The 144,179-nt window shown below is 32.6% G+C and overlaps 6 protein-coding genes and 4 long non-coding RNA genes across 29 annotated transcripts in view; 4 read left to right on the top strand and 6 right to left on the bottom strand.

Annotated features, from left to right (window-relative positions):
- Positions 1–8,386: 8,386 nt before the first annotated feature.
- LOC148597010 (uncharacterized) lies at positions 8,387–26,031 on the top strand. Its single transcript, XM_088564361.1, has 6 exons — positions 8,387–8,554; positions 14,305–14,717; positions 15,578–15,746; positions 19,956–20,149; positions 20,532–20,622; positions 22,013–26,031. The coding sequence occupies exons 1-6, from the start codon at positions 8,464–8,466 to the stop codon at positions 25,786–25,788; spliced, it is 4,734 nt and encodes a 1,577-aa protein (XP_088420487.1). The 5' UTR covers positions 8,387–8,463; the 3' UTR covers positions 25,789–26,031.
- Positions 26,032–36,262: 10,231 nt separating this feature from the next.
- LOC148597009 (uncharacterized) lies at positions 36,263–56,397 on the top strand. The gene is made up of 3 exons (XM_088564360.1): positions 36,263–36,480; positions 55,822–55,890; positions 56,190–56,397. Exons 1-3 carry the CDS (start codon positions 36,263–36,265, stop codon positions 56,395–56,397), a joined length of 495 nt encoding a protein of 164 aa, XP_088420486.1.
- Positions 56,398–66,518: 10,121 nt separating this feature from the next.
- Positions 66,519–73,189, top strand: LOC148597008 (uncharacterized). The gene is made up of 3 exons (XR_015919035.1): positions 66,519–66,614; positions 68,020–68,159; positions 72,037–73,189. It is a non-coding gene; the product is annotated as an uncharacterized LOC148597008 (long non-coding RNA).
- A 2,003-nt stretch (positions 73,190–75,192) lies between these two features.
- LOC148597006 (uncharacterized) lies at positions 75,193–97,969 on the top strand. 11 transcript variants are annotated; one of them, XR_015919028.1, is made up of 5 exons: positions 75,193–75,336; positions 81,243–81,309; positions 94,181–94,340; positions 96,335–96,432; positions 96,890–97,969. XR_015919028.1 is itself a non-coding variant. In XM_088563366.1 (4 exons), the coding sequence occupies exons 2-4, from the start codon at positions 90,945–90,947 to the stop codon at positions 95,931–95,933; spliced, it is 471 nt and encodes a 156-aa protein (XP_088419492.1). In that variant the 5' UTR covers positions 87,478–87,530; positions 90,824–90,944; the 3' UTR covers positions 95,934–96,761. The 11 variants fall into 11 exon arrangements, 1 of the variants encoding a protein (XP_088419492.1); XR_015919025.1 differs by having other exon boundaries at positions 81,243–81,314; XR_015919029.1 differs by lacking the exon at positions 75,193–75,336 and adding an exon at positions 80,755–80,871.
- Positions 85,841–91,365, bottom strand: LOC148597007 (uncharacterized). The gene is made up of 2 exons (XM_088563370.1): positions 91,228–91,365; positions 85,841–86,443 (listed from the first exon to the last, which is right to left on the bottom strand). The coding sequence occupies exon 2, from the start codon at positions 86,424–86,426 to the stop codon at positions 86,088–86,090; it is 339 nt and encodes a 112-aa protein (XP_088419496.1). The 5' UTR covers positions 86,427–86,443; positions 91,228–91,365; the 3' UTR covers positions 85,841–86,087.
- Positions 97,970–105,271: 7,302 nt separating the features above from the next.
- LOC148597005 (uncharacterized) lies at positions 105,272–108,280 on the bottom strand. The gene is made up of 3 exons (XR_015919033.1): positions 108,170–108,280; positions 105,794–105,846; positions 105,272–105,386 (listed from the first exon to the last, which is right to left on the bottom strand). It is a non-coding gene; the product is annotated as an uncharacterized LOC148597005 (long non-coding RNA).
- Positions 108,281–112,500: 4,220 nt separating this feature from the next.
- On the bottom strand, positions 112,501–118,569 carry LOC148597004 (uncharacterized). The gene is made up of 4 exons (XM_088564359.1): positions 118,442–118,569; positions 117,353–117,399; positions 116,573–116,665; positions 112,501–112,602 (listed from the first exon to the last, which is right to left on the bottom strand). The coding sequence occupies exons 1-4, from the start codon at positions 118,503–118,505 to the stop codon at positions 112,501–112,503; spliced, it is 306 nt and encodes a 101-aa protein (XP_088420485.1). The 5' UTR covers positions 118,506–118,569.
- Positions 118,570–124,928: 6,359 nt separating this feature from the next.
- LOC148597003 (uncharacterized) lies at positions 124,929–128,027 on the bottom strand. The gene is made up of 3 exons (XR_015919034.1): positions 127,936–128,027; positions 127,070–127,098; positions 124,929–125,289 (listed from the first exon to the last, which is right to left on the bottom strand). It is a non-coding gene; the product is annotated as an uncharacterized LOC148597003 (long non-coding RNA).
- Positions 128,028–132,207: 4,180 nt separating this feature from the next.
- LOC148597002 (uncharacterized) lies at positions 132,208–134,223 on the bottom strand. Its single transcript, XR_015919032.1, has 3 exons — positions 134,129–134,223; positions 133,292–133,311; positions 132,208–132,481 (listed from the first exon to the last, which is right to left on the bottom strand). It is a non-coding gene; the product is annotated as an uncharacterized LOC148597002 (long non-coding RNA).
- A 5,329-nt stretch (positions 134,224–139,552) lies between these two features.
- LOC148597001 (CD5 antigen-like) overlaps positions 139,553–144,179 on the bottom strand; it is a 22,847-nt gene continuing 18,220 nt past the window's right edge. Inside the window, exons 11-15 of one of the 10 annotated variants that reach the window (XM_088563349.1) lie at positions 142,609–142,779; positions 141,431–141,601; positions 140,937–141,095; positions 140,523–140,589; positions 139,553–139,869 (exon numbers count right to left, since the gene is read on the bottom strand). In XM_088563349.1, coding sequence (XP_088419475.1) covers positions 139,659–139,869; positions 140,523–140,589; positions 140,937–141,095; positions 141,431–141,601; positions 142,609–142,779 — 779 coding nt within the window. In that variant the 3' untranslated portion in view covers positions 139,553–139,658. Of the gene's footprint in view, positions 140,590–140,936; positions 141,096–141,430; positions 141,602–142,608; positions 142,780–144,179 lie in introns of those variants that run through there. The other 9 variants (XM_088563351.1, XM_088563352.1, XM_088563350.1 and 6 more) reach the window with 9 other exon arrangements.

Genomic DNA, 144,179 nt, shown 5'->3' with positions numbered 1-144,179 from the left:
TCAGGGAAGATAACGTAAACTTATAGAAGGGTCTGAAAAATTCCCAACGATGTTAGAACTGTCAAATTTGCGAAGCAAATTTTTGGTCGTTCCCTCCGCGGGACTCGAACTCGTACCGCTGTGACATCTATGGCAACACCGCCTGCACTATACATATATATGACCTGTTATCTTTAAACAATCCTAATTTCGGGGATTTGCTACACAGTCTAGATTGATTAAAATCAATACGAGCACGTATGCAACAGATACTCATAAGCATATTCAGAAACCACCAAAACTCCGATAAAAAAGCCACTCGGAACATGTTTCAGACAATGCAGAATTTAATCAAAGTTCATCATTTATGAAAATTATTTCGATCTCTTTTTCTGGCGAATTAAAGACGAAATCTAATTTTTCATGTAGATTATCAATTACATTTCATTTATTAGTAAAGCCAATTTACCCCAATCGGACCTCTTAAATGACGAAATTACAGATAAATTTTAATAAATTCTACATATTCAAAACAAGTTGCTTTAAAAAAAAGATTGCCTGAACTGGCTTGACAAACTGCTCAACTTGCAAGTTGAAACATGATGATTCTAGACCATCAACAAGATATGATTTTGAAGGTCATTTCAGTACCACTTAATACCATGGATGCCGATGCAATAAAAAAAACAATGAAAGCATTTACAGATTTATCCATGAGTCTAGAGAGACCAGCTTTAAGTTATTTTAAAACCATGGATTTAGCCCTGAAATTGTAGATTGATGTCAATGTTTTATCCCTTTAAATGTTTACGTTGTATAACTATGTTATCTCTTTTCGGCGAACAATTATAAAGGCTTCCTGTTAAAAACTGAATTTACACTAGAGCAGTGTTTAAATCTTTAAATATAGTCATTCATTGAAAAAATCGAAAATTTTGACTTTCACGCTGTTCAATTCGCTCTGCAAACTTTATACTTGGTTGATATCCGTAGGCATAGCATTTTGTTAATTGCCATATTATCGAGGATAATTGAAGCATGAGGAAGGAGTTAATCTGTAGGGCTTATTACCCAGGACTTTTTACCCTTATACATCAAGGTGGCAAAAATTCGTCCTTCTTCAATATGTTGAAATAAATGTTGACTTTTTTTTAAATACTTAATTTTTAATACAAACTCATTAAAGCACGAATGTAGAAATGGTTAATAGAAAAGATCGTACTGAAATCAAAGTACTCATGTACTGAATCAATTAATGTCGCTTTTGAAAATTTACTTTAGAATAAAAAAGGGATAGAATATACATAAGAAACCTGGATCAACACATCAAAACAGAATTTTTTTTGTATTTATTTATTAACATTAAACCTAGTAATTAAATTTCGCCACGATGCTCAGCATAAATGACACTACTTCAATCTTTAAAATAGTACGCAAAAGTTCACGTGGCATCGAGGCAGTGCACAAGTTAGTGTTTTATTCAATTTACATGGTACACATAAAATCAATGAACAGAAAACTCTCCGACTTTTTTTTGCAATTCGAAATTCAGTGTCGCAAACAAAACGTCGAGACTGCAGGTACATACACATAGGGGAGCGCCGATTTAATTGTAACTATCAAAGTCCCCCAGACCTCCGGCGGATTAGGTTTGCAAAACAAAAATAATCTTTCATTTTGAACAAATGTATACAAATTTTCAATGTAATTCATTCTAAACACAAAACAGTGACAGATATTATCATATGTCTATTCAATTAAAAAAAAATGCAAATTTTCAATAATTAGTATACCAATGCTCGTAGTATCTGCTAATTTTATAATAGATTTTATGTTTTTTTTTTAATTTTGTTAACTACAATCAGCTTGTCATTGGTATATTCTTACTGTAAAAAAATTATATGATAAACTGGGGAGAAATGTGAGCCCTTATTCTGAAGGAGTGCACAGCATCAGCACTCTGCGAAATGACCAGGAAATACATAATTATAGTATGTTCTAATAACTTAAGAAAAACAATCGTCTGACAATATGGTTGGGTTAACGTTGGGCTTATGTTGGGCCAACATTGGGGATTTGTTGGGTCAGTTTTGGCATTACGTTGGGCCAACGTTGGCCCAACTATTGTTTGCCTCTGTTGGGCCAACGTTGGCCCTCTTTTCACTCACAACAATGGGCCAACAATGGGTACCCTACGTTGGCCCAACGTAAATGACTCCGTTGAACCAACGTTGGTCCAACGTAGGTATGCTGTCTGGGATAGAGGTAGGTTAAAATATCGGGGCAAGGACTTAACATATAACGACGGGGAATTTATCATAGAGTTGGTTCATCGCAGAAGGAGGATAACGTATTATGACAATGGGTACATTTATAACTGTAAGGTGCTATAATTCATTGCAGCTGGCGGGAGTGGGTGGGAAAATTGTACAGTGGAAAAGTTGATTTATCAAAGGCGGGTTGAAATATCACTGAACATGATTGGACAGTAACATACTGCTGCGATGTATTAACTTCCTTGCTGTTGTATTTTTTTAACCTGCCATACTACTTCTTCCTCCATTATGATAAATTACGGCCTGCTGAGTTAATTACACCCCAGTCTGAAAAAAAATTTAGCATGTTCTATTCAACTTGTCAAAATATCGCGGAGTTAAAATGTCGACCAAAGAGGGTAAGAGCTAAACATCATAAAAAGGGGGGACATTTGGTATACTATTGCAACCATTAGATCAATACTTTGTTAGGGGTCAAACTGTTGTTTGACAATCCATGATACTGTGTAGTCTCTCAACGGCTAATGCAGTGGTAAGGGCTCAAATTCATCCCAGTCCCAAGATGGACTAATAGACCTTGGTCCAAGCCAAGGTTCATTAGTCTATCTACGAGCTTGGTACATACATGTAAGTGGTAAGGGGTCCCATTTTCTAAATTTACTCAACGACAGAGGAAGATATTGAAATTCTCAGTATTTTGGGAATTGATAGTCCTCAAATAGGCCTAAATTCTCATCTCAGTCCCAAAATGGACTTGTAGACCTTTGTTGAACTTCGAAGTTGGTACATTTATAAGTGGTAATGTGGGGGGATACTTTTTAGAATTTTATTGACGACTTATAGACACCTGACCTTCCGGCTACACACAGTAATACACTTATTTCTGTCAATGTTGTGTCTCAAGTTACTTAGTGATATTAATACACAAACATACTACATGTGTCAAGATGGTGTATTGCATGTGTTGAAAAATTGAACAAATACCCTTCAGGAACGGTGATAGGGAAGGGCAGCGGCCACGGGCCATATTCTCATTGAGGCTGAAAATTTATTGCTAAGACAAACTTTCCTATTATCACCAATCGATCTTCAATTAGTGTCTTAGTTCTCTTATATTCTCTTAATTTAAATTGATGTGGTATAATAAAATATATGAATGGGGGTGTTTTCCAGCTCCAGCTACACACGCGTACCCAATTTTAACAAAAGTTACCGCCCTCTCCACTCCCGTGCGCTGAACAAATTAACAACCTTAATTACACAATTACATGTACTTCTTTTGAATACATTTTTTTAAATACTTAGAGCATTAAATATCAACCTCTTCACTTTGCACCTAATTCACCAAATGCACTTCCGTAAGCTACATGTATATCCTATATATCACAGACCCTTAGGACCAGGATTTTTTTTATCGCAAATATATCATAAATTAATTTTGTTTCCATAATTGAGTTAAATTATTATGCGTGCTCTCAGACATGACTGCTTGCTATTTAATGTGTTAATACTATGCCCAATTTTCCATCTGCGCTATATGTACAGTCTCGTGCCAAAAGTATTCGCGGAAAAATGGCGGACGTCATGACGAAGTTGTCTCGCTTTGTACAATAAAAATACAATGCTGATACATAAAACGATAAAATAAAAAAGAAACTTACCTTCAATACTTTGTCAGGTGCCCCTTGGATCTTATGCAGGCTAAAATTCTCCTCGGAATGGAATTATACAGGTTTTGCACATATTCTACTGAATGTATGTTAATGGTATATTTATTATTTATGGTTTCAGGAGAGGGATTGATATAAGAATTTAAATCTTGTTTCTGAATCCTTTAATTGATTTGCTACCATAGTTCATTGCATTCTATTGTTTTGACTTGAAGTAAAAATATGCAAATTACTTATTAAATATATTTTTAACTTTTTCATTTTCCGGAAATTCTCCTATCCGAGTTTGATATTTTTATTTACTGTATGACTTCCTTTCGGGAATGCTGGGTTTCGATGTGCATTTGATTGCAAATTCAGTTGACATAATTAGAAGAATATACCGTCATGTAAGACACGACCACACTTGTAATGTGTTCATGAACTTCTTCTTGATGTTTTATATTTGAATACGTTCTATTTGATTACGCAGAGCCGTCATTAACTAGAAATTCTAATGTTATTGAATTTTACTTTCGTTTTCAATGGGTACTATATAGTAAACTAAGAAACGAAGCGCATGAACCGAAAACAATCACGAAATCTGTTAAACATATTTATAAAAATGAAATCAATTTATAAAGTGAGAACTTTGACCAATACAAAAACAAAAACGAAACCAGTGAAAACAAACTTTCACTTCAACAATGCTGTCAACAGCCACAGAGACTATATTATATATATATGCATGCATTGTTCTGCCACTTGTGTTTGCATATACATGTATAGTGAGCGCAACATGAATTTTAATTTCTCACCCAAACGCGGTTGAGACTGAGTAGCGTTGAGAATTGGGCCTCCGAGGCAATCACTGTTTCGCAGTTAAATCGCGGCTGAGCGCCAGTTGATAATCGGTGGTGTGATAGCATTGAGAAATAATTATCGTTTGACAAAAAAAAATTCATTCCATTATTTATCATACACCCCTATAGGATGATTCAATAATTGATCCTGCTCTCTGTAGTGTTTGCATATATGGCTAAATGTTATAAATTAATAAAGACTCTAAACGGATTCCAAACATTCTCCTATGCGGAATTCGACATGGGATTTTATAATTTACCACAACTATAAGCAATGTGACTTTCCCCAACCCTGAATTGACTCTTCCGAAAACAAAACATGAAACGATCGTTTGAACTTGTAGGATTTGTTAAGTGAACTCTAGGTCATTAAAATTATGATTCCAAAGATGCGTAGTGTTCAATAAAACTGATGATAATACATAGGTATCCTACACTAATTCATTACAATATTACCAAATTGTTGATCTTAAACTTGATGTTTAAGAACGTAAAAACTACGTACTAAAGCGGGAATCTTACAGCTTTACCAGTAAATTAATTAGTTAGGTCAGTCAGATGAGAGTTGTATTTGGCTACGGAAAGACAGTACGAGAAATGTCTTTTTAAGTAGCGCGTAACAATTAGCACATGTAACTGCAGTGACGATAGGTAAGGTAGGCTTCTACATTCAATCTATAGAAACAAATGGTAGATTCAATTCTAATTGGGCCAATATCAAGGTACATACAGACGTGCAGATGGAATGATCAGCATGACTTCTACATTCATTGCATGTTTGTGCATATCACACATATATAGCATTATATACAAATTAAATTTGAATTGTCCTTAATTTTTCCCAAAAAAATCGTTGACAGTGGAGGTGGAACAGCACAGCGATTCAGCTCTATCACATAAAAATTTACCCCCCCCCCCCCCAAAAAAAAAAACAAAAAAAAAACACTTCGACGTCGAAGACACTTAAATTCTAAGTTGAGCTCCGTTATTTTAACCAGCTCTATATGATTAGGAACAGGATGTTTATTTTGTTTGAGTGATTAACAGGTAGTGCCCTGGAGCATCAATCAGCACATGGTGTGTGCTCGTGGTGTGTGTATTTGAACATTACACAGCTCACCTGTCGGTTCTGTCCATATACATATACATAGTAAAGAATGCTGTTTGAGTTGTATGTAACAATGGCTTGCCATATCACATAAATGTACAGGATGTCTTACCCGGCTTGACAAAGAAGCTTACTGAGACACTTACATCGCTGTACACAGCACACATGGTCGCACTGAAGGGGAGTTAACTGGTGCAAACTATTTTTATATTTTTGGACACTGTAAACTGCTACTACATTGGAAAGGATTACGGGCTTCTGTTAAATAAATCCAATTTACTATTATTTTATTATTAATTTTTTTTTTGCATATATGCTATATTATATGACGATGCTTCATGTGTCCATAATTCTGCCGCCTTCTATAAATATCCTTTGCTTTAATAAACGGATGAAGAAATTTTATATCAATATGATATTCATACAACTTAAAATAACAAATTTTTAAACTCTGTACAATGTTTGATTCTGAGCTTGTGTGGAAGGCAATGCATACGTAACCTTACTTCTGATCAACATATTGCCGTAAACATGACCTCAACCCCCCTGTATTTTCAGTATTTAAGTAGAATTTAGTTAGCAAATCGCCCGAGGAATTGTCATGGTTGCAATATATTACAAAGTTCTTATTATATTATGTTTCTTGAAGAATAAATTATTATATATAACTAATTGATGAAGATATTTATGAAGCAGCGCAAGAAGTGTAAATGAAATAAATTCAGAGGCAGATTTGGTAATTTCAAATAAAATTTTGACAAAATAAACGTATTATAGGCATTTCAAATTAAGTGAAACAACATTAAATTTGTATTTTCGAAAGCAATAAATCACCTAAGTCACAATAATTGACTAGATAGAATGTCCTTGGTACACCTGATCTGCAACAAATATGAATTATTGTTAACAATAACTCAATCTTTTAGAGTATTTTGAATATTACTATGTTTAGTTCCAACCAAGACCTCCACGTAAATTACAGGTCTATTGTGCCAATGATGTGGCTCTTATGATATATATTTTATTCCGTTGGCGCAAAAGATCCGGTTACAAGGAATGAATCATGACATCTCCGGCTCCAAACTACGCGCGTGTGATTTATCTATATTTTATAAAAAAATTAGAATTCACACCCATATTTTAACAAATTTCAATATTCTTGTACTCTGCAGGGTTTTTTTTTATCATGAACTTCATAATAAACTTTGTGTTTTCAAACTATAGCGGAACTGGGACATATTTACAAAATTAGAACAAAATTGTCATGTTTTAATACCTTTAAAAACTTGTATTTTCACATAGCAACCCGCAAAATATTTAAATACATGGCGTAACTTGGTTACAGCCGCATAAAAACTCTTCAACAATGTTTACTATGTATAATATTGTAGTAAAACATCACATTCCATTTTTTCTTTTAAAGACGGTGTAGTTGATAATTTCGAAATCAAACTTCTAAAATCGTGACCTTACAGTGGAACAATTTCAATCCCAGAACAGCTTCAAAACTCTCTTATGTTTTTAAATGCAGAACATTCTTAAACAAATAATGTATATATACAACCAAAATCTGTTTTTAATTACATTTAAAGTTTGTTGCCCCGCCAAAGATGCGCAATTCAAAATAACCTAGTAGCTAGAGGACTAAAGAAATAAACAGTGCTGCGGCGAACTTACTTTCCATGTAGTATATTAATTTGAGCTACTGCTTCTCATTGATTTATAAAAAAAAATAAATAAAGTATCAACCGTTAATTCCATGTTGCGCCCACTGTACATATATACAAAAGCATTATTTAATATTGATATTTGTTTGTTCCCCAGGATCAGAGATGAGGTTTTTATATGTAGGTTTCAACTTGTCTGTCTGTCTGAACTATTTTCCAATCAGCCTGCACCATTGTTAGGAAATTTGTGGGATGTAGTATTTATATATAACCATATGGAGATGTAGATACTGTCAGGAATTAATGATTTGGCAAAAAGTTGCCTGATGGACTAAGGGATGTTTCAGCAAATGTTGGTCTCACGTTGTCCACAACTCCTCTTCAACACCTTGCAGGATTGTTATGAAACTAAATGTATAATTCAATTACCATACTAGAGTATGCATATGTTAGGGAATTTATGTTTAAAGTAGATTTGTAGTTTGTTATTGTGTTGTCAACAGCAACGAAAAAATATTACTAATTTCTGTTGGGATGTTGGGTTTACAGAAATGGCAGCAAAATTGAATGTCATAAGTGCTTTGCCTATCCCCATAAAAATTGTATCCAGTATAAAGTGTCTATCAGAATTTTGTCTCTAATGGTTTCAACAGGACCAGGGGGTATTTATCATGTTAGGGGCAATGTCTAGTTTTTCATGTATTTATTTGACAAGATGTTTAAGTCTGTGATACGTGTGAAATGTATTAAGAGTAATTAGATGTACATGAATATACACATGTCAAGTGACAAGGATAAAATAAACAATAGATTATTTTTTATTTTTTTAGACATAGCTGTAAAGTAAAGTCGCCGATGTTTCTTGTACGTGGAGTTTATGGGTAAAAATTGAAGTTTGATAGCACCAAACATATCAGTAGTATGGCAGGCACATCTGGTATAAAGAGACCATTAACAGATGAAATAGATAGACAGCTTGATGAAGTTCAAGCTAAAGTTGCCAAGATAACAGGTAATTATAGAAGCTTTTTTCTTTTGGAATGTAGTTTAATTTGGTGTGAATGTGTTTAAGGCTGAAAATTAAATTTGTTATACCATAGTGAAAACCGTTGCGCTTGGCTTTGTTGTGGTGGTTGTATCATGCCGTTGCCCTTGTTGTGGTGGTTGCCTTCCTTTCCTCTGGTAATTTTATGTGTGTACAATAACTTGAGTATATTATATATCTTTATAAAATTATAAATCAATGCTCCATACTTCAAAAGTGAATCTAATATTGATAATTGGGTTCATGACTTGCATTGTTTTGGAATTAGGGTTTTCATGATGTCCTGACAATAATTGATAAAATGTCCAACCACAAAATAAAGGGAAGTCCTGGACTGAATGGGGTTGCGACTTAAACCATTAAGAAACTAAGGACCAGAAACAAGCATCTTTCTTACATGTATGTCCTGACAATAACTTGAAGAATATAAGTAACTGAATTCCTTTGAATTTTTTATCTTAGGATGCAATACCAAATACCACCAAATGGAAGGTAGAATTGATTTAGGGGGTGAAAGTTTGGGATTTGTCTGGTTCTCGGTCAGGCGCATACACACGTCCTGGATGCAAGAAAAACTTGCTGGACGCGCCAAATTCAAACATCTTGCGTCCACAGGACGCATCTCCACAATATCAGTAATTTATTAAAAAGTCATTAAAACTATCCTAAAAATCATTGAAAACTCTGTTTTTTGACAACCGGATATTTACAAAGTTATTTACATATGATGTTCATCGTATGATTTTTTTTACAAAACAAAATTAAGTTACGAAGTATATGGTAAAAAAAAAGTGACAAATATTTTTGAATGCCATTTCTTTAATTAGAAGAGTCATAAACCAGACAAAAGGTGTTAATTGCTGTCTTAACAGGTAAGGGTTCATTTTATGACAGGCAAATAATCTCCAAGGAGCAATCAGCTGACTAGGGTTTGACTATTAGAAAATGAATCCTGATTGGATATACCACTATTTTGTGAACATCCAACCATTTTCTGTAGATTAATTTCTACTCCACAATTAATTTGACAATACTGTCATTTTAACAGGTCTCAAATTTGTAGAACCACGTGTGAAAACCAAGTTTTAAATTATCATTGGTTATACAAAATGAGTTACCTCCCCTGCAGTCTACACATTTCCTGTGAATTCAACAGTGCATTATTTTCCCCGATTTTGGAAATTCAGTATCAATATTCTTGAATATTTGTTACATTTCCTCATATGCTGCACCTCATAATATGCATTAAATGAAAAGTAACAGATGCCCATGTAATTTTTTATCTATTATCAAACTAACTACTTTCTTAATACTGCATCCTACTGTCCCATATTCCAAATTAGGCCTAGTGCGGCAATTTAACATACAGTAATGTAATTCTTCATCTTCATAGCTTGAAGTCTATCTCCCTATCAACTGATACCAATGGGAAGAAAAAAATATTTGCAAAATGTATTTTCAAATGGTAGAAATTAATTTCTAGGGCATTTTCTAGGATTTCAGAAGCTTTAGTCACTTTGACATGAGAAAATGAGGACCATTTTAATGGTACATTCTTTTAAAGTACCGGTAGTATTTGCATCTGACATAAGATATTTCAGTATAATCTGTTTACAGCACTGTGTAAAGACATTAAGTAAAACTAAAATGTACATTGCATATGAATAAAGCACATTTTTACTGTTATGTGAACATGTTTTCCAGACAATCCAAAATAGCAAATATACCTGAGATTTGAATTAATAAAAGAAAACGGCCTTTAAGAATCATCAATTTTTTAACACTCTTAAACTTAATCAGGGTCTACATAATATTATTCTATACATCCCTGTCATAATTTTAATTTTTTTTAATATAGAAAAAAATGCTGTTTTCTGCATGGCCATCTTTTGTAGAAAGATAAAAATACATCTATCACAGTGTAGGTATAGATACGATCTGCCTTAACATGCACCAGTTATACATTCATACATTGGACGGATATAAATATTCTCAAATAGATATTTCCCCTATGTTGCCTCATGAAATACTATTTTTAGCATAATTTCAATTGTGATTTTAGGATCCAAGTTAATTACAAAATTAAGTCATTATTTCACTGTTATATTTTTATGGTTTTGGTATCTGTGGAGTTCATTCATAGCATAAATTATATTTTCAAGATTGTTAATAGTCGGACATGCATCTACAAAATAGAGTGCCACTTGTGTTCTGACCAAATAGCCCACATTAATAAATAACTTTTTATGTCATTTTGATATAAAGTTAACAGGAAATACAGTTATTTCCCCAGCAGAAATTTTGTACCAGCATATTAACTTTATTGGCTTTTACCGTGTGCATTAAAGTCAAGCTTGAATGGTCAAGAGGTCGACATTTACTCCACGTCTGTGATTAGTGTAATTGGCGAATTAGATGATTGTTTACACAATTTTTTGACACCTGTTCCGAGTTGTAATTAGCTTGGGGTAATAAAATTGACACTTTCTCCACCTGATACAGTTCTTAGTATATTTTGTACTTTCAAAGATTTCATGTGACGAAATGAAACCAGATTATTTTCGTCATGTTGGAAAGTCTTTCATCATTGACAAAAATGACGAGCGCTAGAAAAATTACTGAATTTGAGTGTAAATAAAAATTTCTTCATTTATTTTTTTTTTGGAATTTTATAAAAGACAGAAATTTAATTAGGTTGGGAGGGATCCAACACAAAATAGGGGGCTTACAAACTTCAATATATTATAGTTCATGCACATGTTGTTCAACTGAAAAAGGCCTTTTAATGCTACAGTGATTGTCTCAGTCATACATTACTACAGCAAGCCCATGCAATTTGCAAAGTTTGCCCCGAAAATGTGAGTTCACACTGTGTCCTGCATAGAAATCCCCATGGGGATTTTCAAAAGTTGTCAGGTATGTAGTTACATGGAACTAAATTCACATTATGTATTAAGTTATGTCATGAAGCCAGCAAACAGAATAAGTTTGTTTTTAATAAAAAAAAAAGATGCTGAGTTTGCTCTACACAATTTGATATGGATGACAGGCATAATTGCAATGGGAAATGGTTTTGTGTGATTGTATTACATACATGTATGTAGTAATATGTACGCACTAAAATAATGAATATAGCGTTCCAACTGCTTTTTTAACCTGGACAAGGGTGGGACCCACTTAGTTCATCTGGGACTCACCTTTCCAAAAAGTGACAAGTCCTATTGAGAACCCTACAAACAATATTTTATGGAACTTCGTTGAATTGTTATATCCCCTGCAAGCGAAATTTGGGGGTACATGTACGTACATGTATATAGGTTTCACACTGTATGTCTGACTCTCTGTCTTAACTATTCACTATGCAGCTTTTAGCATTATTGTGAAACTTTGTTGGTGTAATATAACCACATGGAGGTATGAATACTGTCAAGAATTTATTTTTGGGCAAAAATTGTATAAATGATGGCTGATGGACTTGGGCACTTTTAAGCATAACTTGGTCTTATAAGTTGTCTACAACTTCTTCTCAACAACTCGCTGGATTTTCATGAAACGTGATGGAGTGTTAAATTACCATATTGAGATGTGCGTATTGTCGGGAATTTATGTTGGGGCAAAAATTGCAAAAATGTAGCTGTTTGACTTATTAGGCAATTTTTAGCAAATCTTTATCTGATGACTTGTTTGCAACTCCTCCTGAATGAAATGAAACTCAATGAATTACCTAGCTTTGATGCTTAAAGCTTGTTTTTGTTTGTGAGGACAATTCCAGCTTATCTGCTTGAAGGGATTTTGAGTTTTCAGGCCTCAGCTCTGAAATTTTGTGGTACATTGTATATAATATTCATTTATGAATAAGAAGTCTTAATCTTACTGAAGGTCATACTTTGTTCACAGAGTATTCTTTTCTCTTCTGACAAAATCATACAGACATTATATTTTCAGTTCACAAGTAGTGATTGAAATAACATAAAAGTAATATGTATTTTAAAAAAGAATTTTTATTGTCATCACTTTGTGCCTGTCCCTGTCGTTGCCGTTTGTAAACTTTTTCAACATCTTCTTTGATCTGAAACCACTTGACAGATTGTAACACAATTTTGCATGAATGTTCCATAAGGTATTTTTAACAACCCTTGTGTCAGGATTTTGATCTTGCTAAAACATCCTGGCTGTTAATAAAACAGACTATAGAGGTAAAATTTTGAGTCATTTTGCAGATAACTCAAAAACAGTTGGGTTTAGCTAAAATCTGGGGAGGGGTAAAATTGTTCAGCATTATGAGATTAACCTATGACCATTTTCAGACAGACCCATCGAAGGATGTATGGGTTCTTCGTTCTGAAATGGATTTTTTCACCAAATTTTAAATTTTCAACGTGGAAAATCTTCCCTGAAACTACTGAATAGATTGAATTTGAACTTTACATAACTGTTTCGTAGATTACATGGCACCTTGCATGGGGATTTTTGATCTTGTAAAAAAAAAATAGCTTGTGTTATTAAAAATAGACCATAGAGGTCAAATTGCGGAATTTCACATATAACATTGTATAACTCAAAAACAGCTGAGTTTAGCTAAATTTGGTAGGTATTGAAATTTTCAGAAAGAGTATGAATGGGTTCCGGAATCTCTTTAATAAATTCATTCTTAAGTTACATGCATCTTCATCGGGTTTTTCTCCACACCGTAGAACACTTTGTGGACTCAATTCCTGAAACCTGTCGACAAATTTCCTACAAACTTTGTTGAACTGTTATTCTTCTTTATTGGTGAAATTACAGGCCTTCCATTTCATTTTTCATGTAAGCTATATATCACTTTATTACTATACACAATTATGATTATCTTAAGTAAGCTTGTATCATGTGTATTATATATAGTACTGCCTAGTACATGTAGTAGGAATATTATTCCAGAAATCATTGGCTCTGACACTACTTGACCAATTAGAACAAAACTTGCTATGAATGTTCCCACTCTTAATAGAGCTGCTATGGGTAATTTTGATTTGCTATGGTCATGGCTGACTTTACCAAGAGGAGACCAAAATAATAAAAGGAAATCTCTCTAAAATTCACTCTTTAACCTCAAGTATCTCAAAATTAAGTTCATTGACCTATGTTTTTTATATTGAAATTTTAGACCCCTTATACCAAACAAGGTGTATGTATTATAGCTAGCTATCTTTCATTCCATCCGTAAATTTTTCCTCTGGATCTACAGATCTGACAGCCATTTGATATTTGGTATGCAGCCTCAGTTTGTCGTCCTATTTTATCAATTTTGTTTCTATCAGACAACTACTTCATGTTTACAGACTTTAAGTTTATTTTCAAAATTATACAAAAACAAATGTTAATTTGTTGATAACAATTTTACTGTTCACAGCCTCTTGTTATTTGGTATGCAGTCTCATGAATGGGTTCTGATATCCTGCTTACCGATTTTGGTCCTGTCCGACAACTATTTTCTGTTTACCGACTTTAGAAAGAATACACTTTAGGGGAAAACTGGGTAATATTCAGTGGCTCACAGATCCCCTGAGAAGTATGTTTATTTAAGGTTGTCTTTGAGAAAATGAGGACATTCTACATACTAAAAATATTACATATATTGTTCATTATGAATTGAACTCAGGATAACCTTCCATTAAGAAAATTTTGCTGCAATCAGTAGAGTACCGAAAATAATATTTGATATGTTGTTATTACAGGAAGTCTTTGTGATTTAGATAAAAATAAGAAAAGGTGGATACTTATAGGAATAAGCTTACACACAATTATTTCCCCTGTTTTGAGGAAGTATGTTGCACCAAGACTTGACCAGCTCTGGCAAACTCTGAAGAATGCAAATAAAATAGAAAACCAGGTTTACAGAAGTCAGTTAACAAGGCATAATGGTACCTGGCTAAATTATGAAGCCATCAATAGTAATAATGTACATGGACGGAAACATCTAAATCAGTATAACTATAATGTAACAAGTCCAGTCGACCTGTCCAAACTTTTCCTGCAAACACACATGGCACAGTATAATGCATTCGATGACACATGCGATTCATCTGCACTGCTTGGGATAATTATCAACACAGGAATATGTCCAAAAGGAGAAGACTGTGCTAAAAAGGTATGTTAAGACTTGGGACGGGATTTGAGATATTTTAAAGAGGTTGATAGAAATGTTTCATTGCAGATATAATAGTATTCTTATTAGCAAGAAGTTTTAACAAAATATAGACTCTCCTTCAGTTATAATTGGATCAAAATATTTCTACACTCAAGATAGTTAAAAAGTTTGATTTGACAATCAAGAGTGTATAAATCTTTAAATCTACAAGACACTGAAGTAGTATCTGTTTCTCACATTTTAAAACAATTTCGTTATTTTTTTTTCATGATTTTCCCTGTCAAGAACCCCATTAACAACACCTTGCATTAGATTTTCCTACACAAATTTCAACAGCCAATGAGACAATCATCCACAAACACTAAGTGACGAGAAATCAATGTTCAACGGGTCACCATACGGTTTTCAATGATGTGCAAAACTCATACTATAAAGCAAGCTGGAATAAAATTACTGCACAGGGCTTTTTTAATCCCCTAATCAAATGATCGAGGCTAGAAATACTGAACTTCTGGACTCACTGTGGTTAAGGTACATGTAACACTTCATACATTGAAGGTCAGATCTTAGGTAAGGAACTTCTGGAGGCACTGTGATTTACATCTATGTACATGTAACATTATATACCTTTGAGGTCAAGTCAGGGGTACAGAGCTCCTTTTAATGCCCATTACATTATGGGTATGTGTAACATTGTGTGTAATGTAGGTCAGATCAGTGGTAAGGAAATTCTGTACCCACTTTGAGTTTTTTGTAGGTACATGTGTAACTTTTTTATGAATTGTAGGTCAGGTCAGAGGTACAAAACTTCTATCAGGGCCCACTATGAAAGGGATGCATATCACATTTTATGTTTGTAGGTCAGGTCAGATGTACGGAACTTCTGGGCCCACTGTGATTTTTCAAAGTGGGATGACATAAATTACCAAGTCTGTGTTAAACTAATGGATAGATTCATCAGGAGTCTGGGTCTGACAAGCCAAGAGGAAAACCAAGTCATTACTGAACTGTACAAATGGAACCAAAATGGTAAGACTTTTAACATTATGGATTACCTTCATTTGGTTTAAGGGTTAAGGTTTAAAATTAAAGGAAATTCATAAGGTCAAGTCCAGTAAAAACAAGGTCAAATGGTTTACAAACGTCAGAAACAAAATAAATGGAGACAGAATATTGATTAGAAATTTGAAAAAAAAAAACTAAACAAAACAAAACTCATTTCAGAGTTCATAGCTCAAGGTCACACAATTGTTTGGGTTGCTTTTAAAACAAACACAAACACACATTGTTATTACCCCTTACACAGAGTTTATTGGATACATATACACTACAGCTAACAATTATTTTGACGATGCCACTCGCCCATTGTGGACAAATCAAGTTATCCACGCTTTGCCCACCCTTAATGCCCACGGTGGACAGACGCCCACTTGCCCACCGTGTCAGATGGACAGTATAGTGTCTAAGCCCACGGTTTCTGGTGGATGCGTGATAACCTGTTGATTGGATTTAAATCATGATCGGCAATTCTATTACAGAGTTCAAACGGTTGACAAATAAAATAACAATGTGTCAATCATTACCTTGACTGTTAGAATCAATTTTCTTTCATGTATAATTGGCCTCAAGCCAAAATTGTGACACCACTAGGTGTTTACTTAGGAATTAATTTAATTAGGTTTTATATGAATTAAATGCTTTAAACTCTTGTTTTTTTTTTTATTTTGTTTGTTTTTTTTTTCTATTTCTTATGGCCCACATCGTACTTAAGTCTACCATTATTTAGTATCATCAAAATGTAAACCTGGATTAATTGGAAACCGAAGTTGATATAATTTTTAAAGAAATTCATAAGGCCTTAATTTTATCATTTCTAGTTGCTACATGTAACATGTAATAATATTGTACACCTGACCTGTCACCAGATTGTTAAATTACGATGTTCAAGAAAATAGAGTATTTGCAAACTCCATATTTTACTGACAACCTATTTTACGTAGTTGTATTTTCTTAGTGAAAGAGCGGATTTGAAGAAAATATGTGCAACTTTAACATACGGTCTGTAAATAACTAATTTCGATATCGTGTCATTTCAGCAAAATTAGAAGGGGTGAAGCATCGTTGGAAGACAATATATGATCCGGAATTATTGAACAGCGTAGTTCACGAGTTTTCGAATGGCAACGGATTTAACCGTGTATTATCCGAGCACACGTTAGCCAAATATAGTGATGGGTAAAAATTTCCCCTCTTAAGCTGAATATGCAGTTACCCGGTAGTTCTTTTAGATTTAGCTCACCACAGACAATTGAACGACTTATTTCTTCTGTTTTTTTCTTCACTTAGTTCAACAATTTTGACTACGATTAGTTCTGTTATTATATAATAACAGTAGCATACAAATTGTAAATTAAAATGTTCAAGAAAATTGAGTACTTGCGAACTACTCATTTCACTGATGGTTTTCTTACACAATAATTCTAAAAAAAAACCCAAAGTATTTTAAACCAATAACTATAAAAATGCTTGGAGTGAATCAATTTCTTATGCAAATTTGATAAACGCCTTTGTAATATCGTCGACCAATCAATGTGTTTCACGTTTTATCAAAAGGTGTGTCCCTGTGTTTTGAGCATCGTATGAGATAAATTGACATTTCGTTGACACTTCAACAATTAGCGATTGACGAACAACGTGCCTTACTTGCATAGATAATAATAAGAGTAATAATACTTGAAAGTATTTAAATTCGACACTGTCATTCAAAACACATGTAACTTTAAGAGGCATATAGAAATATAAAATTATGCTTTCTTAATTTTTTTTATAACTGTTGATTTAAATCGTAACTTTTCATTTTACGGCTCAGACTTTTTAATTAAAATCAATTTACATGTAATTCCCTAAAATCTGTGCATGTCAAGTTATTAATCAAAATGCATTTCGAAAATGGATTTCTTTTAAAGTGTTTTATTTTGAAATCTCGTAATTTTTTTAGAATCTTCTGAAACTTTATTCCAAAAACATTATTACTTTCATTTTCGAAATATCCATTGTTAGTTAATGAATATATAAATAGGTGAATGATATATTTAAATGTTCATTGTTCTTGTTAAATCATGCTCAATACAAGTATTTTTTTCTTTTTACTAAACGTAATAATCTTGTAAAGTATTTGTGATTTTCATATCATAACCACCTAGAAATCAAATTAATCAATGTGTTTACAATGTAAACTTAATTAGTTAAATCAGTATTACCCGTGTAATGTCACTTCTTAATACCTGAGCATGTCACACTCAGCCAATATGCTAATTAACGAGAATGAATTGTTTGGTAACATTAGCTTAAAGAATAAAAAGAAACATAATTTAATGTTTTATGATTACAGGGGCATATTAGGGACATCTAAAGTTATATTTTTAAATCAAAATTTCACCATAAAAAATCCATTATAAAATACAAAATAGTGTTTGAATCCCCCAGATATAATCTGATAAAAAAAAATAAATTCTTCTAGTATGAATTTTATGACTAACTATATATATATATCTTTATTTACACTGGTGTGCCGACTTCTTAGGCCTTTTTTTTTCTGAAAATCTCCAATAAATTTCAATACTAAAATGGGACAAAAATGAGTTTGAAAATTTCGTATTTTTGCATTATTTTGCCTTTCACCTGTAGTTATTGAAATGGATACATATTAGATTATTCATAGTAGAGAGTACTATTCAAATTTTAACATATTTAAAATTTGTAACACCAGCCCACAGTTCGATTTTATTTTCGAATTTCATGAAGGTTGCACTCATCGTATATCTCGTTTATTTTCTCTACGGTAGTTGGAAAAAAAAATTATTACCCCTCAATGTTGGTACATGTGTTCACGAAAGTCTAATCAATATTAAATCACCTATATCAATACGTCTTCTAAGGAACAAGTAAGTGTTGTTAACTGTTCAGTTTCAGTTCACAATTCTTTAAACCACACCCTCAATATTCCTATAATTTATTACATGTCAGTCAACGTTACTGCATCTTTACTTAAAATCACACCCTTGACATTTTATTTAATTGATTACCTGTCAATCAAAGGTCCGAGATAGAACACCTTCATCTTTAGCCACCAGGAGAAATTCATAGCAAAATAATGCAGTGCTGTAAAAGGGGATGCTGTTGTAAATAGTGTCATCTTTCAAAGGGGCTGCACATCCAATCTTAGCTGATAAGCAAAAGGAGGTTGCACTTTTTCCATCACATGGCCGTTAAAGTATTTTTCTCAGAATTCATCTTACTTGTTGTTTCCAAATTCATATAAGTTATGTTTAACTATTCAATATTTCTGAATATATTCAAATCCAACAAGTAACACTTGATTAACGTTAAATCAAAATTTCTTCTATAACACAATTTATTTTTTAACAAGTGATAGTGCTGCACTGTATTAGTTCAAATATATTTTATTTTCATATAATCATAATTGTGATAACATACATACAAATATGATAGATATAGGATCCAGAAACAGGCATAGTTATGCTTTTGTAAATCTTTCTCCATTAGAACCAGCATGATATAATTGACATTTTTTTGCGTGCTCAAATGACAAATACATCGAATAAAATATAGCACAGTATAAGAGTTATGCACTGTATTAAAACCTGCCGCTACCGTTAATTGATTAACTGTCAATTAAAGAGATCAAATTGGACCTATCAAAGGTTACCACAATTTCCTGTATTTATTCCATTTGTTGGCAAATGCTCACGTTTTAATCCCACCCACAGGTAATTGATGACTATCAATTATAAAGAAGCTCTATTGACACCTGTGAAATATTGTTACCGATAGTTCGCTTCTTATAATACAACAGGATCGTAATGATTGTTACGTAACAATGAGTTTTAACTCCTATTCCTGTTATAACGAAACAAGATTTGAAAGTGGCCACCAGAGTGCGTGGGCAACGTGGACAGAGACCAACCATGTGTTCACCGTGGGCCGGTTGGAACATGTCCAAGGATGGACACAAATTGTCCACCATTGCCCACACTCACCACTGGAAAAGTTAATCGTCAAAATAGTCGTTAGCCGTAGTGTAGAATGATAGTTACTTTCTATTTAGAGTAAATACACATGTAAAGTTTCTTGCATCATGGTATTATTATAATACGTTGCAAAATTTATCAGATGGCATGATACAAATTCACCATGTTCTTTTTTTTTATTTTCTAGGTAAAAAGTTTATAGAGGGAACGAGTCCTGAATCTGTTTGTTTAACAGAAATACAGAAACAAGTGCAATATCTTATCAGTCATGTTAAACTTCTGGCAGACATTCCTGTAGATATCCAAAAGATAAAAAAGGAACTATCTGTGGTAAACGAGATGATAACAGATCATTCAGAGAGAATGCATCAGTTGGAGAATGTAAGAATACATTAAAAATTAATCCAAGATGTAATTTTTTTTTTTTGATGAAAGAGCACCATGGATAATTTCTGGGTTTAGATTTAAAAAATGGTTTTAATGAGTAAACGAGGCTGCAGGGGAGGGTTTTGTTTATTGCAAGCTCAAACCCGATGTCAGGGCTGTTTCATATAAAGCTGTGGGAAGCATTTGTAACAAAAGTAAGACACAATAATTCACTTGATAACATGTTGAGAGAAATTAACAGAAAATATGATTATATAAAGACTTGATGTTAGGTAGAAGCTGGAGTTATGAACATATTTACATGAAAGTTTGACTGCAGTAAAACGACAGAACAATGTGAGTGAATTTACATAATTACTTGATTCCTGATTTTTAGGTCAGTCAAAAAGTAAATAAAGAAATGGAAGAAGTAAAAGAAGACATAAAAGAAGCAAAAGAATCTATTGAGATATTAAATAAAAGACGAGGTAAGATAATAAGCTATAAAACATGTATTATAGGACCAACTTATTTATCTAAAAAAAACAAAGGTATTTAGAAAAAATAGCAACGTCCGCAGTACAAATAATGTGAACACCTTGTATGACAGACAACAACCAACACTGACAAAGTAATAATGACAGACCACAATTTACACTGACAAAGTCATAATGACAGACCACAATTTACACTGACAACAGCTATCACTACCAAATGTAATTATGACAAGTAATAACTTACACCAACAACTGTAGATATGACAGACAACAACTAACACCATCAAAATTATAATGACAGACAACAACTGACCCCAACAACTTTAGTTATGACAGACAACATCTTACAACAATGACAGTAATTATGGCAGACAACAACTTACACCAATAACAGTAATTATGACGGACACCAACTTACACCAAAAACAGTAATTATGGCAAATAACAACTAACACTGACAAAGTCATAATGACAGACAACAATTTACACTGACAACAGCTATCACTACCAACTGTAATTATAACAAGTATAAACTTACACCAACAACTTTAGTTATGACAGACAACAACCAAAAACCATCAAAAATCATTATGACAGGCAACAAATCACACTATCAACAGTAATTGTGGCAGACAACAACTGTAATAATGATAGACAACAATTTACACTAGCAACAATAGTTACGACAATCAATAACTATCACCGACAACAGTAATTATGACAGGCAACGACTGACACCAACAACAGTAAATATGACAGACAACAACTGACACCAACAACAGTAATTATGACAGACAACAACTTAAACCAACAACAGTTCATATGACTGACACTTCAAATATTAAAAGAAGATTTAGAAGATTAGGACGCAATCAAAACCTACATGGGACTAAATAATTGCATTTTAAATTTGTTAGGAAATACTATTTATGTCAGTAAGATTGTGGTTGGAATTGGTAAGGTATTTTTAGTTTTATGTATTCCAACAGACACAATAAAATATAATTTTGAATCATTATATATATCATTATCATTATTCTGTTTAAAATCCCTTAACGCCATTCAAGTGAGAAAGAAAATTATCGTATAGCTGCATAACATACGCGACGTCACATAGAAGTCCACCAAAAATGGTCACGATAGGAAACTTTAAAGCGCTTATAAAACTCACATGTTAAAGAGTGGAAAACTGAAAATGAAAGAAAGCTAATATCTTACACTTCAGCAAAACAGCGATAAATTGGTATTGTTTGAACTCTCAGGAGTTTCTAGTGCTCATCTTGTAAACAAATATTGAATAATCTAGTAATGTTGTGGAATTAACATGTATATTATCTAAATGATCACATAAAAATTATTGAAATGTTTAATCTGATTTCAGAAAAACACAAAATGAATATAGAAGGATGGGAAAAAGAGGAAGCAATGTTTACGGTTACCAGGGCAACAGAATATGTGGCCAAATTGATCGAAAAAGAAGATGTTGTTGTAGTTACTGGAAGTTCTGGGTCTGGGAAGTCATCCATAATACACCATGTGGCACTAGAATTAAATAAAAAGAAAGGATATGATATCATTACATTTATATCCTGTCCTGCAGATATCATACAAAACCGAGATATGAAGAAGAATCAGGTTTTTGTAGTAGATGATATCTGTGGGAAGAACTTTATTAACAAACAAGACTTGCAGACATGGTATGACAAGGCAGATGAGATTAAACAACTTCTTCAACCAGTCAGGACAGATAAACAAGAAGCTAAAGAAAGAAAACATGGACACATAAAAATTCTTGTCTCATGCCGCCTACACATATTCAAGGATACAAAATTCAAGTCATTGAAGATATTCACTGAACACTCATGTGATTTAGAATCAAAAGAGCATCAACTGAATCATGATGAAAGAGTTAAAATGATAGAAAGATACACAAATCTATCTGCGTATGATATATGGACATTAGATGAATTGGACAAGTATCCTTATTTTCCTTTACTTTGTAAGATGTCAAAAGGAAAATCAGTCGAGGAAGTTACTGAAATTTTCAAATCTCCAATTGAAAATATTATGAATGATATAAAGATAAGGATAGAAACCGACAAAACTGAGTTCTGTGCTTTAATTCTATGTGTACTATTTAATGATGGATTTGATGAAACATATATAAATCCTAGAAGAATACCAGAAAATATGAGACAGAAAGTTACTAACATAGTAAATAATTTCAAAATAAATCTTGGTGTTGAGATGGAGAGAAAGCAGTTAAGTGATACATATAAACGTCTTGATGGATCATATGTTAAGAAAATAGGATCAGTATACACAATAGCCCATGATAAACTGTATGATATGGTTGCTGTTGCTTGTGGTCGTCAACTTTCAGAACTTTTCATTACATATTCACCTTCATCATTCATAGCTGAAAAATTCAGATTTAAAAGTGTTTTTCCAGAACAAGATGATTCCTATTTGTATTTATCAAAAGAAGATGAACACCTTTACTTTGACAGAATATTCAAAGATCTCAAAGAACAAGATGGAAAATCCTTATTTTACAACCAACAATTAAAAGAACAAAGTTATCAAGACAAAGTGATGAGATACATAGAACAGAACAAAGAATCATGTAAAACATTATTTCTTGAATTAGATGATAAATGTATGAAAAGTGTAATCAAACATCATGTATTCATGCACTCCTTTCATTATATTACTACACCACTGATTGAAGCATCAAAGATCGGTTTTTGTCAATTAGTTAAATATCTCATTTCTATAGAATGTAATTTAACCAAAAAAGATAGTCGTAGAAGAACATCATTGTTCTATAGTTGTATAAATGGTCATCTTAATATTGTAAAACTGTTAATAACTGAAGGTGCTGACATTCAGAAAGCTTTGTATTATACATGTCTTTATGGTCATCTTAATATTGTAAAACTGTTAATAACTAAAGGTGGAAATATTCAGGAAGTAATGAATGAACATAAAGATTTATTGTATAGAGTGTGTTGGAGAGGTCATACTGATATTGTAAAACTGTTAATAACTAAAGGTGGAAATATTCAGGAAGTAATGAATGAACATAAAGATTTATTGTATGATGTGTGTAGGAGAGGTCATACTGATATTATAGAACTGTTAATAACTAAAGGTGCTGACATTCAGAAAGCTTTGTATTATACATGTCTTTATGGTCATTATAATATTGTAAAACTGTTAATAACTAAAGGTGGAAATATTCAGGAAGTAATGAATGAACATAAAGATTTATTGTATAGAGTGTGTGAGGAAGGTCATACTGATATTATATGTCAGTTAATAACTAAAGGTGCTGACATTCAGAAAGCTTTCTATTATTCATGTCATTATGGTCGTCTTAATATTGTAAAACTGTTAATAACTAAAGGTGGATATATGCAGGAAGTAATGAATGAACATAAATATTTTTTGTGTGATGTGTGTGAGGAAAGTTATTCTGATATTATAGAACTGTTAATAACTAATTGTGCTGACATTCAGAAAGCTTTGTATTATACATGTCATTATGGTTATCTTAATTTTGTAGACCTATTAATAACTAAAGGTGGAAATATTCAGGAAGTAATGAATGAACATAAATATTTATTGTATGATATGTGTGAGGGAGGTCATACTGATATTGTAGAACTGTTAATAACTAATTGTGCTGACATTCAGGAAGCTTTGTATTATACATGTCGTTATGGTTATCTTAATTTTGTAGACCTATTAATAACTAAAGGTGGAAATATTCAGGAATTAATGAATGAACATAAATATTTATTGTATGAAGTGTGTAGGAGAGGTCATATTGATATTGTAGAACTGTTAATAACTAATTGTGCTGACATTCAGAAAGCTTTGTATTGTACATGTCTTTATGGTTATCTTAATTTTGTAAACCTATTAATAACTAAAGGGGGAAATATTCAGAAAGTAATGAATGAATATACAGATTTATTGTGTGATGTGTGTAAGGAAGGTCATACTGATATTATAGAACTGTTAATAACTAATTGTGCTGACATTCAGAAATCTTTGTATTATACATGTCGTTATGGTTATCTTAATTTTGTAAACCTATTAATAACTAAAGGGGGAAATATTCAGGAAGTAATGAATGAACATAAAGATTTATTGTATGAAGTGTGTGAGGAAGGTCATACTGATATTATATGTCAGTTAATAACTAAAGGTGCTGACATTCAGAAAGCTTTGTATTATACATGTCTTTATGGTCATCTTAATATTGTAAAACTGTTAATAATTAAAGGTGGAAATATTCAGGAAGTAATGAATGAACATAAAGATTTATTGTATCATGTGTGTTGGAGTGGTCATACTGATATTATAGAACTGTTAATAACTAAAGGTGCTGACATTCAGAAAGCTTTGTATTATGCATGTCTTTATGGTCATCTTAATATTGTAAAACTGTTAATAATTAAAGGTGGAAATATTCAGGAAGTAATGAATGAACATAAAGATTTATTGTGTCATGTGTGTTGGAGTGGTCATACTGATATTATAGAACTGTTCATAACTAATTGTGCTGACATTCAGAAAGCTTTGTATTATGCATGTCTTTATGGTCATCTTAATATTGTAAAACTGTTAATAATTAAAGGTGGAAATATTCAGGAGGTAATGAATGAAAATAAAGATTTATTGTATCATGTGTGTAGGAGAGGTTATACTGATATTATAGAACTGTTAATAACTAATTGTGCTGACATTCAGAAAGCTTTGTATTATACATGTCGTTATGGTTATCTTAATTTTGTAAACCTATTAAAAACTAAAGGGGGAAATATTCAGGAAGTAATGAATGAACATAAAGATTTATTGTATGAAGTGTGTGAGGAAGGTCATACTGATATTATATGTCAGTTAATAACTAAAGGTGCTGACATTCAGAAAGCTTTGTATTATACATGTCTTTATGGTCATCTTAATATTGTAAAACTGTTAATAAATAAAGGTGGAAATATTCAGGAAGTAATGAATGAACATAAAGATTTATTGCATTATGTGCATAATGAAGGTCATACCGATATTGTACAATTGTTGTTAGATAGAAATGCTGATCCTACACAGGTGTTGGGGTCGAACACCTTTAGAAGTAACATACAATGAAACTCTCAGAAACCTTTTAAAGAGTCACATAAAATATTGATGACTATTAGTCAGATCTCTATAAATTATACATATTGTTTTTCACTAGAAACTGAATGTCTTTTTAATTCCAAGTTTTTGACATCACTTGGGGGATCTTGTTTTATTCAATTCAGTGTTTCGAATGAGGAAAATAGATTTTTTTCATGTTGGTGTAATATTTTTATATCTGATATTTGACATCACTTGTGGGGTCTTGTTTTACTCAGTGCATTGACTGAAACAGAAAATGTAAATATTTTTAAGATTTGATGAAAAAATTTGTATTTTTTAATTTTTCTGTAAATAGCTCTTTGTAATGTAATGTGTAGGTGATTTATAATTCTGTTTTAATTTATATTTATTTCATTATCAAACTTTTTTATTGTAAATAACTCTCTGTAATGTTCACTGTATGTGATTTATTGTTCTGTTTTAGTTGTTTTAGTTTTAAATACATGTACTTGTAATTTCTGTGATAATTCTATATAAAATGTCACCGAGTTCTTTTTTCAGTGCATTCACTTTAAAGTATTGCTCTATTTAAAAAACCATGTAGAGGTCTGTGTTAACTGCCTAGTAATTAAAGTGTTACTTGGATGTACAAATTTTATATGAAATATTTGTATACTTTATTTACTGGTTTTCAAACCTAAATTTTATATGAAATATTTGTATACTTTATTTACTGGTTTTCAAACCTAAATAGCTGTGTTCAAAATATTTACATAAATTATTTTTGAAATTGCATGATTTTTAGATTGAACTATACTTAACTGCCTCTTTCAAGGCACTTCAATCAGTACACCATACACAAAGGACCAGAGCTCTAGGGGTTGATATGCACTGTCTAATTCACCTGTTAAAAACACCTGTCTGTCTGTTAAATGTATATAAAAGTGAATCCAGGTATGCAAAGGTGTTTCGTTATTTGTCTATTCCATCCGTACAACATCTACACACAAGGGACTAGCGCTCTAGGGGTTGATATGCAGTGTCTAATTGACCTTTTATATACACCTGTCTGTCTGTTAAATACATCTAAACGTGAACACAGATATGTAAAGGTGTTTTGTTGTTTGTCAGCACCATCTGTACATCATACAGACACTACGGACATATTGGTCAGAGCATGTTTTAGGATGATCTCATATGTTTTATGCATCAAAGTCACAACAGATCAAATGGTCCCTTCATATTGGTATCTTATGCACCATTGTAATAAAATGTCAGAGCTAGGATCACTTCATTTTTCAAAGTCACAACAGAGCATTGAGTCACCTAAATTTCTATTTAATGCGCCAGTGTGGATTACATAATTCATCGAGTCAAAGTCAAAAGAGATCGACAGGTCACCACATTTGACTAATACACCAAAGTCACATCTGTTCAAGTGGTTACACCATATGTCTAACTAACGCACCAGTATTGCAACATTTCATTCAACTAATGACATATCTAGCACGTCAATAAAAATACCTGACTGTTTTTTTCACATGAATCACAACATCAGTCTGCAAAATACATAGAATACCATAACCGTCTGACCAACATCCTGGTCTTTGCCCCTGGATTCTTTTGATTACTACTTTAACATTTGTTCCCTTGATTATTCATTAAAACGTCAACTTGAACTTTGAGAGAATACCCACGTGACAGTTATAATAATTAGGAACAAGTAAAATACACTCCACAGCTTAACAGAACTTTAAAAGCGAGCAACATTCAATGATGTTGAAAGAATAATCAAGGGAACCAAGGTTATAGCGGTAATCAAAAGAATGTAATCCAGGGAGAAGGAAAATAGACATACACAACAAAGAACATAAGAGTAACTAAAATCATACATACAAAGTAACCAAAGTAAATGAGCAACTCGGACTCCACTAAAAACTGGGAGCATGGACCTGGTGCACCGGTAGGGTAAGCGCCCTTGAAGATACGAAGTGTAAAAGATCCTTGCTGTATATTAAACTTGGTGTTACAAGTTAACTTCCTGTCAGAGTGAAATCAGGCTCTCAGTGTTTTGTGGTCAAAGGCATAATTCGCATTGACTTCATTTATGACGACTTCCTCTAAAAACAATTTATTTATACTACAAAAAAAACTTACCAGGAATGTATGCAATAAATCCAGGTGTTGAAACCATGAAAAGGTTTAGGGTATACAGATTCTACAAAGATATCTAACGGCATGTCCTCTAAAGCAACAATTACTGCTCATTTGTCTGCCCGTTATAGTCCAGTTTTTTTTTCTTTTGACTTCGATGAAAGGAGCTGATGATGCCAAGTTAATGTGATTCTTTTTTAAAACTGATCCCTTCTGTGTATGATTCTAAAGAATAAAGACAGATCATATTTGTTCCCTGTAACTATATCATCAGATCCAATAAAAGTTTAAAACTGATAAAAGTTATTCATTTTGGAGCTTTGTAAGAACACAATGTAATTAAGCTAAACAATGTCCATTTTATGATTTGCGTTAGTCCATACTTAACTCTCTTGTAATAATATTTCGGCTCTTTATTGATTTTTACGACGTGCCATTATATTCAAGCGCCATGCGAAATGTTTGGGTAAAAGATATTACCAATAGACTGCTTTTGCATAATTCGCATTTAGAAATGTACTTCAATTGACTTACTATGCTATAACGTTTCCTAGATACTACGTTAAATGGTAAAGTCTTGATGTACAAATATTATCTTTTAACAGGAAACATTTTGTATATTATAAAAGTAAAACTAAATAAGTTGAAAAACCCTGTAAAATGCTATTTTAAAGATTTGTGTGCGTCAGATTCATTTCGCTATACTCATGATATCTTATTGATTTAATAAAGGTTCTCTGAAAAAATCTCTGAGCAGCAATTACGACTAAAAATAGATCGAACTGCATCAAATATAAATCAAATAAGAAGGAAACTATTATTTGTCGTATTATGTATAATGTAAGGGCCGATCATTAGTCAACCCAAAAGCTATAAAGAACTCCGGTAGCGGCCTTGATCAAATACAAAAACGTATAAACGTATAACCCAAAACATTCAATAACATAAATCTGACTAAAATTTATAAATTGCTTTAGTTACATTAAGGCAACATCAAAAAGTGACTGAAGAATTTGTTTTTGACGCATTGAGCTAATACATTTAACGTAGGTATAAAGTGCATCTGTGATAAATAGCTTATATATATTTCCCTGTTGATAATAGACTAATTTTATTATGCAACAGTTGCAACATATAAGAAGAGTCTACCTGTTAACCCTTCCGTGGTAATTGCTTATTTATAACAGGAAATTCATATTGGAGATATTAACTAATATATGTAAATGCGCGTTATTTATATAGCACCAAAATCCAATATAAAAGAAAGCACCACTTAAAAGATTACATAAATACGGAGAATACAAATAATTAGAACATATAACAAACTTATATAGAAATATGATTAAACTGGCCAGAACTAATCAATAAAACAAAAAAAAATGTTTTTAATTGATAAATGGTTATTTAGCTTTGTTGGTTTTCCTCACGTGATCTATATTTCTGTTTTCTCAGTTATGTTTCGTGAATACATAACTTCTACAAATTTGATAAAAATATGCGAATATGACTCATGAAAAGTATAGATACATAAATGTATAGACATGAAATAGAACGTATAGTAAATGCATGTGAATGCCATACCCTTTCTGCAATGGATTTAGTTTGATGAACGTATGATTCGTCCCGTGGTTAGGGATTATAAAAATCATTTGAATCATATATTAAGAAAAAGCGATTCAACGTCAATGGCTAGTCACTACAATACAATACTTTATAATTACTTCGTTGACGGCTAGACATTCCCGATATTACACCTTTATTTATGTGATTTGAAATTATGATATCAAAAACTCGCGGCTGCGATTGGTTTGTTGTGTGATTGTGCAATATTTGTTACATTTCGAACGTTCTTCCGCCGACGTCATAGACGGGGGATTGCTAAAACTTCGGTCATGACAGATGCCGATTATTAAGAAGCCGTCTTGTTAGAATCATGAAGAATCTGAAAAATGTGATACACCCCAAAAAGTCTACATATTTTTATTTTCGTTATTTAGTTGATTAATGGGTTTAAACTATGAAATGTGTAATTAATCATTCAAATCTGCCTGCTTTTAGGAGATAATCAAAACGGAAAATCTCATAGATTATATTGTATTTGAGTGCCATTTACAGGGTTATCTCCCTTAAAACTGCATTAGCTGCCATATTTGTTCAGTTTTGATTCTACTGAATTTTGCTGATCAAATGAAATATGTTTGTAGTAATGCAATTGAAGCAATAGCTGTCTATAATACCTACAGAATATTGTGAAAACAACGTTGTTTTTAATCAAAGAAGATTCATCTATTTCTTGATTGGTTTTCAAACACATAATGACAGTTACTGACCATATTTGTGCCATATTATATCACAATACGTAAATTTCAAAAGGATCCTTGCATTATATTCGAACCTTTTTTTTTACGGGTTGAGTCCTACGGTCTTCCTTGCCATTGATTAACCACTTTTGCTTTTCAATCAGATTTGTTTTTTTTTTAAACAAAAGCGACCCTTACAGCACATATGTGTATTAAAGTCACTAGAAGTCACATGCATACGTTTTTATCTAGGTCAATGTTTTGTCTTGCAAGACAATAAATATTTAGACAACTATTTCATGTATTTAAAGCATTTTATTTGTGGATATTAAATGAAATTATACAATTTCGTAGAAATAATTCAAAGTTAAGGCATTTTTCAACAGAAATAAAAAAATTACGAAAATTACAGCTAATGCAGCTTTAATTTTGGAATCTACAGTGCATTCTATATAATTTTGTATCTCCTAATAGCACGAGTGATATGAAAAAACTGAATGTTAATTTCTGTTTACAATGGCAATTCGAATAAAATATAAAAAATATAAGATATTTAGGCTTTTTACTCATGAATCGCATTTTGCATGCTCCTTAGCTGGAGTGCTACTTAAGCAGCCAAAATGTTCCAAAGGAAATATAGTAAAAATAAAGTGACTCATGAAAGTTAAATATCGCAACATATAAATTCACTTTATTTCTTTCCAACATCAGATCGCTGAGGCTCGTTTGCTATGACTTTGGAAGAGTAATCAAGGGAACCAAGCTTATAGCGGTTATCAAAAGAATGTAATCCAGGGACAAAGACCAGACATGGAAAACAGGCATACACAACAAAGAACATAAAGTAACTAAAATCATACATAAAAGTAACAAAAGCAAATGAACTCGGACTCTACTAAAAACTGGGAGCATGGACCAGGTGCACCGGTAGGGTAAGCGTCCTATGATGTTTTAAAACACCCGCCGAGTTGCTCATAGAAAGTCAACTCCGGTTTAGACAAACTAGGAAAGGAAAACCATGACCCGTTGAATAAATTAGTTTTCATGTAGCAGATGGGTACACCATAATGATTCACGAGTTCATGATGACGACCATAAAACATCGGTAGGGATACTTTCAATCTTGTTGCAACTATTCCAGAAGCCTATTTATTAGAGTTGTAGCGCGATAGAAAAAGGAAATATGACAATTCTGAATGAAAAGTCATCACGTTTTTCATAAAGTTTGGTCAATAGTTTTCCTTTACTATCGATTTCTAAGTGTAGGTCAAGATATGAGGCTGACTTCACAGTGTCTGTAGCATCTTTTATCTCAAATTCTTTAAGGTAGATGCGAGGTATCAAGTCCCGGAAATTAGGATTGTTTAAAGATAATACATCATCTATATAGCCGAAACTGAGATTAAAGGATCTAGCCAAGCGATATTCTTTCTTTCGGATCAGATCAGCTATACAATCAGTCTCATAAGAGTGACGGAATATGTCAGCAAGTAAAGGAGCACAATTTGTTCCCATTGGAATGCCAACCGTTAGTTGAATAGCACGTCCACCACACTGCACAAATAATTTGTCGATTAAAATTTTCAACATTTTGTAAACATCTTCCTCTGTATATCTGAAATTATATGACCCGAGTTGATACTTTGCGATACTCTACTTCCACTCATCATGAAACCTACAACAATTGACATGATTTAATATAATTAGTAGTTTTGAATGCTGGCTGTAACAAACTGACTAATCTTGACAGTATAGTAAGAAATATTACAAAAACTGATAACAAGATACATACTGCAAGTAAATGTATAATTTTCTGAAGATCTTGAACATACAGCTAGCTTGAAATGTTGCAAGACAGAGTGTGGCGTACCTTAATGTATGCAACCGCTCGTAAGCACAAAATATAACAATTGTGCAATACTTTTGATAACAAGAAGCAAGTTATATTTGTTTATGGATAAAACAGGTTTGCTAAATCGAGTTTGAGTTTTTTTTTTTATTTCATCATCAAATCTAAGGACCAATCAATGAGTGGCACATCATTATTCATACTTTGGTCTGTTTTGCTTCTTATATATTTAATACAAACGAGGAGAGATTTAAATTTATTCTAAAGCATCTTTGCTGTAGGTACTTTGACTGCTTATAAACCCCCAAAAAAGGCATTTGAATTTTTCAACTAAATTTGACCTACTAATATCAAATCACACTACCAACAGTAATTTTTACAAATAACTTACAACAACAGCAGTCTTGAAGATAGATAACAAATAACCCCCACAGCAGTTATTTTGACAGACAACAAATCACACAACCATCAGTAATTGTGACAGACAACAATTTACACCAACAACAGTATTGAAGACAGACAACAACTTTTACCAACAACAGTAATGAAGACAGACAAAAATTTTCACCAACAACAATAATAATGACAGACAACAAATCACACAACCAACAGTAATTGTGATAGACAACAACTTACACCAACAACAGTATTGAAGACAGACAACAACTAACAACAGTTATTATGACAGACAACAAAGCACACAACCAACAGTAATTGTGACAGACAACAACTAACGCCAACAACAGAATTGAAGACAGACAACAAATTTCATCAACAACAGTTATTACGACAGACTACAAATATCACTACTAACAGTAATTTTGACAGACAACTAACAACAACAACAGTATTGAAGACAAATAACAAGTGACACCCTCAACAGTAAATTTGACAGACAACCTTCAACATCAGTAATAATGACAGACAACAACTGACACCAACAACAATAATTATGACAGACAGCAACTAACACCACCAAAAGGTAATCATGTCCGACAACAATTAAACCATGCACAATAGTTATGATGGAAAACAAATTACTCCCATCAACGGTAATTATGACAGACAGCAGCTTATACTACCAACTGTAATTATGACACGTAATAACTTATACCAACAACAGTAGTTGTGACAGACCAAAAACTAACACAATCAACAGTTATTTTGGCAGACAACCACTTATTTCAAAAACTGTAATAAAAAGACATACAACAACTAACCCCATAAACAGTAATTGTGACCGGCAACAGATACCGCCAACAAGTGTTTTTGTAACAGGCAACAAATAGCGCCAACAACAGTAATTATGTCAGACAACAACTAACACTATCAGCAGTAATTGTGACAGCAACTTTCAGCAGCAGTAATAATGACAGACAACAACTGACACCAACAATGGTAATTATGACAGACAGCAACTAATGCCACCATCAGTAATAATGTCAGACAACAACTAAGACTATCAACAGTAATTGTGACAGCAACTTTCAGCAGCAGTAATAATGACAGACAACAACTGACACCAACAATGGTAATTATGACAGACAGCAACTAATGCCACCAACACTCATCATGACAGACAACAACTAAACCATCCACAGTAATTATGATAGAAACCAAATTACTCCCATCAACAGTACTTCTGACAGACAGCAGCTTATACTACCAATTACGACGGACATGAAATAATGCCGATAACAGTAATTAATTACAGGCAACAAATGACACTAACAACAGTAGTTATCACAGACAAAAAACCTAACGCAGGCAACAGTAATTATGACAAATAACAGCCAACACTTATAATGACAGACAATAAATCACACTATCAACAGTAAATTGTGACAGATGACAACTTACACCTAGAACAGTAGTTATGACTGACAACAACTTAGTTCAACAACTGTGATAATAACTGACAACAATTTACACCAGCAACAATAGTTTTCAGAGATAACAACTTACACCAGCAACAATAGTTATGAGAGACAACAACTTACACCAACAACAGCAATTATGACTGACAACAACTTAGTTTAACAACTGTTATAATGACAAGACAACGACTGACATTAACAACAGTAATTATGACATACAACAATAAAACCATCCACAGTTATTATGACGGACAACAAATAATGCAGACAACATCATTTATACAGACAACAGCTAACACAATCAACAGTTATTATGACAGACAACAACTTACACTGACAAGTGTAATTATGACAGACAAAAACTAAAACCATAAAAAATTATTATGACAGGCAAAGAAAATTAAAACCCAATCAAAATCTGAATGGGACTAAATAATTGCAGTTTACATTTGTTAGGAAATACTATTTATGTCACTAAGATTATATTTTTGGAACTGGTAAGATATATTTAGTTTTATGTATTCCAACAGACACAATAAAATATAATTTTGAATCATTATATATATCATTATCATTATTTTGTTTGAAATCCCTTAACGCCAGTCAAGTGAGAATGAAAATTATCGTTAAGCAGTACAACATATGTGACGTCATGTAGCACTCCACCAAAAATGATCGCAAAAGGAAACTTTGGAGCGCTTATAAAAATTATGTATTAAAGCATATTATTTATTTTTTTTTCAACTCGCTGCTTATCTCGTTAAAATAACATTGAACATTGATTTCAGAAAAAACACAAAATGAATATAGAAGGATGGGAAAAAGAGGAAGCAACGTTTACGGTTACCAGGGCAACATAATATATGGCCAAGTTAATCGAAAAAGAAGATGTTGTAGTAGTTACTGGAAGTACTGGGTCTGGGAAGTCATCGATAATACACCAGGTGGCGCTAGAATTAAAGAAAAAGGAGGGATATGATATCATTACATTTATATCATGTCCTGCAGATATCATACAAAACCGAGATATCAAGAAGAATCAGGTTTTTGTAGTAGATGATATCTGTGGGAAGAACTTTATTAACAAACAAGACTTGCAGACATGGTATGACAAGGCTGATGAGATTAAACAACATAAGACAAGATAGATAAACAAGAAGCCAAAGAAGGAAAACATGAAGACATGAAAATTCTTGTCTCATGCCGTTTACATATATTCAAGGACACAAAATGTAAGTCTTTGAAGATATTCACTGAACACGCATGTAATTTAGAATCAAAAGAGCATCAACTAAATCATGATGAAAGACTAAAAGTGATTAAGAAATACACAAATCTATCTGAGGATGATATAAGGACATTAGGTAAAATGTTGGACGAATATCATTATTTTCCTTTACTTAGTAATATTATGAATGATATAAAGAGTAGGATAGAAGTCGACAACTTTGAGTTTTGTGCCTTGGTTTTATGTGTATTGTTCAATGATGAATTTGATGAAACATATAAATCCTAGAACAACACCAGACAACATTAAACAGAAAGTAACAGATATAGTAGTAACTAATTTATAAATAGATCTTAGTGTTGGAAGAAAGAGAACACAACTTAGTGATACATTCAAACGTCTTGATGGAACATATGTCAAGAAAACAGGATCACAATAGCCCATGATAAACTGTATGATATGGTTGCTGCTGCTTGTAGTCATAAATCTTTAGAACTTTTTCATTAAGTATGCACCTTCATCATTCATAACTGAAAAAATCAGATTTAAAAGTGTTTTCCAGGTCAAGATCCAGAACAAGATGATATGTATTTGTATTTATCAGAAGAAGACGAACATTTTTAATTCAACAGAATGTTCAAAGATCTAAATGAACAAGATGGAAAGTCCTTGTTTAACTGTCAGCAGTTAAAAGAACACAAATATAAAGACAAAGTAATGGAGTAAATAAAACAGAACCGAGAATCATGTAAAACATTATTTCTTGATTTGGATGATAAATATATGAAAACTGTAATCGATCATTAAAAGTATTCCAATTGTTGTACTACACCACTGATTGAAGCATCAAAAATCGGTTTTTATGAATTAGTTAAATATCTCATTACCATAAAATGTAATTTAAGCAAAACAGATAGTTACAGAAGATCATCATTGTACTATAGTTGTAAAAATGGTCATCTTAATGTTGTTGAATTGATAATAGCAAAATGTGTTAACATTCAGAATGCTTTGTATTATACATGTAAATATGGTCGTCTTAATAGTATTGAAATGGTAATAACTAAAGGTGAAAATATTCATAAAGTAATGAATGAAGATAAAAATAATATTGTGTGATGTGTGTGAGAGAGGTCATACTGATATTGTACAATTGTTGTTAGATAGAAATACTGATGTGTCACAGTGTTATGTGTCAGGACGGACGCCACTGTCTGTTGCATGTGATAGAGGTCTTACTGATATTGTACAATTGTTGGTAGGTAGAAATGCTGATGTGTCACACTGTGGTTGGGCAGGGCAGACTCCACTGTATGTTACAACATACTGTATGTTGCATGTTGGAAAGGTCGTACTGATATTGTACAATTGTTGTTAGATAGAAATGCTGATATGTCAGAACAGACTCCACTGATTGTTGCATGTCAGGGAGGTCGTACTGATACTGTAAAATTCTTGTTAGATAGAAATGCTGATTCAACACAGATAGACTGTGAGAGTGGAACCCATTTAGGTGCAATGAAACTATAATAAACTTTTAAAAAAATCACATAAAACACTGATAACAATTTGTCTATTAAATACACTTGATTTTTTCTCAAGACAATACATTTCTTTTTAATTCTAATTATTTTGCATTACTTGTCGGGTCTTGTTTTATTCACCTCAACATCCCTTCGGCTCCTGCGTATGGAGTATTCATAGCACAACTCATACGCTTCGCCAGAGCTTGCCGAAACTACGCAGACTTTTTGTATCGCGCTAGAAGTCTAACAAATAGGCTTCTGAAACAAGGTTATGTTGCTACAAGAGTGAAGTCATCGCTACAGAAGTTTTATGGTCGTTATCATGAACTCGTGGATCGTTATGATGTATCCATCAGGACCATGAGAACTGATTTATTAAACGGGTCACAGTTTTCCTTCCCTCGTTTGTCTAACCCGGACTTGACTTTTTATGAGCAACTTGGCGGGTGTTTCTAGAAAAGCAGAGGACGCTTACCCTACCGGTGCACCTGGTCCATGCTCCTAGTTTTTAGTGGAGTCCGAGTTGCTCAATTGTTACTTTATGTTCTTATTTGTGTATGTCTGATTTCCATGTCTGGTCTTTGTCCCTTTGTCCCTTGGTTCCGTTGATCACTCTTCAACACAGATGGACTGTGAGAGTGGAACCCTTTTAGGTGTAACATGCAATGAAACTATAATAAATCTTTTAAAAAGTCACATAAAACACTGATAACAATTTGTCTATTAAATACACTTGATTTTTTCTCCAGACAATAAATTTCTTTTTAATTCGAATTATTTTGCATTACTTGTGGGGTCTTGTTTTATTCAACTCATCAACCTGAATTAGGAAAAAGTGATACATTTTTTAATTCTGTTGAAAAAAATTGTTTTTCAATATTGTCTTCAACTAAAACAATGAACACATTTTTTATGTGTAATATTTTGTTCATGTTGTTGTAATAATTTATCATCTGATATTTGGCAAGACTTGTGGAGTGTTATTTTCTCACTGAGACAGAAAATGTAAATATCTTAAAGATTTGTTGAAAAAGGTTGTATTTTAAAAAATTGTCTGGAGTTCTGTTAGGTCCGGTTAGCGACTGATATTTTACATATATTTTGCAAGTTTTGATATATATTTTTTAATTTTTATACATTTTAAGTTTTAAACCCATACTGTGGGGATTTGTTTTATTCAGCTCAACAAATTGAATCAGAAAATTCATATTATTTTATGTTCAGTGGAAAAAAATGTTTTGTAAAAATTGTGTGGAAGTAGTCATACAACAATTGAAGGATAAGAAATGTAGAAATCTCTTATGACCTTTCACTGTTGGTGATTTATAATTCTGTTTTAGTTTATATTTAAACTCATCATCAAACGTTTTCATTGTAAATAGCTCTTTTTATTGTACTTCGTAACTTCTGTTTTAATAAAAATTGTTAATATATTTATGAGTTTGTACCATCTGTACACACAAAGGACCATAGTGCTAGGGGATGCACTGTTTAACTGACCTGTAATATACCCGTGTATGTCTGTCTGTTAAATACAAGTAATGGTAACCCAGAAATACCAACGTGTCTAGTTGTTTGTCTGTTTGTCTGTTTCATCTGTAAATTATACACATACTAGGCACCTGTGTGTAATATACAGTGTTTAATTGACCTGTTATATACACCTCTCTGGTGTATTATTATTTGTCTGTACCATCTGCACAAAATACACAAAGAACAAGAGCTCTAGGGGCTGATATATACTGTCTTATTGACCTGTGACAATCACCTCTCTGCATCTCTGTTAAATATATGTCAAAGTGAACCCAGATATGCAAAGGTTTGTCTGTACCATTTGTACACCATATACACACACAAGGGACTGGAGCTCTAGGTGTTGATAATGCCGTGTTTGATTGAACATTTTTATACATCTGTGTATCCTTTTGTTAAGAATATGTAAATGTTTACCCAGAATGAAAATGTAATTCATCATTGTTTGTACCATCTTTGCACCATACACACAAAACACACCAGAGCTCTATAATAGTTGATATGCACTACCTAACTGACCTTTTATATACACCCGTCTATTAAATATATGTTAAAGGTGTTTAGTTGTTTGCTTGTTCCATCTATAAACTATACATTCAAAATGGGCTAAATACATTTAAAAGTTAAACCAGACATTCGAAGGTGTGTAGTTATTTGTCTGTACCATCTGTACACCATGCACACGAAAAGACAAGAGCTCGTTGGGTTGATGTGCACTGTCTAATTGAACTTTCATATATACCTGTATTTCCGTCTATTAAATACTTGTTAATGTGAATACAGATATTCAAAGGTGTTTAGTTATTTGCCATCTCTACACAATAGTTACACAAAGGACTAGAACTCTATGGGTTTATTTGCTCTGTCTTATCGGCCTATCCTACACACTTGTCTGTACGTTTGTTAAATGTATGTAAAAGTGAACCCAGATATGAAAAAGTCTTTTGTTCTTTTTCTGTAACCTCTGTATTTCTAAAACTTAAATATTGTTCCAACGTTTTGGATTGTTTTCAAAGTTAACTAAGTAATGAGTAGATCAAATGGAAAAGTAATAATGTAAATACGGATGAAAGCCGTACCGAAAATATATCTTTTAGAGGGTACAAACCTCGCACTTTGGAACATTCGCAAAACAAATTAAGTCATTTAAAGTGTAAATGCCATACGTCTGTTTTAGCCTTTGAATATATTGGCCATTTTGTAGCGAATCGTTACGATTAACCAATTTATAGTCCTTTGCAAGCATTCTTATTTATTTCGCTGGCAACCATACCTAGCTTTCAACATGTTTGACATCCATTAGACATTATTATATTGATTTGTAAAATAAGATTGAAATACTTTGACATGTCAATTATTTTATACAAATGTCCAGGAATTCTATTTTATTTTTCTTTGCATATAGCTGGTAAACCATTTTTTTTTATAAATACGCTACAACTCGTATAATACTGAAAACAGCTGTTTGATTTTCTAATTTATAAGACTGTTTAATGGTTCATTTACTATGTAAACAATGTATTTTACGATTGTTTTCTGTATGATAAATATTTCATTCGTCAAAGTACGTTGTAATGTGGCAGACATTTAAAACCTGTCTCCATAACAACGCCATACAACTGAAGACATTTGTAAAGAAAGATATTAATGCTATTAACATCAGCAAGATTCTCAGGGAAAAGTTGTAATGAAAGAAATATTGCTTCATTTCAAAAATCAATCTGTCTTTTTTTTGTCTCCTACACCAACACTATTGCCCATAAAATGTTTAGATACATGAATAAACCAACAAGCGTAGAAACGTACATCGAGAAAACTCTTCTAACTGTTCCAAATTTTCCATTGTTTACAACCCCCTTCGCCATGTCATCATTATTCAAAATGAGAATTATCAAAAAGTGATATTGTACAGTTAAAAGAAGTGCAAAACTGATGCAATAGTTTTAAAAACATAATGGGCGCAGTTGACTCTCTGTGAGATTGGGTAAAGCAGTTTTGGTCTTTTTTTACGACATCGCATTCCCATCCTCAAAGACTGTATAAATTGTCGAATCAGTATTATAGACGTAGAAGCTACGATGTTTTCCTTATTGATAAAGTTTTTACGACATTGTTTTCTATCAAAAACATATTAATACAAATATTTTATAAAGAGCTGGGAATAAAAGATAATTCGCATAGTCCTACTTATAAACGCAATACATTCAACACGAATGAAACCATAGCTATGTCCTTTATAGCATCATCAAATCTTCTTTCGAAAAAAATCTGAGGAATTACCCAATTCCTTCATAAAATTCATTCAAGCAACTTTATACTGCCCGTTCGTGTTGAAACATACCATAAATGATGAACAAAAATTGGAGCGGGTGGTTTAGCCGCGTAAACTTAACATGTATTGTCTGGTCCTAAACAACCGAAGAAACTATTTACAAAAATTCATGGATTCGTTCTGAAATCATCTGGAAATCAAAGTTTTACGGAGGGTATCACATTATACATCCCCACTTTGTGTAACAGTGTATAAAATCTATATAATTACAGACAGAAACCTACCGGGACGAGAACAATAGAAATTACATTCTCGTTTAGTTGAGGAGGAAAAGTGAATCCTGTTGTTTATTGCCGTTGCTAATGAATTTAAAAGTTACTTTCAGACAAAATTTTATTGTTTTCAATTAAGATTAGGAATATCGTTATTAAACATTACATTATCAACAAAAAACTCCATCAAGTACTAGTAAGACAAAACTCCAACCTTTCATTAAACTGATATTGAGTGGGTGTATTAATCAGATATAGATAATGACTAGTGTTTGATCACAAAAAAAATCAGGAAAAATACACGTCCGTCAAATATATATCTACCAACATGCCAAATTTAGGATTTTTAAAGCTGTGATAAAAATAAAAAATAGACAAAATACATCAGCAAATGATTATAGATTGAAATTTATTTATTAAGCTGACTACTAATGTATCTATCAAAGATATTTTCTCAAATATCATAAGAGTAATATATGTTATTTTCATATTTATTAATTCTTGCTTTTAAGGTGTCCGTGGTACTGTTGAACATGGCCTTTTTTTGGAACGTTCTGTTCGCAATTTTTTTCTCCGTCAAAATTTGCAAATTTTGTAAAAATCTGTTTTACCAAGTTTTTTTCAAATCTTTTGAATTGTCTTAAACAATACTTAGTCTGAATTAAGGATAAGGTTTTGTTTTTACGTCGTTTGTTTTTGGTTTTAGTTTTTCCATGCGTTTTTTGTTTGTTTGTTTGTTTTTATTCCAGTTTTACGTTTTACTCTTGATTCCTTTCTCACCACGAAACACGAATTTCTCATATTTGTGTTACAATAACACTTTCTCTAATTATATGGTTTAGGAATTTTAAAATTATGCCTGGGTTTTTTTAATAAGAAATTAGGCAATTACACTACACACGTGCACACAGTGTACAAGATGCAGCACTTAGACAACATCCCGATGCCGACATAACTTTTGTTGATCAGAAGACTACGCCACATTCCTCCAAAACCGTCAATATAAATCTTTCTTTTCCCTATTTGTTTAAAATTTTACCAAGATCAACCCAATCTCGTGTAGACCTGAATCTTTCCGTATAGTTGACAGCATGTATCTCAAATCTCTTTATCACCAAAAGTATTGAATATATCTATGTACATGTATAATTGTTTAAAACCCACAGTTGAAATTCCGTTAGGTATTATCCTTTTTGTTGAAGCGTAATCATGGGAACCAAGGTTATAGCGGTAATCAAAAGAATGCAATCCAGGGACAAAGACCAGACATCGAAAACAGACACACACAACAAAGAACATAGAGATGAAGTTTACATAATAAAGCCCAGTAAATCAGGGATAAAAATTAGCAGTCCCCCAGTTGGCTACCAAATGTTTGGTAAAATTAAGCTAACATCCATATTTTTTTTTTTAAATTGGCCTGGGCTACAAGCTAGTATTTAAAAATTTTACCTATACAAATCTGTAGGTATAATGCAAAAGTAATCAAGGGAACCAATGTTATAGCGGTAATCAAAAGAATGTAATCCAGGGACAAAAAAAAACAAACACGAAAAATAGACAAACACAACAAAGAACATAGAGTAACTAAAATCATATATAGAAAGTAACAAAAGAAAATGAGCAACTCGGACTCCGATAAAAAACTAGGAGCATGGACCAGGTGCTCCGGTAGGATAAGGGTCGTTTGCTTTTCTAGAAACACCCGCCGAGTTGCTCATAAAAAAGTCATGTCTGGCGTAGACGATTGAGGAAAGAAAAACTATGACACGTTGAACAAATCAGTTTTAATTGCGCAGAGGGATAACAATCCAAGAGTTCATTATGACGGCCATAAAAATGTTGTAGTGATGACTTCAATCTTGTAGCAACATAACCCTGCTCAAGAGGCCTATTTATTAGAATTCTAGCACGATACAAAAAGTCTGCGTAGTCTCGGCAATCTCTGGCATAACGTATGAGTTGTGATATGAACACTCCATACGCAGGTGCTGAAAGGATGTTGCCACAGATGAAAGGAAAGTTGACAATTTTGAATGAAAAGTCATCACGTTTGTCGTAAAGTTTGGTCAATAGTTTTCTATTACCATCGATTTCTAAGTGTAGGTCAAGATATAAGGCCAACTTTACAGTGCCTGTAGTATCCTTTATCTGAAGTTCCCTGGGGTAGTTGCGTTGTATCAAATCCCCCAAATTAGGATTGTTTAAAAATAATACGTCATCTATATACGGAAACAGATTAAAGGATCTAGCTAAACGATTTTCTTTCTTTCGGATCAGATAAGCTATAAAGTCAGTCTCATACGAGTTGAAGGAATAGGTCAGCAAGTAGAGGAGCACAATTTGTTTCTATTGGACAAATATGTGGTCGATTAAAAATTCCAGCATTTTGTAAACATCTTCTTCTGGCGACCTATTAGTAACCAATTCAAATTCAACAAGGAATGTACATTTTTCCAGGTTGCAGTTTTGATGCGACCGTAGCAATTTGGGCAAGTATCTGTTTGTTTGTTTGTTTGTTTGTTTGTTGGGGTTTTGCGTCCGAGCATCAAAATTTCAGCTATATTCAGGCGATGAACATGAAATGGATGATAAAATGAACATGAAATGATTATGAAATGAAAAAAAAAGATGAGACACAAGAATAATAGGGTCGACAAATTTTGATTGTCACTAGAAAAAGGTGAGATGGGTAAGGTCGGGCAATTTAGCCTCCTGTGGCGGAGCGCAAAGGTTCCTACTCCTATCGAATACCACAGCAGAGTTCCTTAACGTGCGAGGAATGTGACATCTTTCCCAACACGGTGCACCACTATGGTTTGCGGTCAGGTTTTCAGTATTATAGCCTTACAACCCCAGCATGTGATATACCAGGAGTACCCCATTCCACCATCTGGGCATACATCCAAGTTGCTCTGTGGGCAGAGCGCCTAGCCCCCGGCTAGGTTTCTGAGCACTATTTAGTTGCCTTTTACGACAAGCTAAGCGAAGCTGCAGGCCTATTCTTTGAACACCCGGACCTGCACGAGGCATTTAGGCAAGTATCAACACAGCATTAAAACTTAATACAACTGAACTCTTTTTTTTAATTGGTTGATAGTAACTTATCAAGGATCATAGCGGAAATCATTGCGATAACAGTATGATAATATTTAATTCAGTTTATTTTTCGTTTTATACAGTTGTTGACTTTTTTTAAATATCTGATAAATGTGTTCCTTATATGCTGGTCGACTAGGTATAAACAGATGTTGATCTAATCCTCATTAGCTGTCTGTTGAACCAAACTTATCTGTACTCTCCAGTAAAATAACAAATAATAAAATGGCCAGATTTCAAGCAAAAATGCTAGTTCAAAATAAAAGTTTGGATTTGGATTAGGATTTGATGTCAAAATATTATATTTTTCTTTTATGAATGAATGAGTGAAAAAACGTCACATAATTTAGAACTCTTTTTTTTTTAATAGACCGTCTTCATTTTTCTTTTTTTTTTTTACAAATGGTGTCTGATAAAACCTTGTGACGAATTCAAAACTACCATTAAAAGTGTCATATGCTCGCAATATATAGAGTCTTGGCATAAAATTTGCATAGAACCTTTCTCAAATTTGTTACCTGCCATCTTATGAGAACAATCCATTGATTACTATTATATTCTACTATAGCTGTGCGAATGAAGCTATAAGACAGTACACGTACGTTTTACATTACGACATTCGACCCTTTTTGTTTAGATTCACATATACTTAATAATGTACGTGTGCTGTGTTTTCAAGTTTAAATGTATAACTTCTTTATGCAACATCGGAGGAAATTTTTTTCACTTTTTAGGAAACTAGAAACACTTACAAAAAAACCTAATGTACATGATCCAATTTCAACCCACGAAATATCATCAGGACACTACAGTTTACCACCAGATTAATATTTTTTCAAAACTTATCCATCCCAAGAAATCCTCGTTTACATATCTGTCAAGCAAGGGCACAATCCACACTAGCTGTTTCCTATTTACCGTACATATAGAAAGCACTTTTTACAAGTCATATGATATCAATCCGCGAATGTCGTCCATATTCGATCATCCGTATCAGAACTAACAACGAGCTATAGCAGCCACAGACGAAAATCAAAGTGGAATAGGAGATAATTTAACTTTGGTAGGTTTCTGCCTGATTACATATACATTTTTATGTATTCAAGCTATTGTCCGAACATTATAATAAATACTTGTTTTAGACCCCTTATTCCAAAGAATTAACCCCCATAAAATCAAAACTTCTTTTGAAGGTATGGGACCTTGTAATATAATTTCAAAATAATCCATTCACTGACAGTAATTAAGTTAATTATTTTATAAAGTTTTCAAATCTTAATCTCCAAACTTAATACCATTCAGACCAATGTGGCATAAAATATTGTGGAACAACATCACAGACATGCCTATGTTGTTAAAGGAGTTATGTACATGTAGTTGAATTCTATGGAATGTTTTTTGGTATAAAATTGTAAAACCGACGAAGAAAGAACCCCTCAAATCAACACAAACCTTCCTTTTATGATTTAAACCTTGTTATGGAATTTTCTAAAAATCTACCGACTAATATTCGCATGACACGACAACGACGATACCATAATACGGCCGCATTTTACTTTTATTTTTTTTTTTATTTATTTATTTTTTTAAGTACTGTCGTATAACACTTACAACAACACTAATACATTGTATTCATTAAGTTGTTAATTTTAAGATATGGCGCCTATGTGGAAATAGTGCACATAAAATCAGCTATTGCATTTTTTTTTAAATTCAAGTAACAAACCTATCAACAATATACAAATGAAAAACAGTACAATTGGCTGTTAATGTTATTGGCTCTCGATAAAAGACTATGATTACATGTTTACATTGATCGAACCTACCGCTGTGGATTGCATGTTTATGCTTATTAAACATACCACTTTGGATTACCAAAGAAATAGAAGTAGCTTATCCTGGTCAGACTTACCGCCTTGAGTTACCTATATACATTGATCGAACCTAGTGCTATAAATTATCAGGTTGCTTTTACCATCAAAATTACTGAATATCATTTAACAGGCAATTTATTATAAGTGTGTAGGAAAAGCTATTGCTAATAGATTTTAATGCTAATTAATCTCGTCATCATGGAAAAATATGCTAATAGATTTTAATTCTTCAAATGGCATGGTCAGAAACGTTATTACCAAAGGAATGGAACATTCTGAACCATAACTTCTAAATAAAATGTTACAGTCTAAACTTCATATGCCTATATAGGTTACGATATCAAAACGTTCAACGAATATGGTGCGGTTTGAGTCGTACCTACCAAAACAAGATATATGATACTGACCGCTCGTCCTTTTAACAAAAAAAAAAAGACCTCGTAACTGTAAAAAAACAGTCGTAAGCTATGACGCAATCGTACATCAAAGTATTGTGACGCCATCCATACATTACGATTAATTTTACTTCAGATCTAATAATGCTTTCTGTTGTAACAAATCTGCATACACTTTGAATTCCGTATCAAACAATTGAATTCAGGCCAAAGGGCGACAAAACTACTTGGGGAAAAAACTGTTTGTGACGTCATGTTATTTTTTCTTTAGTCCTGACCATTTCGCGATTATATATATTTCATGTTAAATGCTCCGATGTAATCAACGGCTGGTTTTTTTTCGATGACCATTAAGGTTTTTTTTTGTTGTTCAATGAATTCCATGTTCATATAGTAACGACTGATTAAAGTGAACAATATGTGTAGATCAAAGTATTTTGACGCATTCCATAACTTTCTTCTGGGTCTTGTGAAAAGGGTTACTGAATCGCGTTTGCAAAGGAAACTGGTTCAGTCCGAATCAAAGCAAATATATCGGATGATATATGTACACGAAGTCTTTCAATCTTTTTTTAAGTAACTGTCTTTGTAAGAATCATGCAAATCTGAAAAATGTGATACACCTCCAAAAAGGCTGCATATGTTTATTTTTGTAATTAAGTTGTTTTAAAGGTCAATACTATGAAATGTGTCATTATTCATTCAAATCTGCCTGCTCTTAGGAGATAATCAACATTGAAAATCCAATAGATTATATTGTCTTTGAGTGTCATTTACAGAGTTATCTCCCTTAATTTTGAAATATACAGTGCATTCTATATAACTTTTACTTCCTAAGAACACGGGTTATATGAAAAATTGAATTTTTATTTCTGTTTACTATGGTGATTCCAAGAAAATATCAAAAAGAAAAATATGTAGGCTTTTAACCCATAAATCACATTTTGCATGATTCTTAGCTAGAATGCTACTTAAGTTTTATCATTATTGATTTATTCACGCACATATATTGTCCTACAAAATCAAACATACTGTGACATTATAGAATAGAAAAAAAAGAACGGATATGGTTGAACGACACAAACGCACCATTGTATAATCCTATAAAATACAAAATTCTTACAGAGTTCACTTACTAAATCATTCGGTACTTTAAGTAAAAAGTTATAAACTTTTACATAATAATGGAAAATTGTGATTATACGAACTAGATATGTACTATTAATAAAAACGGAGCTTTAAAAAAATTAAATCTTGAAATTTAATGATAATGCCATGTGTTTTTAACTTAACTCATTAAACATTTCTTCCCCAGGTCCTGTAACATGTTACTGTTGTTACAAAGCATCACAACTAATTTCTTTTTCCCCATATCTTTGTTTTATTAGTACTGGAAGCACTATATCAAGGTTAGAATTCATCCTTTTCAAATAGAAGTGAAATTGTGATTTCGTTGTCAAATTGAAAATAATGTGGGGTGACTATGTTCCTGTTTCTTTTTGTATTTTGAGATAAATCAAAACTGAATGAGAACAAGAAACATGATATCTACAATTCGTCTATAAAAATAAAAAAAAAAAAACAAGAAAAAGGATATCTACAATTCTTCTATAAAAATAAAAAAAACAAGAAACAGGATATCTACAATTCTTCTATAAAAATAAAAAAAAACAAGAAACAGGATATCTACAATTCTTCTATAAAGATAAGAACAAGAAACAGGATATCTGCAATTCTTCTATCAAGATAAGAACAGGAAACAGGATATATACAATTCTTCTATCAAGATAAGAACAGGAAACAGGATATATACAATTCTTCTATTAAGATTAGAACAATACAATGGCGAATGATATGAAGATTAAGACAATATTCTCTTAGTAAACTTATATATTCCCCTATTCAATGCTGTTTAATAGATGTTTGATAAAAAGGTGAAAAACGGCGAATATGACATAAAACTAAATGATCTTCCTTACCTATAACAGTAAGATCATTTAAATATTTCTTATAGTATTGTATAATTTTAATGTCCAGTTTTCCTTAAGAATTCTATAATACCGATTCTTGTAGGAAAAATATTCTCTATTCATTTTCATCTTAAAAGTAACATTTCAGATTGAAGTCGAGATAAAAACAAAATTCCATAAAAATGGTTCTAGAAATGATATTCCACGAAATTACGGTCCTAGAAATGTTATTCCATGGTATTATGGTCATACAAATGAATTACATTCGACACTTTCAAAATTGTCATTCTATTCATCTAGAATGTAACGGTGGCACAATTATCTACACATTTTCGTTTAGAAATTAAAAAAAATAGATAACTGCCTGCCATTTCACTTTTACATCCGCTCAAGGATCAAATATTGTATTCCTTTAATTCTAATTTAAATAGCACACTTTTGGTGGAGTCCGAGTTGCTCATTTGCTTTTGTTACTTTGATTGTATGATTTTAGTTACTTTATGTTTTATGTTGTGTATGTCTGTTTTCCATGTCTGGTCTTTGTGCCAGGATTACATTTTTTGATTACCGCTATAACTTTGATTCCCTTGATTATTCGTTTACAATCTGTTGATGAACAGTGCTATCTTTAAACTTTAAACAATTATATGCAAATGTGAAAATTTGATCGAGACACACTTATATTATACTTCCAATTAAGGGCATTTGATCCTTATATTTTCCAATTTGATACATGCGTTAAAGGGCATACAATTAACATGTGGTTAAGAGTAACCAAGGGAAGCAAGATTCTAGCAGAAATCAAAAGAATGTAGTCCGGTGCAAGAGACTACACATAGAAAACAGAAACAAACAACAAATAACATGAAATGACTAAAATAACACATAAAAAGTTACAAAAAGTACATGAAATCAGACATACTGGGATCACGGACCAGTTATACCGGCAGGTTAAGCCTTCATATCTTTTTTTAAAAACATATGTTTAAATTCTCATTTAAAGATTCTGTGTAGTAACGCCATAATGTGTGAGTTGCGATATGAAAACTCCATACGCAGATACTGAAAGGAAACGGCCACAGAAAAAAAAAGAAAATAATACAGAATAAAAGTCACCACGCTTGTCGTATAGTTTGTTCAACAGTTTTCCTCTTCCATCGATCTCAAAGATATAGGCTGCCTTCACATTATCTGTAGTTTCTTTCATCTCAAATTCATCAAAGGAAGATGAATAAATCTCGAAGCAGGGATAGTAAGTCATCTACATAGTGGAAACTAAGATTAAATGATCTAGCTAAAAGATGTTTCTCCTTCTGGATTAGATCAATTTCCTTTGTTTTTGTTTATTTATTTTTTGTTTGTTTGTCAGTTAGTTTGTTTTTGTCTTTTTTTTTAAATTTTTGCTTGTTTTGTTTGTTTTTGTTTTGTTTATTTCATCCCTTTTAGATGGTATTTTGAGGTTTTAAGTATAATACCGCACGACAATAAACGATGGATACAAATTTTTTATTCTTATGTCACAAAAAAAAATCCGCAAATAAGCCATCTGCTTATCTAATATCTGATCTGCTCACAGTGATCAGAAAGGATTTTGTGTTTGCTTTCACAACAAAATATCATAAAAATGACAATGGTAGATGTAGCGCCGTTTAATTTCTCCATGACGTTTCTTTTCTACACATGTACTATCACTATGACAGAAAGATCACGGCGACGAACGAACTTTTTTAGATTCTGGTGAGAGTGTTTATTAAATTGAAAAGAACATTTTACCTTAACAAAAAAAAATGCTTACCTTTCGAAATCCTTCGATATAAATACTGACAAGCTCTAAACAGACGAATTCCTGTTTTTATGGTTTAAACCATCCCACACAAACTCAAGACAGGAAACAAGGCCTTTGTCAAAACATTTACTAATGCACTGCATCTTGAACGTTACAGTCATTGTTTTAAAAACAGTAAGGTAAGCCATACAAGATATTTTAGTAAGACGAATCAGCCCCGAATATCTATGTATTGACAAATCAGGCAGTATAAAATAAAGAATATTCCCCTGACACAAGTCAGGCCTTATCATGCGCAATAAATTTAATAGTAAATCAGCATTTTTGTTTTTGTTTTGTTTCTTGTTCTTTGTTTTGTTTTGTTTTTATGTTTTTGCTTAGTTTTATTGTTTTTGTTTTGTCTTTTGTTTTGTTTTTTTTTTATATAAAACGTTCAAAGTAAGTCGACATCAACACGCGCAAACATATATTCAGAGATTTCCTGGACTTAATATTGATTGATTGAAATGTTACTTAACGTGTTGGTTCTTCATAGTCCATGGTTCATTCTCTCTTCAAAATATTTTTTTAAAATGTGATTAGATACATATGTTACATTTAAAAAATTAAAATATAAGACATTGCAAAGAAAAATACTACATGCAACAACTTACCTTCAGAAAATGATTTAGTACTAAAAATGTCCTAACAATAATATATTTCGTACATCATACATTTGTACATTTGTAGTTTATTACTAAAAACCCAAAGTTAAACAAAAAAAAAAAAAAAAAAAAAACTGAACAAAACAAAGAAAGTCAATTAACAAGCTACAAAAATGTATGCTTTTAAAGGCATTACATTTACATATAGAAGATAAATTGAATAAAGTGTTACTTTTGAAAAGATTGATTTGACAGTGACTTTGATATCAGTATAAACATTGTTATGCATTACTGATAACATATATTATTTATTCATTGTGGTCTTTATCTGTGACATTTTACGGTTATATTTCACTGCATGAGGTACAAGTTTTGCAGATATAGAATAAGTAATGAAGCAGATTGCGTTTTGATAGTATAGGAAAAGAGTTATACATATTGCAAAAGAAGAAAATGTTATGAAATATACGTATGATTCAGATATAAAAAAAGTTACCAGACACACGTATTGAAAGAAACACTAATAACATTTGAATAAAAACAGGTTTTTTTCTAAGCCTACTACCCCAAAATTTGACAAAAAATATTTTTTTCACCTGGTCCATGCTCTCAGGTTTTAGTGGAGTCCGAGTTGCTCATTTACTTTTGTTACTTTGTATGCATGATTTTAGTTACTTTATGTTCTTTGTTATGTGTGTCTGTTTTCCATGCCTGGTCTTTGTCCCTGGATTACATTCTTTTGATTACCGCTATAACCTTGGTTCCCTTGATGTCTCTTTCAATTGTTCATGATGTCAATTTTCTGACAATATTGGTCATGTCTTTTGGCGTTTCCAGTTCACTGTTGTAATGTTTTGTTTGCTCCGTAGGTACTAGGACTAAACTTAAAAAAAATAACATTTTGTTGAAGGTTTACTTATAGCATATTTTTTGGGTAAAAATGAAAATGTATTCACAGACAAATGTAGAAAAGAAAGTTTCACTAACGTCTTTATAAGTGGAATTTTCAAATATATATCGATATTGAACAACTTTGCCATTTCGTATAATCTTGCTTAGAATTTTGCCAAGCTCTAATGTGTATATATTACTTCATTCCAATACACTTTATATGTTCATTACAAATACACTAAATATTGATGCATATTGTTTTTTAGAAAAAAAACACCCTTTTCCTGTTATTTGTTATTTGTTTTTTTTTATTGTTTGTATTTGAATTTATAAAACATTAAAATTGTTATCCATTATTGTTAAAACATTGAATATAAACAACTTTGAAGAGTATTTCAATTCTGAACTGAATATGTCCTGGGTGTAAATCTTGATTAATTGAATGTAGCAATAGTCTTTGTCATGTTTCTGTGATATAAACATTGATATGAAACTGTCACAAGTAAATATATGCAGTATATCTGGCAGTTGGATTTTGATGCCGTCTTAACATTTTGGAAAAAAAATAGGAGGTTCTATAAGTTATTTTGAGTTGCCATTTCTGAACAATAAATTGTGTTTTCGGCAATTTGAACATCAAATACCTCTATACCGTAGCGCTCCCATTACTCGCCACTGCTGCTATGTTGCACTTGAAAGTGTGCTTATTCATTAGCAGCTGCATTGGAAATAGTGTCGTCCAGTATATAGTAATTTATTTCGCCATAAGTCAAGGTGCTTAAAAATCGAAAAAAAGATGATGGTGTCACAAATTAAGATTGTTATCATTGTATTCCAGACATTAGAACAAGTTACGATAAAACACCAGGAAACCAAATGTCGTGACTTATAATGTATGTTTGCCTTTGTGAACTTAAACTGTGTTTTCCGATTCACAGAAGAAGTTTCTTTGTTTGATATAACAACTATTATCAATTACCCAGATCTCGTCCGTTCTCGTTACTAATACACCACACGAATTATCGGTATCATTGGTTATATCGGCGTCATTATTATCTAATCTTGTCTTTGGGCTAAATAACTGATAATCACATCCTTGTCCATTTAACCAACTGCCGTTTGTTAATCCAATCCAAAATCGGTATTTACCTACACCAAAACAATATTGTTAGGTTAAGAACATACTTTATACATAGGCCATTGAACAGAATTTCGAAATAACATCGAGTTCGAATGTTTAAGTACTTCTCCGTCTAAGAATCTGGCAATATGTATGTAAGGTGTGGCACGTGAAGGAACAAAAACAGAGATTTAATTGACCAACTAAGTGATAACCACCAGAAATAACATCAAAGTCAAATTTGTTTCTTGAAGATATTGATAGGTCAAACTCAGTTAAAGTGCACTATGGAAAAATGGCGGGAAAATTTTCCCGCACTCTTTTCCTATATCAGCAGTCGAAATATATCTACGTCACAGATGCTTCAGGATAGCTAAAACGATTTTTGGTTGTTTTCTAGGTGTACTTAATATATTTTAGACAAAATGATTAAATTGAGGAAAATGATGTGCCAACCGTAGCCTGATTTTTAAACCTGATTTTTAAACAGAATGGTACGTAAATTTCAGTGCGACTACAAAGATGAACCAAAATTAAAAAAAAATCAACTACCGAAAACCTTAAATGAAACAACATATACGAAATTCTTTCATCTGTTTCTAATTTTGGTGATGATGCATACAATGTATGACCACACGCTTATTAAAGGACACTTACCCTACCGGTGCACCTGGCCCATGCTCCCAGTTTTTAGTGGAGTCGGGGTTGCTCATTTGCTTTTGTTACTTTGTATGTATGATTTTAGTTACTCTATGTACTTTCTTGTATATGTCTGTTTTCCATGTCTGGTCTTTGTCCCTGGATTACATTCCTTTGATTACCGCTATAACCTTGGTTCCCTTAATTACTCTTTACAACACAATGTAGTCATGTTGTCAACATTTACTTAAATATAGATTCTCCTTTGTTTATATTTAGATACTGTTTTGATGATGTCTGTTTCATTATATTTCTCCAGATGATAAAGCTTGTTAATTCTTTAACATATCATAGAGAATGGAAATAAATAAATAAATCAATAAATAAATAAAGTAGAAGAGAATCGATTTCTCCCATGACAACTGCAGAAAACTAGAAATGTAAATGATGAAACTTCTCATCAACTTCTCTGTTTATATAGGGAAAGAGTGCGGGAAATTTTAACTGTCATTTTTCCATAGTGCATTTCAACTGAATTTAAGTGGATCGTCATGGTGTACCCATCTGCACCATAAAAAACGACTTATTCAACGGATCATAGTTTTCCTTCCCTCGTTTGTCTACCCCGGACTTTACTTTTTATGAGCAACTCGGCGGGTGTTTCTAGAAAAGCAGAGGACGCTTATCCTACGGGTGCAACCTGGTCCATGCTCCCAGTTTTTAGTGGCGTCCAAGTTGCTCATTTACTTATGTTACTTTGTATGTATGATTGTAGTTACTTTATGTTCTTTGTTGTGTATGTCTGTTTTCCATGTCTGGTCTTTGTCCCTGGTTTAAATTTTTTTTTATTACCGCTATAAGCTTGGTTCCCTTGATTACTCTTTAAGTATAGTTCTGTCTGAATTCTAAGCGAGATGACTCATCATGTCTTGCGATAATCAATGAAACTGTGTAAATACATTTGTTAGATCCTAAAACACAACTCTCTCTATGTTAGTGATCTTCGATCTGCTACTTATTGTGAAATATTTTTTGACTTGTTATAGTGCAAATACTCTCGCGGGAAATGTTCCCATACTATTTCAGTTGTATATGTTCCAATACAGTTTCTATGGGGCCTTCAGAAAAATTTGCAATAAAAGGAATATTTGGTATTAAGAAATGCATGAATAACCCTTTATAAGCATCTGCATGGTTTTATGGCAGAGCTGTATTAAATGTTTTAAAAACTGCATGTCTGCGTCCATTAGAAAACGATTGGAAGGGAAAAGACGAACGCGATGGCTTCTTATTCCGTATTTTAAACTTTCTTTTTTTTATATGGCAACATCACTTCAGCATCTGATTTGGTTTTTAAAACACAACTCATTTGTTATGTCGTAACAAATTATTTATAATAATTTAAGTATGTCTTTTTCTAACTCCGATTGTCAAAATAAGACGACATTTAAAAATAAACATCATTCCTCATTATTTTGATTAGAAAAATATCGAATGGTTTCAGATTTATGTATAGAGGTATAAAACGCCGAACACTTTCTGTATAAGGGAAATGATACACGCATTGGTTGTATTTTTTACAGTTTATTATGATTTAAGTCTTTCAGTGAGATACATTCACCTACTTCTTGTAATCCTTCTGTACATTTTCCAACCGACTTCAATTTTAGCGGTATGTGACGATTTCTTGCATTTTGAATGCAGCATGCATTTTCCATCCACAGGGTCCCACAGAAACTTATCACAAAAGTTGAATTCATCTTTTAAACACATAATGGCACAACTTGTCCTTGAAGTTACAACGTTATACTGTAAATTGGGAGTTCTGTGTAACATGGGTTTTTTTTTCAAGACAAAAGATGCGTCGTTGAACTTATATGAATGCATGTAATGAATTAACCAGCTCAGGAAAATCAATAAATTTCGTGCCAGCGGCAAAAACCCTGCTGTTCTTGATTTACGCAATATCGTCTCCATTTGAAAAGCTCCTGCTACAGATAGTTTTTAGATATCGTAAATTGTCTTTTTCATTCAAGTTATTTTGTGTTGTACGCTGATTAGATCCAAAACACAATGATACCTGAAGCCTTTCTTAAAACCTTACACTGAATAAAGAGATTATCGACAAAATGATTTTCGACTCAAATATATTTATGTTTGCTGGAAAGCAATAGAAGAAAACAGTTGTATATTATCAATACTATGCCATGGTAGGTACATGTAATTACTTAAAGCATGACATCATAAATTAACTCAAGAACAAGAGCATGCTTCCTTCAATTTTATCCGCCCTCTAATATATCACCAAACAGACCAACAATTATGGCAATTTTCTGTTCAGGATCCAGGGAGAAACAATAGAAGGTCTTACCAAAGGTCATAAAACAAAGAACGAATATGTTTGATTACTAGTTTGGATGTAATTCAATCAGAATGATTTTATATTTTATAACAGGAATCGCATTTAAGTAGTTCATAAGGGTTGGACCTTTCGACCCTCTTTTGGATCCACCTATTGTTAAAGTTTAAACTTGTTAGCTGTTTACAAGTACAGATAACATCAAGAGTCGGTTGTAGGACAGTACTAAAAGTGTCATAAGTCAGTTTGAGAGCCAGCTATTTTGCTACTAGAGCCAGCTGTCCTGACAGTGCCAGCAGTAAAATTGAAGTCTTTGAAGAATATGGTTATCAATCTGAGAGGTTAGAACATATTGCATTTGAGATGTGGTGATGTTTTTCTGAATGATATCAAATACTGTACAGTAAATACAATAAATGTATATTACTTAAAGATGTGAGCATTGATGCTGTGTTAGTTCGAATTAATGACAAGGATATTAATCCAGACAATTATGTCTCCAATTGTCGTGATATTGGAAAAAAAGTATAAAACACGGGAGATCGGATTTTCATAAAGCATGTCCACACTGCTCCGCCATTATTGGAGATGTGCATCTACAGGAATTACTTCTTCATAAATATGAGGATAAGTTATTTAGGATCAAGCGAAGAATGTTTGGACAATTGAATATAACTAACATCCATTCACAGCTCGGGGATTCGGGATCCAGTATCTATGCAAACGATCCGACGAGAAAAGGTTGTATAGGGATGCTGATTGGTTCACATTCAGATTTTCTAGGATGCATTGCTACTCCTATAACTGAAATTCTAGAAGCATTCAGAGTAGAATATTATAAGTATTGACCGATAGGTCAGAAACCTTGAACGGTAAATCACGATAAACAATACTTTTTAATGATTGAAATGTTTGCCATTGTGATGTGGTTCATTCTTTCATAATAAGTGAAAATTGAATATTGTAAAATATATACTGAAGATGATTAATTTCAAAATCATAACGAACTTGCCTCGGTTATGAATTCTTTTTTTCAGTATAATTTTGTTGGAATATTTGTCCGCTTGACAGCATCTGCTGTGGCGGAAAGTCTGTCTATTAATCGTCTATGAAGTCACAAGTTGTTACGGCAGGATAAAGTAAAAAGTACGGAGGGAACGAGAGAGTTGCAGACGGTTTCTCAAAAACGTTTTCCGGACTGTTCTATGGCGTTTCGTCGTGCAATGATTGTAAGATGTTACAATGCTTCCACCGATAAGAGGCGTCAGGAGGGTGGTTACCACACACTCCCATTACCATTGGTTTTCTTTTGATTCTATTCTTTTCTATTTTCTTCTCACTGTTAAGATATGTAATAAAAAAATAAATTTTAATATTTTTTTAAGTATTTTTTTGACAATCACACCGTGTGCAAATATTATAACTCAATTTACTAATTATCCCATGATTACTTGTGGGGTCTTCTTTTATTCAACTCATCGTCCGGAATCAGGAAAATGTGATATATTTTTTTTAATTCTGTTGAAAAAAGTTGTTTTTAAAAATTTCCTTCATCTTCAACAATGAACAGTCATTTTGGTGTAATATTTTTATATCTGATTTTTGACATTATCTTCGGGGTCTTATTTTACTCAGTTCATTTCATTGAACCAGAAAATGAAGGTATTTTTATGATTTGTTGAAAAAAAAGTTGTATTTTTCAAATTTCCTTGAGTTCTTTTGGTGATTGATTTACATAAATGTTTTGATTTTCTATTATTTTTTTTACGCATTTTGTTTTTAACACTTGTTGTGTGGAACTTGCCTTATTCAGCTCAACTGAATTAGAAAATTTACATTATTTTTATTTGAAAAATAATGTGTTTGTAAAAATTGTGTGGAAGTAGTCATACAACAATGGAAGGATAAGAAATGTGGAAATCTCTTATGACCTTTCACTGTTGGTGATATATAATTCTGTTATAATTTATATTTATTTAATTATCAAACTTTTTTTCATTGTAAATAGCTCTTTTTAATGAACTTTGTAACTTCTGTTTTAATAAAACAAAAATGGATGATTTCACTTTTACTCAATTGTAGATTATTATTGTGAATATTCTTCATTAATTTTATTTGTGAAGTTTCTACAAAGCTACATTGATTATTGTGTGTTCTTATTTTAATTAAAATGTTACCAATTAATTAAGTTCTTTTAGTTATCATCAGTGCATTGACGTTAAAGTATTGCTCTATTTTAAAATAATGCAGACGTTAATATTTATGATAACTAGCCTTGTAATATAGTGTTACATTGTGTACAAATTTAATAGGAAATATACGTATACTTTATTCACTTATTGACTGTTTTGCATGATTCTTGTATGAACTATACTTAACTCGCACTTTCAAGGCACTTCTATTTGTACGCCATCAACCCACAAAGGACCAGTGCTGTAGGGGTTGATATGCATTGTCTAATTGACATGTTATATACATCTGTCTGTCTGTCTGTCTTTTAAATACATGTAAAAGTGAACCCAGATATGCAGAGATGTTTAGTTATTTGTCCGCACCATCTGTTATAACATACACTAAGAAGGGACTACAGCCCTAGGGGTTCAAATGCAGTGTCTATTTGACCTGTTATATACACCTGTCTGTCCGCCTGTTAAATACGTATAAAAATGAACCCAGTATGCAAAGGTGTTTAGTTATTTGCCTGTGCCATCTGTACACCATACAATTACTAGACAACTTAACTTGTAAAGACGTAAGAGTGTGTTTTTATTTAAGGATTTTGATTAGAATAACCTTCCTTTTACATAGAGTATATTCTCATGACTTCTTTGCATGTCATTCGCATGAATCCAATACTTTCTTTTTAAAAATTAAATGTATCAGTAATAATACGCGTATATACATCTGAAATAAATTTTGGTTATTGTGATAGAAGTTTACTCTATCATTTTAAAATCATAGTGCATGCATAGTATAGCTTCACTATAAGTAAATAAACAATGAATTAGAAAAAAAAAATTATCATTCAAAATGGAGCACAATTTTTCATTATTTCTGGTTATCAAAAAAAAGCAATACCTGGTCATTTAGTTCTGCCCCGGGCTTTTACGTTAAGATGTCTGAAACATATACACTGGAATATGTTAAATCTGTATGTATGTTCCTATAGGGGACCATGGGTAACCCAGTGTTATAACTGTATGTATGTTTCTATAGGGGACCATTGGTAACCCAGTGTTATATCTGTATATATGTTCCTATAGGGGACCATTTTTAGCCAAGGTTATATCTATATGAATGTTCCTATAGGAGCCCATGGGTAACCCGATGTTATATCTGTATGTATGTTTCTATAGGGGACCATTGGTAACCCAGTGTTATATCTGTATATATGTTCCTATAGGGGACCATTTTTAGCCAAGGTTATATCTATATGAATGTTCCTATAGGAGCCCATGGGTAACCCGATGTTATATCTGTATGTATGTTCCTATAGGGGACCAATGGGTAACCCGATGTTATATCTATATGTATGTTCCTATAGAGGACCATGGGTAACCCAATGTTATATCTATATGAATGTTCCTATATGAGACCATGGGCAACCCAGTGTTATATCTGTATGTGTGTTCCTATAGGAGACCATGGGCAACCCAGTGTTATATCTGTATGTATGTTTCTATAGGGGACCATGGGTAACCCAATGTTATATCTATATGTATGTTCCTATAGGAGACCATGGGCAACCCAATGTTATATCTGTATGTATGTTTCTATAGAAGACCATGGGTAACCAGTGTTATATCTGTATGTATGTTTCTATAGGGGACCATGGGCAACCCAGTGTTATAACTGTATGTATGTTTCCATTGGGGACCATGGGTAACCCAGTGTTATATTTGTATGTATGTTCCTATAGTGGACCATGGGTAACCCAGTGTTATATCTGTATGTATGTTTCTATAGAGGACCATGGGTAACCCAGTGTTATATCTGTTTGTATGATCCTATAGGGGACCATGGGTAACCCAGTGTTATATCTGTATGTATGATTCTATAGGAGACCATGGGCAACCAGTGTTATATTTGTATGTATGTTTCTATAGGGGACCATTGGTAACCCAGTGTTATATCTGTATGTATGTTCGTATGGGGGGACCATGGGTAACCCAATGTTATATCTATATGTATGTTTCTATAGGGAACCATGGGTAACCAGTGTTATATCTGTTTGTGTGTTCCTATAGGGGACCATGGGTAACCCAGTGGTATATCTGTTTGTATGTTCCTATAGGGGACCATGCGTAACCCAGTGTTATATCTTATGTATGTTCCTATAGAGGACCATTTGTTCCCAATATTATATCTATATGTATGTTCCTATATATGGCCATGGGTAACCCAATGTTATATCTGTATGTTTGTTTCTATGGGGACCATTGGCAACCCAGTATTATATCGATATGTTTGCTCCTACAATGGGTAACCCAATGTAATATCTATTATATATGTATATATGTTCCTACAGACAGAATAAATACTGTCCTTTATAAGCTGTTTATAGCTATATTATCTACTGAGAAGCTCTTACGAATTAAACGAAGTTTCTCATTTTAAAAAAAGATTCACAAAATAATTATATCTATGAATCGGGGTTAAATCTAATATTTTACATTAATTCAGCAGTAAAGTATTGTTAATCCTTTATTTATATATGTGTGTTAGTGTGCGTGCGTGGGTGTAATTATTTAGTGATATCTTTTCGCCAAAAAAAAACTCCTTTTATTTCTATGCAACAAGACCAAGTTTTTGTAAAGTGAAAGGAGATACAAATAACCTCCAATATGTGTAAACTAGTATGCAATCATCTGGCATTATTTACGGGGGATCTCTGGTCACCGTTGAGCGACAGAAATATCCTCGTGCATTATAATCTACGCTACAGTGTTAAGGACGCATCATGGCGGTCGCTGCGGAAAAAGGGGGGTTGCTTAAAATAGCTGTACTTTGGTCAAATAAAAAAATGGAAACAACTAAAATGCTTTGGAGTAAATAGAACATAGTAAATAAGCATCAAGAATGACATAAAAGCGACTGCTCAACCACATCTTTAACAAATTACATTGAAGAGAAGACGTAGCGCGATCAGCAGGCCTTTGTTTTTGTTTGTTTGTTTGTTTTTTTTTAGCAAAACTGCAGCTGTTAACCTCAACAGAAATTAAAGAAAATTTAAACATGCATTAAACGATGTTTATATTGTTAGAAAAATGCTGAGGGTAAGCAAAATATTCCACAACAAATAAATAGATAATTTATTTCTGCCACGCATACCGGTGATTTGATCTACGTCCTTGTTTACGCGCCTTGTATTCCTAAAATTGAAGGAATTCCAACAACCCCCCAGTAATTATAAGAAACCTTATACACTTCAGGACTCACAGTTTAAATATTTTTAAGATACTTCACGATTTACAGCTTGCAGTTTTTAATTTTATCCAGCAGGGGTTGAAAATTTAACAAAATGAAACAAAAACAAAACGTCGACGTGAATCAGTTTCTAATTTTAGATTTTGATATTGACGTGCCCTGTTCATGATCCGTTCAAAAATGACGTACTGTAATATAACTTCATTTAAAAGAAAATTTGAACAGCTCATCAGATTAAAATACTTATCGATATGGAAAATATCTTTACATGTACCCAGAATATTTTTCAATTGAAATCGAAATGTTTTATGAGTTGTACGCATCTTGTATGCATATATTGAAAAGAACTTGTGGTGGGGTCAACTCTCTCATATAAATATTTATAATAAGTAATTATTATTTAACATATTACGTTTTCGATTATTTCTACAGGTTGTGGATTCTGGTAAGTACTTTTGCGTATATTTCAAAAAGTCAAAACAGTAAATATAAAACGTTGCAGCGTTCATTTTGCACAGTTTTTTTAATGATTTCTCGGAAAATCTTTTCAAGGATAAAATTGGTATGAAATTTCATAATGGGAGCTATATTTTTAAAATTAAATAGTAGCGAGTTTAAAGTATATTAAATGTTTTTTTTTTCAATTTCAAAAGATTATAAGTTTTTTAAATTATACAGACATTCTACAGTCAGTCGAGTAGATTTTAAAATAGGCCAATTGTGTAATGAGTCATACGGGAAATTATCAGAAAAAAAGCCATACCACCTAGGCATAAAAGGTGGTCGCCTTTCTGGAAAAGCAACAACTTAAACCTACGTCAGACGTGGATTCATGTGTACGCTTTTTATGAAGTCTTATGAGATAAAAAGGCAAAGATCTAAATCAATTGAAAAATCGAGAGTCAGTTTAAATTTGCTTTTGTCGAGTTTTCGTATCCTTTATTTTTATTATTTAATTCGTATATTATAAGATGAGGGTATGTGAATCTTTGGCTTAGACTGATTTAGCTTGGAATATATTCGGAATTATTCTTACAGGTGGAAACTATTTGTGATAGATATATGGTAGCGTCAGGTCTGCCACAGCAGAATGGAGATGAACACGCCAAAAAAAAAAAAAAACAATCGCTCAAATTTTCCTAGCTGTGCTCCAGGTACTCCAGCTGTATCCCCATAGTGGATTCTGATGATGATATACTGCGCAGTAACAGAACTGTATTTATCAAAGAAATATGCTATAAAAGTTTTCCTTTACCTTCTCTAGGGCCTGTATGCCCTGTATGAGTTGTTGGAAAGAAGATGCCAAAATACTGCCTTTTCGGAGATACAGTCAGCACAGCCTCGAGGATGAAATCGTATGGTCAAGGTTAATATAGTAAAACAATATTTGTTACTGTAAAGGGTAGATACAATAAACCTTAAAGATAGCCCAAAATTTTTACTTTAATTCAGATGAAATTTTCCTATACATAATTAAATTCTAGAATGCAGAAACTTTTTATGCATACATTAAATATTACGATTTTGAGAAAAAAAAATGCAACAATAAAGTTCAAAATCATTCCATAATGTGAGCTGAAATTATTGCAAATTCAATTAAATTGTATTATTCGCAGTAATAAAAACGTGCAATACATTCCATATTTAATTTTATGACTATTATTTTTAAATATTTTAAATACTTGAAGATGAACGTTTACTATTGAAAAAATATGTTCTTGCCTTATTATTCTCCCCCTCCGACACGTTTTTATGGACAGTCACTATAGTTTCCTTTTCGAGTGACATTTTGGTGTTTGGGGAAAACTAGTTAATGGTAAAGTCTGGTGGAGAGGTGGTGGTATTTTCTTGCTGTGACTCTGGCATACGTTTATTTTTGTTTTGTGTCCGTGGCCCATCGGACACTGCATGCTTTCGAGGCTGGCCTGGTAAATGAAGATATCAAGTTTTTACTCTTTATTGTCCTAAACGTACACAAGTAATGATCAAAATATATTTTTTTAATAATATAAGCGTAATACTATTTATACTTTTATTTATTTAATTAATATACTTTTTCGTTTATTTATTTTGATAAATAAGAATTTAATTATTTATATTTACTTAGTTGCTTTAAATGGAACTTCAACTAAAAACTTTACTTCTAAAATTCTAATTATAAAAGTTGGAAATAAAATATCAAATTTAAATTGTTCACGTACCTGGTAAATAAAGATATCAACTTTTTACTCTTTATTATCCAAAAACGTACACAGTGATACCAGGGCTGGGTTGAGCTCCCTTAAAAAAACCAGTATCACGTGCTATCGGACCTGTCTTTATTTAACAAAGCAATCTCTTAATTTTATTTAATGACCAAATATGAATATTCAAAAAAAAATCTTCATGAGGCTACTATCATTTTAGGAAATATTTCAAACAACCTTTTATCTTCACATGTTTACCTGAAAAATATTCTTTTCCTGGTTTTTAAAAACAATATTTTCCTTTTTGTTTTTGTTTTGTTTTGTTTTGTTTTTTGTTTTTTGTTTTTTTGTTTTGTTTTTTGTTTTTTGTTTTTTTTGCTTTAAATGAAACACATAAATAAACAATTGTATGTCTTTGTTTAAATGAAAACAAAATTTCCTTTGCGCTTTTTTTCAATGACAATTTGACTTCATTGTGAAAGTGAAAGTAAGTCAATTTTTTACCATGCTAAATTTAATAAGTGGATTACAAAGTGAAATAGCTCAAAATCTAACCGGCGATGCCCATATGAGGAAGGGGTTTTTGAAGGGAAAAGTTTGAACAGTTTCAGGGATTGAAATACAAATTTCAGATATTTTGCGGGAAATTTGATATTTTTAAACCTGATTTTATGAACTTTTTTGCAAATTTTCGCATATTTTTGCATGGTTTCTATGGTAACCCTATATGCTGTGGGTATTTTTTTTCCAGAAAATTTTTACTGCATCCTGAAGGCCTTGGCTTGAGCTATTTCTAGATATATAGATTTACAGATGCTTGACAATTTTTAAAAGTGATAAATGTTACAAAGCATCAGATTACAAGACCAAAATTAGGCAGTTCTACAATACTGTGGAGTGCTGGGTCAGGAGATATATGTGAAAAACTGACCCCTATGTTCTTGTTTTAGTAACAGCGGCAATGTTTTTGGACGAATCAAAAATCCCCACATTAGATCTATGCAGGATACCCCAAGGAACATTCATACCAAGTTTGGTTTCAATTGGTCAAGTAGTTTCAGAGGAGAAGAGTTGTGTATAATTGTTAACGACGACAACAGATGCCAAGTGATGGCAATAGCTCACATGGCCTTTGGCCAGGTGAGCTAAAAATGGCTTAAATTTTGAAAATTACTTTTCTCCAAATTATCCGACCCCACCCCCTATACCTTCAGTATTAAAAAGATTCAGTGCCTAAAATGGATATAGTGTTGGTCCTCAGTTTCCTTTGGGTTGTGAAAAAAGTTTTCAAATATTATGACTATAAATATTAAGAGTGAATTTGAGAGAAGCTAAAAAATGGTCTAAGGGAGGTAATTCAAGAAAGTTTTCACTTCACATTAAAAAAGAGTTTGGCACAAAATTAAGATGGTTTCATATACGGTGAAACCTGTCTATACCGAACATTTTTTTAAAAGATCTTTATATCAGTGTAATACAAGTCTGAACCGAGCCAGTTTTAAATTTGAAATATATAGGTTTAGATAGATTTCTCACTATGTAGTTTTAATAAAATAATGCTCATAGATAAAAAAATATTGCGACATTCCTTCGTCAGTTCATTTTGTGCCTTAAACAGCTTGCCCAAAACCTGAAACTAGTAAAAACTGACTCAGGTTTTTGAAACATGTGAGAGTTTCAGTTGTGTTCTCAAGAAAAAATTACTGAAATTGACTGTTCATTTAGTAGCTAATTGAGTTAATGGCACAGATTGTTAGTTAGTTGCACTGTTTGTTTGTGTAATATGTGAATTGTAATGTAAATTGTCATATCAAATGGCCTAAACCCTACAGATTTGGAAAGCCTTAATCACTTCTGAGTTTATTACACTGAAAAAATACATCAGACATGTAACAAGATGATCCTAACTGGTTATATTTCAAACCCCCCCCCCCAAAAAAAAAAAAAGAAAAAAGGTCAGGCTGGTTTTAAAAAAGGAGGGTTAGGCTGGCCTTTAAAAAAGAGGTTTTGGCTGGTCTTAAAAAAAGAGAATTAGGATGGTCTGAAAAAAAAGGTTAGGCTGGTCTTAAAAAAGGCGGTTAGGCCGTTCTTAAAAAAGGAAGGCCTAAATATATTTTAGAATACTCAAGAGGTCAAGCTGATCTTACATTTGTCTTTAGAAAGGGGGAGTTGAAATCCATTCTGGAAGATTGAAGAGTAGAAATTCTATGGTAGGTCCCCAGTTGCTGAATCTACGGATGATGATGAAATGCCATAATCTCAAACAGCCCTATGCACATAGTACTGGAAGATGATATATACACAGTCAAGATGAACATGGAACAATTGAGATGAAAACAGACTTTGATTCCATTTGACAAATTCTTCAATGCCACTAGAGATACAAATGTCCTGAAAAAGAAGAACAAGAATAAGAACGCTGTACTTCCATGCATAAAATCAGTAACAAGTGAACGAATGACCTTAATATCTAATACTAAACACTAATCTGTTATCAGTGAACTAATGACCTTAGTATTTAACAAAGAACACTAATAAGTTACAGTGAAATTTTTATTTTTATATCTAAAACAGAACACTTAAACCTGTCTTAACTGAACCTGAATACCTGTCTATAACAGACACTTTTTAATACAAAGAACCTTAGTGAGTGTGCTAATATACCCCACACATCCACAAATATGACTCAAATTAAAAGTATTTTAAAAAAAATTCAGGGGCCTTATAGAAAATCTCAACATAACATGAACTTGATCTGTAACTGATCATGATACACTGTGAACTCACATACCAAACATCAGCTCAATATGTTGAGACAAAAAGTCCTGAAAACTGTTGATTTAAAAGAAATTGTTAATTCGAAGGCCTGTAATTTTGGTAAAAGTCAGCGGAGCAGAACAAAAACTATAGATACTCATCATGGTAAAGTTACATACCAAATACCAGCTCGATATCTGTAAGCGTGTAGAAAAAAAAAGTCCCAAAAATTTTATTTTAGAAAATTTGCTCAGTCCAAGGCAAGTAATTTCGGTAAAAATCAGCAGAACAAAACGTAAACATGATCTGTTTCTCAAGATGGTAGTTTCAGTTTCACAAACCAAACATCAGCTTAAGGTACGAGATCACAATTATCTGCCCTTAGCTATTCCTTGTATACGAATATAGTTCCTATTTTAATACGGTATTTTTTTTTAAATTATTTAGACAACCTTACCTTTAGAATTTATTATTCTTTTTTGGTTCAACTGAAAGAAGAATAATGGAAATAATTTAATAGATGTCTTGAATTAATAAAAAATACATATAGGGTGTGATTTTGGTGAGGTTAGAAAAGGTCAACTTTATGGCCTTTGGAAGCCATTTTGGGTCAAATTTGAGGGGGTCTCTGTGTTCAGGTAGTTAAAATTGAAAAATGATGGTGAAAATTGGTAATTTTTTTATGGAAGTTTCAGGTAAGATGGTTTATTCAGCTCCCAAAATTGCATTGATTTGAAGCGGTAGTTTTTTGTTTTAATTTGACAAATGCTATAATTAACTCGGTGTGAAAATTAATTGTGTCCTCGTACCTAATAGAGGAGTGTGTTAACATATAAAATCAGCTGTTATTGCTCCAGTACTGATTATTTTTGTATTTTTTTATATTTCTGTGTAGATAATGCCTTTGGTTACTGTAATATGTAAGAAGAAGTTTATTTTTCTGAAATTCTGTGAAATTCTGGCTATTTTGGGGGAAATCGGATTAGATTTCAATTTTTTTGTTCAAATTTTTTTGTCAAAGGGGGTTTCAGATTGAAGTTTAGGGGTAAATTCCTACACACTCATGCTGAAAAAGTTCATTTTAGCAAATTGGAGGCATTTTACCAAAAGTACAGAACAAAGCTACAAGATAAATCAGCCCTTGGAGAGAACAGGGAATGTATTATATGACAAATATGGGATTATAAATTGTAGATTTCCTGGTGCCATTGGCATTGAGTGGAAATCAGTTTATGTGCACAGGCTAGCATACATGATAGAGCATCAATCTCTTTATTTACCTGCAGTTGATGTTTCTCACTTGTGCCACAACACTAGCTGTATTAATGTTACCCATTTGGTGTTAGAGCCTCACGGCTTTAACAACAGTAGGCAGACATGCATGTTAAAAGGGGAATATGTTGGTCACATTGCCCCATTACCACCATGTTTAGTAGCCCTCAGGATGACAGACAATGACATAGGTATTTTTGACAAAATTAAGGGAGGGGGAGGCCAGGCTAGGGGAAGGCAGTCTTTATTTATTTTATTTTTTATTTTTTGCATCAACTAAGAATCTTTTTGAAAGATTTAGGTGGTCCTTAAAAGGACCTTTATGTTTGATTTTCTTCTTTCATCACTGGGGCATTTTCTTTTTGCAGTAATTGCCATGCTGCAGCAATCCTGGTACAGCATCTAGTTGGCTCTTTTTGTAATCAGGTCTCTTTTTGTTGTGCTCTATGTAGGCCTTGTTTTGAGCTATCTGTTGAAGTCGTCATTTTTTTTTAACCCAGTACGTTTTTCATATTGCTGGTGGTAAACAAAGTCTTTGTCCATCTTTTCGACGAAAGTGTTACAGTCATTTGAAATCTGTATTTCCAGATTCTTTCTCTTTTTTATGGCTGATGTACCATCCTGTTGTTGTTGCGATGAAATGCAGAATGTAACCTCCCCTCCATATTTTTACTATGGGTTACATTTTTAGGTAGGCTTACACTCAGTGCATGGTGGAAACCTTCATTCTTGTTCATCGTGTGATACATTTTCATACTATTGATTGCTTCTTCACTTAGTGTCATCTTTACCAATTCAGTAATTTTTGTCTGTTTTGTCCATTTGTAGCACAGTGATGTTGTAGCAGCTGAGGTAGTAGGATCGCAACCACCAGTTACTTGTTTCTGTTCCACCACACACCACGGAATCCCTGAAGCAGGATGAGCAGTCCCCATCATAGCACTTTAGTGTAGCAGTTACAATTGCAGGTAAAATTTTACCAATTTTTTCTATGTTTCTTTCATGATCATTCATAAGTTCGTTTAAAATCATCGAACATCGACATCTCAAATCAAGGCTAAATTTCTGTTTCAATTCTTTATTTTCCATATTTGTTTTACCGTGGACCATGGTCTCACTAAACTCGGCACGTAATCCTGTACGAAACTGATGTTGGCTCAGGTGCACCGGGTCAGCAAGTCTCTGCACTTCCCACAAAGGTACCAAGGCTTGGATAGCATCTTCAACTCCCTGCGCCGACCTGGCATCTCCATCAGTAGTAGCATACCGAATTAAAATACCCTGTAGTGCTAGTTGGCTTCCTACATCCTTTCCCATCTCATATTCTGACACAAGTGCCAATCTTTTATGAGATGCAATACATCCTTCATGGTCTCCGGAACACACTACTTCAAAACCAAGTCCTCATAACCATGCTCCCTTCCAACATAATAGGTTTTGGGACACTGCAACAATTATATATTTTCTGTCTGTGTTTTGCTTTATCTCCAACATTTGTGAATGAGAAGCGTTAAGCCCTGGTTTTTTTTTCGGCTTGAGCGGCTTGAACCAGGATATCGACCATCTAGTGTCAAATCTACAAGATTTTCAGGCTTTCCCTTGCTTCTGTTATCAGCTTTTACTAGTTCTGTTTTCTCCTTCATGTCTTCTATATTCAGGTCTATCATCTCCTTTGCTACTCTGTCTGAGTTTCTCTGCATGCTACTTCTGCTAGGTGGTGGAACATTGAAACGGGCCAAAATCTCTTGTGTCTTCCTGTTTCCTATTGGACTGTCTAAGCCCACTGATGCCAATCCAACATTTGAATATGTTCGGTCCCGTCTTGTTGTTTTCAATTTCTTTGTAGAGCTTCACTACTTCATTGGACACAAACCAACATTTCTTGCATTTAAGTTTGCGCATAGCACCACAACCCCATTTCTTAATGGTATGGGATTCCATCTGAGGCTTCTTGCAGGTACGTAGAGTTAATCTGTGTTGCTCGTATGCTGAGTTAAACAGAGCAAACATCTGTTCTTCATCAATGATATGAGAATTTGAACTTATTGTTGTCTGTGTCTCGTCTCTTTTCAGGTAAAGTGGTTGCAATATCATCTTCTGAGAATTATCAACAGCAGGATCATCATCATTTCCAAACTGGGAACAGCTGTCACTGCCAATGGTATGCGGTTCTTCTGTATCAGCTTCAACATGCTTATCGTCTTGTTGGTGATCTTGCAAATTCATTCAGATGTAAGTTTTGAATTATCTTCATCTGGTGAAACTGCATTCTCAAACACAAGACCTTTCAACCATGGAGTATGACTTTTCTTGTACCATCCAGCATTCTTAGGTGTAGACCTCCTCTTTAGACCAGTTTTACCTTTGTTGTGTGGAGGATTGCCAGGAGCAAACATCTTGGAATATTTTTGCAGTCAGTCTTGGCACCAAATTTTGATGTGATTTTTGCTTTCAAATGGCCACATTATATACTTTTCAGTTCTTTTGCTAATTTAGATCGTATTTTTTTTATGCTGTTTATGTTTGTTTAGTCTTAGAAAGGCTCAGGTTGAAGTCTTTTATTTCTTTTATCAGATAAATTAACTCTAATAGGATTCTGGGATAACCCCTCTGAGTGCAGGGGGGATCAAAGAAACATCAATAGAAATCAGATATGGTGTGCAAAATCTGTGAAATGGAAAAAATATATTTGATTTAGAAATTTTCTTAGTGGTTTTATTTAAAAACATGTTCTTGATTTGCCTTCCTGAATTTTATTTTAAAAAAATAAATAATTTTGGCATGTTTTTTTTACTTTTTTCATCATTTTTCTGTCTAAATGTAACAAAATGTGATAAAACTATCTTTTTTTATTAAAAACATAAAGAAAAAGTCAATTTCTTTTCATTTTGTCAAAATAAATTGTCAAATTATGCAAATGTCCTGTAGAGCAAGCCAACAAGTTGTGAACTTCTAAATCCTGAGCCTTTGAATATTTGGTCAAATCAGCTGTTGTGAAAATATTTATTTACACAGGGGATAATCATTTTGTCCCCAATTTGTGAATTGTTTCTGGTTTTTGTATCATGTCTTTATTTTATTAATACAATTTAATACTTTTTTATATCAAAGAATTACTTTAAAAATTGCTTTTATTTGTTGTAAATGTGTTTTTTTCCATATTTTTACCATATTAAGAATTAGATAATTCATACTTATTTTCTAATAAGTGTTTTTCTTAAAGCAGCTTTTATTACTGATATTTTGTTATTATCTAAGAATAATTACCACTTTAGTTTTTGAGAAAATCTTTGTTTACAAAAAAGTTTGAGAAGTTTTTAAATAAGTGGTCATTTTCAGATTTTTGCTTTTTTCTAGTATAAGAAGGTGGTTAAGCAAGGCTCACAGTGAGTTTGTTTGAATCCAATTTGCCGGATCAAAAGTTGTTGGATTTAACCGAAACTTGTCAGAATGATGGCATATATATCAAAATTGTCAAAAAACTTCTTTATTTTGAATTTTAGAACTTGACCGCAACTAATAGAGGAGTGTGTTTACATATAAAATCAGCTGTTATTGCTCCAGTACTGATTATTTTTGTATATTTTTTATATTTCTGTGTAGATAATGTCTTTTGGTACTGCAATATGTAAGAAGAAGTTTATTTTTTCTGAAATTCTGTGAAATTTTGGCTATTTTGGGGGAAATTGGATTAGATTTTAATTTTTTTCACATTTTTTTGTCAGAGGGGGGTTTCCAATTGAAGTTTAGGGGTAAATTCCTATACAACCATGCTGAAAAAGTTCATTTTAGAAAAATGGAGGCATTTTACCAAAAAAACAGAACAAAGCTACAAGATAAATCAGCCCCTGGAGAGAACAGGGAATGTATTATATGGACAGGAACTTCAACACCCAATTGCAAATATGGGATCATAAATTGTAGATTTCCTTGTGCCATTGGGTGGAAATCAGTTTATGTGCACAGGCTAGCATACATGATAGAGCATCAATCTGTTTATTTACCTGCAGTTGATGTTTCTCACTTGTGCCACAACACTAGGTGCATTAATGTTACCCATTTGGTGTTAGAGCCTCACGGCTTTAACAACAGTAGGCAGATATGTGTGTCAAAAGGGGAATGTGTTGGTCACATTGCCCCATTGCAACCGTGTGTAGTAGCCCTCAGGATGACGGACAATGATTTAGGTATTTTTGACAATATTAAGGGAGGGGGAGGCCTGGCTAGGGGAAGACTGTCTTTGTTTATTTTATTTTTTATTTTTTTTTGCATCAACTAAGAATCTTTTTGAAAGATTTAGGTTGTCCTTAAAAGAACCTTTATGTTTGATTTTCTTCTTTCATCACTGGGGCATTTTCTTTTTGCAGTAATTGCTGTGCTGCAGCAATCCTGGTACAGCATCTAGTTGGCTCTTTTTGTAATCAGGTCTCTTTTTGTTGTGCTCTTTGTAGGCCTTGTGATCTTCCATGTTTTGAGCTATCTGTTGACGGTCGTTGATTTTTTTTTACCTCAGTACGTTTTTCATATTGCTGGTGGTAAACAAAGTCTTTGTCCATCTTTTCAACGAAAGTGTTACAGTCATTTGAAATCTGTATTCCCAAATTCTTGCTTTTTTATGGCTAATGTACCAGGCATGTTGTTGTTGTGATGTACTGCAGATTGTAACCTCCCCTCCATATTTTTACTATGGGTTACATTTTTAGGTTGGCTTACACTCAGTGCATGGTGGAAACCTTCATTCTTGTTCGTCGTGTGATACATTTCCATACTATTGGTTGCTTCTTCACTTAGTATCATCTTTACCAGTTCAGTGACTAATTTTTTGTCTGTTTTGTCCATTTTTAGCACAGTGATGTTATAGCAGCTGAGGTAGTAGGATCGCAACCACCAGTTACTTGTTTCTGTTCCACCACACACCATGGAATCCCTGAAGCAGGATGAGCAGTCCCCATAGCTGAAAACATAATTATCTCTAAGAATAATTACCACTTTAGTTTTTGAGATAATCTTTGTTTACAAAAAAGTTAGAGAAGTTTTTAAATAAGTGGTCTTTTTCAGATTTTTGCTTTTAAGAAGGTGGTTAAGCAAGGCTCACAGTGGGTGTGTTTGAATCCAATTTGCCGGATCAAAAGTTGTTGGATTTAACCGAAACTTGTCGGAATGATGGCATATATATCAAAATTGTCAAAAAACTCCTTTATTTTGAATTCCAGAACTTGACCGCAACTTATAAAAGAGGTCACATTTTTGTAAAACGTGCTATTTTTATATGTTTTGGGGGTTTATTTCTCAGAATTCTTGGAATAAACATGAAATGTGGCAAAAAAAAACACATTAAAAAGGATATACCTGTTGTATTGGAGCTAAGTGGGGCCTATGATGTGTCAGTTGTATCAAACAATTAAAAGTTATATATACATGTACATGTACATTTGTATATCTGCAAATTGAAACAGCTAATATTTGTGTTGGTTCTCAAATCCTAAAATCACAATGTTTTTGTACAGAATGATGTTTTTGGCATTGATGCACAAAAATGATTTGTAAAATGGACCATGTCTAATGTTTTATTATTCTGTCTTTGTTCAATCTATGAAGCATTAACCATTTTATTAGCAAGGGGAGAGTGATCTTTTAAAAATGTTCCAAATTCCTGAAAGGAATATTTTACTCCTCCAATGAAAAGTAGAATAATAATGATTCTATGTTTCCACAATTACTAAACAAGGCATTTTTTTCAAAATGAAATATTGATTTCAGTTGCTTCTGAATTAAAACTAAATATTTGTGCTTGTGCTACATAAATTTCTTATCTGACATCAAATCCCTGCCCCCTAAATCCTACAAGAATATTGTCACTGGAAGATGTAACTAAGTTTACTAGTATATAAACATGTTTTATTTATGATGCATGCACATAGTAATAGAGACAAGTGCAACATTTTGTCTAAATATGTAGGTACTCAGGTAAAGTCCAAATAAAATTTTAATTAACTAATGTGAATGTTATAACTTTCGCCATAACATACATAGGTGAAGAAAACTCCTCAGCAATTAAACAAATTGAAAGAAAATGTGAAACCCTACAATACAAGAATGTGTCCTAGTTAAAATAAAAAAAAGCTTTGCCAAATGCAGCATGATACAACCACAGACAATTAAACTCTGCAAGTATGCACACAATATTAGTTATTGACACAATAGAGACTTACAGTTCATTAATGACACAACTAATCATTCGGACACAATATTGCACATTTTGAAATTCAATATAAGTATAAAGGTCTGCTTTAGAGTGCATTCATGGATCACTTTGTACTTCATTATCTCAAAAATAGGGTTAATTTGGTAGACATACTTCTTAAAGCTCTTGTATTTAGGCTTGGATTTCAAATGGCATCCACTGGAAAAAAAAGTTTCAAAATTGCACCTATTTACTCTAAAAACGTATGAAATATCTGAAATCTGATTGAAACATGTAATCATGGACTTTCATAAGGAATGTTATGAAAAAAAAACTTGAAAATGCACCAAATATAAAAAAAATGAGTTGTTAGGGCATGGCTTTCTTTATACTTTGTAAACTGTAAAAGATGTTTGAAATCTAATTGAAAACTTCAAGCAAGGATTTCGATGTGACATCTACAATTTTTTTTTTCAAAACCAAACCAGAAATATACAAGTATATTTTATTTCTTGAAAAATACGTCACAACCCAAACAATCAATGCAAGTCTGTTTGTTGTGGTATATTAAATTCTATGAACTTCTTGTTTTAGGACCCATTTATGCCCCTAATTCTAACCCCCAAATCTATACCAACCTTTCTGTTGTAGTTTGCAACCTTGTTTTAAAATTTATAAAGATCAACCAAGTAATACTAAAATATTCACAAAAACCAAGTGTCTCCAGATGACCACAACAAATCCAAACCAATATACGAGTGAAAAATGTTTAGGGCTGTATAAATATTTGAGATAATTTGGACTCAGACCTGTGAATACATGTAGATATCTTTTATTAGGACCAAAGAGTATAATTTGGAATTCATGTCCTCATCTATGGTAACTTATTAGGACTTACATGTAGTCAACAGAACCACACTGGTATTCAGTTGTAAGAATGAACCATACATTCAAATGAGGTAGTACATATATGCATTAATGATAGTTTTTATAAAATGCAAAGAGATATGGCTGAATTTTTTTCAGAAAATAATATTAACCTTTAACTTAGATCGCATTTCCTCTGAAACTGCGACCCTCTTTTTATTTGAATATCCCAACTCAACATATTCATAACTAATTAAAAACAAATTAGAGCTGCAGGATCAGAGGAAATTTGAATGGTCTTTAGCTAGTTGCAAGTACTACATTTCTGTGTAGAAAGTCAGACATGTAGATAATGAAAAAAAAAATATGCTATATATAAATCCATGCAGAGATGTTCGGCAGTGAAAGAAAAAAATGTTTCACAAAACCAAAAAACAGGTATACAGACATCCAGTTCACCACAAGTTACACTGCCATTTAAAATCTCACATTAAAATAACATGTTAAACTTCAATATATTAAGAGTCTAAGCGATTGAAGATTAATATCATGCGCAAAACATATTTATAAACTGCTATTTAAAAAATATTGAGCAATTTAAAATCCAGCAGAAGATGTATATGATTGCCCTCTGCCCCCCCCCCCCCCCACTCACCCACCTCCCAATGCATTTCAAATAAATTTTAATAACCTGCTCGAAAATTGAGTTTAAACAATTTAATTAGGGTATTCTAAGGATGGGGTGCCACATGTAATATTTTACGCATCTAAATAACTCAAAGTTCAACCAAAAGTATTGCAGCAGAATCACCAAACAATTGTAAATTGGATCCAACCAGGTGTTTTCAAAATACGTTGTTCCACACGCTTGTTTAGACACACAAAGAAGGCGGTGTTTGTTGATCTCACGTGACCATCTGTGTATGACGGAATCTCATTTGCATACCACCAAATCTCGGAAAGTTGGAAATCGAAAGTAAATGACTGCTGACTCTGAGTTAAGGCTTTCAAACTTCTTTTCACCGAGAGTTGATGACAAAAATCCGATACAGCTTATATCAGCATAAAGAAAAGTGAATCCCGAATCGAACTAGGTAATCACCACCTACACGATTTCAACATGAAAGTCGTAAGAAGCGCGTGAAGGGCCATACTCCGCGGTACCGCTGAATCTCCAACTTTTTGTATGGCACATTGTTCTGACCCCAACCCGACATATCAATATCCAAATAAAAAAGAGAAGGGTTGCAGGGTCAGAGGAAATTCGGACTAGTATTTAGGAAGCACATACTAATGTCACCGAAGTACAAAGGTTACTTAGACAGGATTTTTTGAAAGAACAGAAATGGGGTTCAGTTTGGAGAGAAATGGCAAAGTTTACTAAGTGCAAATACAAATCAGAAACCTTTAACTTGTACGAAGACGTTGAAAGCAACAAGCGCGGTCGTTGTACAGCCAAAATAAATGTAGGCAGGCAAGTGAGTCTTCATTACACACCAATAGGTACATCACGTTACCATTAAGTTTGTATGGCATCAAATATTCCCCCTCCATCTGTATCAGGCATGCAGTACACATCAAATGAAGTGCCTAAAATAATAGAAACGAAAAATGAAGACATGAAAATGCAGAAAGAAAAGGTAAAAAGGGTGAAAAGACTACGCGGCTAAGACAATAAATGTCCAGGCCGATGGAACCTATATCAGCAAAATATATTAAGGTATTGGAAAAACGCCATTCCATTTAGTAATACAGTCTAACTTCTCTGTAACTGAAAATGAAACATTCAAACATTATGTTGTAGCCACAAATCAAAAATCAAGCTGTGCTCATCAAAAGGAAAAAACATACAGTAAAAAACTAAAAAGGTGAATATTAACATGCAAGACAGTATTGGAAATGAACAAGCCTGGGCAAGAACTGCGAGATGGGTTAGAGCTTAATGAAGTAACCAAAGACCCAGAGAGTAGTGCATATAATGCCGCAGAAAGCATGGTCAACAAAGGCCTTACTTCAACTGAACCAGTACATTACCTCAACAAAAGACCCATGTCAGCCAACCATAGGAAGTATGTGACAAATCTGTCAAGTGTGTGTGATATAATACCAGCTCGCTTGAAAACCCTCCAAAAAAACTCCTGAATGGGCTGTTTGCTTCTGACATAGCAGCAAGGTGACAAGCAGAATACACACAGGCATATACATGACACTACAAAATTCCTGATGCGGTTCTTTCAAAACTATTATATGTTACTGATGCTATAGTATCATAGTGAACTGTTCCTGTGGTAACCATTCAAAATGTTAACTTTATTTATTTGCATGTTCAAAAATTAAGAAATCTAAGACTTGGATTGAAAAAAATACTTACTTAAAGCGGGGAAATTTTGAAATTTAATCAAATGAGAAGTCCAAACATATTCTACAACAAATTATAAACTACCGCCTAGGTAAAGTGATGCTTGCTACATATAAGACTGCTAAAAACACTACAACTCAAGAAGTTGGGCCCCTTAATCACGCTATTAGAAGTACTGTACCAGCAAATGTAAGCTATGCGAGGAACTTTTCCAGTTGAATCCATACGCCAGTCCATAAAGTCAACAAGGGCACTGGCAACTCTTATCATCATACTGTGTGTAATCTGATCAAATCAGGGTCAAAGTCACTGAAAACCAGAGGCTCCCAGGAGCTGAATCGCTCACCCGGTTGAATTTTGCCAATTCAAGGGGAATAAATTAAACAAGAAGTTGCCCAACAATTTTGACCCAAGAAACCTTTGATAGGACTTATCATAAGTATCATTTCAGCAAATGAAAGTTTAAATCTATCATAGTTTTCAAGACATTGGCTATAAACTGAAAAAAGAAAAACCTGTCATTTTCCCCTGTCAAGGTCAATAACTCTTATAAGGAGGTATCTAACAACTCTTATGCCTGAAGACTTTTGTAGTCCTACAAATAAGGTTTGTATCATCTTTTGAAAGAATTTGGCTGAACCTAATGGTTTTGGAGATATATGCGAAAAAATACTGTCTGACCCCTTTGTTCTATTTTTATTAACGGGGACCATTTTTTATGGATCAAAAATCCCCACATCAGTTCTATGCAGGATACCCCAAAGAACACTCAGAAGTTTGGTACCAATTAGTCAAGCAGTGTCAAAGGAGAAGATTTTTGAAAGAAATAACATTAAAAATAGGAAAAAAACATTGAAAAAGAGCAATAACTCCAACATGGCTTATCAGATGAAAATGAAACTTTGACCACAGATAGATCTCATCATGCTGAACACTTTTATCCAGTTTGTAAATCAGCTAAAGCTAACAGTTTTGGAGAAACTACTGTCTGACCCCTATATTCTATTTTTAGTAACGGAGGCCATTTTTATGGATCAAAAATCCCCACTTCAGTTCTATGCAGGATACCCCAAAGAATATTCATACAAAGTTTGATACCAATTGGTCAAGTAGTGTGAGAGGAGAAGAGTTTTGAAAAATTGTTTAACGGCGACGGACAAGGACGAAGGACTCCAAGTGATGACAATAGCACATATGGCCTTTGGCCAGGCGAGCTAAAATGGCACTTTGAAGATATGGGTTCCCAGAAAACACACCTATACTAGCTGAAACTGACACACAATACAAAAAATACTTGTTCGGTCACCATAGAACTACTCAGTGTCAGCCTTCTACCCAAGCTAGAAGCTCACTAGCAGAAATGTGACAGTAAAGAAGAAACTTATAGAACTTTATGATGCAAACAAACTTATAAGACAGCAAGCAATCTAAGATCACTTGGACGAGATCCAGAGTGTCCAGGCTATCCTGGTAACTGTTCAGCTAACATGAAATGGAGTGCTACAATAGGCAATGAAGAGAGTTATTTTGAAATACTGGCTGATATGCTAAATGACCACTTATATTTGGACAATTAACAACAGATTGTGACAGTCATTCGTTCAAAGGATTTAGCCGGAAACAAGAAGAAAATTTAATTATCATACCTGAGAACCTTCGCGACACCAGATACTTAGCCAAATCGCAAATGCGAGACTGTGACAATACCAAATTTAATGAAATGATGCTACAGTTTGTAACTAAAGCAGATTGCACTACGCTCCAAAAACAATTTGCTTTTGACTTAAGCAACAGCTGCACAAAGGGTTCAACTTCGCTCTTAGTCTTAGGGAGTGTGCAGGAGATATGAACAAACTTTTAAACAGACTTAGCTATGCAACAGATAGTATCATTGCGTGTTATACAAGACATTGTTTAGAAAAGTATAAATCATACTCCTATGTATGTAAAGATACTGAGCTAGATCACTGTGGCAAAGACTTTATGCCAGATGTGGAAGCAAAATGCTTGCACATGACAGAGGATGATGAGAGACTTGGGCGTAATATAATCAACATTAGATTTGGTCGGACAAACTTGGTTAAGACTCGTTTTGGGACAGTGACGCAAATGTGTGAGGCTGTAAACCGAGGCTATGGAAAGTCAGATCCAAAAGAATCCACTCACCTGAGGAGCTATTCTGCTCCTACTAATTCAAACTACTGTCTGACTGCAAGTGCATGCAGGATTAATCATGGACCAGGGGAATATTGCCACTTCTGACAAATTCGCATCCAGTCACCAAGCTGAAAAGACAAAATGAGAAATATGAATATGATAAACAGACAAAAGACACCAAAAGTGAAAAAAAGTTAAGAGTTGTTTCTGCGATCAGGAACTTTTGACTTATGACTCAATACCGCATGAGCCTGAAACATATAAACAAGAGGCTCCCAGGAGCCAAAATCGCTCGTCTGTTTAAATTTTTGCCTTTCAAAGGCAATAACTGTAACAAAAAGTTGTTGGACAACTATGACTCCATGAAGACTTTTTTAGGACATATCATGAAGATCATTTCGTCAATCAAAAGTTTCATTCTGTCTATTATAGTTTTCAAGATATTATCTGAAAACTGCAAAAAAAAAAACCGTATTTTTTTGCCTTTCAAGGGCAATATAGAGTCGTCTTGACAACTTTGATCCCTGGAGATTTTTATAGGCCTTATATTAGTTATAATAAGAATCATTTCAGCAATTCAGCAATTGGAAGTTTCACTCTATCTAATATAGTTTTCAAGATATAGGCGAAACTGTAAAAAAAGGCATTTTTCACCTCTTAAGGGCAATAACCCTTACAGAGAGTCGCCTGACAACTTTGATCCCTCAAAGACTTTTGTAGGACTTATAATAAGGATATATCAGCAATCGGTTTGGGAGATACATGTTGTATATGCAACAATCTGCTGTCTGACCCCTATGTTTTAATTTTAGTAATGGTGGCCATGTTTTTTTTTAAATTCAAACTCATATTAAGTATTTTCATTTCATGTCATTTAAAGACATACAATTTGTGTTATTACTAAGAGCACTGAAGATGAAATGTGTAGATTTCAGATATTTAATATCACAAATCTACATGTATCTACCATATTTGACTGCACAAGGCAAAAAATAAGGGCATCATGTTAATATAGTATTAATGTATGGCTTTTTCTGTATTGGCCCTGGCACATGCCTGAGGTATTAATAATGGCCATTACAGCCATCCGAGGCTATTATTAATACAAAGGACATATTACAGGGCCAATATTGAAAAGGCTTTGCATTGATACTTTTTTTAACCAACTTTATATCTACTACTGAAACATATGATTTTACCTTAATTTAAAATAAATCTGTATCTCGATGAATTAAATATTTATGAAAATAAATCATGATGGTGTTGTTTCTAATAATCATTGAAAAAAATAAATAAAATAATAATTAATCTCTAGTACAAAATTAAACATAATAATTCAATATACTCCAGTTCCAGTTTTATATAGTTCCAGTACCATCTGTCAACAACTTTAAATCTCCTAATCTAATTACACGTAATTGAATTATTAGGTCACTCTTAATTAAAGTTGTCACTTATTAAATGTAAGAAATGTTCACCATTTTGAATGGTCAACTATTAATGCCCCATACTTAAATTAGTAATGCATGGCTGTGGTTTCCTAGTGACCGGCTGCAGGAATTTCCAAATCGTAATTACCAGTTGTAAATGATGGGCATTTCTATACATTTTATGTTGGATAATAAACTTTTAAAGTTTGGACAAACAGAGAAGACTAGTAATAGTTAGAATTGCAAAATACTTCTTATTTCTCAAATTTATATTTGAATACTTATTTGTAATTTGAATTAATTTCATTATATTGACTTTAGTTTGAAATAAAATCATTAATATATTCATATGAAACATTTGTCTTTATTTAACATAGATTAATTACAGATTGTAATTGATAATGAATGTGTATTTTACATAGACGGACTTTGACGGTTGACAGTTTTCGTCTTGATTATTGTTCACTCTTACTATTTCTATATGGTCAGTTTTTACGCTAGATTTAGCCGCACACTCTTCACTATTTCATTGGTCATATCTCTTTTGGGAGTTAATCGCTTTTGAAGTCCAGGTAGTTGCAGATTTATGTTTAAACTGAACACACGTCTCATTTCTTCTGTTGCTTTAATTTGCAGTTTGATATTTTCTTATTCATGTTGGAGGAATTCTACAGTTAATTCAGGTCGGTTTCTTATTTTATCTTTACATTTTCGGTCATTATTCTACTCGGTTGTATTATTGATTTACATCGTTTCACGCACGGTTAACTTTCCATTTCAACATGTTATCGTAGTCAGAATGTATATTGAGCGAATGGTGTGTGAATTATGTAAACTTTTAAAAGTACATGTAATTTTGTAACAGGCATAATATTTAAGGTTAGAGTTATTGATGTATGCCTGAATAAACGTGATTTTAAATAAACGTAATGAATGACGAGCGACTGAGCGGTAAATGGGTAAACTTTTTGTATTAAAGTTGTCTAAAGCAGATATGAATTTCAGTGTATACAAGTCTGTGCAAAGTAACTATACCATAACATTTGTTGTACAGGTTTTATGACAGATTTGGTAATCTACCTTATGAAGTAATGATGCATAACTTTTGTACCTCATAAAAGGTATGGTAAGTTTGTATTTGATTATTTTACATTTGCTTAGTATTTTGATTTGCTTTTAAATTTCTTAGCTTAATTTTGCTTAGTTAGATGCTTTTGCTATTTGATTGCTAATTCAGTTTTCTTTAATATGCTTGTTTTTATATAATATTGAAGTTAACGAATGAGCGTAACTATTTTCATTTTCATCTTTTGGCAAGTGTTATACTGTTTCTAAGGACACAGAAAAGTAACTTTCGATCAGATAATATTTAAGTATTCAATTTATTAATTTTATGAATCTGTGACGCAATTACAGTTCAAGTTGTAATTTTTGAATTACAAACGTTTTGTAAATCTATTAGAATGATTTATTTCATATTTAGAAAATCAGAAACTTATACATATATTTTCTTGTTACGAATTGTGATATTTTGTTACAGGGTTTATTTCTAAATGCTTCATAATAAATTATCTAGAACCTTACAACATTGTGTCGACTAATGCCTAACATAGTGCGATTACACATGAATTTTCATTGATACATGTATATTTTAATATGTAGGAATTAATATACATTTGTACATGTACGCAGATAAACTACACTGGTCATTGTGCCCTGTAATGTACAATCTCCCTTGCATAACTACTATTTATCCTGTCACGCTGTCTGCTGTCATTGGATGAATATATATAATAAGGTTAAGATTACGTTTTGGTAAAAATAAATTCATCTTTTCTGATAGTTTTCAAGCCTTTTCCTATTTTTTTACTTACATTTATTTCAAGCAGTGAATGTGATATTTTTAAAAACTTCAGGAAACACATGGATGTATGTACATGTACGTGTATCTTCGTTGTTCCACTGTTGCTGTTGTCAAGAACCTACCTCGCCTTGGAAAAAAAATATAACTCCAAATGTATTATCCAAATCAAAGCATAGCTTTTCTAAGATAGGAAAGGCAATCATTGTCTTGTTCTCAGCTGTCAGCTGTATCTGAATTTTGTTTACGTCATATGATATGTGTAAAATATTCCCCCACCCATCGAGAACTGTAATATTTCCAGTATCTGTACACATTAATCTAACCGGCCAAAACTGAAAAAGATTTTGCTAGAGATGCTCTTAAGGTTATAAATGTGAAGCCTTGTGAAGTACTATAAAGTTATAGACCATTATGACAGCAAGGGGAAAGTGGGGTATGGGATTGGGATTTTGGAAAAAAAATAGTATTTCTTTTAACTATTGCAAACAAAACTTATGCAAAAAATAATGTACTGTTGAAATTACAGGAAATGTGAAGACTGCAGGGGAGGTAACTCATTTTGTATAAAAAGTGATAATTTTAAAATTGGTATACACCCATGGTTCTACAAATTTAAAATTTAAAATGACAGTTTCTTTTCAAATTAATTGTGGAGTAGAAATTTATATTTTGAAATACATTTTTTTCCAAACAAGTTTAAAGAGTTCGGTGCTACACTGGGTTGATCATCGGCCCAAAGTAGTACTCCTTTCTGTGACAGAGGGCTGATACATCAAAAACTTGTTTTACAGGTGTCAAAGTAGCAAGGCCTTTGTGAAGACAAAACGTGCCATTTAGTGGCAAAAAGGGGCAGGTCCATAAAAGAAAGTTTTGGTAGTTCAGTCATTTATCAATCAATATAATTTTTTAAAATTTACTTGGCTGGATGACTGGTGAGCTTAGTGTCAACAAGTGTTTCTCTTCTGCTGTTACATGTAATGGTTATCATAACAATTAAATCACTGACAGTTACATATTATCTTAATGAAAAGCTTATATACCCTTTAGTGCTAGACAAGAAGTTATATGAATTCAATAAACATTGTACACACATTCATTTAAATATATGAGCCTTTGCTGATATGAACCTCACTTTCCCAATTAATTGTTTTTCTTTTAAGATTGCAATTGAGCCGTTATATGATTTATATCAGTTGCTAGAAATAAATGTTTCATTTTTAATTTTTGTCCTATTTTTTCTATTATTACTTCTTCTACAGAACCAAAGGCCACACGTCTGGTCCTCCCAAAACAAGCTGCAGGCATTGTTTTGCTCTAGGCATGCAAAATTCGTACAGGAAGCTGATAGTTGAGATCAGCCAAAACCACTTACAACTTGCCCCATCCTTATAAACCCACACCAAAGTTTGACACAACTCATCCATTTGGAGCCAGGATTATCAAGTTTCTCACACTCATTAAATCTAAGCATTCCTTGAAATTCGTTTTCATACTCAGGTCATAATTTACTCTACATAAGTCAATAAGATTAACACTGTAAATTCCATATTCATATTCTTAAAAAATTATACATACATGTATAAAGTGATAGAAAAAATAGATAATAAAAATAGAGTTTTTTAACCATTGTACATTTAGGTTTGTCAACTTAAACACCTCTATCACAATAATCAAACTTTTGGCAAAACAAAAGGTGAAGTGTTCCCCTCCCAAAAAATCAATCGGCATTGTCTTTGTCCATATATCAAATGGATCGGAAAGTTATTCACTTGTAATATAATGTGAATTTTAAAATATGTCAATAGCTTTCTTAATTTCTTAAAAATAGCAATGGGAAACAAGTGTGTGGTATTCATTCCACCCTCTTGACGCCTCTTATTGGAGTCGTCATTGTCACGTCATACAATCGTTGCACAACGAATGTCACAGAGGAACAGGTAGGAAAACATTTTTGAAAATACATCTGGCACACTCTTAGTGAAAACTCTGGCAGTCAAATGGTTGAACCCAAAAAATAAGAATTGTTTGTGGAAGGAAACAATAAATATGTTTCATACACTGCTGTCAACACAAATTTTAATTTCTCCACTCTCCACAGTGGAGTCACCATTTCAAAAATTGTCTATAACTAGCTTCTCCTGTTGGTATACCAAGGTATTTTGAATAGTTCTAGCAGTTTAATAACATCTCAGTAATTGACAGAAATAAGTATTGAAAACTTTTGAAATGGAGCACTCTTATCCCAGTTTTCACTTTGGTGGAATCACAGTGGAGGACATGAGTGACTCCACTATGAAGAGTGGAGAAATTAAAATTTTAGTTGACAGTAGTAATCCACATGAAAGGCGTGGAACCTTATTAGTGGCAAAAGACATATCCAACAAGAAACAATGGAACCAAATGAAAAATAGATGAACGGAATGGGCGTAAAGCCTAGAAATGTTCTTGATTTCACAAGGACTGTCAAACTATCTGTAATTATGGAATTTTGAATAAATTTAAAGTCTGTAAATTCTTTTAGCATTTTGGTTAACTGTATCCAATTACGTTACGAGTTTTAGCAACCAGTTCAGCAGTCTTGATTATGTTCCACGTATGGTTGATCTGTTTTGTGTTTCCAGGTGTTAAATATGGAGAATCAGTTTCCAAAACCAGGTTTTTGTCGGGAATTTTTGCAATTAAATTTTCTATGATCATCTCACTTCCTGTGTCTAATCCAATACTGATTCCAAAAACCAAAAACAACATGAGGCAGAGTGGAATTTCAGGTATCTAATTCGGCTATGGATCTAATAAAGCAATGACGATGAAAGGCCAAAAAGGTGAAATTGTGTTGCTGGATAAGTTGTAAGGTTCGGGCTGATCCATCTCCTGAATCTCTACAATGTAATACAACAGGCATATTAAACTGAGCTGCAAGTTGAAGAAGAGTAATAAAGGAATCTTCCTGATTGGCTTGTCTTATTTCTTTGCAAATATCTGGTGACTGACATATGCGACCCTGTTTTATACATTCACAATTTGAAGTATAGTCAATACCTGTCTCACCTATTGCTACACGCTGTGGGCTATGCAAATATTCATTTAGTGATCTCCATTGATAATTTGGAATGCCAAAGGTTGCCAAATGTGGATGTATGCCAAAAGTTGTTTTTATTCTATCATTCAAATTTGTCTGTTCTTTCCATAAATGCCAGTTATAATTGAAAACGTAATTTGCAATGCCAAATAAGAGGTGATGTTCATGAAATGGAGTTATCATTTTCTCAATATCGTCGAAGTCCAAATTTGTTGTGGAAGAACGGACACGGGCTATAAGTTTGTCCAGATGAAAGTGTGCATCTATAAAGTTGTAATATGTCTGGTGTTGAATTGGAGTCACCAGTCTAATTTGTGGTCCTACAGTAGTTAGTCTAATTTTTGAGTCTACAAATTGTTGGAGTCTGGTTGGAGTACGACATCTTTGTAACAGTCTAGTGATAATTTCAAAATGAAGAACACATATTACATGATTTGGAGGGTTGATGGTAAATATTTCTGTAGGAGTATTACTGTAAAATCTGGAATAAAATCTCATACATTTAATTTAATTTTCTGTGAATGTGCCATTGGCTCTAATATTTCTACTGGTGATAAAATCAACTAATTCATCCAATGTATTAAGTTCCAACCATTGTAACAAGAGGAAAAGAGAACCATTCATTAATTGACACCACTGATTTAAATTCTGCTCATTGAATGATGTTGTATCTTGAGAATGAGGAACTGTGTGAAGATAAATTAAACTATTTTACAGCAATTTATGCCTCACATTACCAACACGCCGTAGTTGGTGACCAAAACCATGGGACATGTGTCCTAAGAATGTGCCTCTTGATATGCGATTTTTTAGGTATGTCACAAATTGGACAAAATTTCATGTTGCTTGGTAGCAGTTCTTTTGGAATTCTTTCATAAGACGATAAACCTTTAGGTAAACTATTGTCTGAAGGAAATGTGACATGAAATTTAGTCTGGGAGGTAGTTGGCTCCTCTTCACGATCTCCACGTGGCTTTTTTCAATGTCCCTGTATGGTTTCCGAGTCTAATGTCGGACTTAAGGCGTGCAACCTTAACAGTTCTGGTCCACTCATCTTTATTTACTGTAACTTCAAATCCATCGAAGTGACTAGCAGACTCATCATCATCCTTCTCATGTGTCTCTGACTCACTTTCTCCCACTTCATCAACCACTAGCCAATCTTCACCTTCCATAAAATCCTCTATATCTGAGATTTCATCTGCTGTCTCCCCTAATTCTGACTTCTCTGCCCTGGTATCATCTTCTGACCACGAAAACGCAATGACGGAAAGTATATCTTCTTCATCAGACATCTTTGAAACACTGTAAACTGTAATGATAAAAAATTATGAAATGATATACACAATGTGCATTTAATTTAGGTTACAGACCACCAATTCTCTATTAAAAAGTTCATATCTCAGTCTTTTGATCCAAACTGGAATATGTCTGTCATTGCAATGTTTCATTCTGTCATGGTGCACAATCTTTGTATTTTTCCTATCTCTAATTTTGTATAATGGTGCATTGGCTTCTACTATTAGAAACGGCCATTTCCAGGGTGCTTTAAGTTTTTTGCTATGACCAACTTTAATCGATGAATCATAGAGATACACTATGTCTCCAAAATTGTATGTATGTTCAACAAATCTCAAATCATAAACCCGTTTTTGCCTCAGCTGTGCTGTTTTCAGTTTTTCTCTTGCAAAATGGTGGATTTTACTCATATTTTCAGCTAGTTCAATAACCCAAAGGTCTTCTTCTTTGCCTGTTTTAACATCTGGTGATAAACCAAGGAGTAAATGTATTGGCTGTCTTGTCTTTCTTCCTAACATTAGTTTATTTGCTGTAAACCCAGTATTTCTATTCACTGTAGAATGTAGTGTCATTGCAATTAATGGTAAATCTTTATCCCACAATCTGTTTTTTTTTCTTTTCAATATAACATCGGATCATTGCTAATACTACGGTATTGTATCTTTCAATTTTTCATTTGATGAAGGTCTATAGGGTGCTGTTCTTGTTTTAGCTATTTCCAAAAGTTCACATAAGGTTGCAAATAATTTGCTTTCAAAGTTCCTACCTTGGTCAGTGTGTATTTCTAAAGGACATCCAAAGGTAGTGATGAAATAAATTAGTACCGTTTTAGCAGTTAGTAATGCAGACTGTTCCGGAATGGTAGCCATTTCTGTCCATTTAGTAAACTGGTATATAATCATGAGAACATAACGATTACCATCTCCACTTTCATTTAACGGACCAAGTATGTCTATATGCAATCTTTCCATTGAAGGGACCTAATCCAAATTTTGGGTTAATATTTGTCTTTTTATTTCTATTGCAGATATTACATGTCAGAAAAAAGTCTGTGATATCACTTCCCATGCGATGCCAAATAAATGACTGTTTGATTCGTAGTAAGTTTTTTTCTACACCTACATGACCTGCTACTATTTGGTGTTTCTACGTTTTCTTCTGAGTATGACAAAGTTTAATTAGGGTCAACTGAATGATTTATTTGCAATGGTTCACCATTTATATTTGGCAATGTCGTATCTAAATCTTGATCACTGGGTGTTGAAAGGACGTCCAGCCCTACAGGCTGTTCTTTTGGTTTTTTGCTATTCTAATGTCTGTAAAGGTTCTTTAATTTCTTTCTTTGACAAAGGAATGACATCATTCACATCACTTTCAAATCTGCTCCATTGGTTATGTGCTCTTGTACAGTTCTTACATCCACCGCATGGCAAATTTTCTAGCTGATCACCAGCAATGTAACAATCGCCTGATGAAAGTTCATTTGGAATTCGACTCATCCCATTACCATTTGTGTGATTTCTACCTGGCCTATGTATGATTTCCATGTCAAACTGTGCTAGCTCCTCTAACCATCTGGCAAGTTGTCCTTTAATATGTTCAAATCGTAGAAGCCAAACTGAGCTGTTGTGATCAGTTCTAAGAGTGAAGCGTCTTAATAAATAAATAATGTCTAAAATGTCTACAAAATTTTACAACAGCTAACAATTCTTTCTTTGTTGTGCAATATTTCCTTTGGGATTTTAAAAGTACATGACTTGCATAGCAAATGACTTTTTCTTGTCTATCTTGTACTTGTAAAAGCACCGCTCCTATGGTGTTATAAGAAGCGTCTGTGTTTAATATAAATTCATCGTTTGGCGTTGGATATGCCAAACAAGGTGCTGATGTTAATGCCTTCTTTCTCTTTTCAAAGCCTCCTCGTGGCGTTTAAGCCATAAAAATTCTTCGGCATGTGCTAGTTCATATAGATAGTATGTTAGATCTGCAAATTTATTGATATCATCTATATAATAATTTGTAATACCTAAAAATGACATTAGGTCTTTTGGTTTGTTGGTCTAGGCCAATTAATTACTGCTTCTATCTTGGAAGGTGCAACAGAAATACCATTTGCATTGACTAATTTGCCTACAAACATAACTTCTTTTTGGAAAAGCTCACATTTTCGTGGTTTTAATTTCAAGTTTTGCTCTCTGAGCCTTTCAAATACATTTTTCAGATGTTGTAATGCATCCTCAATTTTTTTCCCTAGAACAATTACATCATCAATATATACCAATACTTCTGTCCATATCAAACCTCTAAGAACTAGTTGCATGGCTCTCTGGAATGTAGCTGGAGCATTACATAACCCCATACCCATGCGAATATGCTCAAATAATCCATATTTGGTTATGATTGCTGTTTTCTTACAGTCTACGTCTGCAATCTTGATCTGATAATAACCCGATGCTAAGTCCAAAATTCCAAAATACTTGTTCCCTTGCAACGTGTCTAAACATTCTTCTATTATCGGTAATGGAAAGCAATCTTTGACGGTCTTACATTATTAAAAGACGGTAACCTAAGCACCAGTGTACTGAGTTGTCTTTCTTTCTAATTAATACAGGTACTGATGCCCAGTCAGATGTACTTGGTCTTATCACACCTGTCTCTAACATTTTATTAAGTTGTTTTTCTTCTGCCTCTTGGAAGCATAATGGTGTTCTACTCATTTTAAACTTTACTGGTGACAAATTCCCAGTATTTATCTTATGTTGAACTGTAGTAAGACACCCTAAGTCTAAGTCATGTTTAGTGTTTCTTTTAATTTCAATTTTTTGTCCGATCAACAGCTACTTTGGATTGCCGTACTTGCATTGCCTTTTTTGAATCTTTCTTAACTATCTCTTCAACAGATTCTGCTTGTCCTATACATTTACCTCGATGTAACTTTGCTGAGAATCATTAATAACATTTACTCTGCCTATTTCACCATTGCAAAGTGCAGCTGATATTAAAATGTTTTTATTGACTACGTATGGCTCTATTATATAATCTTCCGTAGGAGGCGTGTCAACCTCAACAGGAATGCTCATGACTGTATTAGCTGGTATAGTTGTGGTGTTAGGAACTATGACTCTCAACACTTTAACTTCAGAGTTGGTGTTTACCAGTTTTAAAGGAATTTCTTCTTGTGCAAATGATACTGTATTTTTATGCAGGTTTAATACAGCTCTCTGTGATGATAGCATCGACCTTTGTTTCGGTGTCATATATATTGACCTCTGACATTGATTTATTATTTCTTTCATAGAATTGCAAGCTATTTCTCTGATCTTGCATTAGCATATCATTAATTACTAATTTTGTCTCTACTGTTTCAACAAGTTTACTAATGTCTGACCTAACTTCTTGTCTAAACTGATCATGAGACATTTCTAGCCTAGTAACCCTATCTTCTAATCTATGGACATCTACCATAATTTCTTCTTGCATGGCATTCTTTATTTGTATTTGGTCAATTACTGGTTCAGACTTTATATCTAATTTTTGTATTACAGCATCTAGTTTTCTTTCTAAAATGTCCATTCTACCTTCAAACTCAACTTTTGTAACATAATTGTCCATTTGTGCTTTAACTTCATCTATCAGGTCTTTTCTTGTAACAAATTGTTCAAAACTAAATAAACCCTTATTCTCTAATTGTTCAACTTGCACAACATCCATGCTTGTACACTCAGCAAGAGATTCACGGGTCAAATATCCAATCTCATTTCTTTTCTTGATAAGACGTCTTGCCTTAGATAAGTCGAGTTCCTCTAAATTTTTAAACTGAGTCTCGGTTGCGATTTGAACATTTAATGTTGGAAGTAATGCCATTTTTCAATTTTATTGTCTTTAATAAAGTCTTTATGTCAAGAATTATATTTGATATTTGATAGCGTACGCCATTACATTATTCTAAACAGTTGGTACAAGTGGATAGTAATAGTCTGATGAAATAGTTCTTGCAATTCTAAATTTTGTATGCTTTATATATTTGTATAATTTAATATTCATGTAATATAATTATTTTCATTATCTGTCTGTTGATAATTTACTATGCTGAGGACAAGGCGTTTAACCTAAATACTACCATTCATGTATAGTGCCCGACATGATTTACTCTGATTTTCCTTTTTTATTTTTGTCTCATGCACTTCTCCATCGTTTTCTTTTTTTATTGCAACAATCATTTCAATAATACATGATAGATGTATAACATTGTAATTATCATGTGTATTTGTGGCAAACAGACAATCATTCATTTAATAATAAAGAGTAACGCCTAAAAACTATAGCACACGTTGTTTGTTTCAATTCATTTTTACACTTCCGATTTATTTTTGTTTACAACTTTTATAAATAGCTCATCGTAAAAATAAAATGGCGACCTCGACCTGTTACAATCTGATGCTCACTGAAAGACGCTTGACGATAGATGCCAAGGAAGAAATGTTGACGATAGATTCCAAGGAAGAACTATTTATATGAATAAAAGGTGACTCATGGCATGGAAGTGTATTTATTTTGTCATGTATGCATTCATTTTTCAATGTGTAAGGAACGCATATCTAGAGCATGACAAAGTCCGAGATACGAAACACGTGGTAAACAATTCACTAAAATGAAAGTGAAAATATCACTACAAACGATTAATTATGACCGCTTGTCGACGACGCCAATTGTCGTAAGCGTGGACGATAAAGGGGCGAGGTTTAATGAACCTACCAAACCCGAATAATTATTAAGTAATTTATTACATATGTGTACCTGTTGAAGTCTGAAGTGAATCTGCTGAGTTTTTGCTAAAGTGTCCCGAAGTCTCATCTGAAGCTCCTAATTGGTCCCCGAATAGATGTTATTCGTTCTTCGTTTATCTCCGGAGGTTGCTGGTGTATTGAGGTTACCATTGGGGGAATAACTAATGACCCGTGTATACGACAAAAAATTGTACAGAGCTTGTATTTCCTATTTGATTTATCGACTTTAAATAAGGTTTACTTGACTTGATCACCTGCCTGTACTGTCATTACACATTCAAATCGTCTCGGGTAGCTACTTCAGAAATACTACCGGAATTTATGTCTGCACCGGAAAGGGAAGACAACTCTAGATGAAAATTCCTGCGTTGGTCTTCCTCATGTTTCACGTGCAGGACATAATCGTATGATTCAGTTGTGGAATAATTTTGTTAGGTTGACATTTTGAATTGGAGGTAAGAAATAGATCAAATAAAAGCTATAACAGATACATACATTAAACAAGGATATCAAATACGCGCAATTGCCGTTTTTTTTTTCTTGAACAGGTTTTCTTCTCTTTTGCAAATATTTTTTGTAATATGCGCTGGCACTCAACGGCACTTCCAATAGACGATAATTTTTGTAAATTATTATGTGAATGCGTGTGAAAACTTGATTTGGGAAATATGAGGTTAAGAGTTAACTCCCTTGGTTATAGTTTTTTTTTCTCTATGTATTGTTAAAAACTTTTTTTTGATAAAAATCATCAAAATAAAAAAACTATATAAATATTTTTTACATACACTTGAAAACATTACATATACAAATTGAACACAAAGAAAAGAGGGGAATTGGAAAATTACATCAATATATTAAATAACAGTTGACAACTAGCATAAGTATACATCTTCACTGAAACATACATTGGCATGTTAAATGAATGCTGTTTTACAGAGTGTAGGTTATTTATTCAATAGAGGGGGTTTCAACTGGGATTGCCTTTCCTTTGTTGCATTGCTTCCCTTGTTATTAGCAAAAATTATTAGAAATAAGTTATTTAAATTGTATATAAAGAAGATTACTAGTAAAATTTTATAAGAGTCATTTTTTACAGATAATCATGCTTCTAGTTATACCTTCATGGCAATCTGGTTTTTCAATTATATCTGAAGTTTTGAAAATATTTCGAAAAAATATAGTAAACAAATATTACCTTAATGATAACATACTACATGGTTGATTTAATTGGATATCCATTGTGCACATCAACTACATATAATACATGTAGACTATAGAAATTATTTTTTATCAACAATTATACATTTTTTTCCATAGATGTCAAACTGATGTGAAATAAACATAATTATAAAATATTACTGTCAATACATAGTGAAATTTTAAAAATGAATATTCATTTTCAATTAAAGTAAGTATCAGGGATTTCCATGGATCAAAATGAACACATGGCACAATCTCTGGTTGGACACATTTTCATTGTGGCGCATGTCCTTTAACACAGAAAATAAATTGCCAAAGAAAGTATAATAGGTTGAACGAGACGTATTTAATAGCACAAGCTTCAACATAAAAATTTATAAACAACAGTTATGGTAAATCTTTCTATCTGCACTGTCCAACTCAGTTATACTAAGGTGAAGTTTTCCCTTCCCTATAGGCTTGACAACAGGTCCACAGCTCTAGAGGAATTAAAGTAGGTGTGGTCATTGTGTTGTTGCCATTATAAAAGTTTTTTTTTATAATTAAACCAGAATAACTTATGACAGGTATAGGTAATTAATAAGTAAGCATACTTGGGAAATACATTGTCGATTTGTAATGTGTGACGCAAATTGTTGAATACATGGCGCACGTCAAATGAACACATCGCGCTTGTTTTGAATTCATGGCGCAAGGAAAGTAATATATGGCGACATACAAAAAGAGGTCATGAAGAACCCTTAGTATGTATATATACAAATTATCATCAATATTAAGTATGGCTCTTTTTCTCAGCGAAACAATCTTTTATTTTTCAGAAATACTTCACATTACATAGTATACGGAGATTCTACTTGAAAATGTTTGCTTTATAGTCACTTCGCAAGGTCAAACATTTTGAAGTTATCTGAAAAGTGAGATTAAAGAATCCAAATAATGTGTCTGGTTGGGTTACCTGTGGGCTGTTTCTTCTTTGGTCTAGCACAAAAACAATCAGGCTCAGCTTCTCACACTTTTGTTTCATTGACCAATTAATAATGATTTTGTATGTCAATTACATTCTAAATTTTGAATATATTTCTGTTGTTGTGCATAGATAGTTTAATCAATATAGCAAAAGTTTACCACAGATTGCAACAAAATACTTTTTAGCTTTAATTTATAGCAAAAATAGAAATCTAATATAGTCTCACATAATCTATTTTGGGTTTACCATAAATATTTCAGATTTCCTTTGGAAAAGGAAGATAACTCTAAAGCCTATTAACTTGATGGAAACCCATAACAATGCCTTATATAATAACCTAATTTTAGAAATACTAAATATTTCAGCATTTATTAAAAAATCATCTACATATTAAAACATTTTACAAATTAACAAAAAAAAAAAGAAAAACTGACCAAAAAAAAAAAATCATGAATTTTACTGAGTAATCCCCCTTTATAAATGTAACATTCTTTTGAATTTTAACATCCATTCATTTCTTTTCTTCTATACATTTGGGTCAAAATTCTATTAATTTCAATAAAAACAATTTATGTTTTAATTTGTGTAATGTTAAACCTTATTTTGACAACTAAAACAACTTTAATACATGTACAACTGAATTTATCTTGTTTGACAAGTTTTAAAGTGATAAATTTCATGATGCAACCAATAAATCTATCATGCATGATATAATTTTTTTATTTCATATGAAAACAGTACAACATAGTATTTTTCTCCTTTCCTTGGTGATGTTTTATTACATTCTTTATTCTAGATTGATACATTTCCTGTATAACACGATACATTTCCTGTATTACACGATACATTTCCTGTATAACACGAAACATTTCCTGTATAACACGATACATTTCCTGTATTACACGATACATTTCCTGTATAACACGATACATTTCCTGTATAACAGGCCTTACTTGGTATGTACTTATTTAGTATTATTAGAAACATTGTGCAGTTGCTTGGGCTAACATATAAAGAGCTCTCTTCTTTATGTCCTAGACTAGTTATGAAAACAATCATACTCTAAAACCATTTATTAATTCCATCTGTCGTCTTTGGCTTTAATTTTATCCAAACATTATAGATTTTAAACTAGAATATTGAAGAAAATATATAACGTTACATAGATTTATAGAAAATTTGATGAGATGTTAATTTTACAGAAAATGGCAAGATATCAATATAGGACACAATTATTGGAAATGCAATGATACAAGAATAGCGTTATATAGATTTGTCTGCAAAGAAAACATTGATGTTTTCCCAGACTTCAATATTGCAGGGCAACTTGCTGATCCATGCACATACCCATGTGACTGTAATTGTTGCCATTGCAGGGCAAATGCAAGGGTTATAGTTGCTCCAGAAACAGTGCATTCATCTGATTCCCTGTTTGATCTAAGTGACACTTGGTCAGATGATTCATCCACTGTTGATGCCACATGCTGTACATCAGATGAAGGCAGTATGGCAATTTCAGAATCAGATTCCAGTAGCTTTAATCTAGAATCACAAACACAATCAAATTTGTTTGATGATTATGACAGTCAACTGTGGTCTGATTCTGAATATGCTGTCAAACATGTAGCAGAATCACCTGGCATTTGTTTCAGTGACAGTCACTGTGCATCTCAGCCTCCAAACTGTTTATATAACCAACAGGAGGAAGTATCCTTCATTGATGCTGAAACCCAAATGCCACCTGATCTTCTTGCATGTTCATCAGGTGTAAGTTTCAGTGATGCAGAAACTCAGCCTCCTTTTAGTTATGAAAATAATAAATTTTCTAACTACATTGAAGTGAGTTCTAGTGACAGTCCATACTTCAACTTCTAGAAAATGATATTATCAACTGCATTCTTTTGGCACTGAGAATTATTAATACTAAAATTACAGCTCCTTATTTTTCAATAGCATCAAAGGACATACCCATACTTGAAATGGGTCCTATATTTAATACATTTGTTGAAGAACTGGAAAAAATTACCAAAGCTCCAGAAATTATTTTGAACAATGATTATGATTTATTTAATGATGAGAAATATGATACACCAGTATATCAGATGGCACTTTTAAAGGAAGAATGCAGCTCAATTGTTTTTGAAGTCATTAAAGATGTTACTGGAGCTATGTTGTTAAAATGTCGGAAGTTTTTTTCAAATTGTTTACCAAATGGAAAATATTATCAACCAACCCTGAAAAAATTACAGGAAAGTGGAAGCTGCTTTGCAACTAACATAACCATGGAAAGGATGTTTGAACAACTCGATAGACAAAAAACTGTTTCCACCAATATCAATGTAACATCTATAAATGCCAAACTTATGCTGCTTAATTATAAAACTTTAGACTGCTTAGAGAAAAAACATGACATAGCAAAAATTATCCAAATAGCAAGAAGAAATGGTGAAAAATTGAGGCAAAAAGAGATAAGGAAATTTTTGACCTTACAGTTAGAGAGCGGGCAATTTCAAAAATGGGTGGCCAATGGAAGTCAGAAAGCGAAGTAGAAGATTTTTTGAATACATTTACTTATAAAAAGGACAAAATTTTATCTGTTAAACAACAAATTACGTACAGAAAAGACATGAGAAGCAAATCAAAGTCGATAACAAACTTATTTTTCGAAAAGGGGCTGATTTAAACCAATTGGTAAAAAATTTAAAAGAGCTAATTTTACTTGAAAACTCAGAACTCAACATAAATAACAATTGTCAGTCAAGTGAATTAATGGAGATACAACCACCTGTTTCATCACATCATTCATTAAAAATATCATGCAATTCATCATCAGCTTCAGATTATCCACCATCATCAATATAACCTCCATCAAAACCATTGGCTCATCCTGTATCAGAACCATTTTCCTCAGACTCTGTTAACGAACATAAACCACCTACTTTTTATAAAGGAAAATATATCACACATGTATGGGATGATGAGGAAAATAACCCAATTGTTTACCACGGAAAAGTACTACAGTACCTGAAATCTCGGAAGATATTCAAGGTAAAAACTACCTCTCCCTGATTCTATGGTGTGCATGTTGGTCCAAACCATTCTAACAACTATATATTTTATTGAAGGTTTTTTTTTATCATTTCTGTCAAAGTAAACCTTTCCATAACATGAAATATGTATATGAATTTCACTTATATTTCATATAATTTGTATTGAAACCAAATTTGAAGGAATTTAATATAATCAAATAAGTTTGACTGCTAGGATGTTCAATAACTGTTTTTTAACAGCACTATTTTAGGTTTCATAATGACTGAAAATTTTAATATTGCAAAATATCAACTGAAAATTAATTTCAACATCATTATAAGGTAGTCATGGCCAGTTTGTTATGATGTTGAAATAATTAAATAAAGATGTTTGCAATATTTGAGTTTCACAAGTTGTAAACGTTTCTTCTCTGTGATTTTTGTTAATTAATATTTTTTCTGTTTGGCTTTGGCAGGAATTATAGAATCCAATTTTACACACAAACATACAAAAGTAAAAACATGGCTTTCAAGTGAATCATATTTTGTTAACGATGAGACCAAATCAAAACTGGAATTTCATCTGAATAAAATTGTCAATTGGGTGGTACATATTTTACACAAGACATCATAAAAGAAGATGAACCACTAAATCATAGAGAATCGTCATTTCATCCTTCAACACTTTTGAGAATGACTGTCCTTGGTGTTGTTAATGCCACTAAATGTGACAACAATAATATTTTAACTACTGAAGACATAAAAACTTTTAACAATAAATACATGTGAAATTAAAGACTTTATTCTTTATTTAAAAGTTTGCTTATTTATTAACACAAAGCTATATATTTTGCTTTAACTTAATGGGAGGAGCATTATTATAAACTTTTGTGTGCTTTTTCAATTATTTCAGAATGGATTTGGTTAAAGCGTTCTTTTAGTTGTATTTTATGCTTTTATGAGACTCGGGTCTTAATTATCCTCAATTATGAAAATGTCCGATAAATTCCTTATAGCAAAAAGGATGGTTACCTGTTTGGAATGATTTATGTTCAGATAACAGTCAGAAAAAAAAACGCGTATATGGGTGTGGCTATCTTTCGAGGTTCTGTTGTGGAACATTCAAGTCCCAAATAATCGTAGAATTTTTCATGAGAAAATTTTGCTCTTCAATTCTTTGAATAAGTTTCTTTCTTTATTGAAATGGTGGTAAAAGCTCAACGAAAATGCTGCTGTTGATAATGTGTTACACTTACCATAAAAATGAACCTCTTTTCCTGGTCCCCCAACCTATCCATGTTTCAAAACATATTTTTTCATTTGAATATTATATAATAAGAGCAAAATTTGATTGGGAGAATTTTTTTATCAAATTAAACTAAAAATACAACTGACCAATCGATTGACCAGCACAAAATAACACTATATAACATCCGATATTAAAAAAAAATGCCTCATTACTTAATCAATATTTTCGACCAAACAAATACTTCTAACGTCGGAAAAATATCGTATTCGCCCAAAAAGCCAAGGGCGAATATATATATATATATAAATATATATATATATATATATATATATATATATATATATATATATATATCTTTGTTAAAACGCATATTATTGCTTTTATTCAAATACAGACACAAAATAAGGAATGTAAACAAAATGCTTTAAACTCTTATATGACTAGATCGCTTTTAACATGCACAGTTGCATTCAAGTCGGGGTAATAAAACCTTATATATAGGCAGTAAATCGATGACATACCCACATAAGTAACTTCTCTGAAGTCAATTTATTTCAGGGTTTACATATTATGATATGACTATTTCATTCATTGGGTGATCGCATAGCATTTCATTGCACATGCAGGGAAGAAACGGTGATTTTTTAGTTGTTTTATGTTGTTAAATTAATAAAAGCAAAATGTTGCACTAAACGAAAACAAAAGGCTTTCAATCATATTAAATTAGGTACCCCGAACTCGATATCTAAGTAGTAGAAATTGTATTGGCTCTATTTAATAAATGATCAGAAACTAATAAAATTAATTATTTTACCATTTTTTGTACTACTATATGTACATGATGTTATTAAATGTACGCATTCTTACCAAAAATTAATTTAAAAAGCTATTACATTATCGGGATGCATTCCAACAGTACAGAACTGTACACGTTTCCTATTGACAAATAAATTGTGTAGAGTGGTCTAATCATTCGGTCACTCGAAGACGAGTCAACTTTATGTATTCTTTTTAAACATTTGAGTGTGACGTTCAATAGAATAGAACCTTGTAGATCCCATTTTATTAAATATAAAGATTCAGACATTTTAAAAATACAGGGTTTTTTTGTATGACCCGGCACGTTCGGATCGAAAATAACTACATGGTAATATTCAACTAATATAACTGAATATTGTATTTTACATTTGAAAGTTAAATTTGCTTGAAACCTCTTTGAAATTTTTTATATGTTTTCCTCTGATTATATATCTGAGTTTTTTAATTGTGAATAAGTACCTGAATAACATGTAATTCTTAAACATTTGATTTTGGTGGTTGTAATTCTGCACTGTAGATCGTATGTTTAGGACATTGTTTTTTCATTATCATAATCAGTGAATATTTTGAAAAAAAATATTCGATGTTCATGGTACAATGTAGATCATACCTCACATTTTCATCTCTATATATTTTTTTAGATTTTTCCTAGAATGACAATCGGTGAGCAGAATGTAACATATTATTGTTTAAACTAAACACAGGTCACCAATTTTAGTACCTAGCTAATTAACACAAAATAACATGCAATGAAAAATCCAATCAGAAGGCTTACTTGTGAAGGATTAGTTCTCACACTCAAGTGATTTTTGACAATCGATTTTTCGCCCCTTTTATGAAACAATTTCATGCCAAAACTTTATGAAAAAAAACGTCTAACAGGTTGCTAATAATTTGCTCTCTATAATGAGCTATCATACAAAGATTTTCACTGAGAATTAAAATTTTGGTTATATGAGAATCTTCTCTCTGGCCAGTATAACAAAACATATTAATTCTTATTTTGCATAATGCAACCACATATCAATAATTTATTGAATGTTTCACACATTTGATAACTTATTAACACTTTCCCAATTAAAAATTTGTATTCCTCATAGTTTGTTAAAATAACTATTTCAAATCGTCTTTTAAATATACCGAAGATTTTATAAAATTTCATGGAACTTTCATGTGATCGACAACATATTTGTCAGGCGTGGTAGATACTTTTTTCAGCAAAGTATTGGTATTTAAATGGGAAGAAATTAGCCACCGCTACCCGCTGACCTATTTCTTCTCTCTTATGAGGCTAACTCGATAGTGGATGTGATCCAAAAGAAGAAACATAGTTGCGAGATTTGATTTCGGTTTCTTTAAACAATCATAGAATCATGGATTATATACATCGCACCTATCCCGAAGAACTTGAGATAAAAAAAAAAACTGCACACTATGATTTCAGTATCATATTCGACCCTACACTTAGAGAACTATTGTAAAGAAAAAACTATCAACAAAACCAAAACGACAATTGCGATGACTTTTTTATTCCGTATTGTCAACTTTCCGTTCATCTGAGGATACATCACTTCAGCGCCTACGTATGAAAACTTTTTACAATAATACTTTTGAGACAGGGTCATGTTCCTACATGATTAAAGTCGTCACTACAGAAATTATACGGTCGTCACCAAGAATGTATCCATCTGCACCATACAGAACTGATTTGTTCGAATGTCACGGTTTCTATTTTTTCACTTCTATTTACCCCGGACTAAAAAAATTTATAACAAATTTGGTATGCGTTTTAAATGCTTCGAAAGACCGACAGAATCTGCTTATTTGTACGTGTTATTTTGGTTATCTGATTTTCTATGATGTATTTGTTTGTTTTTCCTGTCTTGTGTTTTCCTTGCATTATATATTTGTGGTTTCTGCTTGAACTTTGATTCCCTTAATTACACTCTTTAACCAGAATATACACAACCAATATACGAACCATTGAATTGCGATCTAGCAAAGTTACATCCAATAATAAAATATAAACACAAGGTATTAACTTTCACTATCTGGAATATTCCGTTCCAGCAATTGTCTAAAAGTAAAATATTTGACTTTAAATACTTCGATTCATCTTAAAGTACTCGGCTTATATTGAAAAAAATAAGTTAAAAAAATTTATAGTAAACATTAATGTATAGTTTTGTTGAAATTACGATTTTGTATGTCGAGGTTTCGTTATGGTGTATCCATCTGAGCTATGAAAACGGATTTGTTCAACGTGTCATATTTTTTTTCTGTCCTCGTTCGACTACCCCGGACTTGACTTTTTTATGAGCAACTCGGCGAGTGTTTCTAGGAAAGCAGGGGACGATTACACTACCGGTGCACCTAGTCCATGCACCAGTTTGTAATGTAGTTCGAGTTCGTCATTTGCTTTTTTTTACTTTGTATGAATGATTTTAGTCACTTTATGTTCTTTGTCGTGTCTGTTTTCCATGTCTGGTCATTGTCCCTGGATTACATTCTTTTGATAACCGATATAGCCTTGGTTTCCTTGATTGCTCTTGTAATCAACTTTCCTCTCAACGATTGAAATGGCACCAGATAAAGCCGTCAAGAAGGAGGAATGAAAGAGGGAAAGTAGAATTAACCATTGATCGGGATTGCATATCTATTAAACCCGTCCTAAATTTACTTTGATTGTACTGCGTTTTACTTATTTATAATGAACAATCAATTATGATTTTTTTACTTAATAACTTGGGTTTGTGACAGGTCTGGTATTTTATTTTATCCAATATAAATAAAACTACCGTATTAATTTGACTTTTAATATAATGCTTGCGTGTAGGTTACTCCCTAAAAAAGTGATTGATTGTTTAAAAAATGCCAACGTGTAATAATAAAATTAAAACCTTGTCCAAATATTGAACAAGGAAGTTCTGGGTATTCTATTCATAACTTGAAAACTATATTATGGATTATCGCAAATAATTGTGCAATCTTTTTTCCAAGTCTTACAATACAATATATATATATATATATGTAATCAAGATTCTAGAGAAAATTCAAGAAAAACAAATGCTAAGAATAAAGACTAGACACAGAATATAAACACACACAAAAAAAAAAATACCAATAAAATAACCAAAGTAACACATTCAAAGAAAAAAAATGAGCTATAGGTAGAGTTATCGTCCTAAGTTTTTTTTTTTTTTTTTTTCTTAAAACATCGGATAGGTCTCTCATAAAATGTCACCACAGATTTGGAAAAATGAAATAAAAACAAAAACAAAAACAAACAAAAACTATGTCAAGGTAAGTTAATCAGTTTGCAAAGTGGAGATAGATAAACTGCCCTTTATACAGTCAGCATATTCGTTTAATTAGGAGTTAAATTTCCTCAAAGTTCTGTTGTTACATTTGTTTCTTCGACAAAACGAAATGGTTTTCGACTATATGGATAACATAGATAACAAGTCCATGGTCGGATCTGTTACATTGTATACCAGGAAGTTTTTTTTTGTTTTTTTTTTATTCATGACCCTTAATACAATAAAGTTGTTAAAATAACTTTCTTTTTTAGTCTGTAAAGTATGAATCATAAAAAGTTACTTGTTTTGTATTTAAATATGCAACAACCAACAATTGTACTTGGTCCGGGTGTTAAAAGAATAGGCCTGCAGCAGTGCTAAGCTTGGCGTATAAGTCGACTAAATAGTGCTCAGAAACCTAGCCGGGGGCTAGGCGCTCTGCCCACAGAGCAACTGGGATGTGTGCCCCAGGTGGTGGAATGGGGTACCCCTGGCGTGTTACATGCTGGGGTTGTCAAGCTATAATACGGAAAACCTGACCGCAAACCATAGTGGTGCACCGTGTTGGGAAAGATGCCACGTTCTTCGCACGTTAAAGAACCCTGCTGTGGTATTCGATAGGAGTAGGAACCTTTGCGCTCCACCAAAGGAGGCTAAATTGCCCAACCTTACCCATCCCCCTTTTTCCAGTGGCAATCAAAATTTGTCGACCCTATTATCCTTGTGACCCATGCTTTTTTATCATTTCATGTTCATTTTATCATCCATTTCATGTTCATTGTCTGAATACAGCTGAAATATTGCTGCTCGGACGTTAAGCCCCAACAAACAAACAAACAAACAAACAAACAAAACAACTGTACTTAAGATGAGTCTTTCCTCGTTTAGCTACCCCGGACTTGACTTTTTATAATCAACTCGGCAGGTGTTTCCAGAAAAGCAGAGGACGCTTACCCTAACGGTGGACCTGGTCCATGCTCCCAGTTTTTAGGGGAGTCCGAGTTGCCCTTTGCTTTTGTTACTTTGTATGATTTTAGTTATTTTATGTTCTTTGTTGTGTATGTCTGTTTTCCATGTCTGGTCTTTGTCCCTGGATTACATTTTTTTTATTACCTCTATAACCTTGGTTCCCTTGATTACTCTTTCATCGATATAAATTAGCAAACGAGTCATAAGGAAAAATCAGAAAAAAGGAAAGTTCATATATCAAATGACAACATAAACAAAACCCGGGAAGATAGAAGAAAAAAAAGGTTATATCTTCATAATGAAAATATGGTAATTCGTTACGAACATAAAGGCTATTATAAAAAATCTAAAATCAAAGTCTAAAAACAAGTACATATTGTCCTAGGGGATCTAAAACTTTTTTGTGATGATATCTTTGCCTACTCTGGTCTTTACTTGTTATGAGCAACTCTGTGGGTGTTTTAGAACAGCAGAGGACACTTACCTCACCGATGCACCTCGTCCATGCTCCAAGTTTTCAGTACAATCCAAGTTGCTAATTTATTTTTATTTTTATTTTTTATTTTTTTTTGTTTATATTATTTTGTTTATTTTGTGTTCTTTGTTGTGTTTGTCTTTTTTCAATATCTGGTCTTTCTCCATTGATTACATTTTGTTTTATTTCCGATAGAATCTTGGTTCCCTTGATCACTCTTATATAATTGTAATTTGTTAGCTGATGTATAGTGAAACCGGTCTATTCCGAATCCTTTTCTTCAAATGTGTTTCGTTAAGGCAGGGGTTAATTAAATTTAACTTGATATCAAAGGACTTCAAGCAGTGTGGGTTTGGGATAACTCAGGATTTAGATTAGTTTCTCTGTATTAAAATTTTCAAACTTAAGTACCAGATCTTATAAAATTCAGACACTGCCAATGGTAAAACGATTCATGATGTAGAAAAACCCACTGAACTTTTTTTTAGTCCATATATGCTATATTTTTACATTACAAGAATTATTTCTGTATTCAGATTTCGAGAAAATCTTACTTTTTTCTCCCACTAAAATCAACCAAATGGAAAGATATCGAGAACGATAATACTTGCAAAGTGCCAATTACATGTACAATCTATATAATGTTTATCTCTTAAACGCAACAACCAACACCTCAGACTGTTTATGTGATCAGTATTAGTTTCTGAATGGCAAATTGCCCCGTGCAGGTCCGGGTGTCAAAAGAATAGGCATGCAGCAGCGCTAAGCTTGTCGTAAAAGGCGACTAAATAGTGCTTAGAAACATAGCCGGGGCTAGGCGCTCTGCCCACAGAGCAACTGGGATGTGTGCCACAGGTTGTGGAATAGAGTACCCCTGGTGTGTTACATTCTGGGTTTGTCAGGCTATAATACGGCAAACCTGACCGCAAACCATTGTGGTGCACCATGTTGGGAAAGATGCCACGTTCCTCGCACGTTAAAGAACCCTGCTGTTGTATTCGATAGGAAACTTTGCGCTCCGCCACAGAAAGCTAAATTGCCCGACCCTACCCAACCCCCCTTTTTCTAGTGGCAATCCAAATTTGTCGTCCCTATTATCCTTGTTCCTATCCCTCTTTCCATTTTATCACAATCATCATCATTTCATGTTCATCGCCTGAATATAGCTGAAATATTGCTGCTTGGGCGTTTAACCCCAACAATCAATCAATCAATCAATCTGAACGAGAATTAAAACTGAATTCGGTTGGTTTTGACTTACTCGAATTACCTTCTGTCTGAATTTTAGAAAGACTGCTACTTAAAAACAATTGAACAAATTTAAAAAAAAAAAAAAACGATTGTAAAACATACATGTAACATTGCATACACATATATTTGCACAGAAAATGGCGCCATATTGAAAATGGAATTTGAAACATGTTCCAAGGCGAATGAAAGAACCTCTTATTTTTTTCCAATGTAGCTTGTCTGTATTCTACTAAAATGTAACCTCTTTATGACAATATAAAGTAGTGAAAGAGTAGTTTACTTTGTTGAGACAAATCCACGGCTTTTCTAGTTCAAAGTACATTTAAATTGACATGACGTGTTACATTCTGGGTTTGTCAGGCTATTATACGGCAAACCTGACCGCAAACCATAGTGGTGCACCGTTTTGGGAAAGATGCCACGTTCCTCGCACGTTAAAGAACCCTGCTGTGGTATTCGATAGGAGTAGGAACCTTTGTGCTCCGCCACAGGGGGATAAATTGCCCAACCATACCCATCTCCCCTTTTATCTTGTGGAAATCAAAATTTATCGACCCCATTATCCATTTCATTTCATTTTTTTCATTTTCATTTTATCATTCCTTTCATGTTCATCGCCTGAATATAGCTGAGAGTAATTGTACTGACCCTGAACGCGATGTTCAAACAATGTTCAATGAACTAAGATTTGCATAGCTGTTAGTGTCAATTTAGTTGAAATGCAACAAAATACTTTTTTCTTTGTAGTTTATTCAGAAAGAAAATTGGATCACAAGTTGCTTTGTGATATTTTTTATCATCACCATTCACTCATACACCACAGGGTCGTCGTAACTCTTTGGTGATAATTTTTTCTTGTTTTTCTTTCCACTTGTGTCACTACTACTACTGCTACTACTGCCACTTTTAGACTGGAAGAGAAATATTCATAATGTTAACAAATGTACCACCATCACTACAAAATCATTAGATATATTAAAATTGTTAAAAGAAATATCCACAACATGCAATATTGTGATAAAGCAAACAACTGCTTGTTATGTTTGTAAACCATGTTCAATTTTCAACATATCTAGTCCAAACTTTATCAAGACCTCTTTACATGGAGTTTATCTCTCATTGTGATAGTCACAGCGATTTATACTGGTTAAGAAGTTCATATTTTGTATGTGCTAAAGCGTCTGCATACAGCTTGTCCAATTGTCACGATAAGACAAACATCTCATTCTTATCTTCACTATTCTATCATTTTCAAACTGAAATCACGCACATTGATAAGTGGCAAGCTCATTACGAATGAACGTTTTCAGTTACTTACCTTAACTCCCTTTTTGTTCAATCGTCCTTTTTCATAGTAATCATCGGATGCGTCTGTAATTTAGATTACATGTGTACATTAATTGAAGTACATACAAATTACACTACAATATCATTTAATTTCTCATGAAAAAATCATTGTATTGCTTACACGAGTACATTTGTACATAACATAATTAGTATTCTTAAAATAAAGTGCATAGTAAAATTCGTTAATTCAGAAGGTTACATTAACAAATTCACGTCTACCAAATGTCCAAGTATATGACACCAAGATTGTATACCTTTGTAATCAAAGACTGTATAAAGAATATATCCCGTAGGCTGTATACAAAAAGCTCTGTTTTTGGACAAACTTCCCCCTTTGTCCCCATATTACATTTCCTTATGCCCCTTCCCACATGCCCTATTCGTCATGCCCTATTTCCCATGTTCTATTCGCCATTTATATTAATCATCATTCAATATCTATAAAATTACATTCATTTTGCACATCAGTGAAATATGTTAATCTCGTTGGTTAATCTGCTTTACCCGCATGATGTTTTATGTGTCGATGAAAAACATCTTCGCGCTAAATAGGTCACGACAACAATTTAGGGGACAACTTTTAGTGAATGTGTATTTCTTATTTTCTATGTTCGTGTATATGTAATTTCAAATAGAAATAAAAAAGAAATATATATATAAAATACGGTAGTGCCATAACTTCTTTAATATTTCCCGATTGCGATACATTTCAAGATGAAACTGAGAAATGTCAACTGAAAATGAGAATGTCAATTTGGATCTGCAAAATGTTAACTTGGAACTGCAAAATGCCTCGCATCAATCGGGGAATGTGATAGAGGTCATGGCAGCACCAGATTTTCGTACCTATGATATGTATTTATTAGAATTGAATGTTTCATTTCTGATTTTTAATCACCGTGTAAAAGTGTTAGCCGGTCGTATTCATTGAACATATACTATGGCAAATGCTTTTACACGCCGATGAAACATAAAAATTTAAACAATCAATTTTCACCTAAACAAGGATTGTGCACGGTAAGAAATCGTTTTATTACAATTTCTTAATACAATATTTTACATATATCAATGAGGTAAATAAATTTTTAATTAATGTGTTCTCAATTAGTACCGTTTCGACTCTTAACTAGGCAAATGTCCCATTCCGAATTGCCTTATTGTCTTATTCCCAATTGTCCAATGCTCAATATCAGTTTAATGGAAAGATTACCACAATACAAAATCGGTCGGATGACAATGATGTCATTTCAATATCATTCATATTGAAAACAGACTAATAAGAAACTATTGTACTGATAAATTTCAGGCCATAATCAAAAGGAAGAAAAACAATAAAAAAGAAAGTCCGCATGATAAATGGCAATATAAGTGCAAAAACAGAAATGTTGGAAACAACCGTAATATCTTGACGTGGTACTGACATTTCTAATGGAATAACGGACTGGAATTTTTTTTCAACGTCCTGACTACCCTGTGGAGTCTTCCACGGCCGGATGGCTATGGTGGATTATTCACAGTTTTATACCGCCCTATACCTCCAACTTATATAACTGTTGTATAATTCAGAGTATACAAGCAGGTGACATATAAAAAAAACCCTATTATTGTATTATCTCATTCACAAAATCTTCAAAATATTGGGAAATACAGTCTTCTGTCAAATGAACTTACATGTGCCGATATATTACTGAAAAGTACATCATATCATCAAAATAATATACAGAACGTTAGTACCAGGCAGTCTTTATGAAATGCAGTCAGGAGATGATTCATCCATGTAAAAAAAACCCATAAAACTCACAATCTCTTGTTTTCTGATAACATAACCAGTCTTATCTTGTTTTCATTTGGATGTTGTGCTTTTGAGATAAAGCATAAAAAACAGAATGTACAAGACATTTGCACTTTGCAAGCATTATCATTCTTGAGTGGGTTTCATTTGATTAAGTTAAATGGAAGATTAATGTATGAATATCATAAAACAATACAGAATATCTAGATATAGAAAAGAAAATGTTATGTAAAGGGCATTGTTTATTTTTCGGTAGTTATTTCAACTACCATGAATCACGTCTGACATTGGCAGTATCTGAATTTTATTTGTACAGTTAGAATGAAAAAACCTAGAAGTAAAACTCATTCATATTGATTTCCTCGAGAATACTTCCTTATTTTTCATGCAGATATTTCATAACCCAATAATGTATGCAAAGGTTAAATAGGTTAGTCCGTAAAAGGGCATGTCTAGCTTTTGCTACAAAAAGAAGTTTACGTCACCTTCAAATACCCTTTACTACTTCGGAGACCGTAAAACAACACTACATAATTGTGGATTCGTTGTACATACCAACAGCAGTCAGGGTGATGACTGATACAACAGCTATGAGCAAAACGAAGAAGGATAGCTTCATACCGACTCCAAAGTTATTTCCAAATGTTAGAACACCTTTTGTTCCTGCTTAATACGACAGATGTGATTTTTTGCATAAAAACCTTGGTATTTATACCCATGATACTATGTGACATACAAAATCTGATTACAAGATGTATTCCTGCTTGATTAAGTAGGTTCTGTGTTTTTGACAGAAAAGGGTAATAAACACATTCTTTGTGTGGTTAAGCCTACCTTGTGAATTAATGAATCACAAGTTATCTTTGTTTTGCATTTGTTTACAGTTATTTCTGAGAATAAAATATAACCCTTATCAAATGTCAGGAATCATATCAGTGTTTTGTTAAATGATTTAGTTGGATGTGACGAAAAGTCTCCATCGGCAGTATACGTTATTTATTTATGCGGTTCATAATGCACAGAAGACCCGGAAGTTGCTTTAAAAACGATGCTTAAACATTTTTTTCTAAAAAGGTTATTAAATGTCCGCATGATTGTTCATTAACTGGATTGGTAAGACGTAGAACAATACATATTCGCAACAGGGCATCGTGAAATTTTATTAAGGTGTATATTGATTATACCTGGAATGTTGTTACTCGCATATAAAATTGCGTCCGTGAAGTGAAACAAAACCTGGTAAAAATCACTTTTTTAATTGTAAAACATACAACTTTAATTTCCAATATTTCCAACACGAGATGAAAAATACTAGTGATACTCCAAACTTTGTACACAAACGAGAATAATCAAAAAGTACATGTTTCTCTTACCATTTCCTATCAGTCGCTCCTGACAAAGACTTGATAACAAAATATCGAGCCTCCCTTTCTGTTTTAGCATGTTATGGTTGTTATCGGATTTTTTTTTTTTTTTTTTTTTTTTGCGACTCTCACTTATACATTAGTCATATCTAAGCCGCTTGACAATCCATTAATACTTATTATTATTTATTCCCTAAAAGCTATCTGTATTTATTTAAGGAGGTTAACCGAGGTTAAGGGGCACAACTCCTACAAATCATTTTAAAATGTGTTTAAATCTTATGTTAGCATCTGAGTAACTTTGTTTGATGTCATTCTGTTTAAGTGAATGCCTAAAAGGATTTTAATGAAATTAATTGCAATGCAAAAATCACTGGTGTCAAGAGTTTTCTTTTCTTTATCCTTCTCAAGACGAAATATATTTGTCATATTTTGCTCTTAAAGTTGTCTGCTTTTAAAATAAAAATGTCATCATTATTGTGGGAAAAACAAGTCAGATAACATAAAAAAACTCCGTACCTTCTGATCTATATTATATTGATCTGTAGAAAAGTTTGTTTGTTTTTGTTTTTGTTTATTTTGTTTTGTATTTTATTTCCTTTTAATTTTTGTTTTTGTTTGTTTTTGTTTTTTGTTTTGTTTTTTGTTTTTTGTTTTTGTTTTTGATTTATTTTTTATTTTTATTTTGTGAAATGCTTGTTGTATGCCGATTATAGCATGTATAAATGTTATGTCTCGTGCAATACCAATTGGTGAAGTAGAAAGTTGTTTGCTCTCTTTCTCTCCTGTTTATCTTTTACTGGTGCGCCAGTTTCATGTTCACAGTTTTAAGTGGTATCCGAGCTGCTTTTTTACTTTCGTTGCTTTGTACGTACATGTATTGTTTTGGTTATTTTATGGGTTTTTTTTCTGTGTGTCTGTTTCCTTGTCTGATCTTTGTCCCTGGATCACATTAATTTGATTTCCGCTAGAATCTTGGTTCCCTTGATTACTCTTTAGATAATATGCTCTCAAAGTTAAAAAGTAACTGAATGGAACACGGACACATTTTACTTATCGAAGTATTGAAAAATAATATGGCAAATATCATGAAAAACAATATTTCTTGCCTGACTTTTTTTCTTTACATCACCTTATCATGTACCACTTCTCTGACAATGGTAGCAGATGTTTACTACAATCATGTTTTTCTTGTTCGTATTACGTCACTAATACTAATGTGATGTTTTAAAATCATCTCAACTTATTCACAGTGCTTAATTGACTTCATCGAAAAAATATTATCTACAGGGAAACATGGTACAGTTCATCTCTACATTTAAATATATTCTATATGTACATGTATTTGTTTGACATATAGTAGTCAATGGAAATTGCTTATGTTTTTTTTTTTTTTTTTTTTTTTTGGGGGGGGGGTCTTAGCCTTCGATAAGAATAAATAAGAACAGCAAAAAATGATGGTGCTGCCAATGATTTTGCAATTGCTGCCCGCTTATATATCAATGGCATCATGCCGTATACCATGATTGAATGATGTTATACTTTGGTGTTGTGAAATATGTAATAAGGTATGTAATAAAAAAACAACAGGATGTATCGGTAAACTCGGCCTAAATCATAAATGTCCTTTTGAATGATTTAAATTATTATCTGTGAAGTTTTGCCATGTTTTAAGAAGCAAGATAAGAATCATGCAAAATGGGATTCATGGTTCGAAAGCCTACATAGATTTACTTTTGACACTTTGTTTAAAATGTTTAAGTAAACAGAAAATATGAAAAGATGTAAAATATATAGAATACATTGTAAATTCACAATTACGGGGGATTACTATGTAAAGGACAATAAAATACAACAGAAACTGTATGATTTTTAATGTGGATAATCCGCTGAGAGCAGACTTAATGATTGTACGATTATACATTTCATCATATAGACATATAAAGGAACTTAAATATATGAAAATGTGTAGACTGTTTTGGGGTGTATCGCATAATACAGAATTTGAATGACTCTTTGAAATACTACTATTTAATACATATTGCTAGTACTGCTGTTTTCCTCTGATTTTATTATGCTTTTCTTGGTGCTTTATTGCAGAGTAATCAATGGAAACAACATTCGAGCGGACATCAAAAGAACATATTCCTAAGATAAGGCCTACACACGGAAAACATACACTTACAACAAAGGATTCAAATTAATTAAACTAACACGTTAAATCAGTAAATGAACAACACAGACTCCTCCATAAAAAAATTGGGAACATGGAGGGTAGCATCCTCAGAAACCCAATTATGAGAAGTATAGCACGTGTAGTTTCGGCAAGAAATTTCCGAATGGTTCAGCTTGGTGTTAAGGCTATCTTTTCAAATTGCAACATTTTTCGATTATATTTCGCCTGAGATCTAATGCTTATTATACAAATTGCAAGATAAGACGTTTTCTTTTTAATACAGATTGCAAACACATTTCAAACGCGCGGTATTTTAGGGGATAGAGTTCCAAGTGTATCCAATTGGGATGGTATGCCCACATGCTTCTGCGCGCTAGCAGAATAAACATTCGACTCAGCTTGTTGGACTTGTACAAAGCAGACCGACCTATTGGTAAAACTTTTTTGTCCCGATATACACGACATATTTGACATAGGATGTTAAACCATAAAAAAATTAATATTGGATAAGCGACAATGGATGGTAATGAATCACATAGAAAAGCTTATGTTTCTGCGTTTGTTATTTTATTAATTTTGTTTGCGTTCACTATTTTTTAATTTAGGTTAAAATGGCTTTCAGAATCATTGACTAACTAGAGGATTGTGTCAACCGTATTTATATTTTAGGACTCTAAGAAATTAACTAGATTAATACTACCATTGATTGGTATGTTAAAGTTAAACTTAAAGCGTGTTTCACCAAAAAATTACTTAAAACCAGCGATGAAATTATGTATTTTTCAAGCAGAACATAACTTGTTATGAGCGACGTAATTTAAACATCCACGTCATTAATATTACATATAGAAATACTATTTTTCGATATAAAAAAATGATTGCAAGAATCAAGGGTATAATTCCAATTGTAACGTATAATAATCTAATGGTATTGTTAAATTGTCCCTCAATTACATTCTTTTGATTACCGCTATAACCTTGGTTCCCTTGATTACTCTTATAATATATTGATTAGAAAAAAAACATTACAGTTTTAAATGCTTTAATATTTATTCCTTTTTTTTTTTATTTTGGAACTTTTTGTAAACATTTTGGTTAAAATCTTATATATTTGGGTGTAGAAGTCTAAAATATAATTTTCGACAATGGCCCTAATCGGCATTCTACGGTGTGGTTACTGAATCTGATAGCGAGGTTAAACTTAAAAGTATTGGCTTGAACTTTGCGTAGCTTGAAGTGTCAGTTAGATTAAAAACGCAACAAGAAGCCTTTCACTTTATTGTTTATTCAAAAAGAATAATGGTGGTCCTTTGGCTTGGCTGTATTTATTCTATCAGCATCATTAATTAATATACTATAGGGTCGTCGTAACACTTTGATAGGGATTTTTTCATCTTTTTCTTTTCATTGGTGTCACTACTGCTACTGCTTCTAATGCTGACTTTAAGCTGAAAAGAGAATGCATATTATGTTATAAAAAACAGTGAAACCTGTCTAAACCTAACCCTTTTGACGTAAATCTAACCCTTGTGACGACTGTATATTTTGGTGGCTTCAGACATATGTTCGGTTTATTCATGTACAAACTACAGTTAAACTTACAAAGGTGTCTACTTTATTCAGTGTTCAGATTTGACTTGGTAGATTGTTAGCTCACCATCATAAAATCTATAGATATCATACACAGACAAGCTAGTGAATGAATTGCTATAAAAAAGATAAAAAAAAACACATCAGCCTTTTCTGTTTTACAAACCACGTAAATGGCATAGCATACTCTTTTCAAACTTTACCAAAACGACTTTAAATGGAGTAAATTTGTAATAGTGACATATTGTGATTTTTGCTGTTAGAAGATTATGTTAAAGAGTGAACTTATGTGTTTAATCGCCACTGTAGAAAAAGTTTTCTTTGTAAGATAAGAGAAATCAGCCATGTTTATCCTAACCATCAAACCAAAATATAATGTAACCATGTAAACCGTATACTATATTCTTCACATAGCAAGCTTTTAGATATTAAATCAATTCCGACATAATGTAAAAAGGCTTTCTTCCAATTGAATTGAAAGTGACACACCTTAGCATAAAAAGGCAGATCAAAAATGAAAGGTGGCAAATTTTTACGAATGAATATTATTTGAAATTGCTTACCTTACTTTTACTCGGTTTTCTTTTTTCATAACAGTCTCCAGATGCAATTGTGAATAAGAACATTAATTGAATCACCTACAAACTTGAGTTTTATTCAACTGTTTCATTCATTATTCGCTGGATCACTTACATAATAACATGTGCACGTAGCATGCTTTTTTAAATGTTTATGCCCTTTCCAAGGGGAACTCATTCAGGTGTCGTAACAAAGACAGTTAGAGAAGCAGAATGTAACAGCAATGCTTTTTTGAAGTTTCAAAAAGGTGAAAATAGTGCTGTAACATTATAATTCACAATGAACAACAAAAAAATTAAATATTACTAAACTGATGATCAAGAAGAGAGTCAATAAGGAAGTCCGTTTAACAAATGACAATGTCGAGAAAAAAAAACGGACAGTTGAAAAAAACGGCAACGGTCTGGAACATGCATTTCAAAATAAAATGGTGGGTTCACCAAAATGTTTTACAACACAAAACCTCCCGGTTCTGTTATGGTGAATTGTTTATGGTATGGTGTAAGGTATACACGCTGAAAATGCAAGTTCTGGGATATTTTTTATATGTCTTATCGTGTTCTCATGTAATACTAACAAATGTACATCACATCATCAAAATGATAAATTTTATGTCTCATAATTGATTAGAATACAGTCATATAGAAGTAAAACCCATTCATATATTAATTTCTTCACACCTTTCCATTCATTCTCAATGTAGATCAATTTTAAGTGAATTATTTAGTAGACATTTCTGTGTTAAACTGTAAAAATGGTAAACACCGCCGATAAAAACTTGAAAATATTATGATAACCGCGTATACATTATAAAACATCAACTATTTTGGCTTTATTATACAGCAGTCAGGGAGATGACTGATACAACAGCTACGAGCAAAATGAGGAAAGATAGCTTCATTCTGACTGGAAAGTTGGGTTTTATTTAGGAATGCCGTTTGTCCCTGATAAATATTACAGATGTAATTTTTGTTTGCTTTAGAACTTCGCTATCTATGATCTTGCTTGTCATAAAAAATCAGATTACAAGATTTATTTCTGCTTGATTAAGTAGATTATGTGTTAACGGTTAAGAAGCACACTGCATCCTTGATTGTATCATGCCATATGGGTTAATGAATCACAAGTTGTATTTGTTAAGAATTTTTTACAGTTAAAGATCTTGTATTACAAGTTATTTCTGTTAAAGAAAAATCACTTTTATTTTCAAATGGAAGGAATTGAATTTTGTCATAGTTTCCATGTAAAACTTCCTGAAAATGATTTTTCTTGCCAGACGTTTGCATTCCACACAAGCTTAATCATGGATCGTTTCTCTGAAGATAGTAACATGAGTTTACTACATTGTTTCTTGTCTGGTATGAGATACGTCACTAATACTCATGTAATGATCTAAAAGTTAATGTAATTTTTTCATATCGATTAATATATATGTATTTGTTTTATCTTGTGACTATTAAAAGACGATTGCCTATTTATTATCTCGTATATCAGAAAACAAAATAGCAGATCGATAACATATCATTAAAATATACATTGACAGTATGGCGTGGTTGTATAATACAAGTAACAAAATTATAAATGTTTACTATAATGTTATTTTAACCTATGTTTCATTTACAAATTTTACCGCCTTGATGGTTTATGGGTAGCATGTTTGCCATAATTTCGGGAGATCGTCGGTTCGACCCCCAATGAGTCACATCAAAATTTTTTTAAACTGTCTGTTTTGCTAATTCGTCCATCATGTGTTATTTTAGGGGATAGAGTGATGACCAGACGGCTCAGAATCTGCACAACGTGTCAGAGAAGGTAGGCATGCCTACCTCTTCTCAATTAATGCATTAAATATTTGCCACTGGACGTTAAAACAATAATCAATCAATCAATCTATCATATACTCATTTAGATATAATCAAATGCGATATTTTTGAAGCACAAAATATTCGAAAACGATTAAACGTTCTCATAAAAATATTATATATTACATGTCTGTTGTGATTTTTTCTAAACGGAAAGGGGAATTCTCTATAGGAAACAAAGCTGGTCAATTATCTATAGGACATGAAGCTGGAAAATATCTTATGGGAAATGGAACTGGTGAAAGCATGGACCAGGTACACTTGTATGGTAGCATCCTCTGCTTTGTTCCTGGAAGTATCGTCCTGGTTGCTTAATACATATCACGTCCTGAACAGACGAAACAAAAAAAGGAAAAGTATGAAACGGTTGAAAATATAATGGTTGTCATGGTGCAGAATAATCCAAGAGTTCGTGATGACGAACATAACACTTTTGAAGTTATGACTTTAATATTGTAGCAACATGATCTTGTTCCAAAAACCTAATTATGAGAAGTATAGCACGATACAAAAAAGTCCGCGTAGTTCTGGCAAGAAATTTCTGAATGGTTCAGCGGGGTTTTCAGCTATCTTTTCAAATTTCAACATTTTCGATTAAATTGTCAGTGACATCCTCTCTTATCATACAATTTGCAAGATAATGAGTATTCTGAAACACATTTCAACCACGCGGAATTTTAGGTGATAGATTCAGCGTGTCAGACATATACAAAGCAGCCTGATCTATTGATAAAAAGTTGTTGTCCTGTTGTTATACACGAAATATCTGCATTTATAAAGTTATTATAAAGTCTTATTACTGACTCACTACAAGATATTGTCGTCAATGTTTACACTTTAAGACTCTAAGGAATTAACTAGATTAATACTGTCATTTATTGGTATGTTTAAGTTACAATTGTAGCGTGTGTCACCAAAACTTGCTTTAAAACCAGTCATGAATTGTTTCATTTTTCAAGCATAATATAACCTTGTATAAGCTGCATAATTTAATCATCCAATCATTGACCTAACATATAGAAATACTATTATCCGAGAGGTTTGCAAGATTCAAATCTTAAATTCCAATTGTAACGTACAATTACCAGATGGAATTGTTTAATTGTCTTTTGATTACCGCTAAAACCTTGGTTCCTTGAATACTCTTATAATATATTGATTAGGAAAACCATTATAGTTTTAAATGTTTCAATATCTAATCAAATCTCACTGACCTGATACCGAGTTACAAACTTTAAAGTATTGCCTTTTACTTTGCGCAGCTTAAAGTGTCAGTTAGATCTAAAACTCAATAAGAAGCCGTTCACTGAGTCGTTTATTCAAAAAAGAATAATTGTAGCCATCTGGCTTGCTGCATTTCTTCTATCAGCATCATCAATTAGTATACCACAGGGTCGTTGTAACCGTTTGATGGCAATTTCTTCCTCTTTTTCTTTTCACTGGTGTCACTACTGCTACTGCTACTACTGCTACCTTTAGACTGAAAAAGGAAATGAATATTATGTTATAAAATACAGCGAAACCTGTCTAAACCACTGTATATTTCGGTCGCATTAGACACACCTTCGGCTTATTCATGTACAAACTACAGTTTAACTTACACAACGAGATCTCCAAAAAGTGTCTAGTTCAGATGTTCAGATGTGACTGGTTAGATGTGACTGGTTAGATTGTGAACACACCATCATTCATATCAGACATAGATAAGATAATGAAAGAATTGTTATAAAAAAAGATAAAAGAAAACACAATAGCTTTTTCTGTTTACAAACCACCTAAAAAGCAAAGCATACTATTTTCAAACTTTATCAAAACTTTAAATGGAGTAAATTCGTAATAATGACATACGGTTATTTTTGCTGTTAGAGATATTAAAGAGTAAAATTACGTGTTTAATCGCCACTGTAGAAAAAACGTTCTTTTCGTAAGATAAAAGAGATAAGCCATGTTATCCTAACCATCAAACCGAAACATAATATAACATGTAAAGCATAAACTGTCAAGAAATTCTTCATACAGCAAGCTTTTAAGATATTAAATCAATTCCGATATAATTCAATCAGGTTTTTTTTAATTGATTTGAAAGCGAACACACCTTAACATAAAAAGGCAGATCACAAATGACAGGTGTCAATTTTTTTATGAATGAATATATGAATTAACTTACTTTACTTTTACTCAACTTTCCCTTTTCATAATAGTCTCCAGATGCATCTGTAAATAAAAAAAACAAACATTAATTTAAACACCAACAAACTTGAGTTTCATTCAACTGTTTCATTCATTATTCGCTGCATCGCTTACATAATTCCATGTGCACGTAGCATGTTCTTTATTGTAAATGCGCATGGTTAAATATATTTCAAAAATGAGTAATTGGTTAAAAAGTAAAGTTTATTATTTCCAAGTATAGACGCTGTGATTTATTATCTTTGCAATCAAAGGTCATATAAACTAAACATCTGCAAGACAATCTATGAACAGTTCGTCGATGTAGTACACTACCAACTCTCCCAATTACCCATCACTCCATAGCCCGTTTCAACGTGTGCTATTTCACATTGATGTTCAATAATATCCCGTACGTAGATAATCATGAATTTAGCATGTAAAGAAATTGACGAAGTTAAACGCAACAGCATAACAGCAATCCTTTTTTTGTTTTTTTTTTTTTTTTTTTTGTTTTTTTTTGTTTTTTTTTTTTGTTTTTTTTTTCTGGTTATCTATAGGCAAAGATCGAGAGGACAGTCAAAGAGTTTAACAAATGACAATATCGAGCAAAAAAAAACGGATATTTGGAAAAAAAACTGCAGCAGTCTTGACTTGGAACATGCATTTCAAATTAAAATGGTGGGTTGACCAAAACGTGTTTACAACGCAAAACCTTCCGACTCTGTTATTGTGAATAGTTTATGGTTTAGTGTAAGATATACATGCTGAAAATACAAGTTCTTAAATGAAGACTTTTTTGTAATACTAACAAATGTACATCATATCTTCAAAATGATGAATTATATCTTTCATGATTAATTAGAATACAGTCATATAGAAGTGGAGCCCATTCATACATTAATTTCTAGACAACTACCTTTTCTTTCTCAATGTATGTCATCTTTAAGGGTGAACAAGTTGGAACTTTTTAGGATGCTGTATTTAGCTATAAAAGGGTTTAACACCGATGATGAAAACTTGAAAATATTATGATAACCGCCTACACATTATAAAACATAAACTAATTTGGCTTTATTATACATACCAACAGCAGTCAGGGAGATGACCGATACAACAGCTACGAGCAAAATGAGGAAAGATAGCTTCATGCTGAATGGAAAGTTGGGTTTTATTTTAAAAACGGCCTTTGTCCCTGATAAATATCACAGATGTAATTTTTTGCTTACGAACTTCGTTATTTATACCAATATTTTTAGTGACATAAAAAATCCGATTACAAGATTTATTTCTGCTTGATTAAGCAGATTCTGTGCTAAAGGTTAAGAAGAACACTGCATCCGCGGTTGTATCATGCCATATGGGTTAATGAATCACAAGTTGTATTTGTTAAGATTTTTTTACAGGTGAAAGATCTTGTACAACAAGTTATTTCTGTAAACGTAAAATCGCTCTTTTCAAACGGCAGGAATTGCATTTTTTATTGTCTAATAACAAAACTCAATTTGGTTTGCGGTCTCTGAGATTTGTCGGTTATGGAGCGAAAACTGTCCCATGACTTTTTTATAGCTTGGTCAAAACCAATGGTAAGATATGGAAAAATATATTTTTACAGGGCACTGTAGATTGTGTATTATACATCTACATGCAGTTGTTGTCATAAATAATTGCATCCAATGTGAAAAAAAATCTATTACAAATTACTTTTATTTGATTATAAAACATATAGCTTTAATCTTTTATCATGGCAGAAATATACATTTTGAACGCATATGACACGGAATGAGAAGAAAACATCCAACATATATGCACCAATTCTCAATATGCATTATTTATCCCCGACAAAGGCACTTAATGGAAATTACGGTCTTTTCTTTCTGTCTTGTCGACTTCCATTATATTTCTTCTTATTATGATATCTTCACTCATAACTCTGTAATCAAATGTCACACGCATGACAGCATTTGAATGGCATAAACTTTCCACTTACACCATAAGCATTCCCCTCATTCCCCATTGTCTCCATTCCCATTCCACATGGAAGAAACCCAATCCTTCAAATTAATTATCATAACATATTTCTCAACAAATATTTACTATATTAAATTTAATTTAACATTTTTAAGTTCTTCAGCATTTAAGCTGTTATTTTTAAAAACTATTTTTTTTTCTCCACACCCAAAATTCCCGTCCCTCATATAATATCCCAATCCCTATTCCCTATCCCCAATATATCAGAGGATAGGCGATTTTTCTCACGCAAATACTGAATATTTTGCAATTAATAATATTTGTAAGCAAGTCAAAAACTATTAAAAAAGAGAAGAAAGCTTATGTCTGGTACCTTTGAAAGCGTAATGTACGAATTAATGTTTGTATATAGTATTTTCTTTAAGAATTGTTTTAAATTTTGATAATGTTATGCGAAATAACCAACTTTGGTGGAGTTCACGCTTAAAAATCACGGCGAACAAGCGTAAATTGCCCACATGTTTGTTACGCGAGTATCAAATGTATAACTAGGTTCAAGGTTAAAAACAATCCGAATGATATACTTCTAAGTATAGTCAAAATTAAGATTTGCTCCTTTATCAAAGTCTTGTTTCGTTTTGCATTACGGACTGCGAACCGATCCACGTTACTGATGTCGAAGAATCAAAGAGTAATCAAGGGAACCAAGTTTATAGCGGTGATCAAAAGAATGTAATCCAGGGACAAAGACCAAACATGGAAAATACGACACGCACGAAAAAGAACATGAAGTAACTAAAATCATCCATACAAAGTAACAAAAGCAAATGAGCAACTCCACTAAAACTGGGAGCATGGACCAGGTGCACCGGTAGGGTAAGCGTTCTCTGATTTTCTAGAAGCACACGCCGAGTTGCTCATAAAAAGTTAAATTCGGGGTAGACAAACAAGGAAAGGAAAACTATGACCTGTTAAATAAATCAGTTTTCATGGTGCAGATGGATACACCATATCGATCCACGAGTTCATGATGACGACCATAACACGTCTGTAGTGATGACTTCAATCTTGTAGCAACATAACCCTGTTTCAGAAGCTAGCGCGACACAAAAAGTCAGCGTTTGCCAATTTGAATGAAACGTCATCACGTCTGTCTTAAAGTTTGGTCAATCGATTTCTAAGTGTAGGTAAAGATATGAGGCTGACTTCACACTGTCTGTAGTATCCTTTATCTCAAATTCCTTGGGGTAGATGCGATGTATCAAATCCCCTAAATTAAGATCAGCCTCATCAGAGTAAAGGAATAGGTCAGCAAGTAAAAGAGCACAATTTGTTCCCATTGGAATGCCGACCGTTTGTTGAAAAAAGACGTCTACTACAATGGACAAATATGTTGTCGATTAAAAATTCCAGCATTTTGTAAACATCTTCTTCTGAAAGATGATTTGGAATTGTTTCTTACAAAGGATGAGGTATCTCTACCAAGAACTACGTATTTATAACTAGGTGTACCATCTTTTTTTCCAAAAAAAAACGATGTATAATGACTTTAAGTCGGGATTTTAACTGAGTATGGGGAATAGAAGTGTACAGTGTTGAAAACTCATAGGCTTAAATGCTATTATATTCAGATAATAATCTTGAACTGATTGTCTCCAAAAGATATTTCGAATTTTTCAGAATCCATATTGAATTAATACCAAATTAATATCAAGTTAGTTTACGGAAAATAAGCGATTGTCCCCAGATGAGAAATTAACAATCAAATTAAACTATTTCAAAGTAGTCAAAACAAATTTACGATTATATACGTTGCTTTTATTTCTCTACATAATTGCTATTATCTAAAATTTAGTTTTAATTCTGTGCATTAAAACCAATGTCTTTAAAAAAAAATGAAAGTTTTGAAATGCTCCTTAGTTTGAACATTAAACAGATTAAATAAGATAAAACAATTACTTGTTCTTCTTAGATAGTACTTTCATTTGAAAAAGACGTTTAAAGGAGCAAGGCCGGACTTTTACATTTTGAGATATTAGAATAGTAAACATATACAATTTTGTGAAAATGATTTTTCTTGCCAGACGTTTGGATTTTACACCAGCTTAATTATGGAACGTTTCTCTGACGATAGTAACATGTTTTAACTACATTTTTTTTTTCTTGTATACGTCACTGATACTCTTGTAGATTTTTAAATGTCTTGGCTTTTTATTCATATCGACTGAATATACATGAATTTGTTTTATTTGATGATGATTACGGGACGATTACCTACCTGAAGTCGTATGTCGGGCTTATATCGTGTTACACGTACTTGGGTGTTGTGGGTTAAGAGATAAGAAATATTATAAATAACTCTTGTACTATTTAAAAACTACCTGAATCACAAATGCCAACTTTTTTTTTTACCTTTGACTTCACGGTACATTCGTTTTAATCAAATATCAGAAAGAGCGACGTAATAACGTAGATTATACAATGATATGACAACACTTTCAAATTCAGATCTCCTGAGTATACCATGCTAACTTATTATCAAATGTTAAGACTTCTTATTTTAGAACAAACGTACAGTCAATGTTGTGTTGGATTTTTTTTAATAAAATAATTCAATGGTATAATATACGAATATATTTTTAATGAAATCTTTCCACACATGTCATATATTATCTCCGTCCACTGATCATTAACAGATACATTGAAAGGGTGGCGGGGTTGTATTCTACAAGTAACAAAATGATAGAAGCTTCATAAAGTGTTATCTTAACGTACGTTTTATTTAACAGTTCACCAGGCTTGGTGGTCTCGAGGTAGTATGTTTGTCGTGTGTCCGGGAGGTCATAGGTTCGATCCCTGGCTGACTCACACCATAGACTAAAATTTTCCAATATGCTTCTTCGCCTACAATGCGGTATTTTAGACAACAGATTGATGCCAAGATGGCTTGGAGTCTGCATAATGTGTCCGAGAAGAGTGACATGCCTACTTTCCCTCCTAAAATTAATCAAATATCTGTCACATGACCATGATGACGTTAAACAGTAATAAATCAATCAATGTATCATATACTAATTTAGAGACAATTGTATATGATATTAGCCCACCAAATGTTTGAAAAAGATAAACCTTCGCATAATAATATTACATTTAAATGCTTTAAAACATAGTCTGTTATTGGGGATTTTTGTATAGAAAAGGAGGAATTCCCTATGGACAGTACAGCTGGGTCATTGGGGGATAGTATATGGAATAATTGTGATGTTTATACCATTAAAGTATTGTTTACCCTAACGCATCTACGATTGAAATGCATCACCGCTATGAAAGTGGCTAACACACACTTCATCATGGTTTATATTGGAATGCCTGGATATTGTTTTTATGTAACAACCGAAAAGAATATTCCCTTAAACTGTTCTTAATTTCATAATTGTAACACTTTCAATTCAAACTCATCTTTCTTTATACGTTTTTTTATTGTTCACGATTTCAAATTTTTACTGGATTATTTATTTCATTAAAAAGATTTTATTGTCACTACGCGTGCTGATTTTATAGGAATCAAAGAATTGCAAATTAAGAGTAGACATTAAGAAAAAAAAATACATTGTCAAATAACGTATCAACTTGTTTTCAAAATTTAAACTAACAATGACTAAAATGGTCAGCAACCATAATCGTTCATCGCAGAGTTGAAAAACAAACCTTTTAATAATAATGTAGTTCAGTAAACACGATTGAATTTCTTCTAGGATCTGGATCTTTCTTAATGTTCTGTCTAGTTTATTTCAATCGAATAGTGTTTATGAAAAGTTGACAACCTACAAAAGGGAACAATTATATTTTCGCAAATCCGAAGCAGATATCAAATAGTGGATTGAACCGTCGGTGGTATTAGATCTTGTAAAAACTCTGGTGTCATTTTATTATATATTTTAAGAAACGAATAAAATTTCCAACGTTTTAGTCGATCTTGTAGTGATGCATTAACTGTTCCCATACATTGTTGCCACGACCCAACAAACTTCATTCAAAAGTAGTATTGCTTTTAAACTTTGGTTTTTACAGTATTGATAATAGAGTGCCGATGTGGACTTGTGCACTAGACTGTTCACCATTATTTTTGCATGCCCTCTTTTAAACAGTGCACGAACGAAACTAATGACCAACCTATAGTGGGCAATTTCAGCATTGATCTAAACCTACTTCTTTGTCTTGTAGGAAATTCAGGAAGGCAACATGAGGTTGTGTTGAACCATATATATCCTTTTGGTAAATGCGATAAACAACTCCGTATTGATTATGCTGTAGTGGTACACATTACATCGCATCACACAACCTAATGTTATATTTTAAAGACTCGTCCTAACTTGTAAACCTAAAATTATAACTTGTGAAAATGCATAACTGTATTTTATTGTAATAATTATTATTACTGGAGGATACGACTTCAAACGTATGTTATTTGAATTGTATCTTATTCATTTTGTTACTTTGTTACAAAACAAAACGATGTTCATTTATTTAGAATGACTCTTAAGGGTGCATTTTATATAGTTATGCCGCAGTTTAACCTCATGATTTGTGTGTTGTAATTTTCATTTTATTGATAAATACTTCTTTTTTAAATGCATCCCATATAGAACGTCAAATCAAGTTACGAATGTCAAGGACTTGTTAAAATACCGAACTTTTTTAACTTTGTTTTAATCAAAAAAAGAATAATTGTGAAATAAAAATCTTGCAATAAAACGAATTCAATATTTTCTCCCCTACACATTATTCTTTCTTCTCTTAATACCATTTCCCAATGCCCATCCGAATTTATAATCGAAAATTAAGTTAACAAGTACCGTATGTGTGGAAATGCTAGCATCTATTATGGAACAAATTGATCATATACTAGATTTATACCGATCTCGTTTATTACTTTCCGAAGTTATGATATTTATTTTCTTCACAAATATAATTAGTTTGAGGAAGGTGAAACTATTTAGAGTAAACATTTATAAGCTTCATAGGCTTTTCGTTAGTTATGTCACTTATCAAAAATGTAATGACGTTCTGGGTCATAACAGACTTGGTGCGACTTGTCTGCAGACCGATTTGTCTCATGTTTTAAAACCCCTTTTTGCACTCCCCGATTTTTGGATCAGTTCTTGTCACCCTCGATGGTTCTAATGTAATAGGTTAAATTCGTATAAATAAGGAATTCGTCCTCTGTAAATTATGTTGTATTTCAACATTTCAATTTTGGTTGCCATATTTTTTCTATCCATGTTTTCGAATATTTCGACAGTTTGTTTTTATTTTGCACGACATAATTTATCAGCTAATCGTAATAAAGTGTGACTTTTTATTGTTTGTGAGTTTTATGATTATGCTCTTTTATTATATTGTCGAAATTGTCCGATGTAAGATTTCTTACTTATAATATATATTTGCTTTCCTGATGTAACCTGGTATGGCGAGCATAAGCATAGCATCCCAAAAACTATTTAGGAGAATAGATGTAATAGTAATGTGTACAATCAGGAACAAATAAAAGGAATTTTCAATACTACATATTTAAACGATACAATAACAATGGATTACCATCAGAGTTTTCTTTACATTTTATTTGATAGTAGAACTGACAACATTAAGCACGGTCTTAATTGATATGTCACTTTTTATAGTAAACGCCATTTGTGTGGCCAATATGACCATTGAACACATTATTCCAACCATGATGCACTGTGTTGGTCCATCCGTGATTGACAGTTCCGACTACGCTGTGGTGGACTGTTCCAACCAGACCGTGATGGACTGTTCTAATAGTTCCATGTAAGCTGTCAACCCCTGTGTTATGTATCACGTGATGAACTACTTGGTAGTGTCCATGAAAACTACCATGATGCCGCTACTGCTACTACTGCTACTGGATCCCTTCTTGTACTTATACCGATAGTGGTGCCTTTTCTGCAGAAAAGGAAATTATAATATAATTTTCCATTATTTTGGTTCTGCAAATACAAAATTTGTGTATATTTAGAAAATGGAAAACAAGTATTCAACGATGCATGGTTTGTTTTTATGTGTTTTTTTTCCTTTATTCCTTTCTAGTAACTACAGTTTGTTTCCAAATATGAAATTCATGTAAGTGAGTTGTCTGATACAATGGTAAACCTTTGTTAATTTAACAGAGTAATCTTCACTTCAGCAGTCTATTTCCATTATAAAGTTAAAGCAATAATTCATATAAAATTCAGACACAGGCATTGGTAGAATTGATTCATTGCAAACAAAAACACAGCCTTCATACTCTACTTTTACCGTCTTCATATGATATTTTTTGCCGTAAATAAAGCCCTGTTTGTTTACAGACCTTGCAACCATACTTTAATCTTAAACCCTCTCGTTCAACCAAACCAGGAACGAGAACTCTTCCTAAGAAACAATTTTATGCATAATCTGTTTTTTTTTAACTCAAAGGTGCAACTACTGAATTACAGACTAACACTTGTTATTTGGTATAAAACCATTTCTGACGGTAAAGTGAATTTGAGGGTGTTGCATAAACAAACTACTGTCTGCGTTTACACAATATTAATAATCATGCAATATCTTACCAATTACATAGACGCTGAAATATTGTTCATTGTCTTTAAACCAATTTCCATACTTCTAAAATACTTTTCAGTTACAGTTCTCAATATCCAATGTTATTCATTTTTCTCTTACACAATTCACCATTGTTAAGAGATATTATAACTATCACACGGAGCATTCATTTCTGCCATCTTGTGAAATCATACAGAAATGTGTTCTTTCTGTGAGCGGAAAAGGTTTGGAATAAAGTAAAGATATGAGAAATATCTATATTAAGGGAGTAAGCAACACCTAAGGGACATACCTATGTAAAAATCAGCATCTTAGTGTTCAATGCCTTGATGATGAAGCTTTTTTATGTTCATTGACATTATTTCCATGAGATTTAAAATTGAATTTACATACTTTGCTTGTTTAACTGGAGATAAACACTGAATAAAATTTCAAGAAGTTCAAATGAGCCAAATAAATTGTATAGATGTTATGTACCTCCCCCCTTTTAAGTAATCAAAAAAGAATTGTTGACATTAAACTATACAATATAAAATTACACACATTCATTCTAAAAAGTCTCTTTCAAGGGGGAGATAGTTCGCGAAAAAAAAAGTTATACAAAATGTACTTGGAATATCTTTTTCTTTTAATATGACAAGAACAAAGGTTTTGGAACCTCCAGTTTGCTTTTTGAAATATGAAAGTATGTCACATTAGTGTTATTCAAACAACATTCAAAAACAATTTTTATACCAGTTTTTAAAAGTAAGCGAACAGTGAAAATTCTCTACAGATTGCATATGTAATGTTGTAAAAAAATTGTTTTTTTTTTTTTTTTTTTTTTTTTTTTTCCACATTTAAAGTATGTTCATTCAATACTATCATTGTAAAAACTAGGGATATCTTTCGACTAGAATAATAAGTATAATCTATCTTAACATGTTGTATTTATTAGCCATACATAATGCAAACATATCAATTTTTGGTATATCCGCGATGGACAGAAAAAGGCGAAAAACAATTACAGGAGAAATTGAATCTTAACACTATATAAATCTAATTATATTTTGAAACTGTAAAAATTGATACCTACTACACGAATGATCACTTGACAGAATTTGGGAAAATTAGGAAACGTGAAAATAATATAACTTACTCTATATTTCTTTCCACTACTGGAAGCCTCTTAAAAGCAAAGATGACAACAGTACATAATTATTGGTACAGACGCTTATTAGAACACGCCTAAAATATACAGCAAATCTTCTCATAGTTTCATGCTTTCAACACGCATCATATATATAAAAGAAAAAATATTCTTATAAAACATATCTTCAATAAATGAACAATGAAATTTTCAAAACGCATTTCTTGTATAAATAAACAATATTTTAAAACAGATTTCTTGCATAAATGAATGATGAATTATGTATAACACATTTAATTTCTGATGTTCTAAGATTTCAGGCAATGATAGTGTCAATCTCAATAAAAAGCCGTCTTTAGTTGAATCTTTAGTTTAATGATATTTACTTTTGACTTTTCATTTAACCTCTTCATACTTTACAGAGAAAAAATACAAAGCTTTGTTGTTGACGTGAGCATTTTCTTTTAAATCTTATCATACCAAGTACAACCATGTTCCCATTTCCAATCTATTACATAACTATGTTCTCCCTTATCCCCAACCTCATAATGAAAACTGCTGCAAACGGTCCTTTAGCTACATTATCCCTCCAAATAACAGCATCCTCTTTTGTCAAATATTATTCTAATATTAATGAAGTTGGGATTTGTTACTCTAATGAAAGCCCTAACCTGTTGATCCCCACCGTAGTCCCAATGACCCTAACATCATTTTTTTTATTTACAACCACATGCGTTGTCACAATATTCAATTGTGAACGCTAGGTTTACCAACCATGATTACAGTTCTTGTTTTGTTTTGTGTTTCTATAATTTACATACGCATTCCACAACTACCAGTTAACATCCCTATCTTCTTTAAAAGTCTGTACTTACCAACATTAGTCAGACAGATGAGAGAAAACACAGCCAATACCAGTATAATGAATGATAACTTCATCGTTACTGTTGTATGAAGACCTGAATTGGTTCTAGTTAAGTCTTATTTATACAATTATCCAAAGACTTGACACTTTAATCGGATTACAGGATAACTCATGTATATTTTCGCGTCATTTATTTCTATAATTTCGTTTTGGTTTCGTAATCATGTTTCCTTGCTAGTAAATATATGTCAGCATCGTTTATGCGTATAGATGAGATGCTGGTGTGTCTAGAGAGTCAATGTCAACATTGTTTATACATGGAGTTAAGATGATGTTCACATAGCGAACATGGCAAATGTGTCGTCATTGATGCAGCATGTGATTTTTATGACTACAATTCATTCATGATCTATTATAGGGTCCTAAATACTAGAGGTGAAATAAAGAAAGTTTGTTTTAGCCTTCAAACTCGTCGAAATTGCCATATTGTTTGCATGTGTACTCGTACTTTTCTGAAATTATCATGAAATAGATCTTTTAGGATTATTTAATTTAGAAATATTTCTTGGATACATTTGTTTTCTGAATATGGTGTATTTCAATTATACGCCTAGCAAACAATAAATTTTATGTTTTACTATTTATAAGTAATTAAATTTGCAAAGAAATGTAATATTAAAAATTCCACATGGAAGTGATTATAGTATAAAGTTCTTACTTAGTACATCTGCACTCTGCCTGCATCATCACTTTTCTTTTGATAAACTCCGTTTCAAGACGTGATATTCAAGGTTTGATGATTTGTATTGAAATAATACCATTTGTATAACATTTGATTTTTTTTTAAAAATGCGTTTTTGCTGATGATGAATAAACACACAACAGTTGAAAATATTATGATTGCTACTAATTTCTTTTCTGATAGCCATATGAAGTTTCAGATATTAGCACACAATTATAAGGAAAATTGTGGTTCACAGTTAAATTTAGTGTTCAATGTTAAATACAGTATTGATTATGTGTGGAAAAAGTTTCAAAATAACTTTTTTTTTTCGAAAAAGATGAGATATTGTTAGTGCAAACACAAAAATATACTGTACACTTGTTTCTCCGGCACTTTTACATCAACATAAACATGCATGTATGTATAGCTTTATTATAATATAGAATTTCTGTTTCTGTGTTTCTGATTATTAATTAACAAAGGGAAATGAGTAAATCGGACTCCTCTATGAATCGGGAACATGGACTAAGTGCACTGGTAGGGTACGAGTACTCTGCTTTTAACCGGCTGAGTTTTTATATCACAATAATATATTATATTATAATTAAATCATATTTCCGTTCAGAAATTTACGTGTCGGAATTTCTTACACATTAACATTATATTGATTGTATTGTAGTAAAATATAAAAAAATATAATACGGTTACTGCATTCATATTAGTAAATATTGGCCCAGTAGATACCATATTTCAAGCGCTTGGTCGGCGTAGTCAATTTTTTGTTTTGTCTTAACTACAATTCATTTACATTGAAGTCAATGTCTGATCAAAATTACTTTTAATTTTTCGAAAAAAGATGAGATATTGTCCGTGAAAATACAAAGATATACTGTACAATTGTTTTTCCGGGCTTTTACATCAAAATAAACATGCTTATATTTATAGCTTGATTATAATATAATATTTCTGCTTTCGTATCGCTGATTATTAATTAACTCTACTCTATTGTCTTCAATACAACATGAAATGTCCTTACAAAATAAAAGCATTATAGGCTCGTCAAGTTGGCATTCGGGGTTGACTCAGGCCAATATGACCAGTCTTGAATCTATATCTAAGCCAATTTAAAAATAACCACGAAATACTACTATAAGAGCAAATGACTAATTGTATGAGATTGCGAGTGCAATATAACGTTCTCTGGAGGTAGACGTGCACAAATTTAAATGCAGCAATTTATTGTTATTTTGTTTTTATTTCAAAGTTATAATTATTTATTAAATTAATCCATATTTGTGCGCTTCTTTAGATACAGTTAACTTTTGACATTTCTTTAAATACCAAATAAGTTCTGAAATTAAAATTGTAAAAAATAACTTCATATTACAACTAGCGTACTGTACATCTCAGTTCCGAAATATTTTCTGATTTTGAAAGAGTAATCAAGTGAACCAAGGTTATAGCGGTAATCGAATGTATTCCAGGGACAAAGACCAGACATGTAAAACAGACATACACAACACATCAGTTCTAAACGAAAACGGTTTTCGTGAAGATACTGGGATATATTACACGATCGTTTTCTATGGCTTCTGCTGACAAAAAGCAAATATCGATTGCCAAATAATAAGTTCATTTATTCTTTCAACTTGATTATTTGGATATTTGTTTGTTTGTTTGTTTGTTTGTTTGTTTGTTTGTTTTTTGGGGGTTTTTTTGTTTTTGTTTTTGTTTTGTTTTTTGTTTTGTTTTGTTTTGGTTTTTTTATATATTTTATTATCATTATTTGAAAGTTGACCACCACGAATTACTGATTCAGGTTTCTACGGTTGCCTGATTCTTACACAGAATGGTACATAAGTAGATACTGAGAGTGATTTGACATTTATATCAATGCATTGAATTTATGTTTTACTCGTAATCAAGTGTTTTACTAATCCTTATAATTGGATGTTTCAGGGCTGTATATTTCATATTTTTTTTTATTTTTATTTGGGGGGGGGAGCTATTGTTTACAACGTAGCTACATAGAAATGGAAAGTCAAATATTATGTCTTCTTATTCGACTTAAGTAATTCCACACAGGCATTTTTAGATCCATATGTTAATTTCCGTATGTCAAGATATACAACTTATCTAACATTTAACAGTCCTTTGTTATGAAGGAATCGTGAAAAAGTCCAAGCAACCGAGTTCTGCTGTGGTTTAAGTGGAGTTTGACCGCTGAACATTCACAAATGTACTTGTGATGTATGTATGTTGCATGGTCTATCCTTTGCTGTCGCCAAATGCACTATCTGCTTTTCTAGAAAACCGAGGATCTAGTAGAAAAGGGAAAACCATGACACGATGACAAATCTCTCATGTTTTAGATGGATACACCATAACAATCTATGAATTCATGATGACACCAATTTTTTTTTTCAGTGATGACTTGTAGAGGCATATTTCTGTTCGAAAAACCTATTAGAAGTCTAGATATTGAACAAATGAGGAGTGTTGACAATGCAAAACCAAAAGCCATCGCATTTATCGAATCGTTTGAGGTTGGGTCATCCCTTCTCGTAGATATAATCCCTATGTGTAAGTCAATATATACGGCTGACTGTGTAGTCAGTGATATCTTTTTTTGCAAATTCTTTAAATCTTGAAAGACAAAACGTCATTTACTTAAAGGAATCTGGGATTATTAAATTATTTAATTTTTTTTCAGTGAGAGGGAGTTTCTTATGCTTATCTCGTCCAGAGTCTTTCCCCGTGAATTGAAAAAAAAATGATTTATCAATGTTTTACTGAATTTTAAGGTTATCTTTTATTTTCAGTTTTCTTGACCTAAATATGTAAGTTTATAAGCGCTGCACAATTTCCTGTCGGGACTATTTTTCAGCGACGTGCTACCTGACGTAACGTATGCTTTGCAGCTGTGATACACATTTTGTTTTTAATTGGTTAACTATGACGGTCGCTTTTAGAATTTGTTGAATGATTTTCGGATTTATTCATTCTAATCGGGCACATTGCTGTATCTAATCCTTTTCCATTGTAGACTAGAACTTATTGCCACAAATTAGCCATTATTTTATACGCAGTAAACAAACAAGCGGTTATTTGGATCGCCAATAATTCCTACGCTGTCGCTTGCATATCACGCCGGGACATAGTATCTAACGATAACTTTCATTCTCACTCGACTGGCGTGAAATTGAAAATTATCGTATAGCAAGATCAAAGGGACGTTAAGCAAAATAGAGATAACAAATGATCTGACTAAATTGTGTTATCATTTTGGATAAGATCAGTTATAAAGTCAGACCTATAACAGTAAAGAAAAGCGAATAGGGGAAAATTATGTGTTCTCATTCGAATGCCTGAATATATTGAAAAATATATTCCACCACACTAGACAAGTACGGTGTGTAGCAATTTGACAACATCATCTTTGGTATACTTTGAAAATTATTCTGAATATTTTTTTTGAAAGCATGATAAATCTCTGCCAAGTAATAAATATTTGCATCTCGGGGTTCCATTTGCTTTAGAGTAATAACGATATAACAATTTTTTTTTCAATGATTATTTTATTTTTCATTATTTCATAAAATACAATCCTGAGGACATATCATGAAACAAGGCATTGTTACTTCTTGTATCCTCCGTGAATAACATGCAGTATTCCATGGTTATATGGGTAACCGCTACGATATCCGCCATGATAACCGTGATAGCCGCCGTGATATCTTCCATTGCCATGGCTACTAGAGCTGCCTCTATACTTTCCATACTTTCCATATTTTCCGTACTTGTATTTGTATTTATACTTTTTGTACTTTTTCTGAAAGTAAAACAAATTATAAAAAAAATCATTTTTAAGCAATCTGTTGAGGAATCCCTATTTAACAAGCATATCATAGTGATTTGTTTTGCTTGCAGTTATCGTTGAAATTTGGGGACATCTCGGAAAACAAAGATTGAGAAACTTGAAAGTTTCACCTGGAAAGGTATCAATGGAAATGATTTGTTTGCTATAAATGAATTACTAACATTTAACTGCTGCACCAGACATTCGATGAATTGATAAAGAAAAAAGGAATGATTAAGCGGCAAAATTACCCTTATTTATACAGATTTTAAAATCTTTAAGGTTTTTCCCTGTAACTATGATTAGGCTACTGTTCATCACACGCAATGTTATCATTAATTTTTAAAATCACCATTGATCTCCTCGATTTCACCAATTCAACGCCAGTGTAGCTGAAGGAATGTTCCAATATTTAACATATTAAGGGATTTGGAGTAGAAATAACGTGTTTTAATGATTTTATCTTTTAAGATGGTAGACCAGCGTAGTAAATATGTATGAAGCGGTGAGATGGAAATCGGGGGAGGTCGCATTGAGGATGGGAAGTTGGAATTATTAAATGGTCATTTCAGAGTGATTTTGTTAACAATTAAAACAATAATTAAACAGAGGCAACTTTTGAAAAAAAAATATTAGCTTTATTAACATCCTAGTTATAAAATTAAATGTTAAGCATATGTTACCAGGCAATGGGGAATTCGGACACAAATAAGAGAGTGGTGGTAGTTGGTTTATTTTTTTTTTTCAAAAGAGAGCTGTATTTCATGCATGATTTACACTTACCTTTCCACTGCTAGATGCATCTGTAAAGAAATGGTTCTGTAATCAATCAAATCAATCAAACCATGTTTATTCAGGTACTTCACACTAACTCTTACAGTTTTGTTTTAAATAAAGTAACTGTTTAAACAACAAACAGTCTAATTAATGGTATTATAAGACTATAAGGAAAAGGTTGTACATTTCTTTTGGACAGGGAACATTACTTTTGCAAAACTTAGTATTTTTGTTTGAAGATTTTCTTTCACTTTAAAAAGAAAAGATAATTATGTTTAAGCAGGAATACCTAGGTTTAGGACAACAAATCTTACAACTCACTGGAACGTTCGTATTTAGTATTTGACATCAATCTCATGTAAGCATCAAAATAACTTGGATTAATTTCATTTTGTTTTAAGTGAAAGCTTAATAAACGATGGTAAAATTGAACATCATATAAACATATCACTGATTTCAAGAGTTTTGTTCCTTACCCTAGGTTTACCTTCTTAACTTGTCTCAGTTGCGAGTAAACGTATTTGTACAGTGTTAAGACTATCTCAATTAACTAGTGTAAGTTGATGACTTTCAGAAAGAAATGAACAAATGGGTGGCCTAAAGGTGACATTTTCATCCCAGTGGGGTTGTTGTGAAATATTCACAATCCCTTTTCTCGTTATAAGTTGTGAATGATTATACATTTGTATTGTGTTTCTACTTAAGAAATGTTGATCGAGTCTAATTTAATAAAGACTGAAATAAGTAAGGCATACTCTTTTTTTCCAAACTTCAACTTTAATCATCAATCGTTCGACAAATCTATCACTTACCACCTTGAGATAAGAATGAAAGTATACTTACCAACTGATGCCAAACATATTACAGACACTACGGCAACTAACAGAATGATCAGCGATATCTTCATCTTGAAAGATGAATATAATATACCACCTATGGACAGCCTAGCCTTATTTATACTAAATGTTACAGTTGGGTCATGTTTTTTATTCATTATTTTCAGTGAAAAATCGGATTAAAAGAACTTACATCGTGTAATCCCATGCTTAATTTGAAAAATGCATGTGTGATTAGCTGAACGACATCGAAACTCACCTTTACAATGTCTTTGTGCTTTATTGGTAATATCAAAATAGCAGTGAAAAAAATATAGGTTATAATAGTCAAATTAAACCTCGACATGGTATGTTTCCGTTGTAACATTACAGTGGCATATGTTGTTTTCAGGTTATCCAATGAACCATATAAGGATTGTTCCATATATGTTTTTTATACAAAAAATATGTCTTCATCTTCAGACAATTTATGTTGGTCTAGTCGTGATTTTCCGTTTGATGAATTCTTAAAATTCTAGAAAAGCTTAAATGACTCTAGAACGCACATTTTAACATGCTAGAGTATGTGCTTGTATGCGTGATATTCGCAGTATAAGTATATTAATGCTTACTCAAAATAGTGGTTTGAATACACAAACAATTGATTGATTGATTGATTGATTGATTGATTGATTGATTGATTGATGTGTGTAAAACGACCAAGCAACAATATTTGGGCTATATCTGGGCTTTGAACATGAAATGAATAATTAAATAAAATGAAATGATGATGGAACGAAAAATGGGATAGATCATAAGAATAATAGGGTAGACGAGTTTCGGTTGCCACTGGAAAATGGAAAAAATAGGTAGGATCGAGCAATTTATCAACCTGTATCGAAGCCGAGGCTACTTCTCCTTTCAAATATCGAGGATCGGGAAATCGTGAAAATAAAAGCTCGCAATATTTAAGGCAAGATATTTCACAATTCTTTTGTCAAAGACTGGCAGTTTTTATAAACGCAAACAATATGGACCTCTAAAATTTGATACCCCTATTCATAAAGCAAGTGGCACCCGCTATACGGTATCACCTTTTACTGATATTACGGTGCATCTATCGTTTTTAGGTGCTGATATCTGTAAGAATCAGGCAATATTGAAAAATAATAATGAATAATTGCATGTATCAAAAACCCCGATGTAGCAAAAATATTGTCTACTTTATATGACAGATATGTTGTCGTTCCAATAGACAAAACCCAAAACAACATTATTTTGTTTGCAAAAAGTATTACATCCAATGTTTAATATAAGAGGTAGACGTAAAAAATAATAGCAGTGATACGATCTATACTGCCACTACACTCTCAAGAAAAAAGATAGTGGATAACCATAAATTTGTGCTATCCACTTTTGGTCTCTCTACCAAAGATGATGATTTTGATTTATGGTCTATGTACTGGATTCCTAAACTCCACAAGAATCCTTACAAACAACGTTACATAGCTGAATCTGCACAATGTACCACCAAATCTCTTTCATAACTTGTAACTTCCATACTAACAGCTGTCAAAGAGGGTCTCCAGTCTTACCATTACATTTTTTACTCCCGTAGTGGTAATAATTCAATGAGTATTCTGAACAATTCGGAAGATCTTTTGGAGACCCTTAATTCAAGATTATTGTCAGAACATAATAGTTTTAAAAACCTATGATTTTTCAACACTGTATACTAATATTCCTCATACTCAATTAAAATCCCTACTCAAAAACATTATATATCGTTATTTCCTCAAAACAAAGATAGTACACCTACATATAATTATATAGTTCCTTGTAAAGATTGCTCATAATTTGTAAAAGAATAATTCCAAATCATCTTCAAACATACAGAAGAAGATATTTCAAAATGGTAAAATTTTTGATCGACGACATATTTGTCCAGTGTACGCTATTTTCAACAAACGGTCGGCATTACAATGGGAATAAACTGTACTCTTCTACATGCTGGCCTCGTGCAGGTCGGGTGTCAAATGAATAGGCTTGCAGCAGCGCTAAGCTTGTCGTAAAAGGCGACAAAATAGTGCTCAGAACCCTAGCCGGGGGCAACTGAGTTGTGTGCCCCAGGTGGTGGAATGGGATACCCCTGGCGTGTTACATGCTGGGGTTGTCAGGCTATAATACGAAAACCCTGACCGCAAACCATAGTGGTGCACCGTGTTGGGAAAGATGCCACGTTCCTCGCACGTTAAAGAACCCTACTTTCGTATTCTCCCGGAGTAAGAACCATAGGACTCCGCCACAAGAGGCTAAATTGTTCGACCCTGCCCACCTTTCCCTTCTTTCCGGTGGCAATCTAGCTTGTCGGCCCCGTTGTCCTTGTGTTCCATCCCGTTTTTCATTTCATCATCATTTCATGTTCATTTTGTCATCCACTTCATGTTCATGGCCTGAATATAGCTGAAATATTGCTGCTCGGACGTTAAACCCCAATAAACAAACAAACAAACATTTACATGCTGACCTATTCCTACACTCTCGTGTGGCTATCTTTATAGCTGATCTGATCCGAATAAAAGAACATCGTTTAAGCTAGATCCTTTAATCTCAGTTTCCGCTATATAGATAGTTTTGGGGACTTGATAAATTGCATCTACCCAAAAAGAACTTATGATAAAGGATACTGCATTCCTACATTTCGAGATCGATTGTAAAGGAAAGCTATTGACCAACATTTACGACAAACGTGATGACTTTTCATTCAGAATTGTCAACTTTCCTTTCATCTGTTGTAACATCCCTTCAGCACCTACGTATGGAGTTTGGCCAGAACTTGCCGTAACTACGCAGATCTTTTGTATCGCGCTAGACTTCTTACAGTTATGCTTCTGGAACAGGACTATGTTGCTACAAGATTGAAGTCATCACTTCAGAAGTTTTCTGGTCGCCATCATGAACTCGTGGATCGTTACGATGTACGATGTCCCTGGATTGCTTTCTTTTGATTTTCGCTAGAACCTTGGTTCCCTTGAATACTCTCTCAGAAACAAACACACGAATTTTTCAATCAAAGCACATAGGTAATAAATGATAGTTTGTCAGCCTTAAAAGTGGCAGAAGGTGCAGAAAAGCGAGTTAAAAATTACAGTAGAATGATTGGAAACAGTGAGTGATTTTCCTTTCTTTGAGTATGAAATCTCAGTGCATTTTAAATAATTCATACCCTAAATTAATGGCACTTAAAAAAGAGAAACAATTGCCATTTCATTTCTGCACATACCATATCATTAAGGAAAAGATTTTTTCCCACCATGATCCACCCATTGCCATATTCGTGTAGAAGATAAAATACGAATTTCAAATGTAAATCGTACAGACCGAGAGGAACAAAAACTTTGAATTTTCTGTGGATCTCTTTCTTAATCAAATACCCTGTACAGAATGTTATGACCTTTCATTATTTGACTTTTGTCAGTTTTCAATTGTATGAAATGTGTAGTTATTTGTAGAAAGTTTCGCATGGCTGATAGTATGTATACCATACTGCCTGAGTTTGTATGGATATATACTCAACAATAGCAAATTTTCTTCTTGATTTCTTTAGACAACTGATAACCAAAAAAACATATAGAATAATTTGTTTTTTTTTTTAATTATTATAACCATAAATGTAAATAGCATTAATACCAGAAATTCATGCATGACTGATACAGTTGTATCATAAGCACTGGCTTTTAATGTGATCCAGAAAATGTGGTTTGTATTTGTTTCAATTCAAAAATATAATGTTCCTCTATAAATTTCAAATTAAAATATTTTCCGTCTTTAAAAGTCTTTGAGACCACAACTTGGGTTGATTTTCGATTGCTATATGGGCGAATTATTTGGCATGGCCTGTGTGTGTGTAAATTACTGCCCATCTTAATCATGTAAACAAACACATGTAACATTCTGTTGAATGTCAGCTGTTTGCATTGATTTCAGTAGCGTGAATGAAGATCAAATTCATTTTTAATAAAATAATGAACGTTGTTGTAGAAAAGTTGTATTATATTCCTTAAAACTCTCTTACACACGTACACGATGGCATTCGCCTTCGTATCACGTGCGCTATCAGATATGAAAACAAACAAAAACAATCGTCATAGAATGAAATATTGTACCTGTCCATGTGTGAACACTGTGACCTTAAAATGAAAACAAATATTGTCATATCTTACATCGTTCTACTTAACTCGACCTTTCCTTCATTGTAAAAAATGCACAGCAATACTAGTAACATTTTCAACAGACATGGCGTAAATTGTACAGCCAAGTATGGACAAATATGGCCGGTCTAAGTTGATCGTTTTAGGTCACAAAAATGTAAAATAAAAAGTACCGCAATTGTCCTATTAGAATCCAATAACATCACAGAAACTCCAGTTTATCATTGTTTTACCTACAGCTATCGCTCGAGGTAAAATAATGCGACATAAATGGTCAGCCCGTGATAAAACAATAATAAAATTGAGTTTGCATAATTTTTATTTCTTAATTAAATAAACCATTGTCCAGAAATATGATAGAATTGAAATGACTCGTACTTAACTGCATCAATAACAATAAATAATAAAACAAATGCCTTTCGTTGGTACACGTTTGATTAAATGACACTCTGATTAGATTCCGTAAGAGGAACAATCATGAAAAAAAGACTGAAGGTAATAGTATGTGTAAAGTGGGGGTTCTTTCGTCCGTACTTCTTACCTTCCTACTGTTATACTGGGAGGTATCCATATCTTACTCCTTTTCACCAACAAATGAAACTTTATGAAAGGGTAATCAAGGGAACCAAGGTTATAGCGGTAATCAATAGAATGTAATCCAGGGACAAAGACCAGACATGGAAAACAGATATACACAACAAAGAACATAAAATAACTAAATCATGCATAGAAAGTAACAAAAGTAAATGCGCGACTCGGACTCCACTAAAAACTGGGAGCATGGACCAGGTGCACCGATAGGGTAAGCGTCCTCTGCTTTTCTAGAAACAACCGCCGAGTTGCTGATAAAAATTCAAGTCCGGGGTAGACAAACGAGGAAAGGTGAACTATGACCCGTTGAAAAAATCAGTTTTCATGGCGCTGATGGATACATCATAACGATCCACGAGTTCATGATGACGACCATAAAACTTCTGTAGTGATGACTTCAATCTTGTAGCAACATAACCCAGTTCCAGAAGACTATTTGTTAGAGTTCTAACGCGATACAAAAAACACATAATCTGTTTTAGTTTAGATCTATTAATCTATTTTAGATTTTGAACAAAATCAAGTTTGATTCAAATGCACATTTTTTATCGAATGGGTGAGTGGGGAGAACAAAGCATTTTTTTTTTCATTCCAGTGATTAGCATTTAAATAAATTGTCTCTCTATTACAAATTTTATTTCAAAACGAGCTTGACAGAAAAATGTTTTATTCACATACCATTGTGTTGTGTTGTGGTATATATTCCGTATAAAAGAATGAAAAAAATGAAGATCAATTAAAACATTTGTATGTACGTTACATTTTTAAGTTTTCATAAATTTCGGATTGTTGTCGCAATCGTTTAATATCAGAAGAGGTACTTTCTATGTCATCAGTACCATAAGTGGCATTATGGAAGTCTGGCAAATCAACTTCTTCGTAATTTTCATTTGGACCAACTCTACCCCAAGGAGCAACTTCTGAACTAATGTATTCATTCGGAGCACTTCGTCGACATTCTGCAGTTCTGCAAATCAAAAATGTGACTCAAACATCATTTTGTCATTCAAATTTAAAGGTTTTATCACACAATTTACCTTTGTAAAACAGATCATAGTACATCTGGTTATTACAAGTCTGCTCGAGAAATACAAGTTTTCCAATGAGTTATTCTCTATGAAACAAAAAGCGATGAACAATTTTTAGAGTAATACGTTTTGATGTTTCACATGTGATTTTTACTCTAGGAAAAAACTTGAAGCGAAATGTAACTAACTGCTCCAGGTTTCACCCGCTTTTTTTTTTCAAATAATCAGTACAAATTATCGTGATGAATGATGAAAATAATCAATTACATTATACTGTGCGTGTTGTTTGTGTCTATTTTTATATTTTTGTTTCCTGAAAAAAAGATGCCCCACTCTTGGTTTTGATTACTTCGCGCATGCAATTAAACAAATGAAAATGCTAGAATATTTTAGTTGTTCGAAGGTCCATTTACGCAAAGTTTGCGTTTGTCGGCAGATTTTTTTTTTTTTTTGCATTGTCCACATTATTTTATTGTATTCAATCTGACTTACCTTGATTGATTCTTGTTACAGCCTATAATTTCAAGACAATATTGTTGCACTATTTTTGCATATCGTATACTGTACTGCAGAATTTGGTTTTTTAACTTACGTGTATATAAACAGAATACAGAGATGTGTTGGTTCAGATTGAAGTTCTGTTGTCATACATTTTACAACTGAATACGGAACAAAAATGATTGAAAACCTATTTACATGATACAGTTTTTGTTAGATAGAAAATTTTAGAATCTCCTCATTGTTGTAGAACAAGATTACACATATGTTCAAGACGGGAAGGCATGCACATCAAAATTTAAAACCGTATATCCAGATCGTAATATTTTGAATGTGTATCTTTGTGTTAAGAGTCACTACTTTTACAATAATTGTTATAATTGCATTTTTCAAGATTGAAACTATCACATTTTTGTTGTATCTAATGTATTGATGATTGTTGATATCTAAGATAATCCATTTTGGGTCGACTCTGTATTTTATCAACTATCACAAAGGGTATGCATACCTCTACTCAGTCTTATTCTTTGAATTATGTATGGAACAGCAACGAAAATTACTAGTGTCAAAACAACACATGCCGACGCAACACCAGCAAGTGTGACATAAGTTACAGTATATTTACTTTGATCTTCTCCACTTATCAAAAAATCTAAAATATAAGGATCTGTATACTTTATAAAAAGATAACTAAATTCATATTATCAAAATTAGTCAATAAGTTGATTTTTGTCATGTTGAATCAGTTACAGTTATAGTGATTTGTCAATTCCCTATTCAAATCTGGGCAATCATGAAGCAGCAAATAATCTACCGATATTTCCTCTTAAACTTTAGTTGTTCCGTTCTATTATTTTTCATTACGCTTTTGAACTGAAAAAGTTATCAAAAACATATACATTACGAACATATTGGTCATCGTTGTGCCCCTGCTCCATGACACTTAACATGTTTGTATTATGTACATGTAAGTTTGCATTAAAATATCGTATCCTGTAGTACCTTGACACCCTGCTGTATTACAGTTATGATAGTCTGTATCATTCCCGATACAATAAATTCCATTGCTGGCTGGTTCTGGTGTATCACAGCTTCTATTCCTGCTTTGGATTCCTCCATCACACGTTGTGTTACAGTGTGTCCACTCCGACCACGAAGACCATCCGCCATTGACTGTTTGATATAAAATGATTCAGTATTAAAGCGTTGTTTTCAAAATATGTGTTTTATTATGCCATTATCTCCTTAAAAATTTAGAAAAAAAACAAAGAACTTATTTCGGTGACTTGTGTGTCTACTCTAAAGTATGCGCATTTCTCGTTTATCTTTTTTTTTTTTCGTTTTGGTGATATGTTTTCATTTGTACTATTTGCTCTGGTCCTCTTTTCTTGTTATTTTTCGTATCCTGGTAATAAACCATGTAGAACCATATATCATTTCAAGTTAAACAGGCACATGTATTCTTTCCCTCTGTATTTAGTATTATACAGTCCGTTTGTTCCTTCATTTAAATTTGCAATATCCATTTTTTTAACACATTATCGTCGGATAATTTGTATTTGGTCGGGAATATAAAAACGTAAACAACCGAACGGAAATAGTGTGAAAAATTGGCGCAGGTGACATCTCGAAATGCCAGGTTTAAATTAATGCCTGTGTAGGAAGGTAAGGATGCGTTTAATGAAGTAACAGTGTTATACCTGAATAACTAATATGTGTAAACCAATGAAAAATGCAGAATATTATATGAAGTATAATATCACATACTAATATCGTGTATACCTAATAATGCAATCACTTCCTGTATTTATAACATTAACTGGCTTACTTCAATGAATATGAATACGAAAACATTTAGATAACTTGTCTCAACAGACGGAGAAACCACAGCATTAAATAAAATTAATTCGAAATACGGTATTATTGAGTGAATGCAAATGTCGTACCATTTAACAGAAAGTAAAAGTTGTTTTCTTGTGTGTTTAAAATCAATATTCACCATTTTATTTGTATGTTTTAAAAATGACTAATGCATAGCTTAATTTTCTTAAAAAATGAAAATGAAATTTAATGGCCAGTCATATTATGCACTGATAATGCAATATTTTTTTGTTTTTTGTTTTTTTTGTTTTATCAAATCTCAGTTATTTTGCAAAATATCGATAGACAGTACAAATTACTTGGACACGCCTGTATAAAACAGCTTTGAAACTCATCAGCACTTCCGTGGCAATTGCGTCCATGATTCAAGGGGACAGGATTGTCACAATACCGCGAGCGCTTACGTTGACCGTTACCACATGACAAACTACAAGATTCCCAATGGGTCCATCTGCTCCAATGACCATCCACTACAAATTAGAAAACAAATCAACGGTAATTAAAAATAAGACTTATAAAAAAAAAGATAATACTATCTACTGTTTCCTGAAGGAGTTTAAATAAATGCTTGAAACTAATTCATGTTCCACAATGATATTTCTTTTGGCACCATCCACTAAATTACTACAAGAAAGATAAATTATTCTACAATGAGAGAACGTAAAGTTTCTAAACCGAAATTTCATGGAATATAGAAGATTTTTTTTAATTAGAGAAACGCTTTCAGACACAGTCAAAAAGAGTGGGATTAGTCTTGATGAACATATAGGTATACAACAAGAGAGCGAAAAGCATCATGTTGGAGATTCATGCCTATAACTTTTAATCATTCTACATCCCTGTTAGAGGAACAGGTAATAACGTATGCAAGATACAACTACTGTTAGTTTGTTTCAATTTTGCCTGTAAATTAATGTTTATGTTAAAAAATAGATAAGCACTGATACTTGACTCTAACACGCTGATCGTGAAAACGTAGTCGTAGGGATTTGTTTGGGTTTTTTTTTTTTGTTTTTTTTTTGTTTTTAATTATGTTCTTTTTTATCTTTATCATTTTCTATATGATTTTACATTTTTGTTTATTTTTTGGGTATATATATAGGGGTCTGAGTGGTCTAGGGCGCTGGACTTAGTGCAGGCGGTGTTGCCATAGATGTCACAGCGGTACGAGTTCGAGTCCCGCGGAGGGAACGACAAAAATTGGCTTCGCAAATTTGACAGTTCTAACATCGTTGGGAATTTTTCAGACCCTTCTATAAGTTTACGTTATCTTCCCTGTAGCAATTTGATCCAATGGAGCAGTGTAGTGAATAGAGTCGTCACATTCTGAGACGTTATATATATATATATATAGTTGTATTTTTGTTAAAAAATGTACTGATCTTTATAACAGTTTATTTTTACTTGTGTCCTTTTACTTGTCACAAAAGTGATATCTTTGAACAATAATATATATACAAAAATATACATATGACATTTTGCATAAAATCCAGACCATATGGTCCAAGTATTATGTATTTTAGAGATCAGCAAAACATTGGTATTTGATAACCTAACCAGGACACCCCTTTATTAAACAAGGTTTTGTTTCTACCAATACAGCGTTGTCTATTTGCTGATGGCGCTGGGCTATCACAGTTTCACTGTTACATGTAGCTGAGCATGTATTCCAGTAGGACCAAGGTCCCAGTTATATGTGCACCATTTACTGACACGTAATTATAATAAGCAATTTTTTTTTTTATTTTACTTTTACAACACTTTATAATCATCTCCTTATTAATGCAGTAGATCCATAGTAGATTACCAGTATTTATTGCTATAGCCAGAATTGGTATTCCAAACGATTCACCATAGCATTCAAATAATT

This window comes from Perna viridis, chromosome 15 (assembly GCF_037379345.1).
Source record: "Perna viridis isolate PV_CMFRI_1.1 ecotype Kerala chromosome 15, ASM3737934v1, whole genome shotgun sequence".
NCBI classification, from domain to species: domain Eukaryota; kingdom Metazoa; phylum Mollusca; class Bivalvia; order Mytilida; family Mytilidae; genus Perna; species Perna viridis.
The sequence above is the reverse complement of the archived record's forward strand: the minus strand, read 5'-3'. Positions and strand labels throughout refer to the sequence as shown.

Excerpts from the sequence above, each read along its gene's own strand:
- LOC148597010 (XM_088564361.1), top strand. The coding sequence starts at position 8,464 with ATGGCAGGCACATCTGGTATAAAGAGACCATTAACAGATGAAATAGAT. Across the intron at positions 8,555-14,304 it reads TAAAGTTGCCAAGATAACAG|GAAGTCTTTGTGATTTAGAT; the intron begins GTAATTATAGAA and ends TTGTTATTACAG. Across the intron at positions 20,150-20,531 it reads GAATGCATCAGTTGGAGAAT|GTCAGTCAAAAAGTAAATAA; the intron begins GTAAGAATACAT and ends CCTGATTTTTAG.
- LOC148597009 (XM_088564360.1), top strand. The coding sequence starts at position 36,263 with ATGAAGATAAAAATAATATTGTGTGATGTGTGTGAGAGAGGTCATACT. Across the intron at positions 36,481-55,821 it reads TGGGCAGGGCAGACTCCACT|AGCCAGCTGTCCTGACAGTG; the intron begins GTATGTTACAAC and ends TTTTGCTACTAG. Across the intron at positions 55,891-56,189 it reads TATGGTTATCAATCTGAGAG|GATCAAGCGAAGAATGTTTG; the intron begins GTTAGAACATAT and ends TAAGTTATTTAG.
- LOC148597007 (XM_088563370.1), bottom strand. The coding sequence starts at position 86,426 with ATGTCTGATGAAGAAGATATACTTTCCGTCATTGCGTTTTCGTGGTCA.
- LOC148597006 (XM_088563366.1), top strand. Across the intron at positions 94,341-95,633 it reads TGTATAACAGGCCTTACTTG|GAAAGTGGAAGCTGCTTTGC; the intron begins GTATGTACTTAT and ends AAAAAATTACAG.
- LOC148597004 (XM_088564359.1), bottom strand. The coding sequence starts at position 118,505 with ATGAAGCTATCTTTCCTCATTTTGCTCGTAGCTGTTGTATCGGTCATC. Across the intron at positions 117,400-118,441 it reads CATCTCCCTGACTGCTGTTG|ATGCATCTGGAGACTATTAT; the intron begins GTATGTATAATA and ends TTTTATTTACAG. Across the intron at positions 112,603-116,572 it reads ACGGTTACAACGACCCTGTG|CTTAAAGTCAGCATTAGAAG; the intron begins GTATACTAATTG and ends TTCTCTTTTCAG.